The sequence below is a fragment of the Nelusetta ayraudi genome, unplaced genomic scaffold (genome assembly GCF_046127955.1).
Source record: "Nelusetta ayraudi isolate G7.1 ecotype Tasmania unplaced genomic scaffold, CSIRO-AGI_Nayr_v1 ptg000181l, whole genome shotgun sequence".
Classification (NCBI taxonomy): Eukaryota; Metazoa; Chordata; class Actinopteri; order Tetraodontiformes; family Monacanthidae; genus Nelusetta; species Nelusetta ayraudi.
In genome coordinates, this window is record NW_027466230.1 from 696,483 (window position 1) to 840,661 (window position 144,179).

General features: G+C 43.5%; 1 protein-coding gene across 3 annotated transcripts; it reads right to left on the reverse strand.

The window, feature by feature from the left end:
- Positions 1 to 7,141: 7,141 nt before the first annotated feature.
- edil3a (EGF-like repeats and discoidin I-like domains 3a) lies at positions 7,142 to 103,854 on the reverse strand. 3 transcript variants are annotated; one of them, XM_076015136.1, is made up of 10 exons: positions 103,359 to 103,854; positions 76,133 to 76,159; positions 68,426 to 68,554; positions 48,048 to 48,161; positions 38,248 to 38,429; positions 33,336 to 33,491; positions 31,691 to 31,835; positions 31,066 to 31,250; positions 15,304 to 15,459; positions 7,142 to 8,443 (listed from the first exon to the last, which is right to left on the reverse strand). In XM_076015136.1, exons 1-10 carry the CDS (start codon positions 103,426 to 103,428, stop codon positions 8,294 to 8,296), a joined length of 1,314 nt encoding a protein of 437 aa, XP_075871251.1. In that variant the 5' UTR covers positions 103,429 to 103,854; the 3' UTR covers positions 7,142 to 8,293. The 3 variants fall into 3 exon arrangements, with proteins under 3 accessions (XP_075871251.1, XP_075871252.1, XP_075871254.1); XM_076015137.1 differs by having other exon boundaries at positions 76,133 to 76,156; positions 103,359 to 103,853; XM_076015139.1 differs by lacking the exon at positions 76,133 to 76,159.
- Positions 103,855 to 144,179: the final 40,325 nt, after the last annotated feature.

Consider the following 144,179-nt stretch of genomic DNA (forward strand, 5'->3'; position numbering starts at 1 on the left):
GCACTAATTATACACATCATCTCATCTCTGTTGCTCGTCCATGGCTGCTGGATTGCTCCTTTTTCAAATTTGAAATGTCTCACATTCAAGGACGCAAAAGAAACAAGGACGCAAACGCTGATTCCATGAAAAGGCTGAGCAGAAGTGGAAGACATAGCTGCTATCTTGTTGCTGCTATTGTGTGAGAGGTGTTTTGTCAGAGACCGATGGCCTTTATTTCTGTTTCTTCACAACGTTCAACTTTCCATCAATTTAGTTAAACACCGTGGCGCCCGGCGAGTCGTCACATCTCCTCTACTTTAGCGGTTTGGCAAAACTAGCAGCGATGAATCTGACTGGTTTGGTTGTTTTATTTGTTTATTTGTTTATTTTTCTTTCAAGTCATCCCGTGGTCAGCATGATGCAGAGAAGACTGGAAATCATATTAAGTGTAACATACGCCATGCTATGTGTGGGAGTTATCTTCCTATTGTATCCCAGCAGTAAATCTTGTTAAGATAGCTGCCTTGACCAATAAGGTGTATCAGTGGATTAGAAGAGGACTGGATATTCATCTGAAAACAGAAGGCGAGGCGGCAGCACCCTCGGAGGCATCGAAAGCTACTTTGAAATGGGAGCTCAAAAGCAAATCAAAGTAAATTAGATATACTGTAGATGCAGGATTTCATAGGCCATGCAATCGTTTATTGAACAGCAGTTAAATGTGCGAGGATATGTTGTTTTGCTGAAGGTTTTTAATAGAAAAAGGGGAAGGCGCTAAGGCTTTCGCCCTCAATTACATCCTTAATTTAAGCCAGTGGAGGCGGGTCGTTAAAAGTTTCCCCTCACATCTTTGATTTGGCATGATTTTAAAGATTACACATTCAGCAAGCACAATTTCTTTCTTGCAAGTCACAGTGCCAGGGGAGGGGTAAAAAGTTATGGAGTGTGAGAGAGCCTTACCTTTACGATGTAAAAGTAATTCTGCCTGTCCTCAACCCTTCTGTGTATCTCATTTAGACAGAGAGAAATGAAAGATTTCTCCATTGTTCATGGGAGATAATGACTTTTAATCCTGAATGGTGGAGCAGAGTGGTGTAAAATGTATACATCAGGTGTGTATAAATGAATGAACGGACAGCACCTGCAAACTTGAATTTGCAATTGCAGCTATAGCAATGTCTCTGCGTTGAACGGCAGGAAGGTGAACCTATGTGCTCTTGTGCGCCCCCTCTCAACGAGGCACGGTCTGCTTTTTTTCTATCTCGGGTTTTATGTGATCAGCAAAACTAAATAGCTCCATATAAAATACATTGTCTTCAAATACTATCTAATATTTAATATATTATAAATATTTAATATGCATCCATAGTCAGGCTAATACTTTTAATATTTGTGTGTATTTGAGTTAAATATTTAGTTTTGCTAAGCACATGCACAGATTTAAAAAATCTAAAATTATAAGAAGAGGTCAGTTAGAGCCTCACCTGCCGAATTCTGGCCGCACGTCTCTGCTATAGACTTTATATGCTATGCTATGTAAATGTCTCAAGTCTTTCTTTAAAGTCCCTGCCTGTCAGTTCTGCGGGAACTCAGTGGGAGAGCATTACAGTCCATGTGATCCGAGAACCGTCATCTTCCCACACTTAGTAATGTGACATTTCAAAACGCCCCCAACAGATTCAAGACCTCTAACTTTGCACCTCTTTATACAAGAAGGCTTTCAAAGGAAGGTGGCTGCAGTAAATGTTCACAAAATATTCAAAATTAATGACAAGCCCAAATGATTTTTTTATTTTTGGTTTTAATTTGTTGCAGGGGCATCTATCCTGCAGATCCTTCCAGTTAGTTTAGAAATCCCTTAAAAGAGAAGAGAGCACTGCGGACAGACAGTACTCGGAAAGGAAAAGGAAAACAAAAAAAAAAGAAGAAAAAGCTTTTGTGTCGTAGAGAAGCAGAACCATGTGTGCACACTGGCTTTCTTGCATGATAAATATACTCGTCATAACTCATGGACAAAAAAAAAGAAAAAAAAGAAGAAAAGCCTGAGTGCATGAAAAGTTCTTCAAACATGAAACAATATATATTGCAGCAGCAGAGATGGCATTTTGTTTGACAACACTCATTCTATTTTCCCTTCTAATATGTTGCGTCAAAAGCATGTGTTGAACATAAGCTTGTCACAAATTTTTTGTTTGCTAAACTGTTGCTGTATACTTAGACTGTCTGTGTGATTATAGTAGCCAAGGTTTACAGGGAAATGGTAACATGGTAACATCCTGCATTGGAGACATTTAAAACTGAAATGCTCAGTGGACTACTGCAAAGTTCTCTTCTTCCACTTCTTCCATTAAATATAAATCTTTACTAATTAAGCTTCAAAAAAGAGGACGAGCAGACTAAACTAATTGCATCCTGATAGGCTATTAATGGTGAGGTAGCTTTGCTAGCTGCACCTAAGTTAGGAGGCAATTACCTCCCTGTGCCCACACATTGACAATCAAGTCATCATTAGATTGTTTTTAGTCTCCACTGCAGTGCTAGCAGCGCGACCTAAACTTCCACCCTTTAGCGTAAAACAGAAATTTTGGTTGCCTTACTTACAGGGGAAAAAAAAGAAAGAAATGCGAGCAGTGGTTGATTACATGGGTGAGGGTGCAGCCCTGTACCCTTTCGAGCAGCTCGATATCAATCAGAAAATGCACCTTTCATGACTCACCACAATCTGTGATTCTATGTGAGGCCATTAGCAACTACGCTCTCTAATTCACCATGTTTTTTTTTTTTTCATTTTTCATGATTTCTTCTCCACATTCACTGGTGATAAAATAGTTTCCACATGAAGTAAGTGCCTGAATCAACCAGACTATTTTTTCTTTCTTTTTTTTTTTTTTTTTTACTTCACAACAGTGTAGCAAATGGACCCGAGTTCTTGTGAAAAGGGTATACTTATGTTATTTCAAAAAATGAAACCCAGAGAAGACATGGGCTACACACAAAATGTGTGTTGCATTTCAGCAAGGATTACACACAGGTGTGTCGCAGATAAATGTTATAAAAGCGCCAATATCCATGGCTGACTTTTTTCACCTTAAAACTGGCTGAAAACTTTCTGCTACGGCACGAAAATAACCATAGGCTGCAAGCGATCACGGTGAAAGAGTCGTCCTCCATCTCCAGCAGTGATAAAGAACTGGTCATTAGAGAGACAGAGTTTTTCCTCCTCATACAAGAAATCAATTAAAAAAATTTGTTGGAAGAAGTTTTGGATGTTAGCGGGACAATATGAGGAGCTTTTGTGTAATGTTGTGCCCCCATGTGAGGAAGAGATGGACAAAGTATCTTCATGCCTGCCAATATTTTCATGCACCTGATGACGTAGGTGAGAATTTGCAACGGAAATTGAACATTTAGTGGTTTAGTCCGTTATGTTATATACTTGACGACGGGCCTTACCTCAGAATATCCACCTTGACCGTGGCCTCAGATTTGGCAGGTGCTTATCAACTTTCCAGATGCTTCACACTCAGCTGTGAACCACTGCGGTTCGTGCACAAACAGGATCACATTGTCTGCAAACAGCAGAAAAGAGATCCTCAGGTCACTAAACTGGACACGGCCCCCCACCTGGCTGTGCCCAGAATTTTTGTCCATACAAGCTATACACAGAAGCCCCCCACAGAATACCTAGGGGCACATGATTGTAAGCATTTTACAGATAATCAAAAAACTCTTGTGGACTGGTTGGGCAAACCCCCAAGCACCCTCCACCACCCTGAAGAAAGTGGTCCTCAGTCCGAGGTTCAACAATCCACTGGACCCTCCTTTACACCACCCTGGTGTAGACTCTACTGGCAAGGCTGAGGAGAGTGATCTCATGGTGGTTGGAACACACCAATTTGTCTTCATCAAGATGACCACGACACAAGTCTGCTATTCAAGTGGTAGTGCCTCCGAAGGCCAGGTAGTCTTGAGGAGACATGTCAACCAGGCAGGACAGTAAGGCAACATCCAAAGCCTTGAGGTAACCAAGGTTGCACCCACCATTAGTCTTCCACCACTGCAGAATAGCTTAACTATACCTTCACAACGGACCTGCTTCCTGTACAGAACATATAGTGAAATTGAGGAGGACCTCATAGTTTTCCTTTCACCGACCAACAATGTCCTCATTTGAGCCAAGCATCTGTCCCACCCACTAAACCATGTAGGGAAGTTGCTACCTTGCTCCCTTGAGGCACCTGAAGATTTGTCAGAATCTTCTTGGAGCTGATCCAAAGTCTTTTTGCGTGACCTCACCAAACGCCTCCCACAACTGAATTTTTGTGTTGGCAATTGCCACTGCTGCAAAACTCTTGGCCATGCGGGAGAGGTAGGCCCTGTAGGCCTTCTTCTTCAGCTTCACAGCTCCTCTGACCCTGGATGTCCACCGACGGCTACAAGGGTTGCTGCCCTGACTCGCACTAGAGATCTTAAGCTGGCAAGGGCTGCATACATTTCTGAGTTTGGACAAACCCATTATTGCTGAGAAATGCATATTCCCCCTTTATTCTCATTTTGTGACACTTTATGGTAAAAAGTTGTCTATTTGTGCACTGTCTGGAAACATGAAGTTTAACACATCTATCACTCAGCTCTAAAATAACTGTTGCACCCCTTATTTTTCGACACTTTACGGTGAAAAGCTCTTTCTGGATGGGAGTCCTCTGACTTCTGAGACTGAAGGTTCGACACATCCATCTCTCAGCGGTCCTACAAAAAGGGTGGATGCGTTTCTTGGCAGTTCACAGCTGTCGACATGTTTGGATTCCTTTTTTCTTGGTTTGCGAGTTTTGAAGTGAGCCATTGCATTTCTTCATTTTCACTCTTGATGTTGTTTTGATAAATCCCCAATTTCTAAACAGTTCTTATTTTCTTTATATACACCAACACAAAACAAAAAGCACATTTCAACCAGTTTGCCACTTAACCCGTAATGCAAGCTCATATTTTTTGAAAGTATACCTTTAAGAACTGTCTGACTCGTTGAAAGCAAAAGCTGTAGCAGTAACGGTGCTGTAGCCATGTATTATTTCTCTCTGGATTTGCGTTTGTTCATTCCTGCTGTTGAGGCTCAGTGTGACGTATGTCCCTCGAAACAAACTGACAGCTAAACTTTCTTTTCTCTTTCTTAGCTCAGTATTTTTCCATGTACTTCTTTGATTCTAACTAATTTGTACATTTTGTGCAATTTCATTTCTGCATATTTTTTTGGTTCACTTATACTGCCTGATCAAATAAACTGTGGATTTCTGCACGTGGGCATACTGCAAAGACTAATTGTCTTTAACTGCCGTTAAAGTCTGCTGCTAGTATTTAGAATTAAATATGGGCAGGTTACAACCAACAAGATGTTCCCTCATGGCTAACAGGAGAAAGACGCAGTGCCAGTGAATGGCAGCCGTGACTGAATGTCTGACATGTGGGCCTCAGGTGGAACTTGCAGCTCATTAAGATGAGTGACAAGTGCAAAAGTGGGAACTTGATTGGCGGAGAATGAGCAGAATACATATAAATAATCCAGAGGGTGTGAAAAGAATGGCAAGCAGCTGATCCTTTTTTTTTTCCACAGGTATGATTTTATTTGTCAAACTGAAGGAGCTTTTGTTCCAAGCGACACATTTTTGACTGTACACTGATCCTCCCGCTCCTCCGCAGAGTCTGAATCTAACAGCGTATGTTTCCTAGATAGCGATTGACAGGAGCTGAAATTCACGTTTTCAAAACTAAATAAATAAATAAAAAAAACAAATATGTGAGAAGCATAGAAACGCAGAGACGTGATGAGTTTCCTTTCTGCTCACTTTGCCCGACCTATGGGATGACATCTTGCACTGCACAAGACAACCGGCGTTTGAGCGCAAAGCGAAAGGCTTTAAGGAGAATATAACGTGCGTGTGCACATCTCTGATACGCTCTGCTGTTCAAACTCATGAATCATGAAACTTCCTCAGAAGGTTGCTCGGCGGCCGACAGGAAGATGTCTACGCCGGAGCAGATGCCGTCCAAGCCGGGCTTTTTCATGGCCGATGGAGAGGAAAATAATAAAGTGGGAAAATCTTTGCATACAACGTGTTTCCTTTTTAATCCAAGCCTTTGAAGTCAACGTCCAAATGATTAAACTATTTAAAAGAGTTACATTTCTTGAATCCAGAGCTAATTGCTTCAGTGAGGTGTGAATAAGCTTTGGCACCACAACACACGAGACCCACTTAATAGACATGCCCGGCCAATTAGAGTACAAACAAGTAGAACACAACTGGGCCCCAACTCTCCTGATTACCATCTTAAAGTTTCTTTTCGCAGACACATGGCAAGCGTTTCAACATGTGACACATTTCTTTCATCCAATTTCAAGTTTGTTGTACTCTAAAACTGTATTTCTTTCTTTTTAGGCAATTGATGTGACTGGTTAGTTAAGCAAGTAGATGCAAACTGTCAGGCTTGATTAGTGAAACACGGGGCGTAACAGCACACACATGGCTCCCTTCCTGTTCTCCGTCAAGCGTTCAACAGCGCAGGGAAAACTCGTCAAGAACCACACTGGAACTGGAGTAATCCAGGCCTATTTTTAAGCGGCGTGACGTGACACCACAGGTACTTGTTGCTTTCATCTTTTAATGCAGTAAAGCACAACTGTGGTTTCGGCGCGGGATGCAGCAAACGGCAAAACACCGCAGTCGCAATGAAAATGGAAAAACAGAAAAGCAAAAAAATAGAAATAAATAAACAAAAAAATCTGCAACAACAAACAGGCCGGATGTCTTGACGATGTACCGGTATTAATGTTTTAAACACTCTCTGTATTGTAAAATTCTTTTGAAACACACCGGGAGCTCATCCCAACAGGTATAACATCGTCATATACTCTGAAATGAATTTGCAGCTTCGCACTCATGCTGCCACTCTTCATTTTCAATGTACACTTGGGATGATTAGCTTTAATATATATATATTTATTTATTTTTTTCTGACATAGCTGTGCTCTGAAAAGAAAGACCCCATTTAACATTTATCTTGGTAAAAGGAGAATGAATTTGAAGTCCCGACAAGGGATTTAAGTGATTCAAGTGGTGTCATCATAAAGTAATATTAAAGACATTTCTGAATAGGTGGCCACAAATGGAATGACAACAATCCTGAGCTTTTTAATCAATCACCTCATCTCTACAGGACGACATTAAGACATTAAACAGACTTTTTTTTTTGTATGCATCTGACAGACAAATAAATCTATATAAAACCAAACAAAAGGATTAACGGAAACATTATTTGTACGTACAGAATAAAATAACAATAACAATAGTCGAGTCGTCGGAATTAAAAACCATCGGGGGCGGGGTTATCTTACCTGTAGACTGCTGAGAAATGTCAGTGCCGCACCAGTTATAACTGCAGTGCTTGTTCTCGTTGCAGCTGTCAGTCATTATCAGTGAGCTTTTGCAGTGTGTTCTAATGTTTCAGAAATATTTAAAAATGCACATAAAAATAGGTCCCAAAATCAAAGCTCTCAGGGTTGGAGGTTTTTCTTTTTTCTTTTTTTTTTTTTAGAACGACTTAAAATACATTTATATTTCACGCACCATGCAATTTCTTAAGTCTTATTACATATGTTACAAGAGCTTTTATAGTGCTGTGATTCCTGTAGTGATGGCCATTAAGAAATAAAAAAAGAAAAAGAAAAAAAGGCATGTACAGAGAGCCGTGTCTCAATCAAAGTAAAAACAGGTTTGACAAAGTGACAAGGTGATCTCGTCATGATATTTTTCAGGGGACAACATATGAAATTTGTTAATCACATCCAATGAAGCACGGCAGACAGATTCCATGTCCTCGTTAAAAAGTGACACTGTACAGTAAAGATTCATCTGGAGACTCCGCCCCCAACCCTGAACCCTCCCCTTACCTCCCTATATATATTACATAAAATTTATTACGGACAGGACGGTTGACCTCTGAAAAAAAAAAAGAAGGGGGGGGGGGGGGGGCACAGGTCAACTAAAAAAGAGGGGAGTGAAAGGAGAGAGACAGGCTGGGAATTATTGTACAAAATAACAGACAGTAACCCACCAACAGCCAAACACATAGTCTTGTAAAACCCCATTATTGGAAATTAATTTCTTTTTACAGGTTGCACAGTTTATTGTTGAAATACTGGGTGCAGTGCTCCAGTACGTCAAAGGACAGTGAGGGGGGGGGGGAGAAGGGACATGGCAAAAAACAAAAAAACAAAAAAAACAAAACTGAAACCAAAAAAACGATGGAGGAAAGGACTTCACTCTTCCTCTGTGCAGCCCAGGATCTCCACGCGCAAAGTGATCCTGCCGTACCACGACCAGGGAAGGATCCGGATGAGGCGGGCGTAGATGGGCGGCTCTATCACGTTCTTTCTGTGCGTGTCGTTGTCAAAGTTCCCCTGGAACACCTGGAGCGGCAGGACAGGAGAGACATCGTCGTTGGCGACGTTTTCATTTCGAACAGATGCAGAGAGCAGTATTTGGTGCAAGATCTGGAGTTTTTAACTGTGCTGGATCAAAAATAAAATATGTCAACATCAACTCCTGATGGCTTTTGGAGACAGGCAGGGGCGGGGGAACATTAACGGCTCGTTTCATTCCTTCCCTCCAGACTCTGTCCTTGAAGGATGCGCAGCATACCGCAGGTATCGAAGGACTCGCCCGATCACAGCCTCCGCTGAAACACTGCGAGGAGGAGCTGAACGTTCACTGAACTCGCACCTATTCCTGGCTTTTCTTCTGTGTGCGCCGCACATCTGAGCACAAGCCGCTCTCCAAGAAAACCTATGATCTTCGGTGGCTTCTCTGCTTGACTCGACCATGCAGGGTCCAAGACAAACAAGTGCTGTACGCACAAACTGCCACTAAAGACGCAGGCCATTAAAGGATCTGTGGCTAAAATCTCCCGCAGAGAGAACGCAGGCGATATGCATACGGACCTAACTAACGAACACACACACACACACACACACACACACACACACACACACACACACACACACACACACACACACACGCATCAAAGGAGCTGCAACTTGGCCTGGAACTCACTTTGCTATTGGAAGCTTTAATCTATACGTTGAAAAGAAAAACAGTGCGCAGGGGCAGCTCCCATGAGATAAAAGACCACGTCCATGGAACTGGGCTGGATTCACTGTAGGAAAACCAGCCAGTGGGTCCAAGGAGCAAAGTCCAAGTGTTTGCGGTAAAAAGGACTGTTTCAAATAAGTGCAGCGACCTTGTTGGAGTCGGGAAGTCAAACAGAGCGAGAGATTCTTGTGAAAACAAAGACGTGTTGGGATAGAGCAGGGGAAGGCATAGCAGGGGTGGAGGTCTATCCAACATTCCGATATTCCATCCTATACTCCACTCTGCGTTCTATGCCTAAAGCTACAGAGCCAGACTGGATTTGAAAACCGACTTATGGCATTTTGATCAAATCAGATGGCTGCACCCAAAGGGCTGATTAAAACCAGTGCAGATGACTTGTGGAGATAAGAGCAGTAAAAAGTGAAAATGCAGATTTAAAAAAGATTTTTGAGTATATTCAAATGTGCACGTGAGACGACTTAGGAACTTTAAATTGTCCGTATTTGTGTGAACGGGTGTCGATCTTTGTTTGTCGTTTGATGTGGCCCTGCAATGAACTGGCGATTTGTCCAGGACAAGCTGTCCATGACAGCCAGGACAGGCTCTAGCAGACCCCTGCGACCTTGAGGGCAGGAGGACGTGGGTATAGGAGATGGATGGATGAATAAATAAAAAAAAAGCCCTCGCACTCACCATGATGGCAGCATTATGTATGGACAGTCAGCAGACCTGCTCAACAACCATTGGTATCACTGAGAAACAAGGACTCTGAATCTTATTGTTGAATATCAGCGTATTCACCAATCATCCTTTTTTTTTGTTTTCACCCCAGAACTAAATACAATATTTCAGATCATACATTTCAGAAAATAGATTTAACAAAGCGTTGGAGTGCAGTTGGTGCAACGTGTTCATGTCCATCACTTTTAAGTAACTAACAGACTATTGGCCCCTGAAACTTTTATTGACGTTGTTTGTGGATTTCTCTCACTTTAACAAAAGAGTCTCAGCCAAGGTGTAATTGTCCTGAGCAAACTCAATCACACTGTGGACTCTCCAGAAGCTGGATATATGAGATGTAACCGCTCCAGATCAATTTGCCGTGATATGAAGGGGGAAAAGACATATATATATATATCTTTTGTCTCCATCTCTGCATTGTTACCTCTTGTGTTATTGTTTACACTGTTCTTGCTGTCTTAGTGTTTTTCTCTGACCACAGGTGTACAGATTTCTTTTTTTTTTTTTTTTTTATAACACATGTATAATAGAACCGAGAGCAGGCCATCTTTTCATCCCAAAGTCTTTTTCATCATTTTGCCTCCCGCAGTGTGAGCCATTCTTCCCTCAGCCTGTCTCATCTATATTCTAACAGGGGCTTAGACTGCAGTCAGATAAGGCTTGCATCTGCAGACAAGCAAACAACACCACAACACAAGCTATTCTGGACTCTGCCCACTTCCCCCCGCCCCCTTTTCTTTTTAGTTTTTAGAAGGGGTGCAAAGTTTAAGCGACACAGTTGTTGCACGCTGTTGCACAGAAACTGTGCGATCTAATGTTTTATTTTGAAGCTATGAAAAAAAAAAGCCTTGATCTGCTCATCGAAACAAGCAGTTAAAGCCACAATTTAAAATGATCAGATCTTAAATATTTCATCTCCAAACTCTTTAAGATTAAGACAGAAGTGAGAAATCGCCTTATTAGTGATGCTTCTTGTTTGACGCTGTTAAAAAAAACAGTAGTGAGCAACTGAGTGATTCAAACAATTTAGTGAGGACTCGTACATCACTAACGGAAACAGTCGCTAGAACAGTAGTGTGTGACTGCCACATTTGTTCTGTATATTAATAATGCAGCTGGACTGGAGAATTGGAGGGTGTTTGGTCCACAAAAAGACAGCAGATATTCCACTCCAGTAGTGTGCTGGCTTCCTTACAACTCTTCGTGTTGGGAAGCGAGTGATGTGCCACTCTCAAGAGAGATTTTCCTCACCCTTAAATGTGGCAACGACCACGGCGGCAAAGAATAGAAAACAGGCGGGGAAGAGCATAAAAGTGCGGCTGATTAAAATTTGAAAAGAGTCACAGCGTTTTTTTTGTTGACACCTGAAATTCAAATTGCATGAAGAGATGGTAATGCGGCGAACAAAAGCAAAAACAAATCAGCATGGTAATGACATCACCGAGAACACAAAAAAAGGGTGAGGAAAGGGGTGAGAATTGAAATTAGTTTTGAGGGTTTAAGAAAGTGACAAAGACATGCTGGACTGCTGTGTTTTTTAAGGAAACAATGCAACAGAAAACAAAAAAAAAAAAATCAGCTTTCCAGTGACATTTGAGGAAATGTGTGCGACAGTGACTCAGTGCCTTAGTTACAGTTTACTTAGTTACAGAAATTTGAAAACGACATCTTTCTGTGTTTTTTCTTCGACAAAGAACTTTTTGGAGCGAAGCAGGTTTGCGTGAGCGTCAGTTTAAAAGGCATGGTTAGCAAAATTAACCCTCTGTTTGCAATCTCCAGCAAACTCTTAAGTTTGACATCACTTCAACAGGTCTGACAGGCTGTCCTCAAAACTGAAGGACCCGCTCCAGGGATGATGCCATCCAACTAGGGGAGGTGCAGTGCCCTTTGTGACATCACTGAGGGCTAAATCCCACAGGATCTTTTAGAAAAATGTGAAGGTGGTGGTACTTTCTCATTTTTGGGGAGAAGTTTTGCACAATTAAACCTGTCGCTGGTGCCCGTGTCCTTTTCGTGAGTAACGTTAGCAAAACTAGCAGAGGAGCTGCAGACAGAGGAGCTGCCGCTGCTGTTCGACGACCGAATGAGGCGGCCTCACGTCGTCGCGCTCTCGAATTATTCCATCTGCAACACAACTTGCGGCATACAGGTCACACTCCTCTGCGTCTGACCCGGCAGCCACCAGCCTCCTCCTCCCTGCTATTGATTTCCGGGCCTGCGGGGACTCGGGCTTTCTGACCTAACGTGTCTCTGGAGATGGGAGCCTTCCCACTCAGGGATAGGATTAAACATTCTCCACAGGTCAAGAGAGCAGGTTGACTCCGACAGCCGTCACGTTGCCTCGGTCAGCTGGGTTGACACCGGGAGGGCCAGGCCTCGTCTTCATTGAAAGGTCAAGAGAGTGTGTGCGTGTGTGTGATGGGTGTGCAACACCCAGCCGCACTCCAACGCAATTAGGCCACTTATTTTAAAGAGGACGCCGTTAACTTTTTTTTGCAATTAGATCGCTTTCACTCCGTCATATCTCACTTAGCGCATGAGGGCTCAATCTCCTCTTGACTGTTTTCTAAAAATTCCATTACCTCCTGACCTGGAAGGGATTGAGGACTCTAATGGCTAATTAACCTCGTGTCAGCCCGAGTCAAAACACGATTAAACATAAATCAATTGCTTCGGTGCTTGACTGGGCTCCATCAACCCAGTGTGTAAATATTGACGGCCGGGTGGCGGCGGCGGCGGGTCCCGACCAGGCTGGAGTGGTGACCTGAGTGTGAGGAGCTCAAGAACGAAGGCCTGAAGCCAGTGGATAATTATGGAACGCACCCTGGATTAATGGTGTTCAAACAATAGACCTTCTAGCTCGTCTCCATTACCGAGCAGCTGAGCACACGTGCGTGGGATTTGTTTGCGAAGAAGAGGCGCCGGCATCATGGACTCTACTGGGTGTGTGTGTGTGCGTGCGCGTGCGTGCTACTGTGCCCTCCTTTGACAACATCTGTATTCTGACAGAGCCTCCTCTCTCAATCTAGATCTGAATGCCTGCAGCCCCTGCCACACAGGAGCTGGAGGGGAGAGCTGAGAAGAATACTTACAAGCCTCTATCGCTGTGTGTGTGAAGCAGACAGCCAGACACACACACACACACACACACACACTGATTCAGAGTACGGTGTGTGGCAGGAGGAGCCTCGGGAGTCCTGCAGCCAAATGTGTCCTCCAGCATTAATGGCTGCTGCAGCCGACTGGAGGGGGAAACACCTTGAAGAATCAAACGTCTGAACAGCCCCTCGACTCCTTCCGGGGACAAACTGATTGACATTCTCCAGCGCCTTGCTAAACACGCCTGCCCTCTAATACTGAGCGCTCAACGTGCGCTCGCTCATTTTGACAGCCGGCCTCCTCAAGTTTTCGCTGTGTTTTGCATGCCAATGACACCAGACGGCGAGAGAAATGGCTTCTTTGAATAGATTTTTACAACCAAAGATTTGTCTTTGCGCCGCCCCAAGTTGTTTTCCAAAGAAACTAGACGAGACAGTTCAACATAATAATCAAACAGATCTCTCTTTTTTCACAACATTTTGCTATTACAAGCATTCGGACGTCACCCACATAAATAGATTTCTCAAGTGAAACCACGTTGGGAATGCACTGGCCAACATCCAAAGATCATTTCAGGTGTAAAAGTTCTCAAATCCAAGGGTGTAGAATTCAAAGCTCAGAGAAGCAAAACATTCCAAGGCACTGGCAGCAGCTCCAGGACAGCCGAGCAAAGGGCTGGGGTATTTTATGACTTAACAAGGTACTGCCGTATTTCAACTGGAGGTCTTGCCACGCGGAGCCAAACAAAATAAAGCTCTTGTTTTCATAAAAAAATCAAATTTGGAAGCCGTGGAAGTTAGCGGATAACCTGAGCAAAGTGCTGAGACTGCGAGGAAGCCAGCCTTGGGGCTCTCATCGGCAGACTGGAGGGCGCAGGCGATGAAATCAATTGCTGTGGCAAATTACAGACTGGAGACTTTGAGGCCATTCGGAAGCTACACACATCTTTTTATATTTTTCAATTTGAATGATCATATTTTGACCGTGCAAAATGAAGTTGATGCATTAAATAAATGTGTGGCAAGATTGCTGTGATTACTTCTGTGCACATTTTGCTCTGCCAGCGAGGAAGAGCACTTTCATAACAGTTCAACTCAGGATTCCGAGCCGAGTTGCTGTAAAATGTTCGATGAGTGTAAATGCACCGCTTGATGGTTGCTGCTGTGTTGTTCAGAGGTGTTGCTCTGCACTGCAGCTCTACGGCCACCAAACAGTCTGTCCACTCTGACCTCTGACCCCTGACATTAAAAAGACATTTTTTTTTGTTGCTAAAAACAGTGTGGACAGTCTAAAAATTTGAGAAGGAATCTGACTTGAATCAGATTTGCCTGCAGTCTCAACGCAGCCTAAAAGCACCGAGTTGCTGCCATGCGATTGGCTGATAGGACGTGTTCGGCAAATGACATTTTTTCCTCCCTGAAGAAAACAGTTTTCTTTTACTGTAATTTCTTGCTGGAAATGACTCCTGGGGAAAAAAAAAGCAAAAACACTGTTGTCACACTGGATTGATGCGCGCTCTCTGTGATTGTGCCTGCCACAGCTAAGGCAGAGACAAATGAAGACTGTATTCACAGCGGAAGAAAGATTATGCCACTCAACTTATTTCAAGCACCGCTATCATGGCTGTGTCTTGCAGCGTTAGGCGTGTTTAGCGCCGCCTGATTTTCAATCGTCGACGCGCTTTAAGTAGACAAACAAGCGGAGGAGCTACCGCTAAGCTTTCAAAACCGCGGCAGGAGAGAGAAGCAAACAGCGGCGCTATCTGAGCGACAAAGTGCTCCAGCCTCAGCTGTTACCCTGAGCATGCAGCTCTCCCGATATCAGAGGCGAGGCCGGCTGTTGCCCGGCCCGCACTTTCTGGAGTACGATTGGAATGGACGTTTACTCAGTTGAAGGGCCCGTAAACAAGATTTTCAGTGCAGCCTCAGCTGGGCCAGGTTGACAGTGTGGCCTTATCTGATGCGAAAACCAGAGAGGCGGGCCAGACCGCTTGAGCTCAGTTTGAGCCGCGGATAAAAAGGCGTTTAACGGGAAGCAGAAAGTAGAACAGGCAGATCCCAAAATGGGGGGAAAAAAAGAACAAGCCCGGATCCATAAATCTTCGGGACTTTCTTCCGGCTTGCAGTTTGCCTGCACAAGATGTTCTCTGTTCTTTTCTTTCCTTCCATCCAGACTGCACCTTACCTCCTGGTTGGCGATGCATAATTCAAAATGCAAGTCCACGCAGCGCCCACGCGTGCACTTGTGAGTCCACACAATTTTTTCCCCCTCGCGCGCCGCTTTTAGTCTCAGTAAATATGTTGGCAGTTTGTCTGTGTGCTGTCGGGGGCTGCGTTACCTTGTCCTTCCGCTGCTTCTCATCCTGATATACGTTCCACCGCTCTCCGTCGTTGCTGTACGCCACTTTGTACGAGCCGACGAACTGGACACGGCCAAAGTCTTTGGCTCCCTGGGTGATGACGCCCGTCACCTTGGTCGGTACCAGCAGGTCCACCTGACGTGACAAGAACACAGACAGAAATGTAGAGTGAGATCAAATGGCAGATTTTTTGATTATTTTTTTTTTTTTGCAATTCAAAAAAAAAAGAGCAGAGGAATGTGCCAGTAGTACTTTGTTCCCCTGCGCGTTCTACGTGTCATCAGCAGATTGACTGCAGGAGACAAAAGTCAGGTTTTCCCATTGTTACGCTGCGTTGAACAATGAGGAAAAGTCTACATCCCCGACTCAGCAAACCAGAAAGCGCACGCACAGCAGCTCGGGAGAGGCCGGCTGCTCCATTTGAGTTAATTTTTAATAGCTTTTCATTTTTTGTTTGAAGCCGCTCCCAGCACATGGGTGCCAGGTGGTAAACACGTACTTACTTTTATTGACATTTTGAGGGCTTAGTTGGGCTTCATTCAGGTGGAGTGCTCAGGAATGTTGCGCTCGGGAAATTTACAACCCAAGTTCGTGGCAGCCGCAATACGTACTCAGAACCAGGACTGACTGTTCCACTGCATTGCTCGAGACATAAAATGACAGAGTTGCGAGCAAAACAATGTTGAATGTTCTGAATATTGGATTAAAAATATCAACGTAAACACAAAAACAGGTCATCTGATGATGGCAACGCAAGAACATTGCTGCTTTAATACCTAAATTAATAGCTTAAGTGCCCTCATTTGACATGTCCTACTTGTCACTTGCATTGCTGTGCAGGAGGAGGAGTAAAAGCAGCGGCATTTTAATAGGGCAAGATAGTAGTGAGACGTTGAGGCGTCAGGTCGGGGAATTCATTTCCTTCAGCTGCTGGTTGCACGCAATGTTGAGACAACTATTAATCACAGTGATAGGCCAAGATATAACATACATGTCATGGGGCTGTTTAACAAAATGGTAGATTAAAGACGTAAGCCAACAGACAGAGGTTGTGTGTGTGTGATGGTTTCTCCTCCCTGTCAGTCTCAGCACAGAGGAACAACAGTGAGTATCTCAGCTCTAGCTCACTCCTCTGAACTCTAACCTCAACATTAAGGACGACTCCCCGGGGATCGGAGGGGTCTTCCTCAAAGCAGCCCGGCCCCCTGCTGTCAAACATATGCAGGCTCACACACCTTGGTCCAACAGCTGTGACTTGGCCTTAAACGCAGAGCAAACTCTTCTCAAAAGCCGTTCCGGTGGATCCACTCCCAGCTCTCCATTCGGGAGATGCTAAGCTAACGAAGGTGCGACAAAAGCCGTGCAAGTTGGCGAGCGGGCATAATTCCACGGTTAGCGATGCAGCGGCGGCGCAGGTATTGCAATTATTCAGATATGCACAGCAGGCCACCACACTCCATTTGTTCTGAAATGCACTATTCATGAAGAGCTCTTGTCTTTCGGTGCAGAATGTTTGCTCCTGGAAACCACTGTGGCAGCAGGAGGCAGAGCCTCCTTCAAGAGGAGAGGAGGAGCGTGTATACAGATACATTCATGACAAGCTAGGGGTGCGGCTGGACTCGCAACTAGGCGACTGTCCTTGTCCCAGCACACATGTACAGAATGTAACTGATTTATCATTCAGGCAAAAACCATGGACAAGCAAGCCAGCCAGCAGCAAACTGCTGAAAATATTTTAACACACTTCTACCCATCTGTTCAAAAATATGCGTCTTGAACACTCGTTAGGTTGTTTCTGTCTGGTCCGTCTTTTGATCAATGGTGCTGTTCAACTTGTGGATCAGATCTACGTGATATTTCCTGTGGTGTTTTCTGGACATAATTAATTTCAGCTTTTAGAAATTGCATTTAGTTACGACAGTTACAAAGCAGTTACAGCTTAGTTAGCAGTTGCAAGTATTAACATGCATTGCAATCGGTCTATTTTTGTTGGAATAGCAAAACATTCCTCTCCCTTACATAAACATGATAGGTGACAACTTTAAAAACACCATTTTGACAACCAGTTACATAATTCGCAAGAGAAGCCCAACAGAGATAGCAGTCACAGGCAGTAAAAATAAATAAATATACTCATAAATACAACCCAAATAGATGTTTTGATGGCCCAAAGTGAAACACAGGGCCTCTCAGCAGCAGTCAGCACTGCCCTCATCCTTGCCAGCTGTTCACCCCAACAAACTTGGATTGGATGTCGCCTTTGCAGCAACTTCTAGAAGCTGCTGGTGCGGTCATTCAGCAGAAAGGCGAAAGCAATTACACGTTTCAGGATTTTACTGGCCGCATTAGAGGGGGAGGCAGAGTGAGTCAGTGTCAGCCTTAATCGGCCTTTACAGTTTTCCCCGACAATACAACTGCAAGTTGGATTATAGCAGACAGGGTCAATTACTTCTTTGTACCTTTCTGCGACGAGCTGCATGTGAGGGGCAAAAGTGCACTTCTGCCGGATAAACACACGTCTCCCCGCCTCATTAAGGCCAGACTTGTGTGCGTAAACTCTGGGTCCTTATTAGAAGTGGCTTCGCACATCCAGGATAGAGAGATTAATGTGACGTGGGACGGCCTTACAGGGAGATCAGCAAGACCCAGTTTCCCTTTTCGTAGACACAGCACATGCAGACGCAGCGTCCTGCTGGCGTTCTCTCCCCCGGCTGGGGCTAATTTAACTGCTCGTCGAAGACTCATTTAATCTTTAAAGCCGGTGGGAATCTCCCACACAGTCCCTGTTTTAGTGTGCGTGCAATGCACACCTTCTCAACGTTCTCAGAGATCATCAATGTGTAGGAACAGCTGCGAGCCACATTGGGGCGACTGAGGAGGGCCGAAGCATTTCAATGCACTTGAGAGTTTTCTAAGTTGGAAAGAAAAAAATATCTAGCTAATGCTTGAAATAATTTCCTAACGCTCAGGTGTTGCTTTCGGCAAACAGCAGCTGGCCAGCCTTGGAACTCGACTGAATGCTGCCTACCCATCAGCACCCTTAACCTGCCTGTAGAAGGCCAGAGTGGACGACTCATGAGCAGGTGCAAGCACACAGCCGCTGGTTTATCAGCTTTGATGGATGACAAGTGAACGATGTGGGAGCCATAACTAACCCTCGCTCTGTTTAGGGCCATAAATGACAGAATTGACTACTTGCATGACCTTTAACGGGTGATAAAAGCTGTTGTTTTGCAGGTTTTACTAGAAGGTAAAGGTGTGTGCGTGCATGTGTGCGTGCATGTATGGAGCTACGCGGGTCCTAGTTATTTATATAGGACAGGAGGAATGAGAATTTCAGGACGTTGGATCATTTAAATAATCACATTGCTGCCACATCAGTTCTGCTCTTTTAAACAAAAAATATATTAAACACACCGTCAAAGAGAAAAGAACATAACACTCAGCCAATTTAATTTCAAACATGCATGCCAGGTAATTTTTTTATAGATTTTACTCAGCGATCCAGTCTTACTCACTAGGATTGACTGTTTTATTAGGCCTTGTCCACTTGTACATGATCATTTTTTTTTGGCCTTGGTTTGAAACACAAAACCCCTGTCTACACACCGACTGCATTAATCTCATTCTCATCCACCTGCGACCACATGTGCAGACTGTCAGGCGATGTCAAGTGCACGTGACCCCAGTGCAGGCGGAGCCAACCTCAAAGAGAAGGTGAATCATTTTTGTGTGCGCGGACTGACAATGAAGTCGTGTTAGTTCTGAATATTACGATAGAATATGAAGTTTCTAAAAATTTAAGAAGGTGCCATCGGATGCATGTCGCCTTCACTGAGGAGATATTCAGTTTATGACAAGTGAAATGTGATAGATAGGCCAAAAGTACAACTATAATAAAAATGTAATACATATCTATTCACAGTAACTTTCAGAGACAAATGGTTGCACATACAAACAGCACATGCAAAATGATGATGTCAAACAAACTAAATAAGCAAAACCATGATGAGAAAAGATTGCTGACCTGCAGGTTTGCATGCCTGACATGTGGTCTTTATATGCATTAGTATTCACACCAGGAGGTACATTTTTAATCATATTTGGTTAATAGTCATGTGGAGGCAGTTTTTTTTTTTTAAACGCTATCTAATAAATAAGTAAATAAATAAATTAGGACTTTTGCTTTATGTAGGTCTGTCGATGAAGTTAACAGTTGTAATCATCGTTCAGTCAAATTCAATTTCCAATTCAAATGAGCAGCCAGTAATAATGACAATGTGATGATGTGCGACAAAACAAAAATAATCTATGAAACTTCAGCTTTTCAATACACAGGCTCAGTCTTCCTTTGTGATTTCCCTTCTCAAGCTGTTCTTTCCACAGAGGGACGCAGAATTTGAAAAGTTATAAATGCCTACTGTGGGCTCACGTCGAGAGAGAAATTTGTCTGAGGAGTGACTCAGTGCCTCGGAGCGACGGGGATATATGGGAGCGACGAGTCCCCCTGCATAGCTGGCTGCATCAGGTTGTCTCCAGCTGGCCACATTTCCACCCCAAAAAAAAACGGAATAAATTTCAACATTTTTCCATTTTTTCTATTGAGTCACTTTTTTTTTATTTTACAGTACTAAATGTGGAATCCCTCCCACTCCCCCCCCCCCCCCCCCCCAAAAAAAAAAAAGGCTCCAAGCGGAATGAGCTGTCCTGACACAAGGAGAGACGTCTTTGTTGCGGGAGCAGGATGACTTGTTTTGGCCGTACATCAAGCGAGCCGGCTGCTTTGGCCGGTCACGGCACATCGCCGAGCCAAACGCTCCGCGGATAACGATACAAGAGAAAGCGCCAGGCGCTAAACTGCAGCACGGTGGCAAGTGTGCGGCTGGCTCTCCTCGCCAAACACTTTTCCACGGCGCGGCCGCCGCCGAGCATCCAGCGTCCCTCCGCTTCCTCCTCTTCACTGCCGGTCTCGCTGCCAGCTCGCTCTTTCCCACAATATGACTGACGTGCGCAAACACGTCGCGAGTGACACCTGCATGCAGATAAGCGACGTGCCAAGAATTGTTCTTTCGCCGCTCAAGGCCACGAGTGGAAATTCCGAGTAGATATGAAGGAAGCCCACAGGACGAATCCTGCTGCTATCGGTGACACACTGGTTTGTACCAGGAGTGAGTCTAGCAATGGATTTACTTGCTGAAACATTTCAATACTCGCAATGTGAATAATCCAAACATGTTGCTGCTTTGGTGACACAGTTTAACACTGCAAACCAATGACAAAAGCATTCTCTCTGAATCACGCACAAAATGTTAAAAAAAACAACAAAACAAACCAATTACACCAAATCATTGTTTTTTAATGCATGATGTAACTGTTATTTTAACATGTTGGTACACTGAGTTTGAGCCACTGACTAAATTTAAATTAAAAAAAAAAAAATTAAATGGTTGCAAAAAGACTGAAAATGACTGGCTGTCAATGCAGAGAAGCACTTAAATTCATTCCTTTACAGTTTGGTCAAAGAGAACGGGCACTCGCAACACCAATGGGTGCTGTCTCAATAACTCCACCCACCTTGGTCAATAGTTTGAGATAACACATTGTTGTGTTCAAACACAGCAGTCAACATAACTCAGAAATGTTGTATTAACAGCGTGTTTTCAGGAGACTCTGGGCTTCACAAATAATGCGTTTTTGGGCTCAGTCAGACTCAGATCAGGTGTTTTTTGTTAATGTCAGTGCCAGGAAATATACTTTTCCTTGAACAGCTTGCAGAACAAACACCTGCCTGGTCAGCCTTTTGTTTTTGTAGCCGTCTCTTTTTTCTTTCCTTTCCCCACATCAATAATTTAGCGCCGTCGCTAAAGAGCTTCAAAATAGAAAGGCACATTTAGACCATTAAAGTATTATTCTCTTCCTCTCTCTCTCCCGCAGCAAAACAAAGGCAGCCTTTTATCAAAGCTGACGCGAGAATCCACAAAGACAACCCGCCCCCAGGGCCTGATAGGCCGCGCAGGGGACACAAACCAGAGAGGAGCTGAGCTCGCAACGTCAACTCGTGTCTTGATGGTCGCGTGGAGCGGTGAGGAGAATCGGCCATGGCAAATGAAAAGAGGTAGGAAATCAAGCACGGTGCCGCGGATCATTTGGAGCCATTACACAGGAAGAACGGCATCTGTAGGAGCAGCGAGGTGCGTATCGTGTCAGCCAGCCGGGGGTGTCAGTGTTTTCACATGCGTGAAAAATGGCCTTGAAGCATCGTTGGCGAAGGAACTTCTGGGATTTCACGTCCCGTTTGACGCTGGCTATGACTGGGGCGGTTGATCGACAGCTACTGGCGCAAAGGTCCACGTCTGCCCCTGTGATCTGCCTGCGAATTAGGTGTCAAATACTCCAGGAGCAATTTGTCCCACGTCAGGTTCGAAATCGCGAGAGTCAGAAAGATGTATTCTTAAAATGGCCCATGGGATGTTATCCTCTTGCGCTGCAGAACTGACTGACATCAATATATCATATGAATGAATGGTTAATATCATATTCTTATTTGCACATCATTACAAATGTCAGCATTTAGCATTTAGTGTGACTAATACATATCTGTATTTGATGCACTTTTTAAGGTCATTTTTCAGAGACGGCGACGAGGTCATTTCTGCTGGCAGGGATTCTAAAGCTTTATGTTGCAGCGAGCTGAGGTTTGCTGCTCCGGTTTCGAGAGTGACGATACAGGTATTTAAAGGACCGAGAAATAGGTGAGTTAAAAATAAAATCATTTAAGCCGCTGACTGTTGCACTTGCGGCTCATCAAAACGCTTAGCCGCTTGCCAGGTGTATGAAATATTTATAACAAATCCTCACACGAGAGCGCCGAGTGACACCGTCTGCACGGAGAACGCCGTGTGCTTCGCGCACAGACACGCAAAATAAAAGTATGAAATGTGAAAACACGAATGTGTGCACAATTGGCAAGCTGGACGGACACAAGCAGCTTCCGAACAAGTAGCTGCGTATGAACCCGAGTCTGTCTTCCAGGGCCAGAGCTTGACTTTAGATTTCCTTAAATTAATGATAGGAGTGTGTGCGAGGGGAACCATGCAGAAGCGCTGCTTAAGTGCAGGCGGCGTTCTCCAGGGTGCACAACAACCGCATCCGCTTTAAACATAAGGAATGAGCGGAGGAGGGGGAACTAGGAGAGGCCCAGGAACTATTAGATATACATGCAGAGTCGCCCCGGATCCAATCTCTGCCCGCACTGATTTCAGCTCTGATGTGTTCGCCTCCGACGGCTTCTGCAGATCTCGCCGATTACGGGAGGCACCGGCGCAGATTCCCGAACCGCCCGTCTGCAGATAAAACAGACGGATGAGTCCTGCGTTCAGAGGTAGAGAGGCCGAGAGGCCGAGATTTGGAAAAAAAAACGCGGACGCGCACACAGACGACGGCTCCGTTGGATAGCGCCAAACAAAAGGGGCGACGTGTGTTACACATTCCATTCCACCATGTATTGCTAAGGAAGCGCCTCGGAGGGAAGGTTGACGCTAAAGCCGTTCAATTGAATCAGGGAAGCTGATGGATTTACCGTCCCCTTCCACAAACTTCATTTGGGAAGCTAATTCAATCAGCAGACTCGCTGCGGGGAAACCGAATCGAGAGAACGAAAGACAAGAAGAGAGACAAGGCGGCGGCATCGGCGGGCAGCATTAATATGAGAGTCTGATAATGACACTTTGCATTGCGCAGGTGTTCACGCAGTGTGGATTCTCCGGGTGTTCAGTGGTTGTTTGAGAGCAGCCCGGTGCCGTCAGTGCAGGCCTGCAGCAGCAGACTGAGAAAAACAAGTTAAAAGTTGCAGCTCACTGTGTTGCTATAAACGAAAGAGAGAAAACAGCCTTCTCCAATTTGGCCTGAATTGATGTTTTGAAACAAATAGCCAAATACAACAACGCTTGTTGCGCTTGGCAGCAAAATTCAATCAAGGTGTTTCAGCAATACCTCCAATTTATTGGACGGTTGGACGACCAATCAAACATATTTAAAATCTTGGTCCAAACTTTACATCCATTACAAGTGAGAGTTGGAACTTGGCAATTATTCCTTTTTTTTTTTTAATCCCAAACGCTGAAAAGATGATACGGACGTGAAATTGAGAAGCGCTGAAGTGCAGATGCAGCCTGGCAGATGAGATTAAGGGAAACACTGTTCAGACGTGCGTTTGCCTTAGATTTAACAGATGTGGCTAAATGGGTGAATGCGTTCCAGCGACTGCAGCCAGAACCACCTGGAGACGCCGTCCCCTCCCTCTCACATTCTGTTTCTTTAATTAGGCCAGCGAGCAGCACTTGGCTAGCGGCGCTGTTGTCATTGATTGGGCTCGACTTGGACAAATAATGCGAAGAGAGAAAAAAAAAGAAGAAGAAAACATAAAGAATGCATCTGGTGTGATGAGAACTTTGAACGCTCAGGTCTGCGGGGACAAGTGCCTTTATCTGGTCTCCGGCTGATCAATATGGTATGACGGCAATACAAACGCTGGATTAAAAGAATGGGGATAAAAGGAGGGGATAAAATAAATGTGGACAAAGAGGCTGGATTCCGTTCGAATAAACAGGCTTGAATGACGCCGAAGGCGGCCCGAGACTGAAAGATCCCCTTCAATTCTCAATGTCTGCTTTCCCATGCAAGTAATTTAAACAAAGTACTTGTGCTATTGTTCTTCGCACAAAGGCGCGATCATTGCTATTCCACATAGTCACAAGGCCTTTTCAGTCCTTTCATGCCGCGATGCCTTTTCCATCTCCCGGGCTGCTCGTCTCTGTTTTTCCGAAAGGACGGGCTTCATCTCAGCTGCATAAACACTCAAGGAGAGTGGAGACTTTCAATGCGACGTATTAAAGTCATTCTCCTCCGCGGACGGCCGGAACAAACACCGAGCTAATTCTATCGATTAGAACGGACGAGTTCAGAGCTCGCTGGCGGCACTGCCGCATTTGAGGTGGCCGTTGGACTCAGTAGCTGTTTAAATGAGTGTAATTATAATAGCCGCCTTGATTACGACAAATGCATGCTCGCAGCCTCTGAGCAGGAAGCAATCTTTCATAATTACTGATCTTCTTCTCATTGTCCCTTTCATCAACGGTGGTTGATGAAAGGAGTATTGCCTCTGACAATACCGACGGCTAACGTGCACTGGTGCTTCTTAAGTGGTGACGAGCTGCAAGAGTGAAGGACTACAGTTGTTCTTTTGTTGACGTGGACGTCGCAACCGAGGACAAATACAAAGAGGTTAAAGTGGAACTTCCTAAAAAAAAAAAAAAAAAAACAAAAAAAAAAACTGGAAGACTTGGCAAAAGAAAGTTTTGGGATGGCCTGTAGGATGATAAAACTCACCTGTTAGCACCAGTAAGGCCTGGTGTGTGAGCCTTTTCTTAGCTTTTGAATGAGTGAAACCTGTCACCCATCCATAATATGACAATACGATTCTATATCATGATATTTAGATGCACAAAGTGACAATTTCTTTAATGCGTTGAAACACAATTTAAGAAATAAACTGGCAACTTGTTCTGAGTGTAACCCCACTTTCGCCCCAAGACAGCTGGACTGGGCTCCAGCAAAAACAAGTGGGTATGGAAAATGGATGGAAAATCTAAGGACAGCAGAGGAGAGACCACAGCAAAAAAATACCAAGGTCTTAATTACGTCACGTGACTGAACGTCATGTGAGCTTTCCGTTCAGTGCAGTCTGGGTCTCATGGTGCGGCCAGCGCGATGAAGACGACTGTTTGAATACAAACTGACACTGAACCAGAACACATTGAGTGGTGGATTCATGAGAACAGATACTAGGCTGGCCATGCAGTAAGCATTGTAATGTGCAGTACAAGATAGAGAGAGAGACAGAGAGAGAGAGAGAGAGGGAGAGAGAGAGAGAGAGAGAGAGAGAGAGAGAGAGAGAGAGAGAGAGAGAGAGAGAGAGAGAGAGAGAGAAGGTCAAATTAGGTTCACTTGAAAAGGTTATAGCATATTTCATGCGCAATCAGAAATTTCATCTGAAAGCCCAACAGGCCTAACTTTTTTGAGTAGAGCAAATAAAAGATCTTCCTGTGCATGTAAACAGACAGAGTCTGGAGGTGACAGCCAGTGGGAGGCTGGTGATCCTTTTGACAGGGCTGCCTTAAATCATAAAAAACACTGAAAAGCACGGAAGCTCTAAAGGCTCCCATATTATAGCAAATTCACCTCTGCGATGTTTTCTTACGACAGAATGTCTTCCCAGCCTGTCAGTGAACTCCCCAGAAATGAGAAACGTCCACGGTTTGCTTGTTCTGCTTCCTCGTCCATCTCAGTTCATGGTCTCCCAGGTGCCAGAGTGTTTTCCAGCGGAGGCCCCCCCCCCGCCCCCCATCCACCTTCCGCCTCGTGCACGCGGCGCTCGGGAAGCAAAGCTGCCATTACTTACATCATCAGCGCTGCCTACATGCAAATCTCCACTCATACTGTAGTCGTTTGCTTAATTGTTATGCGGCCTCTGCTCACCATATGCTGGTGTACATTTACTAAAGTTTCTACGGCTCCAGGGGGGGGGAAGCAGGAGCTCTTCCCGCCCACGTTTTAAATATACAAATGCTAATTCTTCCTGCTGCTTGGTATTTTTTATTTACAGCCAACAAAAGGAAATATTTAGGACGGGGAAAAACGTGGAGTTGCAATTGATCTTTTCCGATTTAAAGGTCCAGTATGATAAACAATTTGGAGTTGGGATGTCGTTGAACCATTAAAATGAATTTAAAAAATATAAACCATATGGCCACTTTAATAAACGGGACATTAGCTGTTTTCATGTTACTGTAGTGATCAGTTTTTTTTTTTTTTGGATGGGAGGTCAGAAATGTGAACTTTGTCATCATGAGCAGCATTCCAATGTCGCAGAAGATAAAGTGCATGTGCATGTGTGTGGATATTGATCCAAAATGAATTATGTCGACTGCTCAGGCACATAATTGACTTGTCAGCAAAATACAACTTGTGTCGCCGCAGTGCATTTGACAGGTGTTCACTGACGCATTTCAGCAGTGCTTAGCTGAATTAAACATTAGCGCCGGTATAGTTTTTGCGCGCGGCTGCTACTGTTGTTTGTGGGGTTTTTCTTTTTCCCCCCTTTGTCTTCTTCTGTCTTCTCACTCTGCATCATCAGAGACAGAGGTGATTATCAGGGTGCCACAGCCACACACCACACATATTTATCACTTTAGCAAGATAATTAGGTGTGAAAACCTCGGAGACGGGGGATAACAAACACAACGCCACAACCACTTTCATCGCTTGTTTTGTAAGCGCTGCGGCCTACGACGCAATTAAATCGCTCGCAGACGGAGCCGCGCTTTTGCCGAAAGTGTCAAGCGTTTCAATTAAATGAGAAGCAGCCTATGTTGATTTCTGACACAGTGGTTGAGATGCAAAGAGTCACTATTCATGCATTCATTTTCTGCTATGTTGAAAAAACTTGGTTGCATTAGCCGAATACAAACTTGGAAGACATCTTATTCCTTACTTTGTCCAGTTTGTCACCTGTATGGCAGCTGGGAGAGGCTCCAGCAGATGCCCTTGACCCTGCGTGCAGGAAGAAGCGGGTATGGAAGATGGATGGATGGATAAAATCATGCAACGGTACCAAATAAAAATGGATGACAAATGGAAAACTGCAAATGTGACTGAAACAGCGGTCATATTTAAGCGCTTCATTGGTTCACTTTTATAATTGAGTTTATGCACTTATGTAGAAAAAGGCAATCCTGTCGATAGACCAACAACATCAAAGTTAAGCCCGACTAAATGTGCTTTGGAGTAAAATGCAATTCACACACACACACACACAAACACACACATACACAAACACACATAGACGCACACACACAAAGATAATCATTGCATTCCTGACATGATAATGTGGGGTTGTATGAGGGAAGCTCATTCTAATCCAGCACAGAAACTCTGCACCCCATCTGCAACAGAATTTAAGGGAGGTGGCAGGGAATGAGTAAAAGGGAGCAGCGTAAAACGAAAAAAAAAGTATCTGCTGTCTGGCAGTTCCTTTTTTGCTTTGTGGACATGTTAATGTGCATAATAAACTAATCAGCTTACGGCAGCTTGAACATTTGGCAGCTGGTTGCGACAGCTAAGGCTCCTCCTGCCGAAGCATCTTGAGCTCTTGATAGATTCTGGTTAAGTCCCCCCCACGGTGCAATGCACATATCTTCTGTCAGAGCGGAACAACTTCAGTTCGGTCAGTGGCAAAAAGCATCTTCAGGACTTTGTGCAGCGAGTCTTCTTTGCTCTCATAATGTTGCGGAACAATCATCTGTTCCTCAGTATTTGGTCTGATTAAGAGTGCGCTGATCTTGTCAGGCGAACCATGGCTCTCAAAACACGTCTTTTGGGTTCTCTGATGTTAAAAAGGAAGCAAATCTGTCCTTTAATCGGCTTGTGCGCAAAGAAACGTCCCAGAAACCCCGCAAAAAACCCACTGGGGTCATTAGAAGCTGGCATAATGACAACAGTGAGACTGCAGATTAAATCTGACAGTAAATAAAGGAGGGACTGTGTTGATGGTGGTGTGTGAAAAGAGCAGACGGGACTAACCACATTAACTACGTCGTTCTACTCTCAACTGCATGGTGCGGCTGCCAATTCTGTTTGCTTGTTTAGCAGAAATCCTCACATTGTCGCTCATGGCCTGCTTGAGTGCGCACAACCCTCGATTTCATGAAAATGTTAATAAAATCGTATTACGTGCGGTACCTTGAGAAGAGAGACATTCAGGGAGTTTTCTGAACTAAGAAAACTTTTCCCCGTTTACTTCCAACTTCCAACTGCATGCAGTGTGCATTCACTTGGGTCAGTTTTGTGTACAAAAAAGTGTGAGATTTACATCTCACCATTTGTTAATTTGTATGCTATGCGTGGTGGGGCCTACAGTAGGTGATATATATTGTTAGGTGTGCAGAAGATTGTGGGTGAGAATCAGCAGAAAAGTACACCGAGTTGTGAAGCGAAGAAATGCCAGCAGACAGCCTGGAAATTTCAGCAGACCAAAATTCCTATTCTACTTGTTGAGACGCACACAAGTATTTTTTTTCTGGCACACTGGGACAGAAGAGTTGAGTTGTGTGGGTATTGAGATGCAGCATCAGTAGATTTACACCCACTTATATTCTGGCCCTTGTTCCAAAAACAACAATTATGAGTAGCTTCCGTGGATAATGAAAATTCCACTAGAAATGTTGGGGTTTTTTTTGCATGCAATTGTGTGCATATTGATTTGCAACTCTTTGTCAACTTTTCAATTTTCATCTTATTTATTCCTTTACAGCTGTGCATGAGAGACAAGCCTGTATTAATAGCAACATGGCCCACACAAAAATGTTGGAAGTCAGCGTACAGCAGAGAGTGGGCAGAGAGAGTGTTCCTGAAAGAGTTCACCAAAGCATGGTGGAGACCAACTTGATAGTGTCCTGTGGTGCAGAATTAAAATAACTTTTTTTTAATTATTATTATTTTAAGAGAAACAGCAAAGAACAGGAGCGCAGAGATTTATCTTACAAACTTGACTTGACTAGAGGAAGCACGGCACTGCTGCCAACCAACTCCCCTGACTGTAAAGGAATCCGACTGTGTCCTTCTGTGTGTGATCTTTGTACCAGTATTCTTGTCACCTTGTTCTGAGGTGGGCCTCCTCCGCCAAAAGTTTTTTCTTTGGACGTTTTCCCATGATGAACATTTGCAATAAATCACGGTGGATTTTTGAGATATTAAATATTGGGCATGGTGTTAATGACTCCTTGGATGAATGTAAGACCCTGTCCGGTTCTGCTCAGCGAGAGATTGATAGCTGGTGTGGTAAAGACTTTTTGATTGCTGCCACTGCACACCACAGGGGGTTTTCTTGATTAATAGAAATACTTAATTTGTCATTAGGGTGGATTAATTCCATTTATCTATAGGGTTTTTAGAGTCAGTCAGTAATGTCACTTGGAATCAATTATTTGCCATGGCAACCAGTGTGAAGAAGACACTGAACGTGGGAGTGCAAAAAAAAAAAAAAAAAAAAGGAACCGTGAAGATAAATTGCCCGATATGAAGAAAAGAAACATAGTCCTCTGAGGGCTGAACTCGTGCACTCTACAATAGATAAGTATAATTTCAACTCCTCACATATGCATGATATTGTATGTGCACAGAAATGGACCTCAGTGGAGCGAGCCATTGATTTTCCCACTGCGACCGCTTTCCTGCCAGCACAGCATGTAACAGGAGACCACAAGTTTTCCTTTACCCACAGCAATCAATTGTGCTTAGGATAGAGCCTGTCTGTTTCGGAATCTCTGGTACGCAAACCTGCATACTGCCATGCTTTAGCAAAAAAAAAAAGAAAAAAGAGGAAGCTTTCACTATAATAACAACAGCAACAAAAGAAGAAAAAAAAACATCTGTCTCAAGACCTGGTCAATCTAATAACGGCCAGGCGAGTCGGTGTGAGTACAGAGAGCCATCTGTGTCACTGCCAGGGAGGTGGCGGTGCGCGCTGAGCGAGTGCTGCAGGAAGGCCACGGAATCAAAGAAATTCCACTGATCTTCAATTCCCTGAGAAGGCGATCCGCATCGCAATTTCTCCTGCCCTATCAGTCATACAGCCTGGAATGAGAAGTGATTTCTCACTCTGAAAGCAGGAGGCATTACTGGCTTTTATCTTGAAAGGAGAAAAAGAAGAAATCCCAATAAATGGGGGCACGCAAGGGAATGAGGGAAATTGATTAGTATGTATCTTAAACTCCCCGTGGCCTCCATCGATCTCACTTATTGCCGAGAGGGGGGAAAAAAGCAAACAAAAAAAAAAAAGAAGAGGGGCGTAAACGGTCATTTAGCGACGGGCCTTTTACAGACGTTTTCAGCCATCAGTCACTGTAATAAAAACAAATGGATGGCACTTCGCAGCTAGAGATAGAAAGCCGGGGCCGTGGCCGAGGATAAACAAGTTGTCGAGTGTCAGGACCACACAGGTCGACGGCGGCGGCGGCGGCGGTTCAAAAACAGCTGATAAGACTTCTTCACAGCACCAGCACGGAGGTCTTCCGAGCAAGAACGCCGAGGGACAGCGGTAGAAAGATGCAAGGAAAACTTAAGAAGAAAAACCGAAGAATCTTTAAGCATTATTGTTGCGTCCACAATGGTGTCGAGATTAGAACCAACAAAGACATGATGGTTTTTTTTTTTCAAATTGAAAAATACACAAGGCTGAACTCTCCTCGCACTGGCGGTGCTGGACAGAAAAAACAAAAAAAACAAAAAACAAACCTGCTCTTTAATCTTGTACTCTCAAGAGATTATATATATGTATATGCAGCATAGGAATGAGCACTGACTTTTCCAGAATAACACTGAGAGCCGTCCAAAAGAGGCAGGACTGCGAGGTGTAATTTCTCTCCTCTGACAGAGAACATGCATTGATGCCTTTCCCTATGAAACATAATTGAATCCATTGGCATGCATTACCATGTACATGCCATCAATTACTATGCCAGGGATGTAAGAGCTAATCCTTCAGCAGGGAAAAAAAAAACAAAAAAAAAACCCCAGCTATCAGAGGGAACCTGGCTGGCTGTTCCTTTCCCACCTAATACGCTAATCTTATCTCCGCGGAACGCCGGGACAGACGGGGGCTTCTGTGCTCCGACTGCGTCGTACCTGCAGCCACTGGGATTGGTCACTGTGTCCGGCCGTCCAAGCGTTGACCTTGCCCTGTTTGTCCAGGCGGGCTTTTCCGGGCTCCCAAGTGAACATGTCCATGTTGACAGTCCTGAAGATGCTTGAGGCCGTGACCTGGTAGTCCTGGATGTGGCCCGACTTCATTCCCAGCGGCTCCGAGCAGCCTAGAACCAACAAAAACAGAAGATTAGCTTTTCTTCTTTTCTTTTTTTTTCTTTTTTTTTACACACTGCGCCCACGGGGGATAGGGGAGGGGTAAACAAACTTTGTTGCCTCATAGAATTCAATGACAATGACAGTTTGGATGTTTCGCGTCAGCCCGTGCAAGAAAGGGTGATGAGGAACGCAAGATGTGTAAATAATAGGTGTAACATTTCAATATGGAGATTCTTTGAAAGGCAAAAGCTATGAATATGAACTAAAGAAGCACGCAAACATTTGGACTTTAAAAGACAGACTATCTTTTAAAAAATAAATAAATAAAAAAATAAATAGATGAATAAAATCGAGAGTGTGGCCGTGCAGGATGCACTCAAGCTCGGGAGTTTGCAGGAATAACGGCACAATGAATCTCGGGCGCTCGGCAGAGGCCCAGGTGACTCACCTGTGAGCTCGCAGCCGAGCAGCTCCATGCGCAGGGTGCAGTGCCTCCTGCAGACCTGGGGGTAAATGCGCACGTACTGCGCCTCCACGGGAGGTGTGAAGGAGTTGGCTGATGGAGTGTTGTTATCGACGTTTCCTCGGAAAATCTGTTGCAGGGCGAAACAGCAGCAGATGGGTGCGGGTGGGTGGATGGGGGGGGGGTCGGTCTATCACCGTCTCCGGCGACTAACCCACACTCGACAAATTGCTGTCACTCAAGGCGAACGAGCTGGAATTACGGGGGTGTGGGAGGGGAAGGAAGGACGATTCCTCGCACCATTTAAGCCCGCGACTCCCTCGCAACCGCGGCGTATTTTAAATTAGCTCGCCAATTAAAGGCCGATACCTTGTTTCAGCCAAATGACTCGCCGTCGAGCGACGGTTCGCGTTGGCGACGCTCACTCGGTGTGGACGAGGCGCGGAGAGCAGGTGGCAGGAAGAGGAAACGGTAAAGGGGAGTCGTGTGACCACAGGACGCACCGGAGGTCAGCGCCTGGCAGCCGGTCGCGGCAGCTGGGTGGCAAAGAACCGAATTCTCACTCGTCCATTTAGCGAAACGGCCAATAGGCAGCGTTTTTACAGCGGCCTTAAAAGTGCGCGGACGACAATCGGTTTTGATTTAGCTTTGGCAAAGCTGGGGAGGCGAACGTTAGCGTAGCTGCTAAAGACGTTTGCTGATGTTCCTGCGGCAGGTGTTTAATCAGAACTGGATAGAACAGAAAATAGGCACCAGTCCACGGAAAAAGGACATTTTCGCTTTTTTTCCCCCTCAACTAGCTGCATTGAGAATTGATTAAAAAGCAGCCCGAGCAGCACGAGATAGAATAGACACAATTTTCATCTAATCACCTTCCAGGCTGTTGCTTTGCCAGGTCCACGGGTTTGTTTGTTTGTTTGTTTGTTTGTTTTTTAGACAGACGCGTGAGACGAATCCAAAGTCCCGTCCATTCTGTCAGGTTTGGCAAGACGTCGGCGTGAGGAGGAAAAACACATCCGAGACTAATGACAAGGCGGCGTCTTCAAATACACCGACGGGTTTATGACCTTGTCTGTTGCTCACAGTCGCCCCGTCCAACACCGCGGGTGACAAATGTGCGATGCGATCAATCTCGCATCGGCGGTGCGACAGAGAAAAAGACTAGAACACGGGGAGAACAAAGCATATTTAGGCACCGGGCTCATTGTCCCATGTGGTAAACACGACTGCAACTTCGGAGGCTCGGGGTCACTGGGAGAGTGGCCGAGTGGAGGACGGCCGTGGCTCGCTGTCAGGCATGATAGAATGCTGCGTGGCCTGTTTGGTGGCTGTTCACCCCCAAATAGTATAAAAATTCAATCTAGAAGTCATAAAAGAGGAGGAGGAGGAGGAGGAGGAGGGGGGCAAGATGGGCCCGGTGTGTGCTAGCTAATTAAAAAGCCATCTCATCACGTCCTCCACCCTGTCCTTGACTGAGCGCACAGCCTCATGCAGACGTGTGTGTGTGTGTGTGTGTGTGAGTGAGCGGTGGCATGTGTGCAGCTAAGCCTGTGGTGGGGAAGAGTGAAGAGAGGCCAGTGAGGGAGTACACCTGTGTTTGTGTGTGTGTGTGTGTGTGTGCTCATCTCACCATATCCCCATCTTTGCCCTTGACTTTGTACGTTCTCCAGGTCTTCCCGTCATCACTGTAGGCTACTTTGTAAGACTTGATGTACTCCGGGCTGCCGATACGCTTTGCGCCCTGGGTAATTAGGCCGGTGACCCTCATTCTCCTCTGGAGGTTTATCTGCAGGGTTAAAGAGAGAAAGGCCGACGTAAAGAAAAAAAAAAAAAAAAGCGGTGCATTTATGAATCCCTGGCGTCGCTGATGCCAAGCATCTGTCTCACAGGTACTTAGTGAGAGCACAGTGCGCAAGCAGCTTCGGTTAGTTGTGAATTTGTTCCTCTGTGTTGTTTCAGTCAGAGCCATTCATCTTATTCGGATGGGGCTGTGATCGCGTGGAGCATTTAATCAATAATGGTGCCCCAGATCCAGTCTGTCAATGCTGCACAGACTGTCAATACCGGTGCCAATGTGAGCAGCTTGGAGGAGCCAGAAGGGAACAGATAAGACGATGGAAGTAGGAAGTGATAAATGTTATCGTGGATCCGGCGCGGCTGGCATAAAGCCGGGTCATTGTTGTCAAGGCTTGATGGAGGCGCTGGAAACCCGAATGCGGTTTGACTTGACTGTTTTTCCAACTGAGGCTGATGCTGACATTTCTGACACTTCTGTCGTCATGCAAACACGTTTCACACGTGCCACGTGTCATTATTTTTATCATTATCATTAGTTTGCTTGGACGCCTTCCCCTGCACTCAGTGTCGAGACGGGTGCTGGAGCAGCTGTCATTGGGCGCGGGCGGGCTGTGCGGCGGACAAGTCGTAATTGAAACGTCTACGTATAGTTTGCATTATAATTTATCAGAGGAAACTCAAATCAGGTGGCAGTATGTCAGGCGTTAGTTGTTGTTGTCACTTGCACACAAAAAATGTGAAATTATTTAGTACAGAACCTTTTAGCAGTTCCCTATAATCACTCAAAAGTCTGAAGAGACATTTAAAATGATTGTATATGCGACAATACAAAAATTCTACAAGACACATTACGAGTCACTTGCGCTGATAGAATTACAATTTAGCGGCCGTGTGCAACATCTCTGCCTCACAACCCTCTGATTCACTAGCCCTTTCTTGGCTCTCTCCAGTTCTTTTTGCATAGAGATAGATATATCTCACTCTAATTAGAAGCCCTGCCACTAAAAGGCCACTGCAGGGGTACTCGAGGTGATCCTTCACATTTTTAATGGCCACCCTGAGAGATGCATCCGTCACCTCTGCGCTAACGGCGATGCCTTTATTTGTTGCAGCAAACAGTGGTGTTGCAGAATTTCTTTTGTAAGTAGACCTTTGCATGCAACCTTAAAAAGTTTTGTAAAAAAGCTTTTAATTTCTATGTCCCTGTGATGAACTGGCGACTTGTATAGGGTGTCACCCTGCCTTCGCCCTACGACAGCTGGGAGAGGCTCCAGCAGGCCCCCGTGACCCTGAGCTCAGGAATAAGCCGCTATGGAAAATGGATGGATTTTAATTTCCATGTTTTTCCTTTATGCACCTATGTATATTCCGTGAAAGCAGCGTTGCTAATGTTGTCTATAACTTGCAGAGTTGAAGATCTTGTGAGAAGAGCGCAAAACTTGTGCGAGTGAACTCTTGCCCTCTCACCAATCCCCTAATTCGCTCGTTTTGTACAAAAGACACCACTTCAGAAGCACCAGTGGATGAAATACGCTCGCTTCCAAACCCAGAAATTTTGAAACACTTTACTGCTCCCTTACCTTCGCATAGAAAACACAACCTGTTAGCGCAGTGTGACATAACAAGGTTCCTTTTCAGAAAAAAAAAAAAAAAACTGTCGCTTTTGTCGGAGAAATCTTTCAGCAATAAAGCAACGGCAACAATGAAAGCTGTTATGCAGCATAGCTGTCATCTGCAGCCCTCACAGCCAACACAGTTTAAAAGGATCCCTGTTGCTTCAGGATCCTTTATTTGTCTGTTTAAAGACAGCAAGACTTAGTCCCTTATATTGACAGAACCAATTAGTGAGTAGCAAATAACCAGGACATCAAGGCCTCAAAGTGGGTGATATTCTATATTATACCACACTGCAAGGTCAGAGGTAAAACCACTGGCTCCAGCATACAGCAGGACCTTTCTGAAGTCAGGGGAATGGTGAAGGAAGCAGCAGAGAGACTCTGTTTACCGACACACATACTGAACAGAATTGGAATTGAAGTATCTTGTATAAAAGTAAGTATGTTGCTTCAATCCAGATGACGATCAAAGAGCAGAATGGTAAAGTGCCTCCTTGACGCAGTGTCCACAATAAACTAGCTGAGCTTTGAAAGTAGATACCGGTGTTTCTTTATGTTCCACGAGTGCACTAATCTATATTTGTGCAGTTCAGTGTGTGGTCATGTTTCTGGCTAATCAGGCTCTTTATGTCGAGCATTATTGGACATATGTGGGAGTATAAAATACTGAAAACAGCCTCACAGATAACATTAGTATGATGTTATAAAATAACAATTTTTCAGACCTGTTCTTAGGTCAAGTTACTTGTTGAACGTGTGTTAAATGCTACTGGTGCTAATGAGCCTCGAGTGGTCAGAAATCAAACTTGAGCACAAGCACTGGCCGCTGCAGCTGCCATCACATGAAAAGACGTCTGGGTCACAGATCAAACAGCGCGACAGACTGCGAAGCATTTCTTCTGCACTAACCTAAAATAAAAAGAGAGTCACCGCACGAACATCAGCGATACAAGAACACAGGACGGACCTGGACCTGAGCAAACAGCCATTAACGGCCTCTCATCTTTAATTCCAACACTATCTGCTGACCTCATTCCCCTTTTGCCGGCGACTTGGCTGGTTTGGTCGCTACGACGTAGCCGACTGGAGCTGTATTTTGCTGATATTGGTCAGACAGGCAGCATATTTCCCCAGAGTGTTCAAAAGCAATTTTATGTGTGAGCTGGTGGCTGTGGAGAACTGATTTTTTTATATTTATCTATTATTTTATTTTTTATTTTTTTTGCACAGCGACAGTGTGCGACCAGCAGCCATCTCGCTCACACTAACACTCATTTTCAGCGAGGGCCCGACGTGAACATAAACAAACCTGAGAGCCTGAGATTCATTGTTGAAAATTTACATCCGTGAGCGGCGGCTTCTGAAACACAAACGCTTCTCGACCTTTTCTATCATTGTGTCAGCTGTCAGTAAAATCCGCCTCACCGGGCAGACACCGACACCTTTGTATAATCTGACCCCCCAACTATCCCCCCCCCCAAAAAGAAAAAAACCCTCTGGCACGCCTGCGCACCCCTGTACTCACGTCCCAATTACCCCGACCCTGTGTACAACGGTGTCTACAGCAGCGCGAGTGGCATCCCGCGTGGCGTCATTAAAGTCAAACAAACGGCCTGCATGTTTTATGCGTCGCTCTCCCGCCAGACGACTCTTCCTCTCCCGCTCGCGCCGTGTCGTCTGCCCGCTTCGCCTGGCTCGTTTTTACAAATCCATTCCCTTCGCAGTCTCTGCTATTCCACTTGTTAGAGACGGCCCCTCCGTCACGCTGCCGGGCCGTCGTCGTAGTATGTTTTCCTATTACGCTCCGTTCACGGTTCACCGCCCTGCCATGTCTCCCGCATTTAAGTCTGTCGTCAGCACTTCCATCCTCATGGGAAAAAGTTGACAGTCCATCTATCTATCTATCTGCCTATCTGCCTATCTATGTATCTATCTATCTATCTATCTATCTATCTATCTATCTATCTATCTATCTATCTATCTATCTGTCTATCTGTCTATCTATCTATCTATCTATCTATGATTTGAGGCGAGAGCACCACAGAGGCTCTCACACTATTAATCTAATTACTACCTTATAAGACAGATGTATTAAAAAATGGCTTCATGGGGTTTCAATTGGGTAATAATACACACTGGTAATTTTTCTTTTTTCCTTCCGCATTCATAAGGGCTTTAATGGTGTGCAGTTATAATCAAGGGGCCCACCAGCAGCGCTGCGCTATTACATGGATAGGTCTGCCTCTGACACAAAAACTGACTAATGGCACAGCATGATTGTTGACTTTAACAAAGCAGAAGTGCGAGCAGGACTGTGTGCGGTGGAGCCTTGCAAACAAGTCTCATTTCTTTTCATTTTACAAGCGGCGGCGGCGGCGCTGCTTAAGGAAAAAAGCGCAGAGCGGTCGCAGAAATCGCTAAAGACGAGCTGAACTTGGTCAACTCAATTTTCGCAGATGTTTTTTTTTTTTCCCTTCGACTTTTTTTTTCCTAACTCAATCCTGCAGATGGTTTTGCCTTTCTCACGCGGCGGGCAGACCAGTGTGTGCACAAAAGACGTTGTGCGTCATCAGGGCGTTTTAGAGAATCTAGCGACGGCTGCCACGGCTAACTGCGACCACGGCTAACTGAGACCACGGCTAACTGAGACCACGGCTAACTGCGACCACGGCTAACTGCGACCACGGCTAACTGAGACCACGGCTAACTGCGACCACGGCTAACTGAGACCATGGCTAACTGCGACCACGGCTAACTACGACCACGGCTAACTGCGACCACGGCTAACTGAGACCACGGCCTTTTGCACCGTTTCACACACTACACCTGCATCTGTTGGTCCTTCAGCCCCCAATTTATGCTGTCCTTCACCACTAGTTTCACCGTGTCACCCATTAACCCCCGGCCCGGCAGCAGAACGGCTCCATATTACCTCTCAACATAAACCGCCCCAGCTGGCGCATGACGGGCATTTGGAAAAAAGTGAAAAACATAAATAAATAAATAGATAAATACAGAAACGGCAAATGAAGCATGTTCACACTGAATCCTGCCTGTCTGTGTCTTGGTCCATTTGTCCCTGGCCCTGGCCCGGCTTTGCACGCTCCCTGTACTGTGAAGGTGCTTTACCTGAATCCATGGCCATCTGTCATTCTCAGCAGCGGTCCAGGCATTGACCAGGCCCTTCTTGTTGAGGCGCGCAAAGTAGGGGTACCACTTTTGCAAGCCAAAGAGCGCGCGGTGGGTGGATGAGGCCGTTATCTGCTGGTTGGAGATGATACCGCCTTCCATGCCGAGCGGCCCAGAGCACCCTGGGTAAAGACAGAGACAGAGAGAGAGAGAGAGGGGGAGGGGGAGAGAACACTGGGGTGAAACTGTAGCAGTCAGACCCATAATAAACTCTGTGACATGATTATGGATTTTTTTGGGAATGCAAGAAGAAATGAATCTTGTAATGCCGATGACTTTGTCCATGTCTCATTTTTCTCCTCGCTCCTTCCAGAGAGTCGATACGATACTTGATCTCAGTCTCAGAGACAAAAAAAAAAGCACAGTCCCTCAGACTTGCACATTATCACAAAGGGCCATTAGCACTGACACTTTCCCTTTGCGCCCTGTTCTATCTTCGGCTGTGGAGTTCATCATAGATTTCGTCCTCCTATTTCCCTCTCCTGCTTAAAATATTAGTTGCTTATGTAAAAAATAGAAACAATAATAATAATCATAATTATGATTATGGAATCCCCATCTTTCCAGTATGGTAAAATACTTTTATTTCTCTCCCGTAAACATGAGTGCTCATCTCTGCTTTTAGGGGGACGATGCTTCATCCCTTCCAGTAGCAAAAGAGTGCTCAGGTTGCAAATAAAGGAGCTGCAGCCACTTGTGGGAAGCATCATCCCCAAACCCAACACGCTCTCCATTAAGGCTCAAATCAAACTGCTGACCGCAACATTCTCTTTGGTCATATTTTGAGGGATGAACATAGTGGGGTCACTTTGAGAAGTCTTTGTTTTTGCTGTGATTTACAGCCAGGGACAGGAATTGGTAGGGAAAGGGAGTTTGTTTCTAGAATAGAGAGCAGCATCTCTATGAATAATCCAAGTCAATCAAGTCAAGCCACAACCTGAGGATCCTGTATATCCGGTGGAAAAAACACCACCACAAAAGAATAACGCACTATTGTATACTGCACCAGATAATTGTTTAGTCCCATTTAAACCCTCTGCCGCTTTGCCTCCCATGTTTGCGTGCGTGAGCTGCAGCAAGCTCCTATTCTTGATGTCTTGAAGTATGGCCTTTATTTAACTTTGAAAGGGATTATATGCATTTCAAACGAAGGGCTGGATAATTTACAGAAGCTCTTCTCAATCCTTCACTATAGGGACCAAATGCAAATACTGATTTATTTTTCCTCTGAAAAAAATGTTTTTACATTCCAACAAGCAGTTCCCTATGGATTATGTTTCTTTTCTTCCAAAAATAATAAAACAAGATTAGTCTATGCCGGTGTCGTGGTGATGTTACTGTCACAATTGCACATAACAATCCCACATTTTTGCATATGTTAATGTTGCTTTTCAAGCCCAATGTTTTAGCATATTCCAATGGCCCACACAATCTACACAAGTAATGATGGTATACTGCTGAATCCGAAATCCCATTTTGTCTGGCTGCATTTCAGCAACTACATCCTGTAACTGAACACTGACGGTGACCATGAAAAGTATGACTGGACCAAAGTCTGTACACCTGTCTGATGATCATTCAAGTAGCAAACTAGTTTTCAAATAAGAACCCTCCATTTAACATTGCACAGCTCCTTTATTTTAGTCAGCATGATTACATTGTCAGTAACACTCTGCAAACAAGTGTAATAATTAAGTTTTACAAGGGGGGATTCGAATTTAAAGCCTTGCTTTGTTATTAACAGTGACATTTAAAAAAAAATGTGTTCACAATGTCAACAAAGTGCAGCTGTAGATGTGCACCAAATATTAGCTTATTAGCTGAGGTAAATACAATCACAAAGAAATACAGGTAATCTGATGGAAGGTGATGAAGGCTTAATGGAAACAGCAGCATGATGAGTTTCCCCTTTGTTTATTTATACATTTAGAAGGAGGACATGGTTTGGTGACAAATATTTATTTTTCAGTTAAGGAGGAAGACAGTGATTTGTTAACAGATATTTGCTTATAGTTTTAGAAGACTTTTGTTAGCACAGGTGTTTATTTAGAGATCTGGAGGATTTGTTGGCTTGGATACTTGGCTGTGGCCACAACAAAGGGATTTGCTAACCCTCATAACCCATCACAAATACACAAACAAATTGATCTTTCCATTTTCAACAGCTTTCCTGAATCCTAGTTGATGCATTGAGCAACATTAGGAATATTCCAATGGACTTGGGGGCTCCAATCGAAGAGGATTTAATGATTTCCAAAACAAGCGTCTCTTTTTTGTTTTCCTTTCATTTGCGCAGCTGTGTACCTACACTCGGAACACCTGCTTTTTCTTTCAAAACTCATCAATGCTTTTTTTGGGGGGGATTCTATAAGCTCAGGGTGAATTGATTTTTGATGAGGGTGTGTGAGGGAGAGGAGTGTCTTTCGAAATCTGTAATTTGCCTCCAATTTCGAGATGACTGTCTGTGGAAAATCATGGTGATTAAGGACTCCAGCGCACAGAAGGGAAAACGCTGTCTTCGACTGAGGTTTCGATTGTGGCTCCTGACAGCTGTGATTGAGCAACATTAGACAATTCAATGTTTTCATGCCTTCTAACTGTTCTGCATTACACTGCTTTTGACGACTACTCTGAACGAAACTGCCCACCTATCGAATTTCACTCTTGTTAAGGAGCACGTTTACCGTCAAATGGCTCGGTGTGCAATAACAAGACAACAGCTGAGTAATGACATGGTAATAATCCACTGCCTCTAATCCAGGTCTCTTAAACGTCTGCTTCACGGCAGTATCAAGCGTGTCTAGATACCAGCTTTCTGCCTGCACCTTTCTACTTTAAACATCATCAATAACTGAACATGGTTTGCGGCTATTGTATGTAAATGTTCTAAAGCGCTGCAGCAATTATAGCTTATAAACAATTAAGCGTTTTCACCCCCAAAAGGTCCTTGAGGGCATTTTATTTACATCTCGTTCCATCCCATTGCACATTAAATACTCACTTGCATCACCACAACACACAATACACAAACCTTTGATTTATGTATTAGTCTTTACAGTTGAAATAATAAAATAATAATAATGAAAGGATTTAAGGAGCAAGTTTGGACTTTGAAGGGAAACAGGGTATTTTTTTTCTGTTTAACTTACTACATTTCTTATATTTAATGAACGTTAAGGCACATCTGAAAAAAAGAAACCAAAATTGGTGCCCAAGAATACACTTAGAAGGCATCCGATCACACGGACACCAGCACAGTGACGGCACAGCACCCACCCAGAGCAGCCAGAGGTTGAGCATCTTTCTGCCGACGCCACTAATCACTGGCCTGCACTCCACCTCTTGAGCAGCTGCCAGCAAACAGATGCCGCATTTAATTTCAACGGAGCACAACTGCATCCGGCATCTACTGGATAACGGTGTGGGAGTTTACCCGCCCACTCCCTTCTTATTATTTTTAATGACAAAAAAATTATAAGAAATGATTTGTGTGCTGGAGCACAGACGATTGAATTTAATACAGCTTTTTTTTTTTTTTTTTTTTTTTGCTCAACGGTTGGTGGATCTCATTAAAAAGCACATGACTCATTTGTTTTCTCCTTTTACCATATCTCTGGCCAGATGGTTGAAATGGCTTCGTTTAAAACGCCTCCCACCCTAAAAAAAAAACAAAAAACAAAACAAAACGAAAAAATAAGTGTGACAAAAGCTGAGGGTTCTTAAAAACCTCCCCAAACTACGAGGATGTATCAAAAGGTGTTTGCTTGAGCCGGAGGCAGTGTTGGCTTGCGTGCGGTGAAAACCTGCAGGTGTCGGCGTGAAGGGGCCTCCTGGGGGGTGGGGCGCGAAGCCTGGAGCGATGGTCACTGCACGCCATGATGTCACCCACCCTCAGCGAGTGGTCATTACAGCGGAAACAGCGAATCATCCCCGGCACGCGAAAAAACAGACATGACACATAACAGCAAACTGTGAAAAAAAAAAAAAAAAGAAGGGGGTGGTGGTAGTGGGGGTGGTGGGGATGGGGATCTGAAGGCGCTCGGAGGCGATTTGACGAGGGAAGAAAGTCAAGAAGCAGAGCGGCGTGCGAGGAGAGCGAAAACAACCCCGGCACGACTTCCCCCCCGGCTGCCGGAACGGCGCAGCTCCGGTCGACAGGAGGCGGCAGCGGCGCGTCTGGGGCCGTGTGGCAGGACGGAGAGGCAGCGCGGACGGCCCGAGATGTGTGTATACGTCCCACTATGGTCAATTAATCCTTCTTTCACCACTTCCTTTTCCCGCGCGTGACTCATCGCCTCCATTTTGAGGCGAGGACGGCGGAGGAGGCGGCGGTGGGAGCAGTATAGCGGCGACGCCAGAGCAAGCCCATTTTCCGCTATGTGACGGATGAACTTTTTTTTGGTCGTTGTTGCCTTTGAGGATGAACCGGCGAGGTTTTTTTTTTTTTTAGGGATGGTAATCCCATTTTTAAACGAGGGAGATGGCGAGCTCTGCATATCAGATCGTAAAGTGGACGGAGCAGGGCTGGCACACAGCGAGGCAGGCGTGTGGAATTATTTTCAGGAAGAGCACAAGACCTGTGGAAACTAGACTCAATTTGGAGTGTGTTAAGGAGTGTATCAAAGTTGAGCACGGCAAGCATGCAATGAGAGAAGCTCATCACTGGCCGAGTCATTGTGGGAGCTGCTCAATCAGATGTTAATAGCAAACAGACCAATCAGCCAATGGCATGGCAGCAACTCCTGCACAGATTTAGCTGTGTGGACGCGGTGCAGGCGACTTGCTGAAAATCAAAGTGAGCACAAAAACAAAGGGAAAAAAAAAAATCTTTGACAAAAACAAGTGGCTGGCTAAAATGTGGCGATGAATATTTCATCGTCTTCTGAGGCCCGAGAGTAAACTTTCTGCAACTTTTCTCTCGCTTCTCTGGCCTCTGCCGCTGCCCTCCTCTCTGAGGAGACCTCCTAGTCCCTGCTCACTGCCGGGGCCTCGCCCAGATGTTTGAATCTGAATCACTGCACAAACTTCTTCCCCTCCCAAGTTTGCTTGTTATCCCATCTACAGTCCCTCCCTGAGTTTAGTCCATTGACTGTATGTGAACATTATGAAGATGTGAAGTTTAGAAAAAGGAGACCGATGGGGAGGGTCAATAAAATTTGTGTTCTACTTTGGCCAGCAGGAACAGCCAAACATGGTTGCAAAAAGACTAAAAATGACTTGCTGTCAATATGTAAAGTAGAAACTGGTTCAAATGTTTGGTTGGTCTAAATCGCTAGTCCAAAACCTTAATATATTAAGTAAATAGACCCAAATGTCAATATGTCCTATTTGGTCGAACCTTCATGTAAAAAATGGCAAAAAGTTGTGGGAGTGGCTACAGTTGAGAAGACAAGTGTGGTCAGCTGAGCAGCAGGTGGGCAAGCATTTAGCCACACACTGCACTCAAACTCCAATGATTGCTCACTTCTGGTACCACCCACACATCTAAATATGGAATCATCCAGTTTCAAAACCAACCAGAAACTAGAGATCATGAAAACCATGAAACCAATATCTAGGCTTTAGAATGGGTGTTCGCAAACCAATGGGTGACCTCACGATGACTGCGCCCATCTTTATATACAGTCAGTGGTTCAGTCTAGATCCTGTCAGTGTAAACTCTGTCCTTGTCCTTCCTGGGTTCTGAGCTCCAGCCTTCACTGTGAAGAGGAGGCGTTGTGCGACTGGTGCTTCTTGTCCACCTATGTCTCTGTCTGATATCCTGTGTTAAATCTATGATCATGGTTGACTATTTGTGTCAACGAGCAATAATATACATCAACAGATACAGTCCATATGTACAGATATATGGGTATACGACAACAATGCTCAAATAGCTCCACGTTCAGTTCCAGCAGTGGGACATAGTTAACCAAATCTAAATTAAATGACACAGGCTAAAGGTTTCATCTAAATTTGACCTTGATCCATTGAACCTTCACTATTGCACCGTGAATTCTTGCTATAAACATTGTGACAAGAATTGTTTCAAAGCTGCAACCTTTTTCACCTTGTCACGCCGCTGGGCCGCTCTTAACGAGTGGCCTCCGTATCAACAGTCTGAGCTGCAGGTCTCCTCCCCATCCTCCTTCCGCCTCCCCAACCCGCTGGGCCGCGGCCTGCTGACCCGTGAAGTGTACGCACCCCCCCCCCCCCCCCCCCCCCCACTGAGGCGCACATCACTTACAGTGCCGCCATTGTGATGAGACATGTGAATCCATCTGGCACGGGCCCCTACCAGCCGTATAAACAAATTATAGCCCCACTGGAGGTGATGCTAGCACACCAATATCAATGAGCGTGTGGGGGAGAGAAGGAATGAGATAACAAAATAATGAACATACAGAAGAGACACCGGGGTCGAGATCCCACAGGTGACCAAATAAATTGCAGCACACCTACGTGGAACACATGCTGGTGAATGACTGTGATAGTAAGGGTACTTAATATATATGTGCGTGTGTATAAATACATACATACATACATAAATACATGGGTACATGCATACATGAATACACGCATACATTCATGTAAATGTTCATTAAATTAAAGTTTTTTTTTTTGTTGGTTGTTTGGTTACAGCACTCCTCACAGCACTGCTCGTTATGTATATGTCAACCTATGTAAAATGTGTAAGAAAGCACCAACAAAAAAGAGCATCTGGTAAGAATAACAGCAAGTCAACAAGGCAAAATAAAAAAAATTATATGTCTAGCACCAAAAGAAACAACGTGTGGGGGATCTCCAAAGGGTGTTGGAATATTAAACCAGTAGTCTTATGTAACCAGAAATTCTCCCTTCAAATTAAATAATGTCACAATCTCAGAGATTGTGACCAAATTCTATATAAATATAAAAAAATGAATCTGAACTGGAAGAGCAATCACAGTGAGACAATATCTCGGCAGCGCAAGCTTGACTTGATGGGCTGTGAAAATGTAGTCATTTGCAACCACTGTTTCAAACTATGTGAGAAAGTTAAAAAGGGAAGTGGAGAAGATAAACAAAAAACGAAAAGCACTTGAAGTTGACGAGAACACCGCAAAAGATATTTCAGCTTGCTACAGTTTAATTGGTCCAGGCCTGCTGGGCTAAATTTGTGACGCTGGTAATTTTTAGAATAAAATCGGCACACTCAAAATGACTTGGCTTCTCTACGACTATGGCCTTGAGGCAATGTCTCTCACACAGTCATCAAGTTTCATCTGTGGAAGATGTTTAACCAACTACTTAGCCTGTAAATGTGTCTGGCTGCATGTGTTTCTCCCTGGGCAACAACAAAACTGCCCCAGTGGGAAGATTAAGGTTGCTTGCACTAAGTGTTGCTGTGCTCTCATTTACTTCTTGTGCACAAATTGCATTCTCACTTTTTCTTCCATCCTTCCACTTTGTTATCACTGGGTGCTGGATATGATAATATAAATATAATTTCAAAAATTCTTGTTTATTATCATCTTATAATTACAACTTTAAATTATCATTTAATGTATTAATTTAGAAGCAGCGCAGTCAGAACTGGGTTAATTGCTTGAGCCGGGCCTTTTCTGTGTGCTGTTTGCGTCTTCCTTCTGTTACTTTGGCTTCCTCCTATCAAAACATTGGGAACCCTAAACTGGCCATGGGTGTGAGGAGGAATGTGAAAAGTTCTTTGTATTTCTATGTGGCCCTGCGAAAAACTGACGATTTGTCCAGGGTGTAACCCGCCTTGGCCTGAAGACAGCTGGGATTGGCTCCAGCAGCCCCCGACACTGAGTGCAGGAGAGGCGATAATAGAAACTGGATGGATGGATATTTGTTTTGGCTTATCTGTCACAGAAATTCAATAACGTCTATCACTATGCTGGAACACACAACTTTTTTTTTGTATAAAAAAAATAAGTTGAAGAAAGTAGGAGAAAGTTTTACTCATGTTTTGTTCATAAAAAACACATTTTCTGTAAGTTGTTGCACTTGACATAAATTTATCATAGCAACCACCAAACGGAAAAAGGGTAGGGGTGGGGTTAGAGTTTAGAGTATGTTAAGACTATGTTTAATGGACTGTCTTATGAAGCATATGGTCATGAACGTTCTGCTGCACAAACCTTACAGGATTCTACATGAGAAGTTCAGGATGAGGCTAGCAAACAACATCAAATTATAATACAGAAAAAAAAAAACAAACATGTAATATTTATCATTAGAACTACATTTCCCCAACAGTTTCATGTGGAATTCTCAGCATGTATAACAGCGAGCAGTTTTCCCACTTGAGCATTGAATATATTTCATAAAACATGTCATATAAAGTGTGTTTTTAAGTATGTCTAGAAAATGCACAACAGCAAAAGACATCATTTTTCTTTTTGGTGCCAAACTTGCCCACACACAGCGTGGGCTGAATAGACAAGTTAAAGCAACAGACAAGTACCGAACAGAGATGGGATTTTTCTAGTTCGTATTCTACTATTCTACTCTAACAACAGATTTTTAGGATATGACTCTAAACCAAACAATTATTTCACTTTTTTTTTGTAGTAATAATCACAACCCTTTTAAAACAGATTTTGACAGTTGCATTGTTGGTTGTCATGATGGGACAGTGAATATTAATTAATTATGATTAATGCAAGGCATCCTATTTGCAGTTTTCCAGCAACTAGACTCTACCATTACATTTAATCCACAACACACCATTTGATCTGTCATACATCACTCCTATTTCATTAATTAGAAGCAATCATTATAATAACGGCTCGAACGAACCCCTAAGGCTGAGCAAAATGAATGGGAGTTCAATATGTTACATAAATATTGAATTGGGTTGGAAAAATTGAAGTCATTCCCAAATGGGGGAGCCAAGCATATGTTCTTGTGGCCTTGGCGACTAGTGATTTACAATGGGCCCTTTGCCTGCTGTTATTCAGCCCTGGTAACAACTTCAGCAACTTTCAAATGTCCCTCCATGAAGCAGACTCGGTCAAAAATGTCTCGTCTGTCGCATCACAGCTGTTTCACGCTTGAGAGAATTGGATTAATCCATCGGGGAGCAGCAGGGATCTGACTATGAGGATCCCAACATGTTTGCTCACAAGGCAAGTCTGCGCTTTATGTTTTAACAATGGCCAACAATAACCAGATCCAACCATAGTTGAATGTTTAATTATTATTGTGGAAATCATTATTGCTTGTTTGTTTGTTTGTGTTGGCCTGTCTCTGGGTAAAAACAACTAAATCTTATGAAATGTGACTACGGTAGATTAGTAAATCAATAGCATCTGGCTCTAGGGTGATGCATTAATTAAAAAAACAGGCACGATTCAATGAATCAATCCAGGTGAAATCACCTTCAAGCTGTAAATCAGATGAAAAAACGGATATATTTATCTGAGATCAATATTGAAATTACTGCAATAACAATTACCAATATTAAAAGTAATTGTTGTAAGTATTACAAATGATTTGCAATGGATCCAATATGAAAAAAAACAACAACCTTCAGTGATGATTCCAAAGTCTTTGCATGAACGTTTTATCATGTGGAGCCAAAAAAAAAAGATGTAAGAAAACCATTTCACAAGAGAAAATTAGATGCAATGCAGCGTAGATGCGTCTGAACAAGCGCCCTACTCCATTACCTCTCCTTTGGACTGCTGTCTGCGCACAAAGCGGGCGTATAACTCAAGGAAAAAAAAGAGTAGAAGAAGAAGACGAGCACTTACTGTACTGGCAGTTCCTTCCCATGTACTCCCCTGGGCACTCGCACGAGTAGTTGGCAACCAGATCCGTGCAAATGCCCCCATTCTTACACGGGTCCCTTTCACATTCATTAATATCTGCAGGAGGCAAGAAATGCAACAAAAGGTGCATTAGTTCATTTGGAGGAGCTATGTAGGCAATTAGAAGGCTGGCGTCTTCATTACAATGCGGTGGCAGCCGGCATATATTGAATTTCCTCGGCCTTGCTGATTCTATCTGCCTATGAACGCTCTCATGGACACGGCGCCAGCTTGAAGCTAATAAATTACACCGCACCTTGGGACACCACAACACAAGACCAAGTTGTTAAATGTGAGGAACAATTGACACGTAAGGTAATTTCTTAGCAAAACAATGAATCCTTCTTAGAATTCTTTTTTTATTTTTTTATTTTTTTATTTTAAGTGTTGTTTTTTGTTTTGCTTTCTTGGGAGGATGGCCTCTCTGTTGTGTAAAGAATTGGTTCTGTTGGACAAAAATCAAACATCAATATTCACGAGCTGAGCAGAGGAATATCGGAATATTTTGTACCTCATTTAAGAAAAGCTAGTTTCAACCAGCCAGTATAAGGAGTGTTTGTTTCTTTATCTCCCTTTATACTGCAGCAGAACTGTAGACCTGAAGCCAAAGTTGTAAATTGTCATGCTGGCACGGAGGCTTCTGAATCCTTAACACTGTCAACTGTGCTTCTCTCCTTTTTTTTTTTTTTTTTTTTTTTTTGTTCTTATAACAGTTTGTTTGATTCAAATCCATCTGACTTATGTCAACAACTGAGATTACGCTGAGCAAACGAGGCTCGTTACATCAGGAGAGCATACATGCCGACAGTGACCTCTGCTGAGATTATTTTTTCTCCTTCAAGCAAAGTTCCTTGTCAAGTGTTTTTTGAGACGTTAACAGATTCACAGCAACACCCGGTTGTAAAGTGTACAGTCTGTTCCATGGTAGACACAGTTCCGGGGAACGGGGGAAATCTTTTTGAACAACACAGAACAAATTTTCTGTGGTTTCAAAGTTGCCTCGGACGGCTACACAATGTTTCAAAATTCAAGCTGCGCCCCAGAATGAATAAGAGGTGCATTTTGGCTTCATAAATATGTAACCAGGTTTGAGATTTGGAGCACTTAAGAGAGCGAAACATGATTAAAGTGAGTCTGTCACGGTGCTCTCTCTGAGATTGGATCTCTCATAATAGTCCTTTGGGAAAATTTGTAATCATAATACACACAGTGGATTCTTTTTTCTTTTTTTTTTTCATTTTCTTTTATTTCCTGAGAAGTCTTGTGCTTTTGGAGAAACGCGTAGCCGTGGACCTCGCACATCATTTTTACTGTGACTTAAAAATGCCATGTCTTACATTTGCACCGGTGCAGAAAAGTAAATAACATAAAATGGAATAAGCCAGATGGTGAGGAGAGAGCCAGACTGCCAGAACATGAGAAACTTAAAGTACAATATGTTGTTTGAATCATCCGACGACCCTCCAGAGACACACAAGACAACAGTACTTGGGAGAAAACATATTTGATGAAATTGAACCGTAAACGCGCAACACAAGATGATAAAACAGTTGGGGGGAGGTGGGCGGTCGTATTTGTCCGGCTGGATGTATGGATATTACTTGGCAGGGACTTTCAGAAAGATATCACGTTATTTCCCAACGTGGGAACGAGCGAGATGAGACCTGCAAAAGTGGAGGTGGAGTCTTAGATTTTCTTCACTGGATCACAGAGAGAGTCGGCAATTCGTTGCTGTGGTCGTCATAAATGGATGGGTCGGTGAAAGGTCAAATGCACAACGGGTCAAACAACCAATGACATGGGTGTATGATGTCTTGAGGAGTTCTGCAAATGCCTCGGAAGACTCACTGCATTAAAATGAGCCACAACACACAGAAGGACGCAAACTGCACGTTTAACGCAACACGGTACTAATTGCAAAACACAGAGGAGAGCAACCCTCATTGTCCTTGTGTGACTCCAACACAAATTCAAAACTGGGCATGTTCACAAGAAGGTCGATGATAAAAAAAAAAAAAAATCCAAATTATTAATTTTTTAACAAAAACACCTAATCCATGTTTTGTCCCCCTCTTATCTACATGACTGGCAGCATACAAGGTAAAGAAAAGTTTAACCTGTCTACTATGAGAGAAAATAGGAATACGAATGCCTACCAGCAGTGAGGGGCAAAAAAAAAAAAAAGCCAGACTTCAGAGGGAAAATCTGTGCAATCCAGTTGATGTGAAAGGTTACATTCTTTGTTGACTTCCTGTGATGCTCTCCTCCCTTTATCCCCCTTATCAGCAATTAGCTGTAGCGTTAGTGAGCTCCAGTCTGGGAACAACCTGGCAACCTTCACCGCCGACAACACATTATGAGCGCATGAATGAACAAATCAGTGCTTAGAAACAGTGTAACTGTAGGAGGTGACTGCTATCAAGACCATTGGGTCATAATAATAATAATAATAATAATAATAATAATAATACTTCTTGAGGAAAAAAAATGCAGTCAGTGTCTCTAATCCCAGAGTGCCACCGACTGAACCGCAGCCGCAGCACCAACAATAATAAAAACACCACTGACACACTTCCCCCGCTGAGTAATTTGCACTGGGAATATTCGGTGTTTGCTAATTGCCTTGGCGGAGTGCTCAAATTGAAACGCGATTTTATAGCCACTTGTGAACGCCGCCACGTAATGAATTTGCCGTGATTAGCAGCATGTTGATCCATTTGTGAGGAAACCCAGGAGTGTCGGCGGGAATATGTTGACACCAACGGCAACGGGAATCTTCACAGCCGTTTGCGTCTAGGGCCAGTGGGGGCGTGGCCAAATCCTGGCTCCACCCAGTCAAAGCCTGCAGTTGATTTCAAAGTTGATAATCGACGCCGGCGTAAGATCACACGGCTGCTCCGGAGACCTTGGGTGGCGCCAGCCGACCAGCCCCCGAGCGCAACATTTCACAGGCAACCCGTCCTACCGTCCCGTCCCCTTTTTAAGAGGGGCAACAGGCCCCTGGGAGACCAACGGCAGAGAATTACTTGAAAGCGGGTCTAGTGGCAGCAAATCAGGCGGGAGCGGAGCGGCCACCTCGGGGAATGCAGTTAATCCAGCCGATCAAAAGTGGAGGACGGAGGTGAGGAGGAGTTGTGAGGACGCGAGGGACCGAAAGCGTGAAGGAAAGTGTTCATTTTAATTGCTTCGCTCTCGCGAGCAAACTTTATTTTAGATAAAATCTTAAAGTTAAGCTTAAAAAAGATAGTGAATAAATAAATAAATAGAGGTAATTGATGTCTTTAGTTTAATGGAACTGAAGCTGCATTGGCTCGTGGCGATTTAATAAGCCGGTATGAGTAAAGATTTCCACAGTGAATGGAGACAATGAAACCACAAAGCATACAATTTAATGCAATAAAACACACAGGCTCTCCAATAATACGACTTTAATGAAGCTTATAATCTTTAGTTTGTGTTGAACCTGTGCCAGGACGGTGCCGATTCAACTGCAAGCGTGCTCAGCATCGCAATGAGCTGTAGGCCTCGCGCTACTTTGATGTTGGCATTGCACTTGGCTTGCAGAAACAATGCAGCTTCACTTCTGCGCTTCGAGAGTATGTACTCTGTCCGCCTCTGCGATTGAACAATCTATTAGACAACATTGAAATTATGATAATCCCTTTGCACAATCACTTTCCTCCCCTCACACTGTCATTTTGATGAGAATCACAAATGAGTGATGCTGTGCAGTGTGCACCAAACATGCATTTTCTTTTGTCTTGTGTGTTGTCGTTCCAAGGAGGGTGGCACTGGATTTACGCCAAAGTTTACCCCGACTGCAGCAACTGCACTGGCTGTCGTCAAACTGTCACAACCCATGCACACGTTTCTTTTCTACATCCGATATCAAATGTTAGAGAGTTTTCTGTTATTCTAAGACGTGATATTTGCCACGGCTTCTGAGGGACCCTCTCCCTCAGGTTTTGGTATACAGTCTAACCCATGCTAACAGTATGCTAACCCACATGACTCTTTATGTATGTTATGTGACCTGAAAAGTACGACTCTCTGAATAATTTGTTCAATTTCAAGGTAAGGAAGGAGAAAGAAAGCATGTTTGATGCAGTGCAGCATCACCTCACTCAGAAGAAGGCCTTTGCATTGCTTCTGCATACTGTCTCCCTGAAGCCCGAGGCTGCACTCGTGTGCGTCTGGATGAGACTCGAGGGAGGATGGTTTCTGACGAGCCCGTGGCGAGAAAAAGGCTGCCCACACAAACAGCCTCCCCAAGCCAACGCTCTGAACTCTCAAATCCATCGCCTCTATTTCTCTCTGCTTCAGAGTCTAATGCCGCTCTCATCCTTCCCCTGGAACGCCCGGGCTCCTCTGTTCCTCTCTAAATAGTGTTTCAGTCGGGATATGATGAAAGCGATGGATAGCCCCGCGTGTCAGGGGCTCTCTGCGGCTGGTGGAGAGCGCTAAATTGGACACGTTTTGCCCAGACAGCAAGAAAAAAGGCCCGCGTTGGTCACCTGAGCCCTGTGCCTGACTGACCTGTGCGCCTCCTCCACCTGATCTTCCCCTTAAAGAGAGCCCGGTGAGTTTCCCCCCGCGCGGTGTCCGATTCAGCGCAAAGTGGGCTTGTCGGGGAAAAAACATCGTCGAGGGACAGAAAATGATGAAATATCTTGAAAGGCGTCCAGTTTTTGTTTTTCCCTCGTTCCCAGGGTCCACATTAAAAAGTAACTTTCATTTATGTCCAAATTGGATGAGCTTGTTAAATTACATCGAGGCTGCGTTTCCATCTCACGTCCCTTCCCGTTTTCATTTCAAAACTTTTTTGGGCAACTCTTCAGAAGCAAAGCTCAACACCAGACTGTCTGTTGACTGCAAGTGACATCCATGATAATTCCAAGCTGTTGGAAACGTCCAAGTTGATTGGAAAGGAGATAAATATTGGCTGCCAAACAATCACTGCATGTGCACTTTTCCCATGCGGACATGTTGTACAACAAACAAAAGGCTTACGGAACAATCTTCGAAACCCACCCACGCTGCGACACACGCTGGGCAGCCAAGGCTCACATGTCATGTTGCGGCAATTTCAAGCGGCTGTGACAATTTAATTAAAAGTAAAAAGCACGTGACTTTAACATCTGCTTTTTTTTGCGAATTTCCAATTAGTACCAGAGTTCGACAAAGGCAGCGGCACACTTTCTTTGGATGAACCAGCCAGCTCAAAGAAAGCACTCGACAATGATGATGCCGTTTTCAGACATCATCTCTGACTCATCATATTATTGGCTTTTGTTAAGAAGCTCTCTGCTTCAAGGTTTGTCCTCATAAAAGTGAATGTGCCGTGTGCTCTGCAGTCTGCAGACGAGAGGAATGGCTGGGCAAGCAAGAGAGCTGCGAAAACAGGATATTACTCAGCAACGACTTTGTTGTGAACACCGAGACAGGCGCAGTGTTTTTGAGTGGCGGCGGGCATTAAACCAAATTCTTGAAAAGCTAACTAGAGTAGATGGAGTAGAAACAAGCCTGTGCTGCCCTTTTGCTAATGTAGAAAGGTTTGAACACGTGTCCGGTCACCTTCTGTTTCAAGACCACTTCTGTCAAGCCTGCGTGACTGTTCGGAGTCGACCTTTTCGAGGCAGATGAGGTGGAATTGTGACCTCATGCCGTCAGCTCCCTTGAAAGCTTATCATTGTCTCGTCGAGGACCAAAAAACACGATTTAATGCAAGATAATTCCTGGATTTAAACCACCAATGCTTTACTGTTCAAGAAAAAAAAAAAAAAAAAAGCATTAACCACTCACACTGATGGAAGAAATTCCCACTATAATCCTCAAACACTTGTAAAGCCCCAATAATGATTCAGCAAAATGAAAAAACAAAACAAAAAAACATCCCAGCAGCATTCTTCACTAAATTACAATTAGATAGCTTCTAAAACTGCGTGACAGCCTTGTTTTTGCTCTGCCAACATCATCAAAGAGACAACCGTAGCAATGTAGCATTTCAAGAATCAGCGAATTATGTCTGATCCCTTGGCAAATTTCAACTTGTCTCATCAGTTTTTATGTCAAGCAGGCAGCTGACACTCACACTCGCTCCTCTTAAGCCTCCTGACCTCCCGTTGCCCTCCCCATCAACACCAGAAGCAGCGTGTTCGACCCCTGTGGTCCGTGATCGACAGGGATGAAGTGAACAACCGCTTGTTTATGCCCGCCACACAATTAACCCCTGACCCCCGGCACGCGCACTCCTGAAAACAATCTGTCGTCATTTACTTGTTTATCGTGAGATGTGGTGAGAGCTTCTTGTGGGACAAGCTGTTGCTGGTGTTTGATGAACGGTGAATATGCTGATTATTCTGAATTTTAATATTCCTAATTAAGCAAACATTCAAATGAAATATTTGAACATTTTGAATTTCATCTCATCTCATCTCATCTTCCGTTACCTCTCCTCCTGCGCTCAGGCTCGCTGGGGCTGCTGGAGCCTGTCGCAGTAGTCTTACAATATTAAATGACACATGACACATTTTTAAAACACATTTTAGATTCCTAAAAAAAGAACTTGCAAATGTAATGATTGAGACATTAAACCATTTAAAATGATATATGGTGGTAGAAGCTGGCGTTTCTTTAACTAAGTGATTGACTGACTTATTGATTTATTGATTATATATTGGTGGGGCTACTTTGCTAATTACACTGGTGGGGCTTAACAGAAGTCAAAACTTCAATCAGAATAGATAAATATAATAAAACAGTAAAACTGGCCTCCCAGCACTTATTAGTAATTCACATTAGACTACCGTCACATTATTGTGTTGACTGGCACGCGCACACACACGCACACACACACACACACAAGTGTCCCGCTTCACATCAACGGCCCTCTCAAAATGACAAGTAGAGAGTGGTTTTCACGTGTCTCAGGACAGTCATAATCTCACTTTCATTAGCCAGCAACAAACATTTCTAAAAAATTACAGCTCCAACTTGGTCCTTTCAGTTTGTGATGATGGGAGTTGTCGTGGAGCTGAGACGGAAACCAACAGAAACCAAGCCATGCCCCACGTCCGCCAGTACCAACGAGTGAAGAGAGAAGACTGAAGAACAGTGGAGGTGGTAGTGAATTGCTTTAACGAATGCAGAGGGGGTAAACACTGCAAAAACTTCATTCAATAAAAGTAAAAATTGAAATTATATGGAAGAAAAAGCCTAGTTAGAATACACTAGTTTTATACACTAATGCTGAACAACCAATAAAGATGTATTTAACAACCATCCAGACAAACTTTGCACAGCTCAGTCTCAGCGTTTGATATATATGTATTTTCTATTAGTATTCATGTCCTATCATTTTCTCTGAACAGCGGTTTCACTTTCAGTCAATTTTGGCCTAATCTCATTGTCTACTTACGTTCATTTGAACAACGCGGGCGGTTTGAAATTGCTCGGTTTATCATTCAGAAATTTGGCTCGTAAAAAAAAAAGTCCCCTCTCTTAATACACAACCATTCAACTTCAAATTTCACATTAGACTCTCTTTTAAAACACATCCATCAATCGTTTGATAGCGAAAGTCCTTCTAATACCTGAAGGGTTGTCATTTTTGAGTAAATTATTTAATTGTCAGATTATTCACATTTCACTTTTGAAAGTCAAGTAGTGTGGTTTCTGTTTTCAACAATGCTAAATTTTTGTTAGCCAACATGTTTGGTTTCACTAGCTAGAGCTTAAGATTTGCAGTGTAAATCACACGTAATGCAATATGTTAAAAAAAAAAAAACAACAACAACAAAAACAATATAAGTTATGGAAATGAAATATCCCTTTAAACATCAGTGTTATGGACAAAGGGCAAGCGAGAGGTGGCTAGGGGGAAGAAGACCAGAAAGAGGAGCTACTTTGTTGTGAACAATGTCTGCTGATAAAAAGGAGGTGATTTGCACAGTAGTGGCTAATGGCAGCAAATGCGATCCAATAATTCGGGTCGAAAAACATAAACGTTCACTCGATCACCGGCCCGGCTGAATCCCTCCCAAACTGCGGCTGCGTACAAAGTTCTCCACCTGACAATATGAGCGATGAGAACGACGCCTCAGAGTATTCGAAGAGGACGCTGTGTGCTTTCCTACACACATCTGTCCTAGAGATACAATCCTTCCGCTTCCGTATCCACCGCCCCCTGCTATTATTATGTCAGGTCTGATACAAAAAAGAGTTTGAATAGTAAAAGTAAAAGATAAAAAAAAAAAAAAAAGCCATAAGAAGAGCAGTGCAGGCACATCCCTGGTGGAGAGACGGGGGTGGGGTGGGGTGGGGGGGTTGTCTCAGAGCGCTTCCCACTACTGTCTTACCGCATGCAGCTCATCACGTCACGTCTCGTCTCATCTCATCTCCGCTGCTGGCACGTGTGCGCTCGTTAAAGCGTACACTGTTGATGTAAAATTCATGCGTACACATGCTGTGCATACAGCGCCTGTGCGTCACATATGAGCTTCATATTTGAAATGATCGAAATCCAGTCTCGGGAGTTCCAGACTGCATTTTCAAGAAGCGCTGACGGCACGCGGCCGACCATCCTTGGGTGTCTGCTTTGACAGGTCCTGCTGCAGTGAGATGTGTTTCGTCCGCAGTGAACAAGGCCAAAGACAAGCCCCGTCTCTCTGAATCGAGTCAGAGATTGAAGACGGAACGGAAGTGCCTGTCTCCGCTGTCAATCTGCCCTGTCAGTCGCGGCCATGCCGCAGTAATGCCACTGAAGTGACAATCACCACAACAGACAGGACCGACGGAGCCACGGCGCAGGTTGAGGGCTACATCTCATATCTCCAAGTCTCCTTGGCTTTTTTTTTTCCCCTTCTTCTTCTTCTTCTTCTTCTTCTTCTTCTTCTTCTTCTTCTTCTTCTTCATCTTCCCCTCTTCTCGCCTGCAATGCTACTCCTCCGCCTTGGTCATACCCATCAAGGATCAGCACGCGCATTGATTTATGTTATTGATCTCCTCCCCAGAAATGACTGAAATACCATCTTGTATGAAGGTTAGCTTTCACAGTCGGGTATGATGTTGGTCTTAAGGGATATGATCATGCACGAGGCGATGAATTCAGGATTAAGAATAGTGTCTTCCAAGGACTGGTTTTCTCAAGTGGGATTAGCCCCGGCGAGAACGTATTCTCAGCAGCACTCCGGAAGCCAATGAAAAGGTTCTCCGGGACCGCTTGCGGAAGGTGGCAAAAACACTCACCGTTATAAAGGCACGCGGACCAGGGGGGCTCCTTGGAAACTGGAGTGTGCAGAGTTTGGAGAGACAGTCAGAGTGGTGCTCAGGGGGGAAGCTTTAAGTGTCATTTTAAGCTTATAGACGCGGCTTCCGCAGCAGGTGAATGTGAGGCGAATACTGATTTGTGCTGGGACAGGATTCAAGAGCTCTAAAAGCCACTGTTGATTCTTTAAAAAAATAAAAAAATAAAAAAATAAATAAAAAATAGACATCTAACACCATCTGTTACCGTAGATGGTAATAGGCGCACATTTGGAAGCAAAGGCAGATTAAGAAATTGTAATCAACAAACACACAAACAAACAAAAATATGATCGTCATGTATCATGCCTGGACGTATCTGCGCATTGCTTAGTCCACTCATTTGGCAAATATCTCTTCTGTTCATGATGGACAGTCAAAACCACCTGCAGGAATCCCATCCAAACATGGAATGGTTGCGCTCACACTATTCAAAAGAGATGGACTTTGGTGCCGAGCGTCAACGTTCTCAATAACAAAAGGTTACACAACTGCGATCATTTAAATACAAAGGATGCAGCAGCAGCCGGGGGCTGGAGATGCACAGCGCAGCCACCTCTGTCTTTCTAGCCTCATTCAAACACTCAAGGGTCTCTTCAGTGCCAGGGTTTTGGTTTCAACTGAAAACACATACATTCTACATACTGAATATCCTATAATATTTCTGCCACTATTGTGGACCAACCACAATGTCAGAGCCATACCACTTAAATTTATTTGCTCATCAGTTGACGGAAACGGCAACAGATTAACAAAATATACTCTCAGCCTGCCTTGAAACGTTATACTACAGCTATGAAATGATTTAAAATTAACTACTCTGAGGGAATGAATCTCATCTTGACCTAATGTCCTAGATCTCATCCATGAAAAAGAATTTTGATAAGGGTCAGACCCTGAATGGCTTATGCAGAGTTTAATATTGATAGAGCCGCAAGTTTAGGACACTTCAGCACTTTTAAAGAGTGCAATTTCACACTGATTTTTTATAAATTCATTTTGTTGCTGACCCGCTCTCTGAACTACCCTTTTCTGCTGTGAATAATGAACCCATAAACGCCTGGGCCCAAACAACAACCACCAGTCACTGTTTTTCTCTCTCAATTTGCAATGACGATTTTTTTTTTACAATTTCAGCATTTCTTCCCTCCTTTTCTGTTGGTCTGTCAGGATTCTGCGTTTCTAAACCTGCCCGTCATCAACACCTTGATGGCTCCATCGCAGTGAATAAATACAGACATAATAAAACCGTGCAGATATTTACGTGGCCCCAAACTGAACATCCTCACTTTACACAGCTCGGCCAAGTCACACTGAACCTTTAGGACTTTTTTAGTTTGGACACTGCGGGGGGACGGCCATAAGGCACGGGTCGGACTTGAGTCCAGCATTTTCCAGCCACCTGGGATTCAGAGCAGCATCTCTATTTATGCCCTGGCCATCAGCCAACAGGACATCCTGACTGCAGAGGCTACAAGGTGGCAGCTCAAGTGTCTGAGAGGCCCCCATGCAATTAAGCCCTGGTAACGGCCTGCTGCCTCACACTCCTCCACACAGGGATCTAACCAGGTGAGGGGGAGCTTAGTCAATAAAAACAAGGAGGGTAAACATAAAGAAAGTAAATTCAATTTTAGAACAAGATTTTTTTTTTCTCATGCCATTAAATCACAACTATCTTTCATTGGATGCGCAACAAATTCTGAACTCTCCTTTAAATGTAAAAATATACTGTATTTGGCTGAAATCTGGCCTCCCCTGAAGCGCTTGTACAGATTTACATCTCTCAAAAGCACTGCCCTTTTGCTCGAAGACTCTCTGTTTATCCGAAGAGTGCACTTCAAACCACCACTCTGACTGGAAGGAGTGGGGGCAGTGGGGGAGACTCACTCACCCAGTTCAAACAGAAAAATACCATCTTTACAAAAGAAAAAAGCCATCTTCTTGAAAGGAAGTATGTCTCGGTTGCAAACTTTATTTGGCATGATATGTACAGCCTCATATCATATGGATCTGATGTGTTTCGTTGAATTGTGACCAATGGAAATATAGTCAGAACTAACAAGCGAGGGTACATGACTTGCTAATGTTGTCTGGTGCCAGTCTGAGTTACATGTCAAACACTAGCACACTTTTTTGTTCTAGTATAAACAAGATTTTTATACAACATCCTGCCATCCATCCGTTTTTCCATCACCGCCTCCAGTGCAGAGTTGCAGTGCAGGGGCTTATTCCAGTCGTCTCGGGGTGAAAGTGAGGTCACACTCGGGACAAGGCACCAGTTTATTGCAGGGCCGGCACTGACAGATAAACAACCAGGAGCTTGTTGCTTAGCCTCAAGTGTCACGCATGTCTTTGGACTGAAGGAGGAAGCTGAAGCAGGAGAACATGCGAACTGCACGTACTCCTCTTTGACTGCAACGACTGCATCATTGTGCTCTTACACAAGGAATTGGAAATTATACTTACTCGTGCTGAAAAGATGAAATTAATCTGTTCAAGTAGAAAAAGGTTTAGAAGTTCTAATAAAGTAAATAACTATTACAATTATCCAATTGAAATCCATCCCAAACACAGCTTGTTTGCCCAGTGCAATGCCAAAAATGCCCTCTGACGGCTGCCAGGCAGGGCTGGTGTGGAGTCACAGAGATGTGGCAGGTTGCCTTGAGAAAGCGGATGCTCTCAAAATGACACTGTTGTGCAAGTGTGTCTAGTGCGGGCACCCTTCATCTGAACACAAAGCAGCTCAAAGACTCACTGATGGATCCGGCTCTCTGTGTCCCACAGTGTTTCCTGAGAAACTGCATAATAACTTGCTGCAAGCTTTTTACATTGAAAGAACAAAATATATGAAATAAGGGGTGGATGTCCCTGTGAGTGGCTGTGGTGATTTTAGCTCCTGGTTTCAAGAGTTATTAGTAAACCTGGCCAGCCCACGGAGGCCTTGCATGAGTTGTCAGTGTAGAACATCTACATTCTGCGTCTGGATGAATGCAGCCAGTTGATGGCTTTAGAGCATGCCCTTATTTCACTTCTCTGAGAGACGAGGCTCATCCGCTTGCTTGTTATCCTCGACGAGGTCCTGACCTGGTTTGCTGCTTGTCATCCTGTCTGACGCCAGCATGTAAATCCTCACCTTTGGCGAAGGCTGGCAGTTTGCAGGGAGTGTTTTTTCCCCTTTCCCTGGCAGATGACAGACAGTATGTATGATGGCATGCTGGCATGCGGTTTACCAACGGTCAACAGATTGCCCTGTGGTGTGTGTGGGCGGCCCTGGACGATGTACACAAGCATATTTTTAGGAGATACAGAAGATTACAGATGTAGCCAAAAATCGGATTATCTCCAGGGTCATGTAACGCATCATATGTGCTTTAAAAAATTATGTGGACAAGTGTGTTAAGTCCACTTAAACGACAAAAGTTCACATCTGACACAACCTGTCACTGCGATCGGCCCCAAGCACATTTGTGCAATTACAAGGCAGCTCAGCCAGCGTCTTCTCTTGCCAGACCCGCCAGGTGGATGGATTGTTTTGGCAAAGGACAAGCGTTTCTCCACTGCATGCGTCACAGGATAATTGTGTTTGTAATCAGGACACGTGTACGGCAGCTACATTTGGGCAGAAATCGGGCTTCACTGCTGGGCTGGGCAGGAAAACACACCTCGGGGCTCGTTCCAACAACTGGGCAGTGAAATAGATGCTAACAGGACAACTTGTGCCACAATTCTATGATGATGTTGGTGACAGTGATGATGACGATGATGACTGTAATTATGATAATGGTGATTGTTGCTGTTATTATTATTAGTAGTAGTAGCAGTAATAGTAGTAGTAGCAGTAGTTAGGGTTGTGACTTGATCTTGATCTCAACATTTTAATTGTGACCTGTGGGGGCGCTAATTGTCTGTCTTGGCCAGAAAAGACTCTTTTGCACAGGTACAGGAGCCTGTATGGACAAAGTTGTTGACAGAATAGTACTTTGCATACAGTTTATTTTTGTTGAACAAGTGGTAGTAGTCGTCGTCGTCGTCGCGATAATAGTAGTAGTAGCGGTATCATTTTGATGATAATTAACAATGAACATAGTAATCTTAAAAAAGTTTCCATTTTTTAAAGTCAAAAGAACAAAAAAGAATAATTCAGAATGTATGAAAAATGAAAAGGGGCATCATGACACAAGATAGTGAAAGCCAAAACATGAAGATGTGCTCTGCTCTTTCTCTTCGAGTGACACAAATGTGCAGCGGTTAGATCAAAGAGCAAAACATTTCGCTCAGCTAAATTGACAGGATCTTCGTCTTAGTTGTATTTACAACCTCTCTTTTTGAACTCCAGACGCGGCGGCGACTCAGTGAAGCGGCCCGGCCAATCGTGGGCCATGCTCTCACACTGCAAGACTCCAGCCCGTTACTTTGGCGCCTGTCCCTCCAGGATTCCTTCGCACACGGCTCGTAAACGCAACCGCCAGGCCACAGTTTGCAGCAATGGGCAGGCTACAAGCTTGTGAATCCAGTGTTTACAAGGTGTCCTTCACACAGCTCCACATCACACTAATGGAGCAGCAGGAAGAGCCTTGAGGCTGCCAGTGTTCACAATAGTTCTGAGGACACACTTCAGGTTGGCGGGGGCACATTTTTAGATCCATGATTCAATAAAGACCTTGGGAAACTCCGGCAGGAGTGACTCACAAGAAAATATGTAGAGATGTGGAGTACCGTTCAGCAAATATCACGGGGTAAAGGCCATGTTTTCAGTAACACCAATATGATATCAACGGTTTCTAAAGTTATGTTCGCTAATTTATGTACGAAAGTAAAACTGGCGTGTCGACGCGTATCACTTGAGTAAAACTTTCAGTGCGTTGTCACCCCAAGGCTGTCGAGATGAAGCCGATTTTTTCTTGCAAGAACACACCACAGGCTCCATGACTAAACTGTTGCCCCTGTTTGTTTTTTTTTTTAATAGGTTAAGCTTTCTGTAGGAACAAAGTATCTGTTTAGCCTGTTTACCATGGAAAAGTTTTTCTTTGACAAACTTTCTCCCCCCCGACACCCTTATAGCTCTACTTAAATCAATCTTAATCCATTTAGCTAAATCTGCCCCAAAACGTAATTTACTTAAACTAGGAAAGCAAATTGCCCCTGAACAATATTTAGCTGCACTTCTTATTCCATGACAGGAAGGGTTTTTTTTTCTTCGTTCTAACTGAAATTAAGACGTTTCCATATGATTTCTGTTGATACTGCAAAGCTGGTGGATTGATCAGAACTGGAACTCATTGCAAACAAGAGGAAAGTGCTCGTATATACTTAAGACGTCTTGGTCTTCGATTCCGGGCCTGGGACCTTTCTGTGTGGAGTTTGCATGTTCTCCCTGTGTCTGCGTGGGTTCTCTCCGGGTTCTCCGGCTTCCTCCCACACTCCAAAAACATGCATGTGAGGTCAATTAAACACTCTAAATTGTCCGTAGGTGTGCATGTGAGTGTGAATGGTTGTTTGTCTCGATGTGGCCCTGCGATGAACTGGCAACTTGTCCAGGGTGTCACCCTGCCTTCGCCCTAAGACAGCTGGGATAGGCTCCAGCAGACCCTCGTGACCCTGAGCTCGGGACTAAGCGGGTATGGAAAATGAATGAATGTATGAACAATCACTCTCCTAGTTAATTATTTATTTTCATTAATGGGCTGTTTCCTTTATATGTTTTAGGGATATCTATAGGGATCATCTTCATTTTCCAATCCAAATTGGAATAAAGTAGAACCTTTAAAATTCAAAAAAACAACAGCAATTTCCTCGCCTAGTGACATTATCTGTGCAGCCTCACGACTGCACTGAAATAAACTACTGCTGAAACCCTGGCGTGACGGAAGATAAAACCCACGAGCCCACCGATCCGTCTCCACTTCCACCCACTGCCCTCTCTATGGCGTTCTCCATGGGAGGACTCGGAGGTTGGCTGTCAGCCTCGCTCCCCCTCCTCCCTCCCTGCTCTCTTTGGGGAGGCAGTGACAGGTTTGAGGAGGGGAGAAGTTATATTTTTGCCACGGTCGGTGCAGGTAATCACGCCGAGGGATACCAGTCAGGGAATTGGTGGGTGTTAATAGTGGAATAGAAAAGGTTGCTGAGGCAAACTGCTTGCCTCTGCTGTGCGCCACGCTAATACACCTGTTCCAGTCAAGTGTGCGGGGCTGAGATTCATGTTGCCTTGGGTTTTTGTCTTTGCTATATTTCATTCTTAAGCAGTAAATTGAGCAAACAGGGGCTACTGTCTTCACAAATAAGTCAGGTCTACAGTTCCCTTCCTTGAGAATAAAAAAAATATATCCATGTGTGTATATGTGTGTCTGCGTGCGTACGTGCGTGCATGCATGCATGCGTGCCTCTCAGATCACTTATTCAGTTCCCAAAGCAGTGGGAATGAGTACAGAGCAAGACCGGGAGAAGCCTTTTCTCACCGAGATGATAAAAAGCAGTCTTTGACACATGAATTGACTAACGGGAACTGTTTCCCTTTGCTTTACATCATGCCTTGGCTATAAACACAGAGTGGTTATACCATGGCAACAAGCAAGGAAGGCAGCAGGGCTAATACAGCATGATGGCAACTGTCAATACGTGAACTGATACAGGGCAGCATTCGAAAACACACACGCACAAACGCGTGCGCACACACCTTCACATATCCTGCATTTAGCTTCAATCAATCGGCCCTGCTGGTCTGTACAGAAAGACGGCGAAGGGCAGGTATTGATCAAAAAGCATGATGGAAGATGGTCCAAAGACTCAGAGGAGGGAGGAAAGTGTGAACCTCAGGCACCTTTGCCGTCAAGCAGCAGCTTCATATCTTTCCAAATTCTGTATATTGAGTACAACCAGCATAAACACGCACAGTTTAACCTGTCTGCCAAAACAGAGGGAAATAAGTCAGCGCTGGAGGCCTCGTAGAGTGAAAAGTTACAAACAGATTTTTTTCCAAAAATCTAGCCTGCCAACAGTCTAAAATATGACCAAGTGCAACTAAGCCAGCAATAAAAGCTCCTCGTAACAAGCTGCTCATCGAAACATCAACGATCCAATAAAAATCCCGACTAAACTTCATTTGTCCTTGATAGACCGAGACAGCGCATGGCGAGATGATCTGCAACCATGATGAGTGAGGCAATCCGTCCAAATCTGCACAGTGTGACAGTTCATTACAATGTTTGGCTACTTGCCCAAGAACAAGGCTCCTGTTCTCTCAGGGATGAGACACTGCGCTATCAGGGAGATGAATGACTCGGTGATTATAATGGATCTAATAATAAAAGCAGTGACACTAAGCTAAAGTTAATTTGGGTTTTGTCAATGGGCGCCGAGGACATGAGCAAAACCTTCAAAACTGGATTCCAGGCAAGTTTATATTGCTTCAGGAGCGCTGAAGCAATATAATAATATTTGAGACTAAAATATTTTTCACGTGTCAGAAAAAGAGAGAGGCCGACACCTTCTGTAGGGATTATCGCAGTTGACCTCTCTATATGACAGAATCTCATGTGACAGAGTGACAGAATTCATTTGAATGGCAGTTGCTACCTCACACCTAGCGCAACTAAGACTGTCTGACATTATTCTGCATGGTGAAAACATAACGTCACAACCGACCTACTGTTATATGCTATATATGCACTAAAAGGGACACTTCACTCACAACTGAAATCTCACCAATTTACTACTCATCGACATCAACAGAGGCTCTGGAGACATTTATTCAACCGCATTACCATTCTTGAGTTCCGCAGAGGTAAAGTATCCCACACCACGCAACTGTATCGTTCTCAAGGAGACCAATGTGACAATGTGCCTCAAGGAAAAACAATGATAACACACGTTTAGCTCAATTAAAATGACCAGTAATAAAACAACGAGTGGCGTGTTTCTGTGCAGTGATCAGTTAGTGGTTTGATGTACATGGTTACCTTCAAGAAGCCTCGGCAAAGAAAACCAGCAAAACAATAGAAAGAGCATTTCTGGAACTACACTACCGCCAGGTTGTCAGTTAGTTTAGCCAAGAAGAACCCGCAAGCCACCGGTTTATTAAAACGGATAAAAATAAAAATGTGAGATCGAGGTGACTTCAACCTTTGACTGTGATCAGTGTGTTCTAACAAACCTTCTCAAATAAAAGACATCCCTGAAGCGCTTACAGGAAGTAAACATACAGAGGCCAGAAAAAAAACGATGATAAAATCATCAACATGAAATCCCAACACAAACAAAACTTTCTACCACAGAAGCCTGAAGAAGTTTTCAAACAAGCGGCTAAGGTACGAACCCAAGCACCCGTGACTCCAAAATCAGTTCCTTTGTTGAGTGTGAACAAAAGGGGTCTCCCAGATGATTCATGTGTCTGTGGACGGTGGTTGTTGCCATCTCAAGATAAAGAATAAACCGGCATTGTAATGAAGTGGACTCCGGGGTTGAGTTCTGCAGAGGTCCTGCAAACTGCAAACCTGAGCAAGTGTTCTTCTGCCTTCTTCCACCTTCTTTTTCTTGTTCATTGGAAGTTTGTAAGTCAACTGAGTGCACAAACATACCGGCTGCACTGCACTGTGTACGCAAACAGGCATGCTCATGCACGCAGATACTAATGTGAAACCTGACCAGCTGGGGAGAGGAGAGTGGGGCGGAACTGGGCCCGTGGACGATACAAAACAATCTCGCCTAATGTGGAAACACCCCTTAAATAGCTTGTACTTATCCAAGCTGTCCATGTGGGACATCATTTCTGGCCATGCTTCATAAAACCGGTGTGACAGGCAGGATATTTAGTGCATGTATTTAGGATAACGTTCAAAGGTGTGAAATTGGATTTGGCTCAGGCGGAGGGAGGAGATTGGAAGAGCAACAGTAAAAAGACAGGGCTCGCCTATACATACGGTGCATCCATATAATAAACGGTGCATACAAAGCCATACACTAATCCAGGCAAATACTGCTTTTAAACTCTGGATTATTGCAGATATCGCTTGAGCCAAGGGGTAATCCTCACAAACCTGAATTCAACTTAAATAAAGGAATCATCTGCAAACATTGCAGCCTGAGAGAGGCTTTAACTGATGCAATGCTTGGCAGTGACTGGTGTGACTACTTTTCATGCTCGCTTCGACTTGCATCAGTGCTAAAGAGGGGTAAATATTTATTTATCTACAAGACAATGAGTTATTTATACAGACAATGTCATCGTTTAGTTTGTCTTTGTGTGCCTACTTCTACTACTACTGGATCAGGTGAACAGCGCAGACAGCTTGCTTATTATTTGATATTAGTGACTTAAAAATAAAGTTCCACCTCAACCCTATACACGCTCTTTCAACTTCAAACTTTACAAACCTCAATTATAAAACACAAATGTGCGTCACTTGATAAACAAAGTCCTTCTATCACCTCCATCATTATAAAGTTTGAAGTTATTTAATTGTCCTTATATTTGAAATCCTTCTTTTTATAGCGTGAATGGATGTATTAGTATTGTGTCTGGTTTCAGCAAGTCAAACGTGTTAAAAACATTATCCAAAAATGAAATGCCCCTCAGGCATCAGGGTAACGGTTCGAGTTAGTCATTAGAAACTCACACCAAACCACAAAGCAAGTTAAGCTGTTATTTCCAAGCAGATAGTTATTTACCTGCCTTTAGCAATTCAATGAATTGCAATGAATCATCCAGATATCAGATAGTGATTATTAACGTCTTCACGCGCAAGAGAGTCTCTCCGTTTTTTTTTTTTGTTTTTTTTTCCTCTCCAGCGCTCATTCCCATTCAGCTGAAATTAACATGAGCCAAATTGGCAGTAATTAATGTTCATTGAGTGTGTATAGAATCAGTTTCTCACCAGCCTCAGGGCTTAATAGTAAACAATAACTGAGTTATGACATGAATGCCAGTCCATTGTTCACAATTCTGCTGCAAAGAAAAACAAAGGCAAAACGCGGCTGCGGTGGCTCGCTGTTTACTTTTGGGCTTCTTTGTACGCTTTCATTAAACAGGGAAGAAAAAAAACTGCAATGAAAAGCAATGAAAACAACACACATGCTCTTTGTGATTGTCCCCAGAGTTACCTCTGCAGTTCTGCCTTCATGTGACCTTGGGGTGAGCGAGGCATGGTTGTAAGAGGGATGTATGCGATTTACACCTCATTCCTTGTCTTTCACAGTGTCAGTCTCTCAGAGTCTTTCAAATCTATAATGACGCATCGCATGAGGCAGAGACACCACAATGAACTCCACCTATTCTTTGCAGCAGCTGTATACACAGTTGATGCAACATTGTGCTCTTGCGAACACAGACCAACCATGTTGCATGCTGTGCACAAGTGCTTGGATTGAAGAAAAATTCATTACGATTTTCTAAAAACCCCATAGACATTCTATACCGAACAGTTATTGGGCTAATAATGCCGACTATGGAAGCAAGATTTGCGCATCCAGCATGCTTTGCATTTTGCCGCATTGGCAAAGTTTGGATTTTTCCAGAAAGGTGCCAATGTTACGAGGTCCCTCCTCGGTTCACCCCGTCCTCCGCCTTAAGGCATCAAAGGACTGAGAGTTCAGAGAGTCTGCTCAAGGACTGCGCTCAGGTGGAGAACAATGCTGCTGCTCTGTCGTATGCTGCTATCTCACCAGCAGCAAAAAAGCCCCGGCCCTCGCTCTAACCTTTATTAAGAGCTTACTCCACAAAAGAGAGCAGGTTCAGCATTTCTTTTCTCTTCTCCAACTCACCCAACTACAATTTTTGCTGAACGTGTTCTTCGGCCAGAAAATTACTCCCTGTCAGCCTCTCAACACTAATTTGCCAATCAAGGTCACTGTTTGTATTAAAGAACATTTCAGATAAGGGCTATGACTCACACACTTTACAAATTATCGACTCTGTTTTCCAAAACCCTGCACACCCTTAGATTCGTCCACGTGTTTGTGGAAAATGACCGTCTTTAACAAAATGTTTCATGACACAAGGGTGACATGAATGAAACAAGACTTACTGTGTTGGCAGTGGATCCCGCTGAAGCCTGGTGGACACTTGCAGATGTAACCTATGAAGGTGTCCCCTCTGAAAGATTCACTGATCTCACATGCCCCTCTGTTGTGGCAGGGGTTTGGATGGCAGGGACCTGCAGGGAAAAGGAGGGGACCAAAAAGTGAGGAGTTTGAACTTTAATAGGCTGCGTCCCTTTAGTTTTCAATCAACTACACAGATGAGTGGGCAATGCCGTTGAGGTACCAAAGCCATTATCGGTGAGTATTAGGCACAAGTCAAAAACAAGATTTTGACTGTAGCATTAACAATGTCATAATAATAATAATAATAATAATAATAATAATAATAATAATAATAATAATAATGGTGGTAGATTTTATTTACATTAATTAAATGATCTCAAAGTGCTTTCCAGTGGATAACAGCATTAAAAAGCATTGAAAATTAAAAACAACTAGGTCTAAGACACAATTATCGGAAAGCGTGAACGACAACATAGTGACAGTCAGTGGCAAAAGAAAACACAACGCAGACCTTTGCATAGTTTATTGCGGAGGCCAAACAGGAAGCACGCACAGCGCGTTTGTTTGCTTTAGCAAAGGCTAATCCATAAATTGCACAGAGTCAGATCTCACGAGACGGCATTAAACTGTTTGGCATCAAAAGGGGGAGGCTGTCATGAGAGCAGAGAGAGGCGGCCTTTCAGGGACCGCTGCAGGTCTCGGTGGTGCGGATGGCAGCCCAAGACAGCGTCAAGGCACCATCGAGAGACAGACAGCGAGAGAGGAAAAAAATCATCTAGTACGTCCCCTCCAGGACGGCAACACATCATCCTCACAGCACCGAGAGGGAGGCGCGGGCTGGCTGCAAGGCACAGCGCTATCACCTGCGCGCTCAGAGGAGCATGTGCAACAGTGAGTGCACACGTCGCACAGACCGCCGCGCACACGCGCACACTCGTGTGCGATGAGTGCACAAAGCAGAGAGAATCGCTTAAGCTGATGTGGGAGGAGCGGAATGGCTGGAGTTAGAGACAGAAGTGTTATGACACCACCCAACAAGGGGCCAAAACACAAGAAGGCCAAGGTTAGAAGTTCTATTTGATTTTATTTTGATCATGATGTTACGCAGGACCGAAAATGAACCTCATTAAATGACAGATGAATATTTTAGCTTAAAGCAGCAACAATTTTTAACCACTACAATTATTACTATTTAATTGCATTTTTCAGTGTTTGACCTTTTTCTTGTTAATTTGCTTCCATGAATGAACTCGATTAATAAAGCTATATAGATGTATATGTGTTCCAATATAACACTCAGTGTACAGTATTGTTGAAGTTTGTTGTTTCTGAATCAAAAACAATTTAATTAGTCTGAAACCTCTAATTTCAAGTCAAGGGGGTCAAAAAGTTCTGTTTTAGTGCAACAAAGCTGCAGTGGTGCAGGAATCAGAATGACTAAGCTTTTTTGTTGTTTTTTTTTTGTCCACTGATGTCATTATCATAGTGTTGCTTTGTTTGTAAATGCAGACAGAGATCAAACATAGCTAACAGGGATTTGTTGGCTTATGCACCAAGCAACATCTCCTAAGATGTTAAACTCCTAAACTGAAAATCGAAGACATTTGCTCTGGGGTCTGTGCAGAAGAGTCTCTGATAAAGCTATCTCTAATTTGCCGGGGTGAGATTTTGCCCAAGAACATTTGTATTTGTCCTTGTCTGCTTTGTGTGTGTCTGTGTGTTTGTGTGTGTATGGCCGACCAATCTATAACTGTTTTGTTGTTTGCCTTATATTTGTGCATCGCTGAGGGAGTGAAATCAGGCTTTAAAAAACAAAAGAAGATAAGAAGTTACACTGGAAATAAATTTGCAGGTTTGTCCTTTGTTCCGTTTCTAAATGTGCGTCCCGCCCAACAGCTTTTGAATCAAAGTCTGATTGATTTCACATGACAAGACATGTGGTTTGGGTGGGAGCCACGTTCCACCCATTGACAATCCTTCTCGGACCAACCTGCAGCATTGAGGCCAAATGTAAATAACGAAACCTTGATGCGGGGCTTTCGGGTTTAATAATTCAGCGGCTTGCCAATAGCCGTCTCATCTTTAAAACATTGAGTTGCACAACTGCTCCAAGGCTGTCAAAACTTTGGATTGGATGCGAGGGCTTGCAAAGTCTCCTGCTGTATATCCAACTAAAACCGGGCTTAGGCTCGGCGAGAGCAGTCAAAGATCAATGTGAGAAGAATGAACGGCGCGGTTACGCGATAACAAATTGTCAGTCCAAAGCTTTCAAAAGAGGGCGGGGGGGTTGATGGGGAGTGGAGGGGGGTGGTCCTGATGAGCTTTTGTCCTGGACTTTTTCCACTTGTGTGCTATCTGCGAGAGATAAACACAGCGCTGCCAGATCCATTATTAAACTTTAAGTGACTTGAAGGAGTGCTGGAGGTTCGCCCCAGGCCTTGTAAGTCAATTTGACAAATGAACAGCCCTGAGCACAAAATTCGACAATGTCAAGCAAGCAGGCGCAGCCTGGCATTGTCTGCGGCTTTACCTGCTGAGACCTTTAAGGCAAACTCCATCCCGGGGAAAAGAGAAAAAAATAAAATAAAAATCACACACGCTGCAGATAAACCTGAACGAGAGAAAATAAATAACGACCGCTGGCTATCATGTCGTCGTTTGTTATTGTTGTTGAAATTAGCAGCCCTCTGGATATAAATCACAAAGGACTTAATCCTATCCGAGCCCTGCCATTTTCAAAGCCAGGCCCCCTCTATCAGCAATAATGAGAGTGGAGGCTAATCAGCTTGAACAGCAACACGTATAATGGCTTTCACAGAGGGCCTGCGCCCCAACGGGAGAGGCTGTGACAGGTCTCTGGGCTGTTTTGATGCGACAATCTATAGCGGCGGCGAGCAGGGCCGGCAGTCTTAATGGAGGAGGCATATAGCACAGGGGGGGTCGATGGAAGCAAGGCCGATACCGACAGGGTGTGTTTTTTTGTTTGTTTGTTTGTCACTATTTCCTGATTGAAAACGCCTCCAAATCACAACAAAACTGATTTTTTCTTTTTAAGACCAAAGGATTTTCTTACTTGGAAAAAGCTGGCTCGCAAAAGACGAAAGACACGAGAGAACGTGCGAGAGAACGTGCGAGAAGTTTCACTGCAACTTTTTGCACCCTGTGTTACAGGATTAGCACGCAGAGCTGGAGATGCTCGGTGTATTATATCGACGGTGAGTCAGCTGAGAGAACCCGAAGTGGGATTTCCGACTGATCACCGTGTCTGGCCAACGCTGCTGCTGCTGCTGCTGCTGCTGCTGCTGCTGCTGCTAAGATCATGTTTGGGAGTTTAAAGCACTCTTTCATGCACTTAAAGAAATAAATCCTCAAAGGCGCCGAGGCCCCATGCCAAAGCGGAAACACGGACGAACAACAAAGCAGGCGGCAACGCCAAGGAAAACAGAGCTCAAGGCACCTGTGAGGAAGACTGATGTCGGTGACCAAGAAAGAAATCTGAGGTAGATATTGTGCACCATCTGAGGAGATGTCACGGCACTGACGGCGCTGTCTTGGTGAGCCGCGCGATGCGTGTCTGTGTCATGTGCCGCTGCTGAGAAAGTGTCGCCGGCTGGCTCCGTGATTGATCCGAGCACGAGCGCCGTCATGAAGAGGGAGCCTGAATCAATCAGCCGCGAACAGAAACCCCACCGCCGGTTAAACACATGAAAGCGTCCTTTGTTTCCTGGAGGATCCATCGGTTCAGCGGAGGGTGGGGGCTGGTGGGGTGGTGGTGGAGGAGGTGGTGTTGGGGGTGGGTGTAAAGTCTCGCCACGCGCCCTTTCGTCCAAGCTGTCACAGGCGTGAAGCTTCCCTCCCAGTGTCCAAGCACGGGCTCATTTCATTTTACATCAAGTTCCTCATCGTGTCCGAGACACTTGACTTCACAGTGCGCTGGGAAAGACTTTCCACGACTGCATGCCTCATTTTTTTTTTCTAATTAAAAAAAAAAGGCACGGAATCAATCTACTGTATATTCATCTCCTTTTAAACCTCCCAACTTTATTATAGAAGTATAAACACCTTCCTCTCAACGTCCTGATCAATTTCCTGTTCTGTTGAAACCTCGCTCAGAGCCATTCGCTTCGTTTTGTTTGTTTTTTGTTTTTATGAAAAAGTCTTGATAGTTCGAACTCTCCCCTTGCTGTACCTCTCAGAAGCAAAATCCATTGGGCAAGCTTTATTTATTTTCCAGGTCAAGGTAAGAAGATGGCTTTTGATCTGACATGCTGAGTCCTCTGTGTATTTTATTGCCATGAAAGGGACTCTTTTGAATCCTTCTCGATGAAAATGTCTGCACACTCTGCATCGAAATGGGGCTGGCTGACCATTTAAAGTGTAAAAAAATAATAATAATACAAAAATAGTGGCCATGCGCTGACTGATTGCAGGCTAGCACATAAATCAATCTTTTGCTTTTGCACCCATCCTAAAATAAAGATTTAAGGGATGTCGAAACGCGATCGAGCGTGTCACTGAGAAATTAATCAACCTGGAATTAATTACCATGGACCGAACATCGTACTCATACATTTCTTTTAAAGTCAATTTCTTAACAGACTTGTCCAACCTGACAGAGGAGGAGGAGGAAACACAAACAGAAGCGCAGCAGCTCTGAAATCGCAGCCAGTCTGCACGGAAGAAATACGACGTGGCCTAATTGTGTCAAATCTATTTTAACCCCTTAGCCTCTTCACCCCCCCCACTTCCTCCACCCAACTGGCTCATGGTCACTGCACCCATCCTTCACCCCCGCTGGTCAGAGTTGGATCTGCGCCTTGGATGTGACGTGGGGATGCCTCAGCAGGAGCCTCGGCGCCGCCGCCGTGCTCTTAGCGAGACTTCCGCCTCTTCTGTCCTCCTGCCCTTTTCTGCACTACCAATTCATGTAATCAGCGTTTGACAACGTCGGACGAATGCACTTAGAATCGAAATTAGGGGCACTCGGCGGGGAGGAACAAAATGGTTTGGAATATGTCAAGCAGGCATCCAAAATGGAGAGGTCGCGGCGAGGATCACCATTCCTGGAAGATCCGGGGAAAAGCAGAAACGGGGGCCGTCTTGTCAGAGACTAAATGCCATGAAAATGTCAGAGCACGGTCCCTGCCTCCCCAAAGGTCTCCTCCAAACAAAACATCTCCCTGATCGCGATGTTTGCGAGCAGCGGCAAACTTTTCATGGGGAAAGGATTTGGCTGCAATCGGTTAAAGATAATCAAGAGTTGCAGCCACCAACGCGTTCACTAGGAGGCCGCTGTCTCTGGTATTTTGATTTTCAATAACCTTCTCACCTTAGGTCTCACTTAGCAGCGGCACCCCGGCAGTTTGGAGCTGCATCCACTGGGATTTACCCGTTTGAGTCTGTTTTGATTTATAATTACATTTATAAACTGTGCAAAAACATACAAACTCAAGTGCGGCTCAGAGTCAAAGCCTTTCATGCGGTGACATCATCATTTATCATTATCGACCATTAAAAAGCAACAAATAATCATGCAAATCAAGTTTAAACTGCATACTAACAGAAAAAGAAGATTTATAATCTCTGCACACTTACCCAATAATTATTAAAAGCGGAGAGTTCAACAGTATCACATTGACATTAATGATTGTACTTTAAAAAAAAATCTATCATAGTGATGGATCTGCTGCTAATTAATTATTATATTATAGATTCCTATCATGAAATACATAAATAATATAACTAAAATTGAAAAAAAAAATAGATGCTGCTACTTTCCTGTGGGCACAAAGTAGATAAAATGAAGCCACTTCTGTCATTGTATCATTCTATCAGGGCAGAGGACAAAATCAAATCCACAATAGATTTTTTTTTTTTTTATAACTTTATCACACTAAGCAGACTCTCCCTCTAAATCTCTCCCGCTAAAGTATTCCATCAAATGAAATTCAGATGGTTTGTAGGCAGAACAGTAAAATCAAATCAGCACAAATGTACAGACAGCGCAGTCATCTGGGTGGAGACAAAGGATTCGACTCTCACAGATCTGGAGGCTGTGAACGAGCAGCTGATACGGTAATTCTCTTCAAAAGTGTCAGAGCAAATTTGCCAATCCACGTCGCTCCGTCCTACTTCATCTCCACATCCAGTTCCAGGTCAGCGGCCACAAGTCGCAGCTTATTCGGGTCACTTTGATTTGTAATACATATTCCTTTCGCTGTTTGTTCCATCTTCTGGAACATGCAGGCTCCCGTTTATGAACTGGAATTATTTTGCAACAGGATTTTATCAAAACCATTCCAAAAAAAAGCTATATTGGGGAAATTAGTTGATTGTTGTGCAGCATGTTATTATCTGTCAAATATATTTTACTTTATGCAAATCAAAAAAAGTTTGTTGCCTGTGTGTGATATTTGAACAGATGGTGGGTAAAAGACAAACAATGTAATATTGATATCAAAATGCTTTTGCATTTGTTAATGGAAGCTACTTATGGTCAAATAGTCACTGGCTTATTTTATCATTTATTCAACAAATGTATTCACTGTATGTGTGTGTGTGTGTGTGTGTGTGTGCGTGTGCGTAATAAACCACTCCCTTTTTAATATGAGAACAAATGACTCTTGTTTTAACCCAGGCTATCTCAAATCGAGCGACATTTATTCAAATTAATGACAATAACTGGGGATTAGAATCTGAGGGCTCACACTTTGGGATGAGGTGGGATGTTTGCATGCAGCTGCAGTCCCCAGGATGCGAGGCGACATTTTAATTGCATCACTGATGATGATAAATCAGGATCTCATTTACCGGTGTCATGTGCAGTCCCGTTTTGTCATGAAGCTCTCCTAACATCAGGACTTCCTATAATGTGTGGCTGCGTCTCTGCAAATATGGCCTGTGGGATGTTTTAAAAGGTGCTTCTGGATGAGAATCCACAGGTATGTATGACCTTTTATGTTAACAGTAAGAGCAACACTATATGTAGCTATATACATATATATATATATATATATACATATTTACATATATATAGCTAAACTATATGTATTAAAAAGGGGGGGAAACATGCATAATGTTCCTTTGAACATTGTTCAGGCGAGCACTAATGGCCTGTATTTAAGGAGGCAGCGCACTATGCTTTGCCTGTGTGAAAGGAAGTGAAGCTTTGACACGTTTAAAAGGCTCTTTTCTTACGCTCCTATAAGGCAAATGTATTGGAAAGTCAAGTCCCACAGAGGCTGGAACGGCTTTATGAAACAACCCTGAGATGAAGACGATGATAATCACGACTCGCACATTCGGAAAATCTCAGCAATGAAAAGCAATCAGGGCTGAAGCAATCACAGGACAGAATTGGACGGCGGCGAGGCTGCTGCGAACCACCTCAAAAATTCTGCACACGGGGGAGAGATATTGCAGGTGGTTAATGCTTTCTTTGGAGGAGGGTTAAATAGGAGCGCTTTATAAAGTGGACCATCAAACGATGTAATCACGGACGCCGCTGACCAGGCACGATCCGCAAGCAATGAGGGAATCACTGTGCATCATAATGAAGGCATAGGGGCTGGGCCCAGATTAAGAAAGTGAGCTTAAAGAAAGCGGGGCAGGCCTCGTCCTTCCATCTCTCAATCTCATGCACACAAATGAACGGAAATCACATTATCACACACAAAAAAAGTCCCCACCTGCTGAAGTTGGTTCCTCACCATCTGCTGCTTTTGAGGCACGGGGGAGGCAGAGAGAGGGGAGGAGGGGGAGGGTGGAGAGAGCAGAGAGAAATCATATTAGCCCTTTCACAAATATGACGGCGCATTCAATTCTGCAGCTGCGCAATTCACACTCAGTGCCATTGACGCACCGCTGCAGATCCGCGTGCATGTGCTCGTACGAATAACTCAGATTCCCACGGAAAAAAAACGCAGACATCCGCACGTAAAAGCCATGCGCACCTGCTACCTGATACTGGTCCCGTGCGACGTAACCCTGGCGCTGTGTTGCAACTCAACCCTTCCCCCCTCCACGCCCTTGCTGTGCCACGTCCTGGTCGGTGGCCTTTGACTAATATGTGTTCATCATTCTGGACCAGTGTAGGATTAGGCCCTGTGGCACTTGCCGCATCCTCTTGCTCTTAGGCTGGAGTCCAGCTCCAGGCTCGGGATTTGGCTTGTCCGCTATCATTACCACATCCCTCTATCTCCATCATCACTTGTAAAATGGCTCTGAATCCGTGCCCAAAGGGAGAAAATGGACCAAGCCAGACAGGCAAAAGACCAAGGGCATCAGATGCATGGGATGGAAAAATTTGTATGGTTATTGCTGTGTGGGGGGGGCAGGGGATCATAACGGGGGATTACACGACGCCACTACTCCCTCGGTTGGAGCTGCATCTGGGTGGACGGATTGATGGAAAAACAAAGAAAAACGGACTGGGTTTCGGAGCTGCGGCCATATTAAATATGCAAGTGAGTTATTTCTCAATAGCTAATGACCCAGCCTACCAATGAGCTGGCTTAATTAAAGTATGATTCAATATCATGGACATGTTTTCATCCATGCTGACGCATACTAATGAGATGTTGGCATATGGCGTTTTAAGGCAACATGGCTCATGAGTGCGACAGCTAGACAGTTATGGATGGCGGCTTTCATGCAGCCGCCACGGCAAGCGAAATCCGTTCCGAAAACTAATCAAGTCTCATTTCAACCAGAACATGAAGGAAAATGCATGGAGAGCCCCAGCCCCACCCAACCCTGACACTTTTTTTTTTTTTTTCCAAGGGTGCAGTGTTAGATCTCACGTTTTGCTGGCAACAAGCAACAATCCACAAACCAAATATGGTTTTGAAATTAGTAATATGCACTACACAGCTTTTCAAACTAACTAAGGGGACAATGAGGCCATATCATGCAGACTCTTCTTGAAAAATATCAGTAGCCTTTCATTGAATTGGCCAGAATTCAGGTGTTTCCTTTACTTTGAATGCTTTGTCCAGTTTTCTAAAAATGTTCTGAAAAACAGCCACCTCACAAAAGGCTCAAGCTCCCACATTAGTAAACTGAAGGTCCAGCAAAACATCTGTTTTAAATTACTTTTTTTTGGCTAGGTAGTCATTGAAGTCAACAATACACAAAAAATAAATCAATGAAATGCCCATTTTTAGCAAATAGTTATCTGGTTGAAGGCCAGGCTTTTTAAACGGCAGCTGCATGGTGTTCATTCAACAAGGCCTCGGCTCAGCCTCTCAACCATCAAACCTGACACTGTGCTGACTATTGCATCTTTAAAAACTTTAACCATCATTACTATTTTTGTTTGTTTTGCTTACTTCATAAGAACAACCCTGCACTGTGAGCTTGAAAAGAATAACTACAATCTGTGAAAAGTGTCTCTCTCTCTCTCTCTCTCTCTCTCTCTCTCTCTCTCTCTCTCTCAGATCACCCAATGATTCCTGGGTGTGGCACCACTGCTGCCCACAGCTCTGTTGGGGCTCATCACCATATGTGCATCCAGGGAAGCTGCAGCAGCCTTGGCCGAGCTGACTATAACTGTGCTGCTGTCAGCTGTGCTTAGATGTGGGTGGCCTTTTTCAGCTCTGCAATCTTTGCACATTATTATCTACATAATCCTGAAATTGTCAACAATCATCTTCAACCAAAATCTCCGGCCTTTGTCTATAACTAAGAGCTCCCTTGATTCCTGGGCCAAGCGATGAGCTTTGCCTTGAGGGGGGTGGGGTGAAGCTCAATCTGAAAAAGATTCACCTAAGATTCTCCCTTGCTGCATTTGCATAGCTCAAACACACACCTATGTAATCTTCTAATTAAAATGCAGCTGTCCCAGCTCCTGGTGCCCTTGTTGTTTTTCTAGATGGCCTCTCCCCTCAGTTGCATTCTCTCACACCAACCGGCTTCTTGTCCACTTTCACTCCATCCACAAATCTCCACTTTGTCCGTCCTCCAGGCCTCCAGCCTGCCAGTTCCAACATCTGCATCCTTCTACCAATATATTCGCTGCCCTCCTTTGGCGCATTGCAATTTGCAAAACATGTCAGCCTAACTACAAAAAAAAAATAATAATAATAATAATTCTAAATTGCCTTGTCCCTCTGATCTGCTCATTCTTCATGTTATCCATCCTGTTCACTACCAAAGAGAAGCTCAACATTTCAGTCCCTGCCATCTCCAGCACCGCTCCAAAATTTTCCATCACCACTCTTTGCTTTCTATTGGTCATCCCTAATTATTGAATTCCTTCGTTGAAAGCATAATAGGTGGAGAGATTTACATTATTTACAATATTTTCAAATTGCTTTTTTGATCATTTGATATATTTAATAAATATGAGGATACATATAAGGGACATTTAATTTGTAGTCTTTAAATATAGCTGCAACTTGAAACAGCTTGAAACACCTTCCCTCAGCAGCTACATGATGGTAACTGTCTTATAATTGCCCCTGGAATTGTTTTAAAGACTAAACTTGAGCCTTTAAGTCTATCACCTGTTCAGCCATCTCATCTCTGCCTGTTAAATCTCCCCACTTTTTTTTTTTTTTTTCTCAAATACTGATTTGCCCCTCCCCACTCCTGAGACAATATCACCACTCCCTCTTGTCTACTCCTTTTGAAGAATCTTTGTGGATCCCAGTCCAAAGGTCAAACCTATCGGGATTGTTGAGACCAATCACCCATCACAGTCATTACCGAAGTCAAATCATTGTCAGCTGGCTAATTTCACCACATCATCACCATTTTTCTTTCGTGGTATATATTGGGGATTTCTCAACTGCAATACAATATGTCCCAAAAAAATAAACCAATATGCAACTTTTTGTGGACAAACACTTGGACAACCATGCCATGATATGCTTCCTGTTACTAAAATGACATGCTCCTCACTCCAAGCATTGCCAACTCTCATGGGTGCACTGGATAATACCTGCCGAGCTTTGTGTTGTCTGATTTGGTGCTTCAGTTGGGGCTACCAGCCAATCATCTGGCAACTTGATATTAGCCAATGGTGAGAGGCTGCCAGTGGATCAAAGCATTCCCAATGAGAACTCTCCCGAAACTGAACTGGGTCCAGCAGCTCCTGCTCCCTGTTGCATCCTCACAACCCAGCAGATGTTGACTGTCCTCTGAAATCCATTCAGCTGCCTTCAATTTCCAATATGACAAAATATTTACTACTATTTTTGTGCTTGTGAACACATTTCACAATAGTGGAGAGGGATCTAACTTTCATTCAGTGCCAAACGAGCACTTTCACAACTGGTCATCCATTTTTAAGAAGGATGGCCTTTTCCACGTATTTCTTTTTTTTTTTTTTAATGATCACAGGACGGTGAAATTCACAATCCTCCTCCATTACCACCAAAGTCTATCCAGACCATAAACACATACTTAGACAATTAAGCAGCCATAATAAAATTTAAAAAAAGTAAGCAACATAAAATATTTTCCTCCAAGCTGGCAGCTTTTCACACCCACATAAAAAGACATGCTCAGAGGATAAAGACGCATAAAACAAAGAGGGCTTAATCTGTCTGGGATTTGAAGTTCGAAATTATGGGTGTAAGACGATCCAAGGTGTTGAGCTGGCGAAACTAGTAATGCAAAACGTTTTTGCTTAACAGATTTATTGTTGCTGGCAATGAGCATCACTTTTTTTGTTGAAGACGGCAGCAAAACACAGCCAGGACGTCAATCAGCATGAATTAAAGACTTTGGTTCGATGCATGTGAGACAAATGCAGAAAAGTGACCGTTTTTATATATGCTCCTTACTAAATTACGGCCCATCCCATTCCGTTTCACTGGTCGCGACAAATCGACAGTCAGGCACATCAACAGGATTCAGGTAAATTTGATGAACAATAAGGAAATCTCGTGCTACTACTAAATTTGGATAAGTGACAACAAATAGCAGCTTGTTCTCCGCGTGTAAAACAACAGCATTCTTGCAGTAACAGCATTCAGACGACAGGCAGACGAGAACATTGAGATCTTGCTCCAACTGACACAAATACGTGTTGCGGCGGCACTAATAGATTCATAAAACACGGGAAAGCTCTGGAGATGACTTATTTAAATTGTACCACCTCATCCTCAGGAGTAGGTTCTATCTCTTGCACCAAGAGCCGCCATCCTGGGAAATATTGGTTTAATCTGACTGACGGCCGGGAGGCAGTAATAACCATCCATAATCTAAATGGGAACCAGCCAGGCTGCCCAGCATAGGGTTGACACAACCTCAAGGTGTTCTGTCCAGATAGAGGGACTGACTAACTGTCCAACAAACACACACATGCACACGCAGAAGACATCCAAACATACATATATGCATCGAGGATGTGTGCGGTTTGATTAGTATTGGTGGGAAAAATGTTTGCGTTTACATGTCATACAAAATGTATTTCATAAATGTAAAATACATTGTTGTATTTTATATGGTATGTGTTATATGTGTGTGTTTGCATGTATGTATGTATGTATATATGTAAGTATGTTTGTTTGTATGTATGTACATACACACACACACATATATGTATACATATATATATATGTATATATATATATACATATATATATATATGTATATATATATACATATATATATATATATATATATATATATATATACATATATATATATGCATCGAGGATATATGCATATATATATATATATATATATATATACATATATATACATATATATATATATATATATATATATATATATATATATATATATATATATATATACATATATATATATATGTACATACATATATGTATAAATATATATAAGACTATATAAGACTGACAACATTATTGTGTAACACAGTTTGAGAGATGCTGAGAACGCACAGAAGAACAATTCCTCTATGGTCAAGGTCAGATAAAGAGATTTATCAAGGTGAAATTAACTCTGTGCCTGTGGTGCCACTCTCCATTAAGCAGAACATGCATGAAAGTTATACATCATCATTAGCGGCAGGCGCAACCTGGCAAAGCAAATGCACGTCGGTTGTTTTGTGTGGGACACTGGGCCACGGCGCCCTTTATGTGCTTTCACGGCGTCGTTTCCACGGCATTAACGTTGACCCTGTGGCACTGTAATGCTTTTATAATAAAGATGAAAGTTGCGTTCCGATGCGCTCACATCCCTGTGGGTAAGAGGTCAACACAAACACTGCAGGAGCTGGAGTAATGACAGCGCCGTCGTAGGAGTTGCTGCCATTGATTTTTAATGTTTGATGGCGGCGACCTCGCAGTTGGGTTTGTACCCTGAAACAATTTAGTGCTTAGTTTTTCCACGAAATCCGGGTGGTTGAAACACACTGCGCGAGTGGATATCCCATTCTATAACATGTGAGGAAGTTGAGGAAAAACACTTCAATGAGACGACAAAGAGACAGGGAGTCTGAGGTGCTCTTTGAAGGAATACAACACTTCAATATACTGTAAACGAATTATTGATGTATTTAGAAAATACATCCAACATACTTTGGACACTAGCAGTTTCAATCGCTACGAACCCTGTTTGCCGTATTCATCATTATCTGTTCCGGAAATAATTAACTAACCAACCGCTTTGCATTCTTTTTAAGTGTGTTGGACTGCTTGTCTTTATCATGAATGGTTTATTGAGTGCCTGTTTGGTGGAATTCTAACTTTTCATATGGCGTCACAGCTTTTATTGTTGAAACTGCAGCTCAAATTACCAATAATTTCTACTCTAAGCGATTTTAGTTTCATGGATCATTTCAAAAACAATTCAGACACATCTATAAACATATTATGCTGAAGAGAGTAATGGTCTGTTTCTGGCACTAACAAGTCAAGTTGTATTTTGGAAAGTGATTTGTATCGACTAAATATAGAACATTGACATCACAAATATGGATATAAGCTGCAGGAAACTCCTTAAAAACGTATGTATATATAAAAATAAAATAAAAGACATTAGTGTACATTAGGCAAGTAAACATTGTGTATTTAACTGGATTTCTTATTCTGTTTTTGTCTCATGCATCTTTGGGGAAGACTGTAAGACAGGGAATGTAAATAAACATAATCCATTAATTGGGTCATTTGTTAAGCCCTTTATTGTTTCTGTTGTGCAGATGGGCAAAGCAGCGTTCTCTCAGTTTAATGAGGACTGCCCTGTCAGTGCAATCAATGCGATTCTTGATGCATTTTGCCATCAATCAGTTTTCCGCGTATGCGTCCGTCTCAGCGGCTGCTGTGGGACGCAACTGTGAGCATTCGCACAGATTCGCACTGAGCCGCAGGACACATATGCAGGCATCATTATTCCTGGATGGTTCTGAATCTGGGGCTAATTTCCATAAAGTGTGCACGGCGATCCATCCCACAACCGCGTAATTAAAACTATTTAATTAGAATCAAAAATTAATATAGCCTCATTAGGTAGCCAGTCGAACTTAAAAGTGGTTTGTTCCGCTGGCAGCCAGCACTTCTGGAACGCTCCGTATGGACAACATTCTTTCATTCCCGGCCTGCCAGTCGGTTGAAGTCGACATCAGAAACAGTCCGTCTTATGGATTGTATTCCCATTTAGCTGCACGGCGTCGCGAGTGACAGACAGCTGTCACTGCTAATGCTGGCGGTCCAGACACCGCTCTCTGGGGTTGACAAATCCTGTTTGTGTCTGTCAAACGTCTCGCATTCTAAAAGCCAAGCAGTGAAACTTTTGTTGGGATTTTTCATTTCCAGATATAAATGTTGTGTCTTTTTTGGCAGCGACTACGTGCTTGAGATAAAGTGGTTTGACCAAAAAAAACAAAAAAAAAAACACACACACATACCTGTTTTACTTGCCAGAGGGCTGCATTTAATTACCAACCAAATATTGCAGCACTCCAATCCCAAGTAAATATGTGACAATGCTGTTGACAAGAACTTACACTCACTAGCATTCAAACTTCAGGGCATTTTCAAAAAAAAAAAAAAAACAACAACCTACGTACACTGGTCCTTTGTCTCAGTTTTCCAGAATTATAATCATCTTCCTCGTTGGCTTGTTGCAAATGAGATTTTAGTTCAACGCATGTATGGCCCATATGGCGACGCCTCTATACTTGTGCTACATTAGCAGCACAGATATCACCTTTGCGAGCACCCTCTACCCACACATGTGCACAAACAGTCAGTATCCGGCGCCCAGCAGATGCTCGCTGCACATCTCTCTCCCACATACTATGGCTCTTCAGAGAGAGCTTCTTCCAGAACGCCGTCGCTCGATAGCGCGGCATCGTCTCACTCTGGAGTGGGTGGCTGCCTCTGAAGTTATAGACACAACGCCAACAACAATTAGGCAGGTAGTGCAAATGTTCTTCGAAGTAATTGCTAGTGGAGGAGCAACCGTTGATACGACGCATGCCCGTCAACGGTTGGGCTGCGTTAGGGTGAAAGTCGGCCAACAACAACCGACTCTTTTGGCTTTGGAAGGGAAAAATACCAAACACAGCTGGATTTTTTCCTTCTAACTCATTTTGCTTGAAGCACCAACAGAGCCTCGTTAAAAAAGAAAAGGAAAAAAATGTGCACAAAGTAGGGTTGCAGAATATTGTTTGAAACATGCATCTAATTATAATCCTGACCTAGTTAATGATTGGTGCGCTTAAAACTGAATGGTACGCTTGCCTTACAGAAGTCTTTAGCTTTACATATCCAAATGGGGTCAAACTAGTTTTAATAAGACAAAATGCACCTTACACCAGAGGAGATGCTGACTGTATTTTCTGTCAGACCAGCTGTAAACAAGCTAGTGTTACTATCTATTTTCATTTAGAAAAATATTTAGAAGAATTATTTACCACAGCAATTTGTCTTCCGCTATAATCACCATTTCTGCCACCATCTGTTGCTGCTGCTGTTTAATTATTTGTTTGTTTGTTTGTTTTCCCTGGTTTTGTTTTGTTTTTTAAGCACTCTGGCTTGAAAAATGTAAAAATATAAATTCAGATATCACAGAATAAGAACAAGATAAATGTGGGTAACTTGCTTCAAGCTGTTTCAGATTTGATATAATGCAGAAATTCATTGGCTGAATTGATTAAAGTAACCTAAGATAACATCAAAAAGTGACCTTTCAGATAACCAACAAATTCTTGAAATTGTTTGCGTTGCATGTTGCCTTCACTCCCAACTTCAGGAGTGTGGAGTGAGCCTGGCTAGAGAGCAGTCTCTAACGGAGAACATAAAACTGCACACATACTGAGATTGAAGCACACATGGTGAAACGCCAACTAATGATAAGAGACGGAGTGTGTTGGCCCCTCAATTGTCAAGTATTGTCCCCCATTCAGTGGCATCCTGAGGGCTTTGAACTAAGATGTTGAATGGACAAAATTGGTCATACATCACTAGGGGCAATGAGGTGGCCTGCATATTTAGGCAACTTAACATAAACCAATTTATGGCCAGTTTGACATTTAGAATTGCATTTAGTTGATTCAGGTATAATGGTAGGAAACAACCAAATAATGAAAAGCACCTGAGGCCATGCTGAAACATTCACTGAATACATGAAGAGATTGAAACCCCCACAACTCAATGTGACACGTTACAATCACTCCAAATGTAAAGCAAAAATACCCTAAAGGGGGTCGAACTGCTTATCAGGGATCAGGAAATGAGGGGCACTGTGTAATATTGCGCTCGACGTGTGGATGCAAAGACACACTTTGTTTTAACAGTATGTTGCAATACACACTATCTTTTCTTCCTTTTTTTAACAACAGGGACTGCACAGCGGTGTCAGTCATAAAATGGCAGTAAATAATGTTTTGCCGTGGTCAACACCGATTGCCCATAACTTATAGAACCCTTCTGCTAGAGTATAAATGAGAACAGAAGAAGAAGAAGAAAAAACACAATTGATTTTGTTTTTTGTTTTTTTTTGTTTTTTTTTTCCTTGTCAAAGTTTTGATAAAATACACTCCTTGATGCTGGTAATTGAAGTTGCGGACAAATTGTAGGATCTGATAAACCAAAAAAAAAAAAGAAACCTTCAGGCAAGCGAAAAATGCAAGCGAGCTGCATGCCATCGAGCCTGATAAGAGAACCAGTCATTTACAGATTAATCACGGCTATTCTTGCAGAAACTATTCCAAACTGAGGGGAGAAAAAAAACTGGTTGATGCGCTGCTTAATGAGCAACAGCCAGATGCCTTTGCACGGAGGCTGAACATGCGTGGAGCAAAGCTCTCCTTCTCGACCGGGATGTTGTTTACAGGAGTGCCGTCCATTCAACCGTAGTCACTGACATATTAATGTCGCAAAACTAACAAACGCATCTTAGACAGATGGGGTTTTGGAGGGTGCGAGTCTGTCAAGTTAATGAGTGTCCCATGACGATTCGACGGGACTGTGAAGCTGCCGTCACTACGACAAACACTTTGTGTATTTCCTTTTTTTTTTTTTTTTTTTTTTACAAAAGGAAAAATGTCCATATAGAGTCCATTGACATGCTATGTACATGTCTATAGACGAGCTTCTCTTCAATTTGTTTGGGGTTTTCTACTGGCCAAAACAAAGTAGTTCAGGTGTTTCGGGTTTTGGTGGGTTGAACATGTGATTAGTGCCAATGATGACAATGATGACGGATAAAGTAAAACAAACCTTGTAAGAATGCAGACGAGGGAGTGCGGTATTGTTTGATTGAAGAGCTCTGAATGCAGGAAGAGGTGTCACTCTGAAAAGTGCCAGATGGACTGCAGTTGTTTAAAGGCACTCAAGCACAAAATGCATGGAGGTCTTGGGAGCTTCACATCCCAACTTATATATTTCATGGAATGTTTATGAAGCTGTAATTTTCATTTCTTTTCATTCACCAATTCTTTTTTATATTTATTCATTTATTTTTGTTAAAATGCCTCTTTTTAAAGTCCGATATTGAAAGACGGGCTCAAAGCTTCCTCACGGCAAAGCCTCAGCTGAATGAGTTTGTGTTAAAAAAAAATTATTTTGTTCGTTTTTCTCTTTTGTGAATAAAAACGGATGAAATACATTTATTTCAACTATAATAAACTGTGAATCGCGCACTGACCAGTCAGCAATCTTTTACACAAAATGCTTTATATGTTTTATAGTTTAGAGTGAAAAGAAATCTCTACTCCACTTTGTTCCATTTCACTTCTGATCTGTAATAAATGATCCACATGCGAAAGGTACCAAAAATGTAGAGAAAAATAAAACAAAACAACAATTTAGCCATTTAGCTCTGTGTATCTGATTTAGCCATTTAGCTCTCTGAGTGCAACTACACTTAGTACAGTGGCACTTAATGGGGTGATGACGTGGAACCCCAGAATGTAATTTTTTTAATAATAATAAAAAAAAAACTTCAGTGGGGAGTGAACACTATTGCACCACTGGAAATAATGGAAAAAAAAGCTCGAAAGAAGGAGGAGGAACAAACAACAGGCAACAGTTCTGCAAAACAAAAGGCAAACGATTCGCTGAGCACGTCGCCACCTTGAGGGGTAGTTTGCAGAAAAAAATCATTACTTTCTGGCTCTGCAATTTCTGACTGGACGCACGCATTAGAAAGGAAGAAACAAATGGTAAAAGGGCCCCCACGCTTCTTTAAGCGGGCAACCTCCTTATGTTTCCCAAGCTGTTTCCAGGTATTTTATGGTAATTTTCCACGTCTACAGGCTCCTAAACTGCCGTCTACTTCAATTATCTGAGACGGAACACAAAAGGTTAACTTGTTGTTTTAAAGACAGTCGGCTATTTTTTTTTTTTCAACAATAATGAGGGTGTTTTTTATTGTGTTGTTGAGGTACTCACATAAGTAACCCCCCAAAAAAACAAAAAAAAAACAAGGTCAACTTGCTGATTCTCTCTTTCACTGCTGATCATATGTGACTATAATCAAAGCATCTGACTACATGAAGAGAAACATTAGGAAAGACGTCAAAGGCTCATTATTCTCGAATCGGAACTTTCATAATACTCCAGTCATAACTAGATAAATACTTCCCTGGTGGTAGCATTAAAATACCATTTAAACAACTCTTTGTTTTTTCAATGAAAGAAGGAGCTGCAAAGGCTGAAATAACAGAAGCCACTCGTCCACGCCGGGCATGTCGCCCTTCCATTTTGTGTCTCGTTCAACAAATGACAAAGAGTCCAAACTTGAAAGCGCAAACCGGATCTTTGTTTCCCTGCCAAGTGTGTGTCTGAAGTATCATTTGTTCACATCAAAAGGGAGAAAACCCTGACTCATTCCACTGGATCCCACATTGTTAGTGTAGAAAGGGAGGAGGGCTGAAACTCTCGCTCCTCCTAATTGGATGTAATAGCCAGAGGGAATAAGCTCGCCTTGGCCTCGGGGATGTGAGGAAGGAGAGAGGAGAGAGGGGAAGATGTGCCCACAGGGCCGAAAATGCTAATAATCAGCGGAGGGCTGGGAGGACAGACAGTGTGGTCGTGGTAAACTCAACAAAGCCAGGCCCTGTTGTGCAGATATGTGTCGGCAGAGGTACCAAATACCGAGAGGGTGCAGGAACGTGGAATAGAAGACACCAGTGAGGGAGTGGTTACTCTCTCTCAATATCTCTATCTCTCTCTATCTTAACTATGAGCATTCGGGATGCCTCGATCAGGACTCCATGGTCAGTGGTGGAATCTGCCTGATAGTTATCGTGGTGTTCAAAATATAGACACAGACATATTGTCAGCTACGTCTTTACGATTCCAACACTGGTATCAACAATCACTTGTCATTTTTAATCAAGCAATTCAAACGTTCATGTCACTCATGTCTGATCTGTGCTGGGACTCTAAGGTAGGAGAGATGAAATTCTTGTCTAAATTTTGATATTCATCAGCCACTGTTAAACAAAGATGAAAAACGCTGGACACAAGTATATCCTATAGTCTGAGAAACCACTATAATTGAGATCACTTGTGTGGAGTGGCGGATCATTTTGTGGCATTGGAGTCACTGACACGAACTCAAGCTAAACCTGTTACACTAAATAACATTATGGTCTCAGTGGAGTATGGGGTCTTTCTCCAAAGAGGTACCCCCAGGTCCCAGCTAGCTTAAAACAATGTTCTTTTCAGACCACCTGAGCTGCTCACCTCAACTCATGTGGGGAGTAAACTGAGTTTGTGCTGAGCAAATAATCCCAGTAGACTCCTTAATTCCTGGGACATCAGGAAGGTGAAGTGCACGGCGAGGTCAGGACCTAATGTGCGTCCACAGACAGGCTGACTGGAGTGACGCGAGGGGAGATGTTTAATCGTAAAATAAAAGTCTGGCTAGCTTCTTTATTTTCGCTATTGTAAAAAAAAAAAAAAAAAAGGTCTCCATGAGAGGAACCAGCCAGCCAACTCTTCCTTTCTTTATTGCGCCCATGACGAGGCCCCAGCCAACTCTGAGCCCTGCAGAGGTGCACAGAGGCTTTCATCTGAGGATAAGATCAATATCTGTCCTCATTCTGGGCCCAGGGCAGGAATAATGCACTCAGCAGAGGCTACGGGGGGTTAACAGGATTCTTTTTTTTTTTTTTTTCTTTTTTTGAATCCCAGTGCAAAGAACTGTAACTTTTGCAGAGGTGAAGCAATCATCCATGTTGGGCCAATAAAGTTACAACGGAATAACAGTGTGCAGCAGCTGGAAAGCCGTAAAGAGTGAAGTTTCATTACCGCTATTATCAGTCATATTTAAACATGAGGCAGAAAAGTAATTCAGTGTCAGAGGGTTGATTATTCACCACATCGCCATCCCCTCTTTTTGATGAAGATTTGCAGTTCGCTCTTCCAAATTAGATGCAGTGGACCTTCTTTTCCCCTAAAAGACACCATGGCTGACCTTGTTTTTAATCAATACATGGCATCATTCTGCTCTTTCAAGCTGGCTCAAGGTTACAGAAATCATTTAACATAACTAATGCAAGCGGCTGAAAAGCACATTCATTCCTAAAACTGTATGTTTTTTTTTTTCATTTATTGAATGCATTACCATAAAAAGTATACTCTAAAATCCATTAATACATGTCTATCACTTTTGTGTGTGCGTGTGATAGCAAATGTAACTGGAGGACTATTTCCATTTTTTCTTAATTATTCTTCAAGAACAAACTTTTCAACTGCAGGAAATAGTTTTCACTGGACTATTCAAACTAGGGGATCGAGGAAAAGTGCAGTTTTTCTTGGTAAAATAGTGTTGAATGAAGCTTGAGAGCAAAAGAACACACAATTACCGAGGAAGCTACTCAGGAAGTCGCAGCACTTTTGAGCGCTTACACCCAATAAATTACATTTCACCATGTTATTACTTAATTCTATCGAGCAGACTTGTACAAAGTAAAACTGTTACGTGCTTTTCAGGTTGTACATATAAAATGTGGACTAATTAAATCATTTCAAAAGCTAATTGAACATAAATAGACATAACATATGCACAATGAGCTCCAGACACTAATGTCAATCCATCCAGGAGAACCACATAATCAACACAACACAACAAACAACATCAACAAAGCAAAACGTCGCCACGTCTGACTCGTCCTCCATTGTAAGTTTTAAGACCGGCGGAGAAACATAACCAGCTCTGTGACAGATTGTGTTAATTAACAATATATAGAATAATTTACAACTCTCTTTGTTTACGCACGGCTAATTAAGAGTCAGCGATGCCGGCGTGGCTTAATAACCATTTGGGTGGATTGCATTCTTGGCAGTGGGGTTATTACGCTGGGAAAGAGCAGTGCTGCTTTTGAAATGTGGTGACATTTAACTGAAAGCGCTGCAGATTATTGCAGAGATGCATGCAACAAACATGCATTACTGCACTTCACAAAAAAACAATTTCTCAGCGCAAAGCAGCTCTACAGTTCGGACGTAGAGGCGATTTTATTTTTTTTTTTTTTGCGTTCCCCCCCGCAAAAAAGAAATACCAATCATCATCCGGCATCTCCTGTTGAGCCGCAGCCGCAGCACGACTGAGAGGACAGCTGACGTTAAAGCTTTTGGCCCGATTAAGGTTTGCGACATGCCCCCCTTCCCCCTCCCTCCGGCCCCCGCCACGCTCATTACAGATGTCCTAGTTTGCTTGTGAGCCAGAAGAAGCCTGGCTAGCCTCATTACAAACTTGGAAACCTCCCATCTTTTGTACCTTTTTTTTTTTTTCCCCTCCTTTCATTTTCATCCGGAGAAGAGATCTCCCACATTTGCACTTGTAACCCCGAAAGGCGGCATAAAAGAGATTAATCTAACATGTGTAAAGAAGTGGAGCGCACATCTCGTTGGAATCTTCGGGGTAAGTGCAGGGGAGGAAGGTGTCGGCGGTGGGAGAGCGCCAGCGAGGGCTAACCAGCGAGGGCTAACCGGCGAGGACGGCGGAAGTGGGCAGCGGGGTTGTGTGGGGGGAGGGGAATGAAATAAATAAAACAAATGTGTTTTTTGTTCGAAAAGTGTGTGATTAATTCAGGCGCGTAATGCATATTCAGCACGCACATCAAGGCATCTCGCTGACCCTGTTTGTTAAATGTTTACCTCATTAGCTCTCTTGTTGTCCCGATCCTTTCTGTGTGGCATTTTGGATGAAAGGGAAAATTATGCACCAGTGGCGGCGCGACCCGGCCATCCCCAATTCACACAGGGTGCAATAGTATGGTAAACTGAAATATTTAATCGTATTCTAATCTTTTCTTTTCTTTTTTTTTTTTTCTTATGAAGGAGCAGCAGATTTATTTTCCAAACAGTGACCGCAATGTTTAGAATCTAGGAAAAAAAAAAAGTCTATTTGAATAGTATGAATATCTTCATCACTTCCTCTGTTTTTTTTCTCACACTCTGTAATGAAGAAGCATCTGGGGAAAATACTTGCTTCCCTGCTGCTATAGGAGCATGCAGCAGGGTCCGGGTCAAGTTATTTTACATTTAACCACGATCGGTATTTTTACACCAACTGTTTGTTTTCTTTTGTTTTTCTTTTCGCGCAAAAACCCTACAGAGAAAGATTACGGCACCCACGACAATCAACAACATTCTCCAGCAACAAAAATGCAACATAATAACTCTCATAAATCACCCATAAATCACCATAATTCAACACGTCTTACAACTTACAGCGGCTATGCAGAGGCGCTACAGGCATATTTGCACGAAAACTTTCAAAGTTAGTACATTTTCTTCGGGTATATCAGCCTGGTGTCTGACTTCAGAGAGATGACAAAATATTCATCAACGCAATCACAACCTTAGTGTGTAAGTCTGCAACGGCCCACTCACCAGTGTGATGACATCATCACTCTGAGCGCAGGTGGCCCGGGGAGAACATCCATGACGACAGTCCCACCCGGAGTCCTTGATTAAAAACCGGGCCCGGTCGCCTAGGAACCAGACCACTGGAGATTTTCCCAGAGTGCCACTCGGTAAATTCAGACCTGGGTATAAATCCGATTTGTGTCCATTCTATATACTTTCATCCAAGGACTTCAAACACTCAATGTCCCCCCTAAAAGCAAATGCAGCCACAACCCATTGTATTTCCCGTGAAAAGAAAAAAAAAAAAAAAATCACAGACAAGGTTCCACAGTTTATCTCCAGTGCACCTCGGCAAAACCCTTGCGAAGGCTTTTCCCGCCAAACGGATGAATGTCACGAGAATGTCATCTGTCAAATAGCGCAGCATTTATGATCGCAACGTTCCCAGCTAATGGCTCACCTGTGAGGCTGGCAGGAGCTGGAGGCACTTAGCACCGTCTCCGTGCACAAATCACCCTGCTATTGTACACAATATAAGGTTCTACACAAAAAAAGAAGAAAAAATTACACACAATAAAAAAAAAAGCCTTCTTCCTCTTCACACTGAGTGGCCTAAGCTGTGCATTGTGGTGTTGTGGGAAAAGGGAGGCCCTGACAAATTCAATTTCCATCCCGCCTAGCCACACGGTCAGAGAATCCCATGTAGCCGGCACGACTTAGCCAAAGAGCTGCAGCACAGGCAAAACGCAGGACGGAGGAGATTTTTGTCTGCTCGCACTGTTTCAGTTCCCTTTACACACCTGAGACTTAAAAACAAAGACTAGAGAGAATCAGCTGCTGCTCTGCAATCCAGCGCCACCAGTCCAACACGCTCTGCAGGCAACTCCTTCCACAAGTTCTGTTGCCGACATCAAAACCAATCTTTGCCCAGCTGCGACAGCTCACCTGAGAGCAGCGTTCTGATGTGTTATAATTAGAACTTCTGGAGTTTGCAAGCGTGTGAGAGAGAGGGAAATTCGGTAGCTGGGGGAAGAAAAGTGAGACGGTTCACATCTATTTATTTTTCTTTTTCATGTCAAGGCTTTGGAAACCTGGCTAAAAATACACTCTGTGGTTTCACTTGCTGAACTTTTTCTGCTTTTAATTGAACTTGTCAGGCACCTCGGAGGATTGGCACCGTGCAAGCGCGGCGTTCGCAGTATGACTCCGCTCGTGTGAAGCACATTCAGCCGCAACGGCCGAGGAAGGACAGGGGGGGCTCTTGTAATCAAGACAGACAAAATCTGATACCCTGTGGTTTAGGGGCAATGTAGAAGACATGGGATACTGATGTGCTGGCCAATTAAACTGGTGGGTCTGGCTTGTGCAAAAAAAATGGAATAAATAAAAAAAGAAACCAAATCTTTGCAATAAGCATCATGGAAACGTTCAAGCTAGGGAGCTTGAAGGAATATTCCCAAAATCTATTTAAACCTGTGTCAGGTAAAAAGCTCAAAGGAAACATTTGAGAGTTGAGACCCATTAAAAAACACAAACCTTCTCTATAAAATCAGATCTGTGACTGTGAGTGTAGCCTGTGGCAACCAGCACCAGCATGTATATCGACATTAGCCGCCCGCTGATGGGGAAATTGTTCCTTTTTTTAAAGCTCCACCCACTGCCAGGGCAAGTGAGTGATTAGTTTATTAGTGTGCGAGGTACCAGGCTACTGTGAGCAGCTTAGCGATTTGTTTGCTCACAGCTGAGCCTCATAGCAGGGAGGGAAAGGGCGAGCTGAGCTGTTGCTATTCCCGCAGGGCTAACACAGCCATTAACTTGGCACATTCATACAAATGCAGTTAGAGCAGGACTCTCGCAATAATGACATGTTGTCTGATCTCTTGTTTGCAACTAGCTAGTTGGTGGTTGCAGGAATGGGAAAGTGAAGGAGTTAATAGAGGCAAGGAATTGCCTTGTAGTAACTCGTTTCTTGCCAAAGGCGGTTGGGACAAAAGTGAAAATACCTTTTCACAGAGAAAAATGCCATTCTTTCTTCTTCTCTATTATGCAGAGGACAATCCACTTTTTTGAAAGCAGTCCCTTCTGCAGCATCCATGCTAATCTGCTCTACAGCCACTTGGCAACCCAGTTGCTGCTTCTTCTTCTGTGGTCTTTATTAAGGAGGGCGTGTAGCCGAGAGACAAGTGGCTGCCTGCTTCAATGCACTTTGTGACTGACTCGACTGCACACGCATTCAATCGATATACGTTACACTTTGCCTGTGATTGCCTCATATGTGCCCCCCCGCCCCTCCAAAAAAAAAAAACTTCTGAAGAAGAGCAACCTAATCAGAAGTTCCCACACGCGCTTTACAATTACAAAAATTATGCAACTTGTTGTAACCTCCCCCCCACCCATCTTATAGGTGAAAATATGCCACAATTATGCCTTGGAGAGGATGATTTTTTAATGGTTTTCTAATGGCTTCACTTTGAAGTCTGAAGGTTGGAAATTACCGCTCTGTGAACCTGGCATTAAAGGGGATTTTCATCCCGGTGCTGAGCTGTCCCTCTCTCCCCCTCCTGTGTCTGGAGGGTAATCTAAAACATCTGGCCTGGTGATAGCCCACAAAAAATGCTCTTTCTCTTTAATGGGTATTATTCTCTATGTCATTTGCTTCAAATAAGCCTCCTGGGATTAAATGGACATAGTGCAAGCTACTTAACTAATGGCTGGCACTGAGAGGGCTTTATGTTGACTTTGGTATAGAGAACATATTCAGATTTCCTTTTTTCAAAGCAATTATTTGTACTGGTAGGAAATAACCACACACACCGTTGTTGGCACACTAAACAATGGCAGGCAGGCAGTGTAGTCCACACGGAAAACAAAAGGGTGTTGTCTTTTGTTTTTTTCTTTGGCAGATGAGTGCGAACGCACATTCGCATTGAGTAGAAAAGAGCCGCAATCGCTGCCTGCTGACATTTCTGGGTTAGCTTTCTTAAATTTGCACACTAAAGGAAGAAAGGCCTTCTTGAGTCGTTTCTTAAAAGAAATATAGCGTGTTAGAGCCAAAAATGTTCCAGAGCCATTAATCAATAAGCAGCACTCAAACATTTTTGAATGAGATTGATCCCAGGAGCCATATCTAAATATCAGCTATGACAGTTTCCTTGGGGAATTCAGAATATGGATGTAGAGCCAAGCAGCTGCATACCTGCATACCTGGAGTTATTACACAGTAAAGAACTCTCGCATGTAGACATCTGCCTCAAAGCATTCAATATTCACGTGCTGCAATTCTGAATATTCTGAATCACACCTCAACACAGATGTCACCTGATACTATCCCATCAGGATTCTTTTCACCAATCACAAACAGGGGAATCTATCTGTCAATTCAACAACCAATCGGCTCACACCCCAATCAGCTGACATCAATCGGACCATTCAATACAATCCAAGGGACTGTTTACTACTTGCTTGTTTTAGATAGTGACCTTACGGGCAAAGTGTTAACGCCAAGGTCTCAGTTTTACCATAATAATATCTGTTGTACATTTACAATTCTGCATAACTCCCGTCTCTCTCATATGATTTACCGAAGTCTGGTTATGATCTCCGCACTCAAAGTGTGGCTGCAATCACGGCAACTGCACAATGTCGTCACAGCGTCAGATTGGACGTGAATGCAGCATATGCCGCAGTTAAAACCCGAGACAGCTTTTAACAGCCCCAGAGTCAGGCGTCCCAAAAACGCCAGAGAGCAACAACTAAGACGAGACGACAGCGAGATAAATAATAAACTAAAAGGAATCTTAGCATTGTTGATTTTCACTTATTTATTTATTTATTTATTTATTTTTTGAGGCCCCCAGCGCGGCGAGATCACTGGATCTCAGCCTGGCTGATACTAATCAGCGGCCAATCGATGGGATGCGGACGTGCTACACCGTGGGTCCCGCTGTGTTAATTACGCGAGACCTCTGGTGCACAACCGTGCTGAGATTGCGACACGGCGCCGGTGGGATTCGGCGTAAATAAGTGATTGGAACACCTGCGAGTTGGAGTGACATGCAAAGTCAGATCACAGAATAGCTCTCGTCCAACCAAAACGCCTGTTCCGAACGAACAGTTGCAGACAACATTATCTATGTACATCTACATGTGAACATTTATATATGTCATACACAACTGCATGTCCTTCTGTACTTTTATATTTGAATGATGTATTAGTACGTATCTCCATCTATATTATGAGAGCTTTGTTGTTCACCCTGCAACTCACTCTCTGGCTTCTCTCTCTCTCTCCCTCTGATTGCACAAAGCGCTTTGAGACCGCTTTGGTTGTGATTTAGCACTGTACAAATAAAAGTTGATCGATTGATTGATTGACACCTTCGGAGTCTAACGACAATCCTCCAAGACAAGAAGCTGATGAGGCCTGAACGACCGGGCTTGAAGAGAAAAGGTGCTCACAGAACTCCTCCTCAGCGCCAAAGAAGAAATGGGTGAAACACCATCACAAACCCAAGGGTGTCGACTGCGGCGGAGGCTGAGCGTTGTGACTCGTGCGGAACACAGAGCCAAGTTTCCTCTGGGCTCATTTGAAGCAGGAGCTCAACCTGCTTCCATCTGATCTTCAGCACCAGGAATGAGCTGCGAGCGCGGCGCAGCCGCAGCGATGCAGGAGCTAATGGAGAGACTTTATCGGAGCAGAGCAAAGCTCACGGCTTTAGCAGAATTTCATCTGGATTATGGCTGCAGCCAGGATGCTGCAGCTGCAGCAGCGTGTTTGTCCGCAAAAAAAAAAAATTCAGGTTACGCGTCGCGAGGCTCGTTCGGCGTTTTGAAAATATTCTCACCTCCGTCACCTTCGCAGGAGGTTGAATGGTCGGAATACGCCGGCCGGTGTATCAGTGACTAAAAGGAACTCATTGAAAGTGAGCAGCAGTGGGTGGATTCTCAAGATGGCAAGCACACACTTCACAAAAAAAAAATAAACAGAATATCAGTTGCATGCAGCAGATATTTCTTGAAAACAGATGTCAGAAGCTGTTTTTGTGCGTTTCACGGCACATTCGAACATGGAGGGGCCGCATGAGTCATTCCGTGTATGTCATTTCTTTAAGCTATGGACAGAAATAGCATTTTTGCCTTTAATCTCACTGTCTTACAGCTTCAGTCTCACAGCCAGCGAGAAGGGAAAAAAAAACAAAACAGGCTGGAGCTGCTCAGACCTCCACAGAGGCAGTTCTGCACTTAATCCAAAATAATTCATTCTGTTTATTGATCTTCCCCAGGGAAGCAGGACTCTTTCCACCCGTGTCTGACACCCATAATAAATAGCCGAGTCTGTACACACACTTTTCTGACAAAGAGAGGCGTGGCTCAAGCACTCCTCGCCACTCCAGACCTAAAACTGAGTCTCGTTCTGGTGTGGATACGCAGCAAGAGTCCACCCCGCTGTCAGTGAGCTCCCCGTTCCTGCAGCTCTCTCTCTCTCATGCACGCACGTACGCACAAACCGTCACTCAAACACAAAACGAGCGCTCCAGAAATATGTTAACGCTCCGATTCACATTTTGTGTGGAGGAGCAGGTGTTGATGTAACAAAACAAAAGCGGTTCATTTATACAGTAATTACATGGCTCCATTGTTCCAGCGAGCCACAGGCTCTGGGTGACGCTGCCTTCTGTTTGCAGAGCGACACCCGGCTCGCGCAATTCATCCGCACAATCTTTCGACGGATAGAGCCACCGACGAGATGCAGCTGATAAACGCATATGAAACATTGCTGCGGATGAGGCTGGACCATCTGTCTTTGGGCGGCGTTTCATTTATTTATATCCAGCGCGGCGCTTGAGTGACGCTGAACAATCGCCCGGACGCCACCGAAGTCGGCGTGACTGGCAGCAATTAATACGGCAAATCTCCAGCGGCACTCGGTGGAAACCCAGTGGGTAACGGACGAACTGCGCTCAACGCGATTTTGGCGTGCCAGCGGAAAGTGGCCTGCGGTAAAAGAACTCGGGTTTGCCTGCTGTGCTGGGCGCACCAGTCTCGCTCTATATTTAACATCATCCCACACTGCTATAAATACGGCGCATGCCATGTATGCTATATATTACCGTACAACACAATCAGCTCATGCAGACAGAGGATAAGCAGATTAAAGTCTGCTCTTCATCTTCTCCCTGCAGCTTGCAGCCCTGTCCAGCTATTAGCGCCGACGTTCCGCTATCTGGGTGGAATCGACCGGATGCTCCCCAAATGCAAAGTGTTTCCCTACCTGCCCCTCAGTGCCAACTTTAAGTCAGGTTTTTTTTTTTTTTTTTTTTTTTTTTTCAGAGGAACGCCGAAACACTGCCAAGTCAGCAAGCCGCCCCTCTTGTCTTGTTGGCGCTATGACAGTTTCGGACTTCTAAGAGCACAGCACGCAGTCACACTGACCATGCAGAGTACAAGTATGAGACATCACATTTATTTCCTTGTGAGAGTTTGGTTGTTTTCTACGTTGCGCATCAACAGCAGTTTGAAAAGCGTGATTGATGCAGCTTGATGGGAAAGATCGTGTACGACGACCGTGAATTCCAACGTGTTTATCACCAGACGTCATTACCAAGAACATCTCTTCTGCATTTGCACAAACAAAAACAAAAACAAAAAAAAAAAAATAGAAAAAGTGCTGCCACTCCTCGGTTATGTCGAGCATTGTGTTACCGCATTTGGATGCACATTGTGTCGATTTATCCAAGCAGCCGTTTATTCCCCCAGAAAAATAAATTGATCTACTTGGGGCTTAATGTGTTGTGTCTGGGTGTTTTTGAATACTTCTTTATACTGAGTTTTGCTTCCAGCCGCTCTCCGTAAGCTAATGAACAGTGGCCCCGCCGGCATCCCGCCTCACATTTACCATAAACAACGCAATCATATAAGCCCATCTTCAATTCCGCTGCCCGCACCGGCGCACACAAGCCACACGAAACGAAAGCCTCGCCGAAAACTTTCAAAAGTAAGTCACTGATTGCGGCCGAGTGCGATTACTTAAAACCAGCATGCGGCTGTGTGAACACTTGAACTGTGAGGAGAGCTGCGGCGCGTGTTCTCAGCTGGAGGAAGTGCGCTTCCCCCGGAATTTGAACTGACACTACAAACGAGAAATCCCTATAATCTTTTTCGCAGACTCGCTCCCCCTTTTTTCCCCTTTTTTTTTTTTTTTTTTTTTTGTCGTCCTGACACGGTCGCGGCCCGGATTCCGGCGCCAGCATTAATGGGACGTTCAGCAGATTGCCGCCTAAGCCGAATGTCGAGAAGTTACGCGCTGCTTCTTAGTCAACGTTAAACCGCCGCGTTTTAGGAAATTAAGAATTGCTGCGCGGAGAAAATGGTGAAAAGGAATATCTGATTAGAGTGCGAGGGAATGCACTGCGTGAGTGTGCGTCAAAAGAAGCTATTTTTACTGATCATCAGCCCTCAAACTGTTTTTTTGTTTCCGACTGCTTGATAGAAAAGAAACAAAAAAAACAAGACCATGCACTTGGAGACACTTTGACCGCTCCTGACATTTATGTTCTGTTTTGTCTTTTTCTGGAAACATCATTTTGACCACTCACGTGAATACTTCATTACAGGGGCGAGAATCCACAATGGAGGCATAAACGAAAAAAAAAACACCGCGTCACCGCCTCGACGGCTCTGACAGCTGGCAGAAATTGCTGGTTTTACCAGCGCTCTGCCGCGTCTCAGGGCCGCGCTTTCGCTTCCGCCGAGTGTCCTTGCCACCTCGACGAGCGCGACTCTCGCACCCCGCGCGATAAGTCAAGCTTGAAATGTGGGCAGGACGACAGGGGCCAGGGCGCAGCAAAGACAAACGGCATCGTATCCATTAACCCGTCACCGCAGGAGACAAATGAACTGCTACAAAAAAAAAAATATATATATATATATATACATTTATTTTTTTGAAGGGATTAGGCAAACGTGAGAAAAGCAGGTGTGCCTCTGCGGTGGCAGGTGGGGGTTTTGCATCTGGCACCTTTTATTTTTTTTCTAATTCTCCCGCAGTTTCGCGATGGCTTTTGTTCCGTCGGTTATCACGTCGGCTGATCTGACAGACGTGTGACCTTTCCCCGCTGATTGAAGACTGTGCCATTTGGAGCCGCGGCGAGGGCAACGTGTGGAGGTAGGTGGCGCACCATTGTTATTAAAAGTCACCTGAACACTCAATATAACCTTCAGTGACGACGGAGCGCAATGAGGTTGTTGGGTTTTTTTATGGGTCGCTTTCATCTGCAGGCATTTAACGTTCCTCAGTCGCACGGCAAATCAAAGTGCGCTCGCAGGGGCAGAGCTCTGCATTTTTTTTTTTTTGCAAAGGCAATTAAAGCAAAGGACATTAGAATATAGGATGGCTTCGTTCTTTTTTTTTAACAGTTGTTTTCATTGATTTTCCAGGAGTTATAGTCATTAAGTACGTCTTTGTGTAGGGAGCAAACGAAAGCAAAGAGCGTTATTATTGCTGCCGCACTGAGACGAAACCCCACATTTGAGACTTAAAGGTGACATTGGCAGCATTTTACTCTGCCAGAGCTACGCTAATTCATTTTTTTTTTTTTTTCACTCCTGGGCAGCTTAAAAGAACCACGCACGTATTTTCAGAGCTGGAATACTAGTAAGACAGACAGCATGTCAAGCAGGCAGCAACTCTTAGTATAACAATCATTTGTCATCGTGTGATATCCCTGAAATCTGTCTTTGAAGCGGCAGCGTTTTATCACATTTCAGGTCATTTCCATTGTGAATCTTAGGCTTACGGGGAAACGCAGAACCAATACTGACCTTCGTTTTCCATTCATTTCAGTATCTGATGGTGTTTTAGCTGAATAGCGACAAGAACTCGTAGCACCATTTGTCACGCTAACCCAAAAAGACGACTCCTGAGCTGCTGAACTCGGTGACAGAACACAGGTGACGCAATATCGACCAAGGTTTTGCAACTGACTCAGAGAGCCTTTGTCAAAATGCTATCTGCAGCAGCTTCATGTATAAGTATACGGCACAGCAGGCAGTTTTTTTTGTTGTATTTTAAGGTATCAATGGGCAATTGAATGGGTTTTGACGCAGAGACGTTGGTGAAAGCTGCAACACACTAGCTGATCACTTAACTTGTTGTAATTACCGCTCGCGCACTCTGAAAGTACAAAAAAGATCAAATCCTGGCCAGTCTTCTTAACACTATCAAGTGCAGAAAGCTGAAAATCCTTGGACTGCAAATATCCCTACATGTGTTCACATTTTAATCAGACAGGAATGTCAAAGTCAGTACGCTTGGGAATTAAAGAGTATTCATGACTTTCAGGAATACTTAAAAAAAACATTGAGGAGAACCACTGCAAATTGCACTTTTTTTTTATCAACACATTATGACATTTATCCACAGCCATCAATGCATTCAAGAACATGATATACAGTTTGCTGACCTGATGTTTCAAACGTCTTTGTGGGACGAGTGTAATTTTTTGCTTTGAGTCACCATAGCGCCGTAGCATAAAGTTGCAATCAGCCAGAGTCAGATTGCTATCTCTCTCACTTCCACTCAGCTAAATTATTTACCCAGAAGTACAAACAAGGTCATAACATCACAAGCCATCCCTCACCATCTCCCCCAACAGCATAAGAGTGCCATAAGTAACTTAGTCTTACCTAAACCGCCAGAAAACCTCTAACCCCGCCACTCAGGAAGCCAGTTTATCAGCGCTGAGCGAGTGAAATAACCAGTGACCAACAAATAGCAGAGGCCATTCATGATTCACCAAAAGCAGATGAGCACATTGCCACCCCAGATGGCTGTCCATTTGCCTAAAAGGCTTTAATTGCGCTGCCATTATAACAAGCCTGAGACGAAAATTAAGATGCATAAAATTCATTAGAGGCAACTCCCGGAACAGGCACAAAAGCATCTTGCATTTCCATTGCGCGCAGCCCACTGGTGCAGTCATGTGCTTTGTCTGGGCTGACAGGCGGAATCCCAAACAATGTGTGAGAGTCAGCGCCAGTAACCGAGCAGAGGAAGTGATGTATTGCACGCAGAATGGGGACAATGCCGCCTGTTTTTTTCACCTGAAGGCTAATGTTTCTCCCCTGTCAATTTGCTTGACACTGTGGTTGTTATTTCAGCTGCCTCTGGGCGACAATAAATTGCGTTAATATGTTGTTGATTTAGAAAGACATTGCCATTTAGGGGGGGGGGGGAACCCTTGTGGTTCACTTTTTATAGAGTGGAAGCTGAATGGAACCTCCCTTTGGGGTTTGTTGCGCCCGTCTCATGCGCTGATCAGATGCTGTTATTTTCATATTTTCTCAACTCCTCCACCTGCTTTTATTTTTTAAAAGCACATTTCAAAGTAAAGTGAGGTACAGGCTAACAACAGCAGAAGAAAACCCAACTTTAACGGGGATGTGATTAACCGAGGGGCAGGTTGGGTGTATTTTTAACTCACTGAGCCTTGAAACAAGTCAAGCCAATGGCACCAAAGCTTCCCGCTTCTCCTCTGCATTCATTACGGCGGCCTAGCAGGGAGTGTTAAGTCTTGTAAAGGGCTGACTCTGATTTGACACTGCGAGGCTTTCTCTTCTTTATATGCAGCTGCTGCCTGAGAGAGAGAGAGCGCGCGCGCGCGAGAGAGAGAGAGAGAGAGAGAGAGAGAGCGCGCGCGTGCTGCAGGGTGCTCGCCTGGCGCTGAGACAAGAGCACTAGTCTGACGCGTGCGCGATCCCTGAGGCGAGCACATCGCTAAACGAACAGCGACAGAGAGGGTGGCATGACCTAGTTCCACGAGGGGTTGCACGGCTCTACACCAGTCCCCCAGGTGATGTCGGCAACAGTCGGTGGAAAACACACAGCATTCACCTCGAACCGGATGATCAAACGGGGGGGGGGGGGGAGCATCATCTGAACCAGTGGGTCAGTGAACCTCCTGGCGGCTCCCGCCATCACGCTGCAACAGTCTGAATGATTTAGGGAAGACCATATTGACCTTCCCCCCCGGTGTCATCCCGATCGATACCCAGCAAGCAGCAGATCTTCAGAGCCAGAGCGTCCCTGCTGGTATTTTTAACCCCCCCCCCCCCTAATTAATTAAGTTTATGAAAGCCGTCCAGAGTGAAAAGGCTCGGCTCCGACTCGCGCCCCTGGAGCGGGATCACAGACAGCGCGACGCAACCAGCTGGAGATCATCGCCGAACGCGCGTAAATTTCGGAAGCAGCGTGTATTCCCACCTTGTACGCGCGCGCCTGATGTGCAAGCCGCCACGAGCCAATTCTGGCCACGTACCAGTCATTTGAAAGAGAGAAGTAATTAAAATAAATAAGAGTAAATAAAAATAAAAGACCGAACATAAATCAGCGTTTGTTATTTTGTCGAGCGAGCAGGCAGCGATAATCTGTCGAATCTGTCGAATGGCGCGCGGTCGCGAGGAGCCGCTGCGCCCCTGGGTCTTTACACTTCAAATGGAAAAAAAATAAAAAATAAAAAATACTCCAAGATATCAATACACCAAGGTACTCTGGAATAAAAATAAACTGCCTCGGCCACTTCTTAGGACGTGAGGACGCCCCGCAATAGATGCAATAGATGGCTCGAGCGATGAAGACGTCCAGGCTACTTTCACTCACCGTTCACGTGCTGCGGCTGCGGGACAGCGGCGCTCAAACACAGGGCGAAGGAGACGAGGAGCAGTCCCATCTTGGTTCCCTCTCGGCGAACGCCTCTCACTTCCAAGGTTACGAGGAGATGGGGGAGTCGGAGAGAGGAAAACGATTCAAAGAACAGTGATAGTGAGAATACAGATCGCGGTTTGGAGAAAAGTTCTTCGCTCCTGCGCGCTCGCCGGGCTGCAGAAATGTGCCCGTGGCTTCGCTTGTTTGGTGCGTACGTCCTCTGTGGTAAAGTCCTCCTGCGTGATCAAGTCGGCAGCGAGACACCTGGATCCTCGCGCCTCCGTGTCTGTGTGTGTGTGTCTGTGTGTGTGTCTGTGTGTGTGCGTGGAGCAGGTGAACTGTGGCTGGCGGCTGCCCCTGCCTGCGCTGCTGTCTCCCCCGCTCGCCTCCTACCGCAGTGGTGCGATGTAGTGGGGAGAGAGACGTGTGTGCGCGTCCTGCCGGACCAGCACCATCGTCAATGCCAGTTTGACAGGAGAGCTCCCACTTCCGGGTTCAGCTTCCAAAATAAAACAGAGTAGTTAATTAATTGGAATTTACGGAAAACGAGAAGCGTAATATTTGTATTTATTAAATAAATAAAATAAAAAAATGATTCTGAAATATTTTTATACTGCTTATAATAATTGTTAGAATTCTCACACAACTTAATATATGCAGTGAATTCGAGATGATGGACAATGGTATCTCAAGATCACTGATTAGCTTATTCTGTTATCTAACTATAATGTTGACTGGTTTCTCATAATAGCAAATTGTTATCATGGTGTGACTGCAAGATAAGTCATCATTATTTGTGCTCAGTAGTATATGACTGTGACACTTGCTTAGTTTGACGTTCTTGTTACCTGCTGGTGAACCCAGGGTGGAGGCCATGACCGGAATCCTACAGGAACCTTGATATTGAAAAGCCAAGTCAACACTGGACTCATCTTGTAAAACACTTTTTGTTGAATTCAAATGTTCTTTGCCACTTGACATTTACATTATTCATTAAGCAAAATGTTTCATTTTAAGTGACACCATGCAGCATGTTTAATTTATCAAAATCACACTTAAGGCTGTTACACTGGATGTCATCACTTGTGGGGTGCAGCGGCAGACATGGGATTCAGCCATGGATTTTGGAGTGAATCAGCGACTGGAACAGCTGTGAGGCGGAGTAGCGTGTAACGTCAAAAGTCCCAGTGCGGCTGGACGTGGAATTTATTGTGGAGTAACTGTGCTATAATACTTGTGAGCTCATAGTGTGTTCCCACACATTGTCTTGTCCATGGTCCATAAACCTGAGACGGAACATTTCAGGGCTCAAGGCTTTTCATCATCCCACATTCCATAGCTACCAGGCCAGAGCTGAGCTCCACGTCATGAATCATGAAAAAGATCAAGTCTCCTAATGAAGATAAAGACTGACTTGTAAAAGAGTGTGCACGTGGTCAAGACCAATAAAGCAGTGCCAGAGCAAACATTAAAACTTGCCATTATGTAGATGAGAGACTACCTTCCCAGCGCAAGGTGACAGCAACTATTTTATTTTCAGGCTTTTTTTTTTTAGAAAAACATTCTGCCATTCTTAATGAAAACCTTAAAATATCATGTCTCATAAGATTCATGTCTTCAGTTGAATTAAAAAAAAAAAAAAAAAACGGAGTGTGTGTTCTTTTCATAACATCCAAACAGTGCTTTTACGTCAGCTTTATTGTTGTCAGTCAAAGAACTCAAACTGAAAAACCCATTCCCCACTTCCAAAAACAAATCATACAAAACAAACAAATTCACTCTGCACAATCTCAGACATACAGTGTGTGATTTCTCAAAGTGATTGTTGCCAGAACTTGAATGACATTTTCAAATATTGACCATTGTTTCACAAACAAACACTAACAAGACTCTGTACCAGTCCATTTTTTTTAAAGACATTTCAATGACAACTCCCAGCAGACTCAACTCTCTGAAACCGCGCAGCATCAATATACTGCCTTCACAAAAGATGTATTTCACAAAACCACAATCGAGCATTTTGTCTTAATAGGAATATTGTAAATACGCAACCATACTATGTTTATTTTCTGCTCATTTTGTTGTGATCCAGCTTGCCTCCTCGTATCACAAAACAGACAAAAAGCTTGTTTTTCCACACTCCCAGCAGTGCAGTTCAACAGTCATCATCCAAAGTTTTGTCTGTGCCGGAGAAACAAGACGGGGACGGTGGGAGAACAAACAACAGAGAGAGTGGGAAAAAAAATAGCGGATTGGTCACCAGCGCGGATGCTTGCTGGTAAATCTGTTGCAACTAAACTCCACTTTGACCTCCCTCCAGTCTCTGCCGACAGCCTACACAGTGAATGCAGCATCGGGCTGTACTCCATAAATCCTCCACTCTAGGATATTTGAACCGCGCCGCAGTCTCTCCAGTCCTCAAACTCAGCTCTTCACGACTCATCTGCCCTTGTCTTTACCCTGGCATGTTGAGAACTCGGACCAGCGAGTCCTCTTGGGCTCACATCTATCCTCATTTAGCGCGGTGGGAGTCACTTAGGATGAGCGACAGGCTGGAAAGCACAGTGACCTTCTCATATTTTCATTGCTTACTGTTGTTTTGATTTCAGTCACTAAAATAAATTTGCCACCTTGTTTTTTATTTTACTATTAAATGAAAGAAATGGAACGGGACGTCTGTCTCCACAATTTCCCATGGTTCTGCACAATGCAAAAATGAACTTTCTTTACAATGGCATGTGTTTCCTAACCAACTCCCGAGCGGTGAGCAAAAATCCATCCTTTGCTGCTTTTATCTGGCCTCCTTTTCAGAAAGTATGCGCTAAATCACAAAGTTCTGGACAATCCTGTGATTAACCCAGATTAGCCACATCACCTCTGGCCAGGAGGCGCTTCCATCTACTGAGACCACCTTGTGGTCGCCTTGTTTTCATTCAGTTCCAAGAGCGTCAAAGGTGTAACAGAGGATCATTGTTTGCCGGTTTGGGTTATGGTTAAAATTAAGCATTTTTGCAGAAAGCAGAAAAAGGGCTAAATACACTGTTTTATGGAACTTTACAGTATTATTTCTCTGGGTACATGTTGAACTCATAAGGACTGCGGGAGAAGGCTGTACCTAAAATATGCTGACATCATTTCAACTGCAAAACCTGACTTGCAAAATACTTGCTGTCATTATTTAGTTTACCAGTTTCTTTCTGTGTGCGTCTACCCTGCTCCCTGTTTCTTCATCACAGAGAGAAAAGAAGCCCTCTCATATTCCCGAGCTTCCTCTCTCTCGCCTCCCATGTCTCCAGGTGCCCGTGCTCTCCTTCCCAATCAGAAGGCTTGAGTCTTGTTCAAGGCCTCCCTCTATCTCTGTGCACTCCCCACAAAGACAGTTTTACAAAGGCCCTCGGCACAAAAAAAAGGCAAGAATGGGAGCCAATAAAAGGTATAATAGGTGCGGTGCGTAGGGTGGCGATGGCACTGGTGGTGGTGGAGGGGGCGAGGGGATGGAGAGAAAGGCAAGATGGCAAAGGGAGACGGATGAAAAAACTGGGCTATACAGAAAAAAAAAGAAAGCGAGGGGGGCAGATTGAGAGTGTAGGAAAGGCAAGCTGCGCTAAATTAGATGGTCCTGGAGAAGAGACAGTGAATTAATTCCAAAGAGAATATTGCATTGTGTCTTCTCTTCCTCGTCCTCTCGCAGCGTTGGGATGCGCAGCGCTGCAATGTGTTCCCCTCAGCAGACTCCTCGGTTTCTCTCTTTTCTCAGTCCCATGGCCGTTGGCAACAGCGGCAGCAGCTCACCCTCCTCCCCGACTCCCCTCCCTTTGTTGTGCTGAATTATTTTTTTTTATCATCATCATTCTTTTGTCTTTCAGCGGTTGACACACAGGGACACAGGACAACATTACAGATGCACCCAAAAATTAGACTTTGATTGAGATTGTAACTGTGCTGTAGAAACAGACAAGCCTGAAAGCACTCATGAGTTTCATCGTATCCAACCTGACCGTGCCCAACTCACAGCTCCGCAACTCTTGGCCAGGAGGCCAGAGTGGATGTTTTGGCTGAAAACACAATGTTGCTGTTTTGATGCTACAAGGTTGCCCTTGTCCTTGGCTACAACACACTTCTAATGGCTGTAATTCTTCCATTTTGAGCGAAACTCAAAAATTGTGGACTTATTTTTGAGATTGTGGACTGGGTGTGGAGTGAATGTGAAATATTTTTGGTGAATCTGTTACACTTGGGTAAAAAAAATAAAAAATGAGGCAAAATTGCATAACTGGCATCAGGGCATGGGACATGTTTCATTGTTTTAAAAATGGAGGTTTAACCAGATACTGCATTCTCATACAAAGTATTTCTTCTCCACTTTTTCAGCATCGCCTTTTCATTTTGGTTTCCTAGGGTGAATGAACCACAAAGCATCGCCTCGCAGGAACTTTTTCCATAAGTCACCCCCACTGTGTGACCATAATAACAATGATTTGCCACTGTGCACCCCGGCCCATCTGCCTCCTCTGTGGAAGCGTCCAAGACAGCAATCTGGTGGTTGCCTAAAACACTGGCCTGTGCCCCCACATTGAGAAACCTCTATTCAAATACAGCTGGTGAATTACAATATTTGGCTGCTCTGCTACTTGTTCTGATGCTCCACTTTGGCATTTGTGCCACTTTTTTTTGCGCTGAATGCAAAATTAGCCTGTAAGTGCGTCAGCCCTTTCTGAACGACACACCGTTTTGTGCTGCTCTGAAGTTTCCATGACTTTATGTTTTGTCACTATTTGATTATATTCTTCTTCTCGCACCCAGTTGAGATTTGACTTTTGACATAATTTGAATTAATGGCGCATTCCGTGCAAGTAGTCTCGTGGGTTGCCTAGAAGGTAACAGACGATGAGTTGTCATCGCAAGAACAAACAATTTGACAATGTGAAGAAATATCCTGGAAGTTAATAATAACTTGTGAGGAGTTTGAGGGGGTAATTAAAAACTGCAAGTTTGCACTGTCTGGAAAACTGAAAACATTGTGCAGTCATTTCCAAGCCTGTTTATTCAGATACATCACCAAGGGAGTTTATTTACAACACGGTGAAGACATTATTATGCCCGTCTTCATCGTGCACTTCAACGGAGCTGATTCACATGATTAATTATCTGAGAAACAGTAGAGATAACCAGAAAACAACATACGTTGCCCTCTGTTAATGTCCGGTGTGGCTTCCTGCTAAAACTGATGCATCTTGAAATTATGGGACGGGGTGACTTCGTGAGCTTATCTCTCCTAACTTGGGAGAGGTGCCTGTGCCCTTTGTGACACCAGCAAGGGTGTGTGGGTTTCTAGTGCTTTTTTTTTTTGCCTTTTGGAACATTTTGCTAAAAGTGGGACAAGCAAAAGATGTACTCTTTGGCCTCCTCTTGTCCTGGTGGGGTTGACCGACCAAAGGTCGAGATTGTTGTTGGAAAACTGGCGCAGTGAACTTTTTGCATAATACGGGATCTTTAAATGAGACAAGCAAAGAGAGCCAGGAAGAAGCTGGGCGTTTTAGTCGCCGTCACTGCTGTTCTACAACAATAGCCAGGCTGATTTGAATTGTAGTTGTGCAATTCACAAGAGACACTTCAGCTTGTTTGGTCTTTGTACTCCAGTTTGTCCTGATGAGAAAGAGTTTGGGCAGAAACTTTTAAAGGACAATCTCTCCCAAAAGGTTTCTTCAGTGTTACAACACTTCTTGCAAGTATGCGGCTCCCCAGAAAGCCAAATCTGTGATGTCCCCAGGCAACGTGGTGGCCAAGCTAGGTTTTTTTTTTTTTTTTTTTTGGAGGGGTGGAATGGGGAATTGCAAAAGGAGTGCAAGGAAGGGATGAGTTAGAATGTAGCTAAGACTCGCTTTGTTGATTTTGCAAAAACAGCCACGGGGAAGACAGAAAAAAAAAATACTAAAAGGTTTGAGGTGGAAGGGGCCCAATTTGCCAAGAAAACAGTCTTGCTCACGAGAACAGAGTGGCGATGGCTCGTATCCAAGACCAAATGCTGACTTGGATTCCTTAGGCTGCTACCTCACTCCCCACATGAGGGTTGAGCTCAGCAGTTGCCATTTTAATGATGACGGTTATGATGAGTTCACTGCTGATGACTGCTTACAGGAAACAAAAAAATTCAGACAAAAACAGGTTTTCTTCCCCTCCAAACTGCCGGGGGGAGAAAGTGCAACAAGGAAGGAAAATGTTTTTTTTTTTTTTTCTTAAAAATAGTTGTGAGGTGATTCATAAACTCCTCAAAGTTACAAATAACTGCATTATGATACTCCGTTTCACCACCTCCCGAGCCTATGGAATGGAAATCCATTCTGAGAAAACAAAAATGATGACCAACAACAACAATGGCATCCGCTCAGACATCAAAGTCAATGGACAGGCTCTGGACACAGTGTCCAGCTTCAAATATCTCGGAGCAATTGTGTCCGACGAAGGATCCAAACGGGAAGTCCTCGCCAGGATTGCTCAAACGACTGCTGCACTGGCAAAACTCAAGCCCATATGGAAGGACAAAAACATCAGTCTTGCATCAAAGGTGAGACTACTGCGCTCACTGGTCATATCAATCTTCCTATATGCTTGTGAAACCTGGACCCTTACAGCAGAGCTACAGAAGAGAATACAGAGCATGGAGATGAGATGCTACAGAAGACTCATGGGTATCTCCTACACTCAACATGTCACAAACGAGGAAGTTTGGCAAAAGATCAGCCAAGCCATCGGCCCACATGATGACCTGCTCTCCACTGTCATGAAGCGCAAACTGAGGTGGTACAGACACATCACCAGATCCTGAGGCCTTGCGAAGACCACCCTTCAAGGCACCGTACAAGGTGGCAGGAGACGAGGGAGGCAAAAGAAAAGATGGGAAGATAACATCGGAGAATGGACCCACTTGAAACTCAGCGAGGCAATGAGAGCTGCAGAGGACAGAGAGGGATGGAGAGAGCTGGTCAGAACATCGTCTGTGGTGCCCCAACGACCCTCCGGGGTTATGGGATAAGTACAGTACAGTATGATACTCCGTTTAGTTTGTGATGTAGTCCAATATTAGTTAGTCTGAGAAAATAATTTAATTTCAGGCTTCAGTGAAATAGCTGACGGCAGCAAATGATTGTATTTGGGGTGGAGAACAAAAAGTGTGAATATAAATAAATTTGCTATCAAGTGCAGCAAGGCTCTGTTTCAACTGTTTTATCAGCTAGCAGAGTGTTTGGCTCAAATGGTTGCAGAGTAGTGTATAGCGTTGCAGCGCAGCCACCTCTGTTTATTCAGCTTTTCTGGATTCTGATCTGATTGCCAGTTCTTTTTTTTAAAGTACACCCCCGCCCCCCTGCCCATTCACACATTTCTGCAGCGATGTAAGAAATAATTTTATCCAAAAGTTCAGAACTTTTTTCCACCCAGGTCGAGCAAGTGTTTTCTTTGCTGGCTGAGGTTGCAGACCAAAAAAAAAAAAAATTCAAATCCAAAACAAAACAGAGTTTGTACTGTCTACACTTAACCCTTGATTGCGAGCTTGAAAGACAAAGTCTGTGAAGACACACATGTATGACCCTAGAACACATGGACAAATGCACAAAAGTGCTCTGGCGATTGGCATTTTGATCGTTGCACCTGTCGAGCATTTCACTGTTGCAATGCACTTATTTATGAAGGGTTTTTTTTGTAAGATGTATACCTCAAAGAGCCTTTGCTGTTTGTTCAGTCTGCATTTGTGAACAAGAATCTGTTCTTAATTGCTTGCCTGGGTGAATAAAGGTTAAATAAAATATAAGCAAAGGCTGTTTTTAAAAGAAAGATTAAAATAACAACAGTTTGCTTGTAATCGGCGGCAGGATCTGTGTCCTGGGTGGTCACAGTGTAAACCTGCACAGGCTAGTTGGCCGCATTCTTTCAGACCTTCCTTTTGTGCGCTGAAGCTACAACCTATTAATCTCTCACAAGGATAAGAATTCATGTGTTTTTCCACATGGCTGCATATCTTATTTTCCCAATTTGCTGGCCCTGAAGACCTGAACACACACACTCATCCTTATCTGTTTAGCAGCATGAAAGCATCTACATTTTTCTCGTGGACTCGGAACTCCTCATCGTAAATCTCGCACCTGTGTGTCGCTTTGCAATTAAAAGAACGGATTGAAGACCTCGCCTCATGTTAGAGTCATTATTTATCTAACAGTAAGATACAGCTAAAGAGAATAATGACAGTTGCATTAACATGAAGCAGGAAACAGACAATGAATATCATAGTATTAGAACAGCCAAGATTTCTGCGCCTACTATTTCAGATCTGACACTGGTCTGTACTCTTACAAAAATGAGAGACAAAAGCTCAAAACAATAAAAAAAAAAAAAACCTTGGCATCAAGTCATTGTTTTAACTAGATTCTTGATTCCCTCTGATTTCACCTCCTTGTGTTGCTAACTATTAGAAACAGGCTTGGCGAAATGCCCAGTGAGAGGTCTTTTTGAAGTGCAAACGATCCTGAAGGAATTCACTTCATTAGAGCTTGTTTGGTAGCATCAGATCAGCACGTAAATCAATCAGCTGTTGCACCGCCGGCACACTGATCAAAACGATAGCTTTGGTGAACCCAGTTTGGTGTTTCTTTGCTGCGCAATGAGCGAGACCCATTTGGGAGTTTAACAGGATTGCACAGTTTTTACCATGAAGTCAAAAAGGGATATTGCTATGTGTGCAGTTAATGAAATGTGAATATACCCAACGGCATTTCCAGCAGCCAAAAGAAATGACACAACCAGATTTCATTTTCTTCCATAAACAAAAAATAAATCTCTTTTTGAATTGGCCTTTTCAGCGACAAACAGTCATACCACAACTGGCGTTTGCCCTCCTCCACTGACCTTAGTCAGTGGAGGAGGGCAAACAGACAGACCCCTTCAGACTCATTCAACCCAAAACAAAGAATAGCTGGAGAAAACTTGAGTCAGAAAGAGCAGGAGCACTTTTCTAATCCAAGATTCAATCAAGAGATGCATCGGTCTGTGCAATGAAGTGCCTGAAAATGAATTATATCAATGGTAATATGAAGTGTAATGGTGAGAGGTTTCAGGTAAAGACATCATGCCTTAGCAAACTGCTTAGAAAGAACATTCAGTGTGGTTACTGAAAGAGTCTGCTCAGTGGACCCATAGAAAGCATTTACCGGCACACAAAGGGTATTAGTATTCCACTGCACCTAAAAGGCATTTGGGAATTGCACATTTGTGTGTTTATGGCTTTTTGAAGTGCGCGTCGAGGCCGGTTTGTCTGTGAGTGGAGAATTTCAAAGTGTCCTAAAACGGCCCTGTGGACAACGTGACAATTATTGCAGCAAAAATAAATAAATAAACAGTTAAATTCCTAAATTGTCAAATCAAATACTAGGTCTTTCCTGATTCATTGATTGTTAATTAATGTTAATTAGATAGATTGAGTTAAAAATGATATTATGGGCAATTTATGTTGACATCAATCAATATCAACTGACAAAAAGCTTTGACTTAGACAGACCTGCAATACAAGTTCACTTAGCAGGGCGACACCCAAGACTGAAGACAACCCCCCACAATGGAGTGTTTTTCTTACTGTATGTGTTAGTAGTTCATTAACACTGTGGTGCTGAATCAGTGTAAAATAAATAAATAAAACTGGAGGGAGTTGTAGAAACACATCACAGGAGACTGTCTTTCCTACTCATTGGTAAATAATATACTATAGTTTGTGAGAGGGTGTTGCGGATCCCATGAGTCATTCTTGCAAACATGACACAAGGGACACAGTGACCGGCATTTATTTTATAGAGAGACAACGCAAGGGCTGTTTTTAAAAGGTTGTTAACTGGCAATGAAACTGCGATGACAAATGTCTTGAAAAATGAAGCTGAGAGAAAAAGGACAGCCGATAAGAGCAATCCAAGGTTATTTTCTCTTTTGATAGCCACCCAAAAAGGGTGCAGCTCATTTATAATGGAAACAAGCACGCCGCTTTGTTCCACAATCCTATGCCCCGGTATTAGTATGCAACGGCGAATTCCTTTAAACTGGTATTGATAGAGATCAGTGGCCTGGAGACCAGCATCCTTGAAGAGTTGTCCTTTCATGGTGCGAGCAGTCATCCACCAAGGAGCGTTTCCTCTTTTCATCTAAAAGTCAAAAGTCTGAAGACTAGATCAGACTTTAGGTTGGAACTCAATGAAGGGGTCGTGTCTAGACCTTGATGTGCTCTATGTATTGTGCGCAGGATTATTTTAGCGGAGCATTCCCAAAAGCAGACACGGGAAATGAATCCCCAGCGTCTATATTGAGTGCTTTGGCAAAATAAGAATCAACAGATCAATGAGCTGAGCAGAGGAGGGATGACCAAAGACGGGACGACACCATTGGTCCCTCAGATCAATAAATTGAGTTGAGCCAGTTCGCAGATAGATACTGTCTCCCTCCGATCGGCCAATTTTCCAGTGCTACATAAAGCTGGAAGCTGGCGGGAAAGCTTTGTCTCCATTCGCACCAACCCAGTCTTACAATAATAATGTTTATGGGCCTCAGAGCAACGTATAAGTTCTGCGGATGTTACGGGAGTTGTCGTCCTGCTTTGTGTCCGTCTCAACGTTTTGCAAGAACGTGTTCAGTTTTGTATTCACTTCCCTTTCTGCCCCCAAAACTGGAACGCGCTTCTGGGAACCGCGATCCCTGTTTCTCCTCCGGCACAGACAAATCAATACGATCTCAGCTCCTCGCGGGAGTGCAAATACCACCAGTTAAGCGTTCAAGTTAAAATGTGAAATCAAAAACTGGATGCACGCTGCTCGTGCCCCATTTTTTTGTTAGTCAATTTCAATGATGAATGTTTATGGTCCGTCTCCGTGGCAAACGGGAGTGATTTACAATGTAATGAGGACCCTTTTTTTTTTTTTTTTTTTTTTTTCGTAATTTTAGTTGCAGTGGGAGATAGGAAGGGGGCAACAACAAAAAAAGAGAGATGGGCCCCATCAATCATACGTTCCGTTGAACTGGAACAATAACACAATGGATGGGAAACGTGTGTATGTGTTTCGAAGTGTGTGTTGGAGCGCCGCGGAGGGATTATTACAATAGGAGTTACTGACCTCAAACAAAACCCTATTTTTGCATGCAAATATTCAGGCTTAATATGTTTGGCTGCGTCTCTTGTTTTTGCCACTTGACAGTAGATTTTTGAAGAGCTCCACTTCTGGGACGGTCTAGGTGCTTCTTCTCTATTTTCTGTAGGAGCTATTCACTTTTTTGCGGGAGTGCATGAAAGAAAGAACAGGGCTGTTTGTGTCAGACGTGCTGCGACATCTGATTGAAATTACAGATTTTTAAACTACCGGGAGGGGGAGATGCGGCCTTGAGATGGAATAGGAAAACGTAATCTTACTTCGGAAAGAGAAAAACGAAAAAAAAAATGTGGACGTGTATTTTGTGAGACTCTTCACGCAAGTACAAGGGGAAATCTTGTGTGACACAGATGGACATCTGAAATTTTAACCCTACAATCTTGTTCATCCACCTTGAAAAACCTCCAACTAATGTGTGTGTCCTTGTCCTTATTTTTGTAGAACCGGTCACTCACTTTTTCCAGTGTGACAGAAGCAGGATGCACATTTTGCAATCTGCATTTAAGAAGACCAAGAAGAAGAAGTGACAGAATAAGTATTGGCTTGAATGCCGCTTTACTGGCAGTTTATTTTTTCTTTTTTTAACCGAACAGGATGTTTTCACGCTGAAAAAAAAAAAGAAATAACAAGAACGTCACCCAAGGCTTACAAAAGGTGTTTACATTTTCTTTCTTGACTGAATAGAAGGAGAGTTGTGTTGAATAGCCGCCCGCACTGCAGGGCACAGGTTAGCGACGTTAACCTCGCTCCAATAACAAGCACCAAGATATGGCTGTATGGCTCAGACAGCAGTAAAAGGTCTGATTTGAATGTCATTGTCTGGTCATCTTCCCAGTTTTAGTTTGAATAGGAGTCCTTTTTACAAGTTGTTGAGTTTTATTGAGTTGTTTTTTTTTTTTTACACAAGTTATATATACAATGAATGCAACAAAATGGAGGAAGACTCCAATTCAGATACCAAGAAATGCACAATGTCAAACTGAAGAATGTTTTTTTATTTGCAAATGTTAAACAGTCTCAAAAGTGTCTCGATGTTGCCCTGGATATAAGGTGGTGTTAATAAGATGTTTTTCTGGAACTACAGTAAACATAGAGGTTCCCCCATGTTTTTGTTATTGGTCATTTCATGTGAGCAAACATTTTGGTTTTCTCATCTTGAAAAATGACAAAAGGGGAAGAGAAGATGGACAGACAGGACACAATATGCAGCAGCTGCTGGTGTGCTGCTGTAATATGGGTCACCTGCTGTCGCTGCAGCACGCTTCTGAAGACGATCAAACAACATCCCAAAATATACAGATGATTCAGAACCTTTTAGTCAATGTCAAACAAACGTTTTGTGCTCATTATTCTTTTACAACACAGCCATTGTGTATTTCATATATTTTATATTTGTTATTGCATTTGTAATTGTTGTACCTCTTAATACTTAGTCATACATAATACTGTTTTACTCCCTCTGTGCGATGGAGGGATACTAACCCAAGTTTCTTTCTACAGTGACAGTAAAGCTTATTCTGGTTCTAAGACACACGTGCTGCAACTTAAACTCATCACTGGAATCAGAAATCGAAGAAGCCACATGTATTTCTGCTTTAAACATAAATCTGCGGCAGTCCAAAGCCTTGAGATATTTTTAAGTACAAAATGAATTTCCCCCTGACAGACAACATCTCACTGTCAGCACAACAGATGAATAACGGCTCTGTTTACCTGTCGCCTGCAAACCTTCCCTCTGAAGTGCTTTGTCTCAAATAAAACACATTTTTCAAGCTTAGCCAAGATGCCTGACGCCCGTCTAGCCTTCTCATTTTCCCCACACACGTTTCTGTCTGACTGATCTCCCTCCTGATGCCTTGTGCACAAACACAGCCAGCCACATAAGAACATGTCTCATACTGAAGACAATCAAGCCTCCCTTTTTCTCATTTCCTGTCCATATGCCTGTCACGGTACGTCTTTTAAGTTATTCTTTTTTTGTTTCTTTCCAACCCAGGGGAGACATTCCTGCATCTGTCAGAGGTTGGGCTGAACATGTATCTAAAGCTGATAAAATAACAGAACTGTGTCATACATCATTCACACAGAAGAAAGTGCAGGCAGGTCAGTAAATTCACGGGGGGAAAACATACGTCATAAGTTCACCTCGGGTGAAAATGAATAGATGCCTTTAAAGGGAGTTCACCTGCTTGCTTTTGTTTGACTGATGTATTCCCAGTGGCTCAGGAAGGGAAGCATGAATAATGAATGGCTCTTACTGCGGCCAATCCCACCAAATGCATCATGGGATTTTCAAACTGTGACCTAATGAGAAATATAAAGAAAAAATATTTTAAATGTTAACTCATTATTCACCAACCCTTTATAAAAGGCCTGTTGGAGGAACTTTAAGCACACGCTAGTGCCTACACAAAGTCCAATCTTGCTTCCTTTCTTTCTCCTCAGCTCAGTTTGGACAGGACGTTCAAGTTTTATCCTTTTGTCCAAACAATTTATGTTTTCTGTTGCAAAAAATAAAGAAAATAAATAGTGATAGTTGCATTATTAACATGAAAACGCAGTGGGTAATATTTGAAAATAAACATAATTATCGCAAAACAAACAAAAAATTCAGAACAAGCATGTGAAAACTTAAATCATTTGCTTATTTTTATTATACATCTAAAATTCAATAGGCTTTTTAGCAGAAACCCACTGCATGGCTACCAATAACTTGAAACCAACATGACATCTCTGATCTCTCCGTTTTGTATCTGATGTTTTCAGGGTGAAACAGTCACGTAAAGACATTTAACATTTTGTGAGGACAGACTTTCTCGGGGTGGTTGTTTCTGTTTTGGCATAATGAAAGCAGCTTTCATTCAGCCAAATGAGCGGTCACGGTTGTGCGGCTCACATGATGAGTAATGCATTCATTTATCGCATCGCTTCAAGCCCACCCCTGGATCTGGCAACACACTGCGCACAGCGCTTGAAGGAAGCCACCGTGGGAATGAAGTGGCACTCATGACTGAGCACCACTTCACTCCAAACCCAGGAAACTGGTCTTCTCCAGGCCCACTTCATCTTCAGTGTGGGTGGCTCATTTCCAAGGAGTCGGCATGCATAATGGCACATCATCACACGGGAAGTTGGAATATCCAGCCCCCCATTCTTTCTGACAGATTGATAGGTCACCTGCTCCAATCTCACTCTCATAGGTGTCTCCTGTCTCGGCGATTACCTCACCTAAGAGCAAGCTGCCAGACAGGGTGAGATGTCTGGGGGGAAAATGCAGTGGTCGGTATATTCATATGCCAGTTTTGTAGCGCCTATCCTTATTAATATTTAGTTCTGTCAGAGGTGATGAACTCCTCCAAAAGACTAACTTTTGATCTCCCCGGGTTGCGAGTTGTGCCTTCTGGGGTTTTGTTGCTCCAGCACTGTCTGGATTAGAGGCACTCTCTTGGCCTATATTAATACCCCCAGACTGTGCTTAGCTTCATGCTGTGAATCTGTTGGAGGAGCCCAGACAACCTCAGAGCAAAAATGTTTTCCATTGGGGGTTTGGCTGAGAGCACAAAACACCCTCCAGGATCGGTTTAAGAATTCTGGTGTGAAGCTGAGCCATTAATAAGGCAAAAGCATTGTAGCTGTTGGCTCCGCGAAGCAACACAATGACGTTGAAAATCGAAGAAATCTCTCCCAAATTAGATGACTTCATCTCCTCCAGCCTTGAACTTGGGTCGTGCCAACACTGTTGAAAGCAAAATTTTCCGTCTAATGAAATCCACCAAAAATATATCCCCACATTTGATTGCCCACCTATTTTCTTAATGGTTTGGCAAACTACAGAGTGGAAATCAGCTCCGTCATTTATGCAAGTAGCTTTTCCGCAGAGCATGAGAGCTCGGCTGAGAATTAGCCCATCCCTGCTTTGCAGAAATATTCCTTGGTTAGAATTAAAACTATTAATTCAGAGTGGGTACTTGCTCTGTACTCACAAAGGAAACATTCCTTTACTTGACTGATAGCTTGACTGATGCAAAGAAATTATGAAAATGGGAAATATTCGTTTTCTGGACAGGAATGGAAGAACCAACTCCGCTGTTCCTCACACCACTTGGGTTTATTTATCATATTTTCCGTTATGGAACCTGCACCAAAGTGGCCGCAGTAGTGCAAGGCAGTCTCGTGGGTGAGGAGCACAGCGCAACACAGCTCATGAGTCCGTGGCTGCAAGTCAAGGTCGGATGAGAGGGTCACAAACCTCAGTAGTCTTCCAGTCAAGACATTGTGTCTCAGATGCGAGCGGTACCACAGCAACAGAGTCTACAAGCGTCTTCCCGAGTAAATCTTCCAAATGGCTTGTGTAGCATTACCAACCTTGGCGCGATTGCGAGATGACAGATTGATGGCACTTTCCTGCGTCACATTAAAAGCAACAAAAAGACATGTATGGTAAAAGATGTATTGTTAATGCACACGCGGCCTTGAGGAGAAAACTCGGTGTTGTTCCTGGACACCCCGTCACTGCGTAGGCTAACGCCAATCTCCTCTCTGAGAACGCCGCTGCCTCTTGTCTTTGTTCTCCGTTGCTGCTCAGAGTCTCTCACTCCAGGGACGGCATGCGAACACAACAACAAATTGGCGGTGGGTGCCGCGAGGTGCTGCTAGGTTGTGTGTGCGTGTGTGTGCGTTGCTGCTGGTGCCTGTTGCCCCGTCTGTACCGTTGCTTTGCACATCAGTGATATGTAAAAGGAGACCAAGTGTGAAGAAGTATGTGTGTTTCTGTGCGTTTCGCTGTGTTGGTTTGTTTGCTGTGTGCAAACATGTTTTTTTTTTTCTATTTCATATTCAGTGTGCATGTGTGTTGGTGTGTGTGTGTGTGTGTGTGTGTAGCTAAGGGTTACTGCGGATGTGTTTTCTTTTGTCTGTGCTTTCTGTATGCGGCTGTGTAGCGACAAGTTGATGTGCAAAAATATGTAAATGCCAACTTTGGTTTTCTTTCTTTTATTATTATAATTTTTCTTTTTTTGTTATATTGGCTCGGATGATCCGCAGACATTTCGTTTCCTATTTGGTTTGCTGGCGTTGATGCCCAGCTGACGACCACGCAGTGAACGTAAGTAGGTGTCACGTGGGAGTCTAGGCATTGGATGCAGGACCCACAAGCAGAAGCAGGATGCAGAAGAATTACATTTTACTTTAACAGTGTCCTCAAGGGTATAAATTAAACAAACCTGAAACGAGGGACTGACTAGTTAGACAAAACTGTCCAAGATTTACTGACGTAGCGTAACAGACAGAACAAAGGCATGGATAGGACAACATGAATCATACACAAGACAACAGACACAACCATGACGAAACAACGAGCGAACATAGACGGAGACAAACAAGGACTATTTATACAAGAGGGCAGGCAAACACAGGTGCGAACAATCAACGCCAGGACTGACAAGGAGAAACAGGTGGAAACCATGAGGCAACAAAAAAGGTGGGAAAACAGGAAGCAAAGTAAAGAAAATACAAGGGGAGAGCAGACCTTAAAAATAAAACAGGAATCACTAAAACAGACCATGACAATAGGTACCGGCGTAGTGCCTTACTGATCTCATATTTTCCTGATAAAGTTACAAAAAGAAAAGAAGAATTAACATGTTATCAACCCACCCAGAAGTTTGAATTACAAACGTGTTGACGTCCAGTAGTAATAGAACTTGACTATCTATGCTAGCATCAGGATTGCAAACAGTGATTGAGTTGTCATTTAGGGACAAATCTGTTCGTTTGCATTTCCATCTTCACCTTTTCACGAGCACGTCATGTGCGCTCGCGAAAACATCGCTGTACTCCATCAGGCCGACCCAAAACGCTGAGTCCATGAAACCTGCTTTCTGCCAACTTGCCTGCCTTCCTTTGGCTTTTCTGCTTACTCCTGCAATTTTTTTTTTTTTTCCTTCAGCGCATGCAATATTTACCCAAGACATAGGTCTTCACTCCACACACAAGGAGATGCTAGCTTCTGCTATCCGATCCCTGTGTTTTCCGTTAGATGTGCTTGATTAATATTTCTCGCCCGCTCCAAGAGCCATCCATGGAGTTGTCTTTGATGATAAATGGGAACCGTGTAAACAGGAGATGTGGGATATGTAAATGACGTTATGTTTGGTGCGCCGCTCGGTCCCCAGCCAGATATCACATGGGAGGACTCCTCACGTCTTGGATACGGCAGAGAGGGAGGTGAATTTGAAAGGGGCTCCTGAGGGGTTGTGCGAGCGCGAGCGCGCGTTACACTGGGAATTAGCTCTCCAACTGATGCATGCAGATGTTCCATCAAAGGGGGACTGCGAAATTAGCCATCGCGCGATGCTCAGATATCGGCGAAAAGAATGTGAGGCTTGCGCTTGGAACAGTGAGATCCTCGGCCTGACTTTTTGATAATTTGTGGTGGCTTTCAGGAAGATAAGTCGATTAGCTCTTGAAGCAGAGCTCAGTAAATATCTTTCAAAAGGTAACGTAGATTAGCTAAAGGGCTCTTAAGATATCAAAGACTGAGCTTAAAGCTCCCGTATTTTACTCCTATCAAGACCTTGATTTCGTTTCAGTCCCCAGTGAAGCATCCTATCGCAAAAATACCCATGCAAAAAAAGAAAAAACCTCCACATGAAAGCATGCTGAGCACTCTTGCTCACAGCATCCAATAAGAATTGCTTGATTGTAGCTCAATGCTTTGCGTTGTTGTTCCGTCTGGATGTTGAAAGGGAGCAGAGAGGAGCCTGCAAATGTGACACCAAAGAGGGGGATGAACACCTCGGACAGCTGGGCGTTCTCACTAACCTGGGAGAGGTGTCAGTACTCTGTGTGACCTGGCAAGGAGGCCAGTTTCTGGAAAATACACAAAAAAGAGGAACAAGCAGAAGTAAAGGATGGGATTTTCTCTTTTTGACATTTTCACCTCTCACGGACATCATTGCTGAAATATAATACAACTATTTAAATAAAATCTGTTATTTCTAACTATTATATTTTCAATCGGTTTTTATACATTTATCATGACATTGTCTCTTGTGCTCATTAATCTTGATTTTTTTTTTTTGTTTGTTTCAGAAGCAAATAAAGCTACAAAAAGAAAAGCTTTCGAGAAGAACAATTTGGCTTGGAAAAAGTATTTTGTCAAATTGCTGCTGAAATTTCAGCCTGATGTCTCTTAAACTGATGTCAGTGCTGCAACACCACCAGAGTTTTGCAATAAAGAGCACAGAGAGAGTTTGGCTTTTACGTCCACCCTGAAGGCCAGCAGTTAGCTGCACTAACACTGCGATACACTCTATTAATAGCAGAATTCACACCGACCCTGATCGGAGCCGAGGAGAGACGGTGTTCACGGGCACAGGGCGACTCCAGGGAGCCGCCGTCGATCCGCTCAGGCCCGGCCTGCTCGGTGCTGAGATGTGGGCCGTGTTGTGACTGCACGCTATAAAAGATGTGGACCTATCGATTTCTGAAGGGACATTTACTGGGGCCCACAGCCGACTGGGCAAATTACTCAGGATATGAGGGGAAATGCGTCTCTCCTGAGCCACTGTTGACACCATAAAGATTTTGATTAACTGTGTCACGCAGTCGGCATAAAAAGATTTAAGACGCGGCTCCGTCCCCTTTGAAATTGGGTTCGTATAATACTAATTTGCAAATAGAAATATGGATTGGAAGGCTCATAATTCAATTTTTTATCAATGTAACTTAATGAGAAAGTGGTTTAAGTACCTGGATTTTTGCAAACACACTGCAGCGATGGATTCACTGCTGCTTAATACCTTTAATACAGAACAGACCCTTTAACTGACTCTTGATTACTCGCCTTCATTTCACTGTGTTATTGCTGTGGCTTGCATGAAGAAAAAGAAGCGCGCAAATTGTTTGTTTATTACGTTAGCAGTTTCGTATTGGTCGGGGTGTCAAAAGGCACAATCAAGTCAACAGACACGAGTTTTAAAAAGGTAAAATTCACCTTGAAGCGAGTGCAATGAATCGGTGAGAAATTAAAAAAAAACAAAAAAAAACACAACCAGCAGAGAGCATGAACAAGCTGATACATTCATTGCAATAAGTGTCTGACAAAATCTCTTTTTTTAAAAAAATAAAAAAAATAAAAATAACAACACACTCCAAAGCTAATAAGGCTGCTCAGCTGTGAGAATGTGGAGGAAAGTTACAGCAGAAAACACTCATCATACAAACAACTAAATACAAGGTAAGGTACTTTAGTTGGGTAAACATAATATATCCTGCCCGACGCATGCAGTTTTGTGGTGCGAAGCCTTTCCTCGGGAAGTAATCGAGTTGGTTTGCTGCTTCGGAATGAGCTCGGCGAGCGATGTTTGGTACAGATCATTTCCAGGAGGCCATCTTGTCAAAGGGGCTGTATTTATTCGCGCGGCTGCGAGGGCCGCGAGTTCTGGCGGAACATAAAGCACGGAACCTTTGAAACTTCCTCTCCCTCCACCCTGATGAAGTGATATCCTTGCGTGCCCGTATCTTATTCGGATCCGTGAAGATTTATCCCGAGCGGCGCGCACACCGGGGTCAGCGAGGCCGACTTCCACCGCTAAATCAAGTGATAGTTATCTCTCTGTTAAACACCCCTTGTGCCCGAGTGGGCCGAATGTCTGTGATGTGCGGACGTCCGCTTATTTATGATTTATTCATGTTCGCACTCGGGGCTCAGCACGCCAAGGGCGTTTCACCGTGTCTGTCCCCGGGCCCGGCAGGAAGTCTGTCAGTCAGAGGAAAAAGTCAGCGAAAAAGAAAAAGTGGAAAGACAGTGGTGCTAATCACTTGTTTCTGACTTCGCTAAGAGGCTGGCGGCAAGTCAGTCTGTATCACACACACACATGCACGCATACACAGATCAGTATGCTGTTGACTGCAGAAGTTGCCATGCTATATATAGGTGGTGGCACAGCAGTGTGCATAATGCAGGGCCATTTTTCAGGTAGGGCTGTGTGAAGTTCTTGACACCAGCAACACTTCCCTTTTAAGCCGAGGCATCATGAACGACACTTACCGTCTCTGGCCCGCCTACCTGGCTGCACTGCCATAAAATGTGCTTGTATAATGGATGGAAATTTCTCCCCCGTTTACCCTAATTATTCCTTTAAAAAAGGAGGGAAAACCCCCTCAGTGTCATGTTTTCATTGGCATTTACATTATCACTGAATAACATCACATTTTGAGTTTTTCTTTTTTAAACGAGCTAATTCAAGACTCCTGACCTTATGTCTAGACTGCTGAATCCAGTCACTGCCGTGCCAGTTTCGACTTTCCCTCCGGGGAAGGGTCGGCCAAAAAGTTATGCAACAAACTTGCAGCAAAGTGCATTTCCTCATCATGCAGGAGTGTCCGGCTCTGTCTCCAGTGGCGCATGATATCCTTCAGAATGTCTTCAGTGAGGCAGATGGTGAAGTTATTTACATATCCTGCCCATACAGTCAACTCTTTCTATCAGTAGTGATTTTCACAAAGATGATCTTCTGGCATAGATAGGGATTATGTTACCTCATTAGCCCCTGCTCTTATTTATGTAGAGAGGAAGCAAGCAATGTCTCCATTGATATCTTGCGTATTGTCGGAAAAAAAAACAGACCTGAATCACCTCCAGCCCTGTTTCTAAAAGGCTGTTGAAGCACCAGCATGGTTTGAGTTGTACAAACAGAGATTGAAATGAGAGCACAGGACAAGAAGAGAGAGAAGTAATTACTGACTAACAAACTGAATAAATAAATGGTTCAGATTACACCATTTAAAATTAACCATATTTTTAAATATGGACAAATGCATAGCACAAACTTGTTGAAATCTCACAATCAGCAATCTGCCACCAAGTTTCAGGGGGGCATCTGAGGTAAATTATGCAGCAATCTGTGAATGCCTGCAGCCATAAATGGGAATAAAGTCAACAGATTTTGGTACATACAGCAATAAATAATAAGCGAAAGCGTGATCTTGCTTGCCAAAAATATGTGATTCTCTTAGCAGGTCTGGTAACCATCAAGAGCCAATGCCATTTAAAAAGAAAACAAAAAACCCACAACAGAATGCCTCCGAAATAGGAATGAAGTGGACTTGGACGCACTTCTCTCGCAGGCGGCGACTGAATGTGAATTTTCAGTCCAAGTCGATGGGGCTTCTCTTCTCCAAGAACTGCCATTAATTTAACACGCTGCACTTTTATGGCAGCCTATTTGTCATGTGCGGTGGAACTGCATAAAATCTTGCGTTTATAATTACGGTAGAGAGGCAGATGTGCACTAAACCAGAGATCGTCAGCCTACGGGGCCGTAAAATCAGAAGCCAGTTATACTGACTGAATGCAGACTGTTCTGAAGTATTATCTGGCCGACCGTTTTGTCCTAATATGCGAACCGATAAGTGCCTTATGTTACAGTATGCCGCGCCATCGTGAAATAGTACATTGAAAAAACTTGTCACAACTTTGACCATTTCACAAAAAAAAAAACAGAAAACAGAAAAACAAAAGCAGACTGAACAAAATGTCCTGATGAAAAGTGAAAAGTTGTTTTTCCTTCTTTCTGGCCCCCTTCCTCACCTTTACTTCAGGGGTTCGAATGGCTGCCATTAGTTTTTATGTCGGGATCGTAAAAACGGAGCAAACAATCAAGGGAGAGGCGACACATGCAGAGAAGGCCCCTACATTAGAGCGGCACCTGGGAGAGTTCATTGCAGAACTCCTCACATTCTTCAAAAGTGAAATTGTTGTCACTCTGCGGGAGATTTTTGATGAAAGCGTCGAGGCTGGAAAGCGACATGCTTATCAAATAAACGAAGTGGATGGCGGCTGCCGCAGAAGTCGTGTTTAGGGATGACCTCATAACCGCCCGCTGCACACATCCTGCGGAAGGAAGAAGTGGTGACGGATGTGCAGGCAAACATGGCATTGGAGCTGCGATGAAAATCGGAAAAATTGATTTCTTTTTTTTTTAGGATGGAAACAATGTTTTTTCTAATGTAACTGGAACAAATAAAGGGTAGACAAAAAAAATTAAAAGGTGTTCATGATTTTCAGAAGCTAATTATTCTTGAATTGAAATACCGTCTTAGCTGGTGTTGTTGTGCTTCTTTAGCCTTAGCTGTGTACACACCAAAATGCACACCAAATACAGCAAATGCTGCAAGAACGCTTAAAAAGTCGAGACACAGATGGTTGTAGTGGAAACTGTCACTTTGGATTCAATGTATTTTCTCTGTCGCTTCATCACGCATTGCTAGGAGTTGTAAAAATGAGATTGCGCTGCGCCTAAAAAAGATCTGATACTTATCGAGTGACAGGACACGCATGTTTTTACTGCGATTACATCAAACTTGTCGCGGCCTTGCGTTGTGTGCTTTGGGATAAACTCTCTAAACCCCCTCCTGAAAGCGGAGTTCAAACAACAACGGCAGTGTTTTCTCGGGGTCTTTTTCATGATGTTGTCAGCAACGCTCGCACCGTTTCGTTTGCGCGTCGCTCGACCTCAACTGGCGGCGACCACGGGCAGATAATGGCCTTGTTTGCCATTTGCTGATGATGCCGCTGTTGAGGGAGACATATGTGGTATTTCCTCGCAAACGCTGCGAGTGGATGCACGCACTGTGGAAAAAAAGAAATGTCCTTGTTTAAAAAAAAAAAAAAAAAAAGTGGGGGGAGTGGGCGTTTTTTGCAACATCAAAATCATATTCTGCGCAAACGTGCGATGAAGAGGTTCAGAAATTTTTTTTTTATGGATCCGCTGATGTCATTTTATGGCTGTTGGCGTAATTCTGCAACAATAACAATCCCACCAAATGATCTTGTCAACTGATTTTCTGAGTCATTGCTCCGACAGCTCCATCAGACAAGGGCAGGGAGACGGTGCATCATGAAAAATATGATGTCATGGTATTGGGTGTGTTTCTGAATGCTCTCAATTTAGTCCTTCAAGGGCAACATGGGGAGGAGAAGGAGGAGGAGGAGGAGGAGGGCCTGGCGGGGGGAGGGGCGGCCGAGGGGTGAGCGGCTACGCACAATAGATTAAAAAGCGATTGCGGTGGCACTCCATCATCTCTATCAGCTATTTTGGAATCGGCAACAATTCATCTGACATCATTTGCGGCTGTTAGTGGGACCCCCGTCACCTCTTTGTCATGCTTTTCAAATCATGGGCTGAAATGGGACATTGTCAGCCGGGAGAAACAGCGTCGCCAGCGCCGCCAAGACCAAAATTCATCACGGAGGTTGAGCGGCGCATTATCCTGTACGAGGAAGGTGCACAGCCACACGCTGGAGGTTGACTGGAGTGGAGTGTTTGCGATGAAAAGATTTTGCTGGCACATTGACTGGAGCCGGAGAAAACTGTCAGAACGGACAAAAGCGTCTTTCGGGTGGAAAAAAGAAAAGTTCGCGACTTCCGCTCATGAGCAGCACGAGTCGGCCGTCCTACAGGGATAAGTACAATAGGCTAACAATGCGCACGCACACGTGAACACAGACGCACATGCGCGCACACAGACACACACAGTAAATTCAAGGGATAATCTGAAACCACAGTTGAAGTGGGCATGATTACATTGAGCGTGTGCATTTTATTATATTTAAGCCCCAGTTCCTATTATTTTTAAAGTGAGAATAACTTCCTTCTAATAACCCACTCTCTCAACCAACAAACAAAAAACGCACACGCACACATACACACACACACACACGTACACACATGCAAACACAATGTGCAGTAATGCCAGGAGAAAATAAAAGGCCGCTGACATTTTTTCCACAAACAACATTATCCCCTCCTTGAGCAGAAACATCATTTCCACAGAAAGCGCACACTTTATATGTAAATGCCAGACGTGGTGATTGTGTTTTTCTAATCAAAATAGTCCTTTAATATTTTATAAGTTGTGGGTGGAAGAGAGGAGGGGGGGGGGGGGGGGGGGGGGGTTGGTGGTGGAGGGAGGGGGCTGCAGCCGTGTGCCACTCAACCTGCTGCAATAAAAGCTCCGCTGCGCTGTCGGCCCGCAGACGTGTGGAGAACGCGACCAGCCATTTCTGATGTGGCTGTTTTTGGCCTCCAGATAAGTGACGGGTTACACTTTCCTAAATTAGCATGTTTATTGCCCGCCGTTGCCATGCCATGCCTGTTTGCATATAAAGCTCTAAGTCTACACGGCCCTCCCCGGCTTTGTTTGAGGTTTAGCGGAACTATCGGCGTTCACGGAGCGACAGCCGCGCTGAGACGCTTTCAATTATCCCCCCCCGTTATCATCTCCCGTACTGCTTCATTACAACACTGTGAGAAACTCAAGAGCAAGAAACGATTTAAATTGTGGATGAGTTACCTGTTGTCACAGGTAATTGAATCTACATTACAGCTCATGTTTCTGAGGTTAATTCACGTGGAACAGCTATCATTTATTTCAGTATCCATCAGTGAAAGAGGCCAAAGAAAACTTTTGCCGAAACAGGGCATGTATTTAGGGAGAGAGAAGAAGAGGTCTGTTGAAAAATGATTTGTTCAAACCAATCCCATTTTTTACTGCAAGTTGTGCTATCCAGCAACAACTCATGACTTTCTATTTAACCATACAAGGAGCATTGCTACACTGGATGTGTTGCTCTGCTGTGTGTCAACACCGGAGCCCAACAGGGTTGTGTCCCAAGCCCATTCTTCAAAACCTCACCAGTCTCTCACCAAGCCACCAGAATCCTCACATGTGCAGATGACACAGCTTTTCTCGGCTTTTCTTATTACTTGCACTCAACTGAATTATTATTAGAAACTTTCTTTATTTCTTTATATCTATTTTTTTAATATTGCATTCCTGCTTTTGTCCCAACGAGAAGGAAGCTGAGTGGCCACTAAGATGTATCTATTTCTTATTGTTTTCAAATGTAATGCAGAGACTGACTGAACAGATGGATGAGTGAGATTTTAGACAGGAAGGTTAACGTTTACTTGCATTGATTATAATTTACATTATAGCTCCAGTCCAGTCTATCAAATACCTATAATTTCAGCTTGTCTGCAGCTACAGTCTACCCTCTACATTCCATTGCACACCAGAAAATGAACAGAAAAGCCACATACACACACACACACACACACAAAAAAAAAAACAGTAAGCAAATAATGGTAATAAATAATTTGTTTTCCCAGATGGTTGTAGTGGAATCTGTCACTTTGGATTCAATGTCCAATGATTTACCTATCACATTATCCACAGCTGTCCAATCAGTCACAGCCTTCTAAAAAAATCAAAGTACGTAACCCGAATTGGTTGACCTGCATTTTACCTCACGCCATCAAAGTCACTGTTGTTCATGTTCCCCTCACACGCAGCAGCACGCCTCTGATGGAATATGAGACAGAAGGGGAATTAAAGATGTTGCTGGGCCCCTTAAGTATCAGAAATTAGGTCACCATCCACAGAGAAACGAGGTGTTTCTGTTCACAACCTACGGTAGTAATTTATGCAGGTTTGCAACCCTTCCCCACCCACCCACTGAGAGTCTGATCATCTTTTTCTTTTTTCCCCCCACATCTCCGCATGACAAAAACAAATCAGCCCCTCAGTTTATTTTTGGCTAAGTGTGATGCCGCTAATTAGAACCAAGAGACAATGCTTTCTCTCAGCCACTGTATGAAACATGGATTCATATCACAGCCCAGGAGTTCATGGTTTTGTGAGTCAATTTATCAACACTATTGATAGGGACACATTGTTTTCTTTCAAAATTGACAGTTCGCCCTTTAATTTACCCTTTCATTTGATAAATCATGTCATGACAGCTACAAATACTTATATTTTACCCCTGACCACTTTATGGTGATGAACACTACTCTGCTTTATGTGAGGTTACAGCATTGGGCTGAATTTCAAAAGACAGACCAGTGACCACTGTATGAGGACAAATTATAGGGGAAGTTGATTACCATTATTTTTTCTGACAAATTTATTGACATGAAATCTAAAATGCAAATTTGCAAATCAGCCAAGCACGTTTTGTCCGCAGGTTCTGATGTTTGTGTGTCTCTGGATGTGTGCTCTCTAATGAGAGCGAAAACTATTTATTGGAACCATCACTGATGTTTTCCTTTTCAAAATTAGAATGAGCTTCACTGACCAAGTATGCCTGCAGGTCCATTGAATCTGACACCAGTTTGGCACTGCTGCTCGACATATTATGCAATAGTCAATGTGTAAAAGAGCAGGACGGGAGCGCAAAAGATTGGAAAAATAAGAAATGCTGATATTGTGGTATTTACATTACACCCATTTTGCTGTTATTGATAACAAAAAAATCCATCCTACGAGTGAGAGTCTCACTGGAGACGGAACTCATTTCATATTTTTGGATGAGTGTTGATTGATGGTGAAGTAATTAATATTCATTAAGAGTACAGCAACTCTAAATGTGGGCAGGTCCCAGTGTTAAACTTTGCAATGACTTTCAGTGTAGCTGCTACACTTTGCAGCAAATTGCAGTGCCTGTGCAGATTACTATGCCAGTAGCATTTGGCAGGCAGTGTCGTGCACCAGCCGAATTTGAGACGTTGTTTTATTGTGCGACCGAAAGGCTGTCGACGGCAGACAGAGGCACTCCAAATTAACTGATGATACAGTTATTAACGGCGAGGGGAAATAATGTGAGAGCCAGCTGTTGGAAGAAAAAGCCTTGGCGGCATCCAACAGGAACGAGTGCGGCGTCTAAACAACCCTCTTAAACTGTTGTTTTCTCCCAGCCTGACCTTGTCATCACTGTCATCTTGTAGCGGCAAACAGACACTAAGCTGATTTAACATCTATATATCTTCATAACCTTCACATGTCGGCGGCGTCAACATAATTATCTGCTCCTGCTGCAACAACAATTTGCACATTACCAATAAAGGCATTCGTGAGTTGACGGCCTGAAATGAAATTCAACATCGACAGTCATTCCTGATGCAATTACGGATGTCTGTGCACAACGGTGGCTCGTCTTCTCACCCTTGATGACTGCGGTTTCAACGTTTTATTTCCCCCCCCCACCCTGTTGGACATTTGCAATCTCTGCCGTATGCTGTTATGATACGAGAAGTTAGCTTTCTAAATGTAAGTGCCGGGTTCAGGCGATTAAAGCAGCCGCTGTCTGAGACGACAAAACACTCAGGTGTTGCTGAGCGTTTCATCACTTGGGTATCATCATTTGATTGAACAATTAGATCTGTGATCTGTGCAGCGCATTGTTACTTGGCTCGCTTGTGTTTGCTGTTTGTGGTTATTTTTGTCTGATTTCAAAATAATAAGTAAGAAAATAAGTTTACATAGGAAGTGGTAAACTGAACTGGTAATGTGGTGGTTGTGGTTGACTTTTAAATCTGCTTTATTACTGTAAATAAAAAAAACACATTTTTAAACATATATTTGTACTCATGTTGTTACCTTAAATCGTTTTATTGTCAATCAACTATCATTTACTTATTTTTTGACGATTTTTTTTATCCATTGAAATTTCCACACTCACCCCTAGTTCCTGACAAACAACAAAGTTATCATCATGATTAATCTTGGTAACAGCCTCTAATGGAAAGCACAGATGACTTGTGTCCAAAAATAAGAGTCACATAAGTAGAAAAATAAGAATAGAATCTATCAAAAATTTGTGTTCATGTTTTGTTTTTTTGTTGTTTTTTATCAAACAAGTTAAATACAGTTACAATGAGACTGTCCACTTTTAAACAGCAACCCTACTCCTCTCACTTCTGTCTGGGATGCTCTCAAAATGGAAATTAGAGTTAAAGTGTCAAGCAGCCAGACAGAACCAATTTCAAGTTTCTTCATGGACTTCCTCAGTAGGTTTATTTTTTTTATTTTTTTTTTTCTTAGGCAGGGGAGGGAAGGGAGGTGGGTGCTGCTGCTTCACTGTCAACAAAAGGGAAAGGCCACATTGATGCTATTGTTTTATGTCTCCTGTGGTCAAAGCGTCTTTGTACTGCCGTACCGTCAGGAGACTTTTTTTGACCCACGATGACAGCTACAGTGTCTCACAACTCACATCAGAAGCCTCTGCTGAAGAGAGAGCTCCGCCCTGGAGTGAACCTCCCCGATCCGCACTGAACTCTGCCGCTCGACCGGGATGGTGCAGATTTCAGAACTGCAGAAACATGCATTAGCAGCTCCCCGCGCTGTGTGTAGTTGAGTGCATTAAGTGGGGGAAATAACTGCTTAGTTTGCAAAAAAGATTCCCACTCGCTGAAAAATTCTCGAGCAGCTCATGAAAAAAACACAGAGCCAACTCAAGCCAGAATCGCGCTAGTTCCTAATCAATGGAATACCATCTGTAAAGGTAACATACCAGTTTTAGCTTTTGAGCATTTATTTACACCATATACATAATTCAGTGCTGTTGGCACGAACTAAAGTCTCATCCATGACACCTCACAGTCAACACTAAGTTTAGTTAAAACGGGGTTCTAAAAGCAAACAGGAAGCCTTTCGTCATTTACACTTTAATTAGTAAGAAGGTCTTAATGACACGGTGTCAGTGTAGGTCAATATACCAATAGATGTGTTGTCGATGGTTGGGCAAGAGATTGCCAGGTTGCACTGGTTCATATAACTCAGTCGAGTCATGTGAATTGGACTTGTCCAAATTGCCAAAAATTGCAGTGTTTGCTGTTGCTGGTGTTCAGTCTGAGAAAGAGTGAACGCTCGGGTATTTGCCGTCCCATTTGCTGTGCACATAGATGCTCGCCCGCATCTATTGTCACGGCGGTCTGCAAACAGCAATCTAACTGCACCACATTTCAAACATGCACCACACAAGTGGCTTTGTCGCTTCTGTTGTATTTGTGTAAATATCAAATTCCACCATGAAAACAAACGTGTGGCACATAAACCATGTTAGCGTTGCATAAACAGACGTGCACGGCACAGCACAGCAATCCAGCAAAGGAAAATACTGGGCCGAGGAAATACCTTGCGCTCTGCAGGATACAAGGAAATAAATCATGTTTTCACGTTTGTTGTTTGTTTGTCTTTTCTAACCCCTGACTGTGAAAGTCTTTGTCAAGGATGAACCTTTACAGGAGCATTGACTTTTGCGCTCCCAATTTCCTTGCTGGTGTCACTTACCTTTAACTCATGCCGTTGGTGGCAATGCATCTCAGAAGTGAAGTGTCTTGTCCTGAATGCTAGTCAGGTCTTGGACCTTTGGTAAACAACACATGACGCTGGCACCACTTCCTGGAAGTGTACCCCGCACTGTGCATTTACTGGTAAATTGAAATTTGCTGCAGCTCTACCGCATTAACTGCGGCTCCCCGTGAAGAGTCAGACTTTGGCATCTATATGCAAATCTCAGTCTTACCGCGCAAGAAAGGAGGCGGCGTCGGCATTAATCTGTGCCACACATCTACCAGGGATAAAGCGCTGACAGCAGCATTTACCGTTTGACTTCCCTTGATTGGTGCAAAGGGGTGGCGCGGGAGTCGGGTGCACTGTCACCTCGCAGCAAGGAGGTCTTGGGTTCCATCCCCACCTGGACCCGCTAATGCTTCTGTGCTTTCACAGACTCACAGACTCACATTTACATTGCTACCGCAACACGCACGAGGCCTGCACTTAAACTGCCTTTGATTTTGCCAGGTTGAAAGATCACCTCGAAGATTTCATGGTGTGTATTTACTGTATGCTGAGTAGCCTATGTTGAAAACCAAAAGACTGGCAGGAGTTGTTGCCTGTCAATCGAAAACCTCCAGAACATCTTGGTTTAGATTCAAGATTTATACATTTGATTTGCAAATTAAGTTAACGAAACTAAAAGATGATCAGACCTCTTTAACATTTCTGACTAAACAATCTAGACCATGTGACAATTCCAAAGTAAAAAACAACAACAAACAAACAGGTGAGGAGCACAAATATAACCGAAATGCAAGCATTTTTTTCCCTTACTGGAATGGTTGCAATTAATAAAAAGAGTGAGGAAAACAGGGTGTTGAGAGCCGGGGGGGAAAAATATTCCTGCGTGTGGACGAATGTCGAGCTGCAGACATGCGTCAGGTTAAAAATGAAGTGCAAATTGAGCTGTCATGTTATCACATTTCGTAAATCCTCTGTTTTCCATGTGCCCACGGACGGAAAACAAGCAAAGCTGTTTACTGATTGATTTTATTTAAATATTTTAAGTTTTCACTTTGACCAACCACAGCAATACAGAACGATTCAACAACACCTTTGGATTCAGAAGCCAAAATTGAGCGGAGCCCAATCTCTTGTCGTTTGGAAATCCTTAACAGCATTTATCATCCCGGAGCGCACTCCTCCTCCGCTCTTCCTCTTCTCCCCCGCTGAGGTGAGCAAAGAGGCTTAGACGCGGTGACGGAGCGATTCCTCGCTGCGGCTGTGCGCATGCAGGGACGGCTAAAAGAGGCTTATGCACTTTTAAGGTTAGCAAAAAACACTTATCCACTAGGACAAAACGCTTATGATCTGAACACCAGCGGAGATTGGCCCCCGGGAGGCTCCTCGGTAATCCTCGGCAGCAAAACATTTCTCTCTCCACCTTCTGAAAGACGTGCGGCCACTTCTCAGATCAGCCCGTCGGAATTCACCGTCAAATCGTATGAGGCCTGGGAGAAACATCCCCATGCAGTTTTCAGTATAAAACAGGACTGATGACACTATTAATTATGTATCAGGGTTTTGGTTCTTGGTCGTTGTTGTTTTATTATATATATATATTTTTAGCATTGCTGGTTCCTGACTCCCCACAACTACTAGCCTGCAGCTCATCTGTCACTGGCACACACCCTCTTTGCTTTTTGTAATACTATCTACCCCATTGCTCAATCCCCTCAGGCGCAACATGTGTTCCCGGCCAACCGGGCTGGTGGATCCCACATGGTTTTCTCACATTTCTCCCCCACAGCACGGCCAGCCACCTGAATACGAGATGCTTTTCTAAAGACGCGTCGGATTTTTACAGCTTCACATATTGGACGGCTGCTTTAACGTTGGGTTTCATTCCCCACCACAGGGCACGAGCTCGTTGTAAATGAGGCGACCGCCAACACACCCGTTTTCTTTTGTTTCCTTCAAAGGCAAGCGTAATTTGGCGCCGGGATAGCCGCGCTACCTTTTCAAATAGATAGTGCAAGAACATAAAGAGGCGCCGCGCGTCGAAGCCTCGGGAGACGTCGAAAGGATTGTTTTTGTTTCTAGTTAAATTGTCACTGAAATAATTTGCGGAGGTCTTGTAACGGCTCTACGCTGGGTGAAAAAAAAAAAAAAAAAAAGATACTTAAATGTTAGTAATTTGGAACCATTGATGTAAGAAACAATCCCCCTTTCAAAAAAAAAAGAAAAAATCCTCTCCATGCTTCTTTTTTGTTTTAAACCCACATTATTCCACAAACTCTTGTGAATTGAAAATAAATTAGGAAAAAAAAGCTCTGAGGGTGGATTTAAAAATGGAGCGCACTCCCATATGGTTGTATACTTCATTTCCATTATCTAGCCTCATTAGCAGTCCTCCTTTTCAAGTTTCTAGGTGAATGATATATTTTAATTATAAGAAAAAATAATAATTGGTTCTCCAAAATGTTTAAAACTTCTTCAAGTGCAATTAAAAGTGAGAGGTTAGCTCTGGTGTCAGGAGTCTTCACGACTTTCACCCTGAGATAGTTTCAAACTTTAATTAGTTCAAATTATATGTTTCATGTAGATTGTGTTTGCCTTGATGTAATTGCAGTGACATATATATATATTAATGATCATGGGGCAATGACATGTTGCACATCAGTAGTAAATATTTAAAGGTGTAATTTTTTACAAGACACAACTCTAGTTTAAAGATTACATTGTCAGTGTGGACGCACTGTAACACAGGGACACACTGTGATTGGTTGAAATTCAATGGATGCTTAAAACGGTTTGCTAATTATAGTCACAATTAAGCTAATCAGAAGTCACAAGCCTTGTGGGAAAAATAATCTTAGACACTGATGCAGCCAGAGGTCTGTTGCTTCTCTTTAAAGGGGCAGTGATTGATTTTTCCTCGTTAGATAGCACATCTGAGCACAGCATGCATACCCAAACAAAGAGGCTTCGGAGCCCCGTCCAAAAAAGACTCCGTCCGCTGCCTACTCTGACATGCAAAGATAAGATATGCTCTATGTCTATGGCATCATATGCATATGATGCCGCAGGTATGTGACATTGAGTGAACAAGCTGGGAATGCTCAAGTTAGCTAAAATTAGAATGAATGTAACCCTAAAGCGGGACGTAGGTCAGTCACTGACTGAGTGGTCCCCTTGGAAATGAGACATGGTAACAGGCTTCGATAAAAGAAGGTGACCCTCCGCGTTTAGGTCTATATCCGATAAAAATAAATAGCTAATGTTAGCATATCCTGCTTGCTCATTCGCCATTCACAGACTGAAAATCACCTATTACCCTTTTAGGAAGCGGAAGTGACGAGGTGCTGACCAACAGTGAGTCCAGCGAGCCAAAAGGAAAGCATGACTTCTCTACCTACTCCACTCAGAATGATTTATTCACACAGACACGCATCCATGTCCACACAATCAGAGTTGCTGAGTGGAATCTAGATGGCCTCCATCCCTCCCTGTTGTTCCTCTTTCTCACTTATGAATTCATTTGACGACCATCTCCTTCCAGCTCATATTTGCAAGATTTGTTTATTTTTTATTTCAGAGATGTCTTTAACAGTGGTGGTTGACGTTTGGTGTCACTTAATATGCATACCGACTGTCTTGGGAGGAAAAGAAAAGTAAAATAAAACAGCCAGACTTCAGCTTGCTTGAATATTAAGTGAATGACAAACAGTTTTTCTCACTTCAGACACAAGTGTCAGCGGAAAAGAAAATGCTTTTTAATGGGTGTTAAAGAAACATCTATGGTAAATTATGTTTAACAAACAGTTTATACATATATATATATATTTTTTTATTATTATTTCAAGGGATAAAAGTAAGAGTGGACACAGCGTTTGCTATTCCTGCTACTCTTGAGCCAGAAATGGCCTGATAGTTCAGTTCATCACATGTTCCATCGAAGTTGGAACTATTCTGTGCATCTTGGCAATCCTTTTTTATATATAGACAGAGGGTGAAAAATGACTCAACAAAGACAGACTGGAAAATGAAATTCCTATTAGCTCTAATTACTTTTCCCATTCATACTCAAAGAATGACAGAAAGATTAATAGAGCGCCCCACTATTTTAAGAAAGGTTATTTAAATGAGTGATTTTACTCCCCTTATATCGTCGCATTAATCTTTACAAAGTCTGATTCACTTCTTTTTTTTATATATAATTTATTTCTCCGTTTTATATGAACAAGTTATTGATTAGAGAACCCGTCTGTTAGTGTTGGCAGAAAACAACTGATTGGCCAAAAGATTAAATTTGTTACCGGAAATAGGATGGAGATTGAATCCTGAATACACACACGCACACGCACACACGCACACACACACACACACACACACACGCACAGGCACACAGTGAGGTGGCATTATCATCAATCTTTTAAATTGCTTAAATTAACACAATTTTTCTGTCACATTTTTTACAGTCAGGTCAAGATAAAAATGTCTCATTAAATCACCTAATACTCACAACTATGCAAAGCGACTACAAATTGAACTTTTTTTGACGGATAATTTGTTTTACTGCTTATCTCAAAACAAACTGGAATCAAATGCGTGCATTAACGCCTGAAGCTACACATAACAATACTCTTTTGCACACACTGGAATGAACTGTTTTGCCGAAAGGCATAGAAACCAATTTTAATTTGGTTGTAATTGTGCTTATCGTTTGATAAATATATATATATATATATGTATTTATATATATATATATATATATATATATATATATATATATATATATATATATATATATTTGGTTCTATGTAAACCCAGCTATTGAGAGCAAACGTCTCATCACTGAGAACCAAGTGAAGGGAACATTAAACAAAAGGATATAATATCCAATAGAAAAGACACATTGCAGACTACATACTACATCAACTAAGTAAGAACTTTGCTTGCAACTGTCAAATTCTGCTTTTAAAATGTTATGTACTGTTTATGTAATATTTTAAAAAAAGTTTTGTTTCCAATAGTCTCACTCCGTGATCCATAATTGTATAAGGACTGAAATTTGTATTTCATTTCATTTTATTTGGAGGACATTATATTAAAAGTTGAAAGTCATGTCACAAAATGGGGCCGCGCAGCTGCGCGCTGTGCTTAACAAACTTTTGAGGGAACAAAGAAATGCATTAGTCAAAGTCCATTAGACCAAGTGCTCTTTCCCCATAATGTCTCGCCTCCCGTTTCTCCGACTGCGCTCGCTGCCCCCTGACTTCTCGCGTCTTCCTCTCCGTCTCTGCCTCCTTGATGGGAACATTCACAAAGAGAACAATCTCGTGTTGCGTGCGGTAATGGAGCAGAATCGAGTGGAGCAGCGATGGCAGGGGGAAATTGCCAGCTGTGCCCTCCTACGCGATAATATTGTCATGTTAGATTACCCATCAGCCTGTTGGCACCGGCCCGCATCCCCTTGAACCCACAACCCCGCTGAAAAGCAGCCAAGCGCTAATGGTGTTTTTTACGGTGGGCTGTTTTCTGCATATACAGTGCAGTCAGATATCACACTTACTTGCACCTTTGATAGAGCTCATTTATCAGGTATATTTTCCAGTGTGCTTTAGTGCGAGCCCTCTGCTGCGTCACTGGGCTGACTGGCCTCTGTTGTCCTTCTTTGTTTTGCACTATAATGTCTTCCAGTTTGCTGAAATAAACACGGTATGGAGGTCGTTTCTGCACAGCACCCTCACAGCAGGTGGGCCTTGATCAGGACCCGTTATTTTTAGCCATGTATTGAGTGAATTATGCCTGTTTTGCAGCTCTCAGGCCGTATAGGCCCGAGTTGTCTATGGGATGACACCATTGGTTGGACAGTGACGTGGCAGCAAGAGGACATGGTTCAAGGAAGAGAGACAGGAATGTGAGAGCTTGTTTTTTGTTTGTTTTGATTGCAGCCAGTTTAGCTTTGGGCTATACCAGTGTTTCTCAACTAGTGGATCGTGACCCAGAAGCGGGTCACAGAGTTGTTTGGATCAGGTTGTGGCTTTGTTTTTCTTTTCTTCTTTTTTTTTTTTTTTTTAAAAAAAAAAGGATTTTAAAATACGTGTATTTATAGAGAACATTTTGCAAGATCCACAATTCAATTCAATATTTTCAAACGTTTATTTACGAGACATGATAGAAAGTGGGCTTGTGGAATAAATGTGGGTCCTGAGACTCCAACAGTTGAGAACTACTGGGCTATACAACTACACAGTGATGACAATCTGTTATTGACAGTGTGGGCGGGCACACCTATATTTAATTGGAAATAATAGGGTTGTTGCTCAGGGTCTGTTGAAGTTCTTTTGATCCAAAACTCACATAACTTCAGGGCTAGTTTCTCATGAGGCAGGTGGACACAAACTCAGATTCAAATCAAGAAGAGTGAAGAAGGTGGTTCGTGGTAGTTATCGGTGTCCTGCAGTGGGGCCCATTCGACTAATATGCTGCTGGTTACACTCAACTTACCAGTGTTTCTGCTGAAATATTTGCTCCCTATAAATACCAAACACTGACCTTCACTGGAAGAATTGGATAGAGTCTGAATGAGTAACAGCCCAATACCAAGGTCTTCTCTAAACCCCTCGCTGACCTTGGTGATGTCACTTCCTCAGAGTACAGGTCAGAGATGCTCCAAAGGTTTCGCATGGTACAAACAGGAACGAGGCACCACTTTGCAGCGTCTCATTTGTGCTCATGCTTGTGTGTGTGTCGGGATCTTTTATTGGAATCAGCTTGTGTTTCATTGCTTCGTGTTATTTTCAGGGCTGTGGATGTTTAGAAACCCACTGTTTTATGTAAATAATCCCCCAAATTGGTGTTCAGCCAAGATTAAAAACCGTACAGCTATGATCACAATGTAAATTTGAAGGATTAACAGGTTCAAGGTGATTTATACTAAAAGCCACAAGTGCAAGTAACATTATCATTACTTTAGGTCTTTTTTCAAACAATAAAGGGTCAACATTTATATATGTACAAATATGCATGTACTGTATAACCTTTATCACCAGCTGTGTGATGGCGTGCATAACGTCAGCACCTTCAGCCAGAGCTACATATGGGAGTATTTTGTCAAGCTGACCTTTGCTGTCTGGGAAAAATATTTGTGTTACGGTTTGCGGGTTGGATGCGGTTGAGAACGCAGGAGGACGCAGGCATACGCATACAGCAATGTGATGCAGAAGGATCTAATGAAACAAAACTCAAGACAAAGAAATGGTCCGAGATTGGGAAACAACTTAAAGGAAATTAAAGGTAACCGCAATGGACAGCATGAGGGAGACGTATTATAACTGGAACTAGGGATTTTTTTCCCCCATTGACTTCATGGAGAAAATGGCGTTGAAGTTTCCCAGCTCGCCGTGGATTACTAAAGACGGCAGAGTTTACACCTGCAAAGTATTTTTAGCTGTTGGAATGAATAAATTAGTCTGTGAGATTTTGCCACCTCCCCAACAGAAGAAGTAGAGATGGCATCGCTGAAACAATGTCCCACAGGAATGGATGGATTATAGCTTCCAATGAACAAAGCCCATTTAGGACAAACAGATTACTGGGTTTACTATAATCTGCACACAAAGCATTTTACCCCCTCCTTTATTCTCTGCATAATCCGCTACAATCCCATTTAATTTAATTGGCCAGGAGATCATTCCATTTTAAAAGATGTAATTGTCCTGCCCTAATATGGCAGAATCCATCGCACGTGAAAGCAAACTAGCCTTGCGATGCCGTGATTTCAAGTCTGAGGTGTTGCTATTGCTGAAATATGAAGTTTCTTCACTTGGTCACACAATGAGACGAAGACGAGGAAGCAACGGTACAGTATATAAAAAAAAATATTAGCATAGGTGGGAAAGTAATCACAGTTTTATCAGAACTCCCAGCAGGCTTTGGAGTTTTTAAACTTGCTGGACAAATCAAATGTATCCACATTAAATTTGGTAATAAAAAAAATTATTCCTAGATGGAGGTGTGAAATACTCGATTTGGAAACATTAAAGTAACTTTGAATGCAGTGCTAATAAACCCACATTTACACACACAACTGTGAAGAATTCAGAGGGAGTGGTCCGGAAAAGAGAAACATATCAGAAACAGCAGCAGCTCATTGAGTGAAAATACCTTGATTTGGGAGGTTAACGGCAGAATGGGTGGAGGGGGCCTCATGGATGTGTCGCCAGCAAGTCTGCCAGCAGCTGTGTAACGTTATCGCGTCAGTATGGAGCAAATTCTCTGAGAAATGTTTCAAGCGCTTTATTAAATGACAGCGCATGTGATGAAACTCAGTGCAACGCCTCCACTGCTGTGATGAGTGTGTGCACGTAGATCACTATTCGACTTTGCACGCATATTTGTGCGATCAATACAGGGCATGGTGAACTGAAAATGCTGAGGTGGCTATATAGCACCATATGCTATCTGAAGAACCACTTGCAGAGGTGTTTCACAGAACTCCAACCACCCTAAAGAACCACTAAGGAACCACTGATGTGCCATAAGACATCCTCCCCGAAGAACCAATGACGAGAAAAAAATAAATAAATAGATTCATTTCATCATCATCAACACCGTATATTGATTCTTCCAGTTTCCCTATAGCTGTCATACAATGTTGTCATTCTATTCAGGGAAAATATGATTAGTTGTGCAAGTGCTGAAAGAGACCAAATCAGGATGCAGTGCTAATAGCTAACGAGGAAATGGGTTTGTTAAAGTAATTCATATCTGTTCGGCATTTGTATCAAAGCTAATTGATTCAGTCATCAGGTGGGTGGTGAGCCACACAGGCTGAAGGCGACTTGCGTCTGCACTGAGATCAATAATTATACGGTAATACACTTTATGACAGGAGAGATGATATATTTTCGGAATGTTGATTAATTTGATGGAGCGCGACAAGATCAACCAGTGCAGCACATCTTTCATTTACTCCCAGGCACGACTTTGCTTTATCTTATCTTCTCATCTTTATAAAGTCCAGCCCACCGCCTTGTGGAAGTGACAGCGTTACTGTTTTATTTCCTCTGCTCCGTACAACCAATATCCGCTCCCCGCTGCCACTGATGAACCCATTTCATATTGGACTATCGGTCGGAGCAATATAAAGCGTATACCTTTCAATGAAAAAGAATGGCGCTACGAGATTTGTATGTTCAAAATGAGGATTTGTTGGGTTGTGAAAACGACTTCACTTCGGTTTCATTTCTGGTCTTTTCAAGCTTCGTGAAACATTTTCAACATTTCACTTAAACGGCTTTGGATTTCAAAGCCAGTCAGTGCGCAGGGTGAAGGGAAGAGGTCAAAAAACGTGATGCACTGGTGCTTTGTGTTATTCATTGGCAGGGTGTGATTGCCGTTATCTCAGAAGTGTGACTGACTCTGACTGAGGGGGTAAAATACATCAGAACCCAAGACTTATTTCATTCATCTGAGATAGCCCGGGAACCGCCCCCCCCGGAACAGTCAGTTGCACCTTGTCAGATGCACTATGTCATTGTGATAAAACAAAAATGATAAGTTAATCGGCTTATGTCATTTTTGCATTTCAGGGTTTCTTTTTTGCGTGTATTAAATTATATATATATATATATATATATATATATATATATATATATATATATATATATACAGGGGGGGGGGGGGGTGTAAAAGTAGGTATACGATAGTAGCACATTATTGTTATGATACTTAATTCATCAAAATCAATAGTGAATTAATTAAGTTGGCCTCATTTTTTTTTTTATCCTTTTTGGTGTCATTAAACTACACTATGACTCTCTAATCTACATAACTGTATACCTACTTTTACACCCCCTGTGTGTGTGTGTGTTTGTGTGTGTGTGTGTGTGTGTGTGTGTGTATATGTATATATTCATTTATATGTAATTTGAATGGTGCGCCAGGAAGTGAGTGATGTACGCTCCTTATTTCTTTCGACAACCATATGTGACAATTAAACAGCATAAAATAGTTAATGATGCTGAATTTTCTCTCAAGCCTTTTTCCACTGCATTAAAAGTCCAGGTCCATTTGTCAGCTCCAAATTATGTTATTACCACAGGAAAAAAATAAATAAAAAAAAATAGATCTTGAAAATGTCACAGCTGAATCTATTCATTACTCAGGTGGGAAACGTTTCATATTTCATTAAACAAATACAAAAAGAATGTCTATCTAAAAATAAATTATCCTGACCTTCATAAAAATGAGATTTTAAATGCAAATCACCGCTGCAGTGCAGGGAAAACTTCATCAATACCTTTGGCATGAATACCAATGATGAATGTGTCTGCCAGGAATCAATAAGTCTCTGCAGGCTGGCCCCAAGTGAAGCATTTTAAACATTTTCACACTGACAATTGCTTTTTTCTCCGCAGTACATGCCCTGCGCTGCTGTCTGGGAGTATCTTTTGATGAAAAGAAGACGTTATAAGGTTCACAATCACGCCTCGGCGCCAAATGGGACACTCCCTCAGTCTGTGGGCGATTCACACCCAAGACTATTGACTTGTGACATTTCTGCTTCTTCCAGCCTCGGCTGCACGATCTCAGCGAGCCTCCTGCACATTCCCAAAATCCATCACTTCCTCGAGTGGCATTTTCACGTCCTGCAGGAGCGGCAAACCCGTGCAGCTTATCGCGCGCACACACGGATAACCAGTGGGGAAGATAGCCTCGTCCATCACTACAGGCCACAGAGGCCCTATCTAAATGTACCTGTGTCCTGCCGGGTAATCACTCCCCAAGTATAATTTCTGAGGCGCGCGCACAAGTCATTTTCCGAGAGCTGCTTCCTAAGAGAACCGAAAGGACCAAAGAGCGAAGGCAATCATCAGTCACAGGACTGAATACTACTGAGTATACGCTCACAGAGCAATAAAACACAGAGCAGCTACTTCAACACAAAGACTCAGTGGACTGAGAGGTGATGTGACATTCAGGAAGAACACTTTCGATGTGCACACACACACACACTCGCGCTCGCGAGGTCTTATGGCGTCATCCCTGGTGAAAGTTATTTCGTATAGAATGCTGAGAGAGAGCCCACACTGTGATGTTTTTGTGCAGTTGACAGATAAATGATACACTTGGACTGATGGAATTGTAATAGCAACTCACACGATCTTACTTTGTGCAGCACTCTGGTTATTCAACTTCAGTCCCACCTAAAACTTGGAATGGAAAATGTTTTCAATGTGTGGACAAGTAACACAGACACACACACGTATGCACACACACACACACACACACACACACACACACACACACACACACACACACACACACACACTCATGTATTTTACTAAGAGTGGCATCAATACAAACAGTTGAAAGGTTGAGGTGAGTGTTTTAAACGTGTCTTTTGAAAAAATAGTACAATTAAAATGAGCATCTAACATGGATCAGAACTACTTTACAGGAAGTG

Excerpts from the sequence above, each read along its gene's own strand:
- edil3a (XM_076015136.1), bottom strand. The coding sequence starts at position 103,428 with ATGGGACTGCTCCTCGTCTCCTTCGCCCTGTGTTTGAGCGCCGCTGTC. Across the intron at positions 38,430-48,047 it reads GGGAAGGAACTGCCAGTACA|GGTGCTCTGGGCCGCTCGGC; the intron begins GTAAGTGCTCGT and ends GTCTTTACCCAG. Across the intron at positions 33,492-38,247 it reads ACAGATGGCCATGGATTCAG|ATAAACCTCCAGAGGAGAAT; the intron begins GTAAAGCACCTT and ends TTAACCCTGCAG.